A 144,179-nucleotide genomic window follows, 5' to 3' on the forward strand; every position below is an offset into this window, starting at 1 on the left:
TTCTGTTCAACTGGTCCTTATCTCCCCTGCTACCTGTCCACTTTGAGCTCAGCAAATCTTGTCTAAATACATTCATCATGTGTATTCTTCCTTGAATCTTGGTGTGCTTTGTGTATTTCTTCCAGATCTGTGCAGTAATTCAGAGTGAAACTTTTCCTCTGTGCAGGAGCTTCCTGCTGCTCTCTCTCCTTGTGCAGGGCGACTGGTCTTGTCTCCGCCCCCTCCTGTAGGTTTCTGCAGGCAGCCTGTAGTGGGTGGAGCCTGCTGGGTCCCTCCCTGCTATATCTTTCCTTCATCCTCAATACATGTGTCTGCGGATATCTGTCATGCATCCTGCAGTAGGTGTTTCCTAGGATACTTCTCCTGCATTCTGCTTTGAGTGTGCCCGGGATTTTTCTCCTGCATTGTGCAGTGGTTGTGTCCAGAACACCTCTACTGTACCATGTAGTGGGTGTGTCTGAGGATACTTCTCCTGCATTCTCCAGTGGGTGTGTCTGGGATACCTCCCCTGCATCCTGCAGTGGGTGTGTCTGGGGATACCTCTCTTGCATCTTGCAGTGGGTGTGTCTGTGGATACCTCTCCTGCATCCTGCAGTGGGTGTGTCTGGGGATTCCTCTCCTTCATCCTGCAGTGGGTGTGTCTGGGGATTCCTCTCCTTCATCCTGCAGTGGGTGTGTCTGGGGATTCCTCTCCTTCATCCTGCAGTGGGTGTGTCTGTGGATACCTCTCCTGCATCCTGCAGTGGGTGTGTCTGGGGATTCCTCTCCTTCATCCTGCAGTGGGTGTGTCTGGGGATTCCTCTCCTTCATCCTGCAGTGGGTGTGTCTGTGGATACCTCTCCTGCATCCTGCAGTGGGTGTGTCTGAGGATACCTCTCCTGCATCCTGCAGTGGGTGTGTCTGTGGATACCTCTCCTGCATCCTACAGTGGGTGTGTCTGTGGATACCTCTCCTGCATCCTACAGTGGGTGTGTCTGTGGATACATATCCTGCATCCTACAGTGGGCGTGTCCGGGATACCTCTCCTGTATCCTACAGTGGGTGTGTCTGTGGATACCTCTCCTGCATCCTACAGTGGGTGTGTCCGGGGATACCTCTCCTGCATCCTGCAGTGGGTGTGTCCGTGGATACCTCTCCTGCATCCTACAGTGTGTGTGTCTGGGATACCTCTCCTGCATCCTGCAGTGGGTGTGTCTGGGATACCTCTCCTGCATCCTGCAGTGGGTGTGTCCGGGATACCTCTCCTGCATCCTACAGTGGGTGTGTCTGTGGATACCTCTCCTGCATCCTGCAGTGGATGTGTCTGTGGATACATTTCCTGCATCCTGCAGTGGGTGTGTCTGGGATACCTCTCCTGCATCCTGCAGTGGATGTGTCCGTGGATACCTCTCCTGCATCCTACAGTGGGTGTGTCTGGGATACCTCTCCTGCATCCTGCAGTGGGTGTGTCTGGGATACCTCTCCTGCATCCTGCAGTGGGTGTGTCTGGGGATACCTCTCCTGCATCCTGCAGTGGGTGTGTCCGGGATACCTCTCCTGCATCCTGCAGTGGGTGTGTCTGTGGATACATTTCCTGCATCCTGCAGTGGGTGTGTCTGGGGATACATTTCCTGCATCCTGCAGTGGGTGTGTCTGGGGATACCTCTCCTGCATCCTGAAGTGATTGTGTCTGGTAGACATCCCCTGTATCCTGCAGTAGGTGCGTCCAGGGATACTGTATCTCTCCTGCATCCTGCAGTAAGTGTCTGGGGATATCAAAAGAAAAGTCCTAGTTCTGAAGTACCTCAAAAACAGGGTGACTTTGTAGGTACTTAATAACAATTTGTGCCAACGTCCCCAACATTGTGATTGTAAACGTATAAAAGCTAAGAAATGGGACTTTAAGGGCCCAACGGTATTAAACTACGAAAAAGTAGGTATCGTTTTGGAAATTTTATTATTAAAGTACAAAAAGACAAAAAACAAACATTGAAGTTTAAAAACAGATCTGACTAGACATGGAACCTAGTTATATACACCATATGGATCCTATCCTGCAAGCTAATGAAGCTATAAGTAAACAATCCAAGCACTTATTCCAAATGAAGAAGAATAAACTTCCCCAAACATAGAGCGGTGGAAGAATATAGAGCTATGATTGAAAGGATACTGCAGGTCTGGTGATCCAAGGTGAGATGCTCTCTAATTGCTCAACATGTTTCACGTTGACAAAGAACGCTTCTTCAGGAGCTAGAGATTCAATTCGGTATGGTGAATGTGGATGCTACCAATAAAAAAGAGTAAACAATAGATCGCAAGACGATCGGAGGTAATAATGTCTGAGTTGAATCAGAAAAGCAGCGGTCGGAGCCAGAAACCTCCCAGGTGCATATAACATTGGATATTCATGGGTAGAAGGAATAGCTTTTGTGAGCTGTAATTCCAGAGACAAATGAATGGGGGTTCGAGGGTACACCTCTCAGCTTGACCAGTGCCTTATCCATGATCCTTTTGCGATATATTGTCTATCCTTTTGCGATCTATTGATCCTTAGGCGATCTATTGTTTACTCTTTTTTTATTGGTAGCATCCACATTCACCATACCGAATTGAATCTCTAGCTCCTGAAGAAGCGTTCTTTGTCAACGTGAAACATGTTGAGCAATTAGAGAGCATCTCACCTTGGATCACCAGACCTGCAGCATCCTTTCAATCATAGCTCTATATTCTTCCACCGCTCTATGTTTGGGGAAGTTTATTCTTCTTCATTTGGAATAAGTGCTTGGATTGTTTACTTATAGCTTCATTAGCTTGCAGGATAGGATCCATATGGTGTATATAACTAGGTTCCATGTCTAGTCAGATCTGTTTTTAAACTTCAATGTTTGTTTTTTGTCTTTTTGTACTTTAATAATAAAATTTCCAAAACGATACCTACTTTTTCGTTGTTTAATACCGTTGTGCCCTTAAAGTCCCATTTATTAGCTTTTATACGTTTACAATCAAGTGTCTGGGGATACCTCTCCTTCCAGATTACCAACAAATGGGAGTGGGATGCGGAGGTTACTATAGCGATGTTTGGATTTAAAAATAAATTCTCGAGCAGGTGGGCCCTCTCTCCTCTATGCATGTTTCATTTTGACTCTGTGATTACGCTACATTCGGCATCCTAGAAAAAGTATATGGCTTTAAAAAGAAAAGAGGAGAAAAGAAGAATCACCATCCTGTCTGCATTCTGAACATGACCTTACACTGTCACATTGCTTTCTCTGAAATAAGCGCTCTTCCTGTGCTTTCTTAAATCCCTTGACATATTTTAAAATGGTAAAATGTCTTAGAATTGGACTTTCTTTGACAGCTCTGAATTTGTACTTTGATGAATCGTGAAGGATTTTTGAGTCTGGCTTGACAGTGAAGGTTAATAGAGAGGTCCGCTGCTCGTCTGCGCAATAAACCACACTGACACTCGGCCGTCGCCGTGATCAGACAGCTTCAATCACTATGATGCACGGCGCTTTGTATGAAGATAGTGCGGGTGGTTTTGCATCTCCCTAATGCTATAATCCGTGAGGGAGCATACAAAAATCTGGGGGTACGTTGGACTCCATGTTTTTTTTTTTTTTCTGCAGTGAGAGTTGACAGTCTGGGCCTGACCAAATCTACGCCAAGAGTATGAATTTCCCCCGCTTAACTGCTGTCGTGTAGCAATATTTAGGAAGGATTTATAATTTGCTGTCTAATGAAAGAGTACATTATTCACAGCCCAGTACCCAACACTCTTATACTACATCATGATGACAAATCAGCTTACATAGAACAAAGCATGTTTTACAATTTAGTTTTGGATAGAGTGGAAATGTTACAATTTCTGTGCAGACTCACGGGTTCAAGCTGAAATCTCTGCTGCAGAGAAAGCTGCTGGGACAGAGCAACCTGTTCCAGGAAGGGCAGGGAGGACCTCATGGTGCTATTGCAGGATGCTGGCTTGAGAGGGGGGGGGGGGGGCGTCCCGGGTATGGGGTGGAACCCTTCGATTGGCCCATGAGGGACTGAGCAGAACTGACTTTTTTGATGAGCAGCCCCGTACCCATTCGAGTGTTAAAATTTTATCAAATTGAGAGCTTCCCTGAAAGGCCCCAACGCTGGCAGGACTGCATTACCACTACATAGTCCTACTGTAGTAGTGGTAGTTCACCTGGATTAGGAGGGACTGAGCAGAACAGACTTTTATAATGAGAGACCTCTTGACCGTTTAAGTCTTGTTATAATTTAAATTAAATGAGATCCTCACTGAAAGACCCTAATGCCGGCACTAGGCAATTACCACTACCTAGTCCTACTGCAGAAATGGTAGTTAGGGCCTTTGCATTTGAGGTAGACCTCACAGATGCATTTAGTGTCTGTTTTCAGCTGGTACATAGCATCATAGATGCTTTTAGTGTCTGTCTTTAATTGGTACATAGTGGAATTTTTATTTCTGTATTTTGTATTTTTTCTCTGCCTTACCAATTTCCTTTTTCAGGGCTTTTGCTGTTATTAAAGCCTATCTAAACTGTTTTGAGGTGTGTCAGTGTCACTCAGGCCCAGGTACAGGATGGGTCATTACTGAAGCAGGGCAGGAGGACCCAAAGAATATAGCAGGGCTTCCTGGGTAGCGCTTTAGCTGTTTCCTGGGAAGAGAGGAGCTTTGAGCTACAGTCAGCTGTCATAACAAAACCTTTGCACACCTGGTCAATCAGTTGGTGCTGGTTACCACCAAAATGTGGACCTAAGGGTGGAGGTTTCATCCAGCCCAAAACTCTACAAAGCCTCCACGTTCCAGATCCCAGACAAGGACTTGCCAGGGCCCTGAGAAGACTACCAATCCTGTTTTCTACCTACCAGACATACATCCCAGTGTCTGTATGTGCATGACACCCATACCTTTGCTAAATCTGCAGTTCCTCACCTGCAATGTCATGACATGCCACTGGCCCGTCACTATATTACTGGTCTGTCTTGAAAAAAAATAGGACTTCTTGCCAGAGTTATTGTTAATAAATGGATTATAAACATGGTATTTTTCCACCAAAAAGGTAGCAATCTTCAATAGGCCTGTAGTGCAAGTGCCCACCATTGCAGTATTACCTCTTTCAGTAGGCCACAGTTCCTCCATTTTGTTGACCTCTCAAAGTCTACCTCTTTATTTCATAACCTCTGTAATTTTTTTACCTTGTAAATTCTCACGGGCCTCAATCTTATTTAACTCATATTAGTTGTTCCTCATTTTTTTTACCTCACAAAACTCTCCTAGGCCTCAATGATATCTGAGTGAAATTACTCTGTCGCCTGTCTCATTTTGAGCTTGCAAAGCTCTTGCTGGCCTCAATCATGTCTTGCTCCAGTGAACCAATGCTTTTCCATTAACATATAATTTCTTTTTTAGCTTCACAACCCTACTATCTGACTTAATTGTGTCCCCCTCTCAGCCGGCTATGAATAAAGAACGCGCTTCGGGACCAGTTTAAGAAAGACAGAGGTGGCCTCGCAGTCTACGGCTCTACGTTTTTTTTGTGTTCCTACGAGCCAGCCTTGCAGATGGAAGCGGAGGATTTGAGTGCAGACTTAGCCTCTTGCTCATGCAGATCTATACATAGATCTCCAATGCACGCTGTGCTGCGAGAACGTTATCTGAATAGCGCTCTGCTGTGGTGTCAAGGCTAATCCTACCTCTCCCGCTCAGAGAGGATTGAGGTAAGGGACACGGTGGCTTATTCGAATGGTAATATCTTCTATTGATCTTGCCATATGACATGTAGAAAAGAAAAAAAAAAAAAAGCCATGGTTCTGTCACCGGGGGATAACAGATTTGCATCTGAAAATGCCGGAGTTTTGGCTTTACAGACGGTGGGAAAAAATTGGCCATGTATTTTTATAAAAGGAAAAAGAAGATGAAAAGCTGAACTCGATTTTGGCTTTCATATAAATATGACTTGTTTATCCCCTGCTAGGCCTCAGACCTGTACAGCGGTCATATATTATGAAGCCAATTTCTGGGCTTCAAGAACATAAACTATGCTCAGGTTGCATAAAACATGGGGAATTAGGTAAATCAAAAACTTTGCTAATAGCCTGACAATATAGTAAAGATACATTTAAAGAAATGCTATATGCTGTATATATACAGTGGGGACGGAAAGTATTCAGACCCCCTTACATTTTTCACTCTTTGTTATATTGCAGCCATTTGCTAAAATCATTTAAGTTCATTTTGTTCCTCATTAATGTACACACAGCACCCCATATTGACAGAAAAACTCAGAATTGTTGACATTTTTGCAGATTTATTAAAAAAGAAAAACTGAAGCCACTCCTTCGTTATTTTAGCTTTGTGCTTAGGGTCATTGTCTTGTTGGAAGGTAAACCTTCAGCTCAGTCTGAGGTCCTGAGCACTCTGGAGAAGGTTTTCGTCCAGGATATCCCCTCGATTGCAACCAGTCGTCCTATCCCTGCAGCTGAAAAACACCCCCACAGCATGATGCTGCCACCACCATGCTTCACTGTATTGGACAGGTGATGAGCAGTGCCTGGTTTTCTCCAAACATACCACTTAGAATTAAGGTGAAAAAGTTCTATCTTGGTCTCATCAGACCAGAGAATCTTATTTCTCACCATCTTGGAGTCCTTCAGGTGTTTTTTAGCAAACTCCATTTGGGCTTTCATGTGTCTTGCACTGAGGAGAGGCTTCCGTCGGGTCACTCTGCCATAAAGCCCTGACTGGTGGAGGGCTGCAGTGATGGTTGACTTTCTACAACTTTCTCCCATCTCCCAACTGCATTTCTGGAGCTCAGCCACAGTGATCTTTGGGTTCTTCTTGACCTCTCTCACCAAGGCTCTTCTCCCCCGATAGCTCAGTTTGGCCGGACAGCCAGCTCTAGGAAGGGTTCTGGTCGTCCCAAACGTCTTCCATTTAAGGATTATGGAGGCCACTGTGCTCTTAGGAACCTTAAGTGCAGCAGAAATTTTTTTGGAACCTTGGCCAGATCTGTGCCTTGCCACAATTCTGCCTCTGAGCTCTTCAGGCAGTTCCTTTGACCTCATGATTCTCATTTGCTCTGACATGCGCTGTGAGCTGTAAGGTCCTAAATAGACAGGTGCGTGGCTTTCCTAATCAAGTCCAATCAGTATAATCAAACACAGCTGGACTCAAATGAAGGTGCAGAACCATCTTAAGGATGATCAGAAGAAATGGACAGCACCTGAGTTAAATATATTAATGTCACAGCAAAGGGTGTGAATACTTAGGACCATGTGATATTCCAGTTTTTCTTTTTTTAATAAATATGCAAAAATGTCAACAATTCTGTGTTTTTCTGTCAATATGGGGTGCTGTGTGTACATTAATGAGGAAAAAATTAACTTCAATGATTTTAGCAAATGGCTGTAATATAACAAAGAGTGAAAAATTTAAGAGGGTCTGAATACTTTCCGTCCCCACTGTGTGTATATATATATATATATATATATATACACACACACACACACACACACACACACACGAGGGGCACCTCAAAAGTTAAAAGTTCACGGCCCAACATGGAAGGAGTTACCACACAGACATAAAACTTTATCACTACGCCAAGCCACTCTTCTAGATGTTTGCTGCTGAAAATTGTGCATGTGCGCTATATGGTTTTCATGCTCTCCTTACAAACAATCTTCACCCCTGTAGTCAAGTTGAAAAAGAAGGCTCGGAGTGTTCCCTCAGCGGGCAAAGTGATGGCGATTGTCTTCTGGGATTCCGAGGGTGGGACACATCATAATCCCAAGAGACTGCTGCCACCACTTTGCCTGCTGATGGAACACTTTGAACCTTCTTTTCCTGATGACATGAATGTGGCTTTCATGATAGGCTATAGGAGTATGGCAATATAGTTGGAATCTTTCGGAATGAGTCCTGTTGGTAGCCCCGTAGAGTTGATGACCACTGCTAGTTAATATATGTCAATAGGAGAACATTCATGTTTATATATGATGTTGAAATGAGATCAACAATTGGTGCTTGAAGAATGTACAATTCAAGATATAGAATATACAATTGAAGGTGTGGATCCTGAAAAAGTGAACTCTCCACGAAACACTTTGACCCTGTCCCTGTACACTTTAATACTGCAAGACAAACTGTAAATGTAAATGTATTGCTTTTAATGGTGTTTTGTACTTTACTGCTTTTATCTTTATGAAATGAACATTGATTTTTTTTTAATGATTTCTTGGTGGCACACACAAAGTCCCATCCATGGTCTCCCTACCTCAGAAATTGGTAGCAACCAACCAGACTACTTGTCACTTTTCTAATGCGTGCTAAAAAAGGCATCTTATTGGCTGCCTATGGGCAGTGCAGGCTCTTATACCTCTTCCTTTTTCATAGAATAAACCTAAAAGCCTCATGTTAACTAGCAGACTGGGGCATTAAGAAATGCTTGAATTATATAGCAAATGCTCATTTGCAAAAGTCATTATCTAAACCTATGCATTCAAGAAGTAATGAGATTTCTCTTCCTTGATTATTCTTGTGAAGTCTGCGCCATAATTATGCAAGGAAGATCTTCATCGCTTTTATTTTTTTCCTCAAGGAGGCTAATGGTATAGTATGCAGAAATGTTGCATTAAAGGGAACGTATGCTTTGAGAGATGCCAAGGCTGTTGTTGCTGATTTCCTTCCAGAAACCTCAGCTGCTTGGCCATTTTTGGCTTTGGTACGTTATGAAGAACTGACCTGGAAACAAGTACACGGCTGGTCTGACCTTACTTACTACATGCTTGGTCTGAGACTCAAAGTACTGAAGTCATAGGATAGCCATGACAGCCAAGCAACTAGTGTATTACAGAAGAAGTTCAGCAATGGCAGCTGAACTGTTGATGTATGCATATCTTTGGCAGCTAATGCAAACCATTACACTTCACTTAAAATGAAACTTTAAGTTCTTGGCAGAGTAAAAGCAGAACTCCAGCCAAATGTATCAATATAAAAATGAACCGCTCAATAAAGGATAACATTTAAAAAAAACAGCTTTTGCTGCAATATTCACCTTCAATCCAAAGATTTCGCCTGCAGCACTTTTTTTCTGGAACTAGATGTCCTTAGTCTGGTGGCCAGCATCATTAAATGTACTTTCTCTGACCCAGGTCATCCTGGGCCAACCCCCAGCCTGTTATTGTACTGTCAAAGAGGAAGCAGCATAATGATGAGCTCATCTCTATGCTGTTTCACCTTTCACTGTCCAGTCATAGTAACTGGATTCGTGGGCATCTGGAGTCACTAGTTGACACATAGACAGGGACTACATTTGCAATTGGTTGCGCTGGAGTCCATAGATGACATGTGAACTGGCAGTGCACTTGGAGTCACTGGGTACACTGAGTGTACAGTAGCCACTAGATGACATGTGGCTTGGGAGCAAACTTGGAGACACTGGGGTGCACTGGAGTCATGTCAGGGCTGGGCCCAGCCCTTCCTTCTCTGAACTGGCCGCTCAGCTGTCGGCTAATTGCCAGCTCCTATCTCTCATATATTTTACACACTTACATAGTAGGTGAGGTTGAAAAAAGACACAAGTCCATCAAGTCCAACCTATGTGTGATTATGTGTCAGTATTACATTGTATATCCCTGTATGTTGCGGTCATTCAGGTGCTTATCTAATAGTTTCCCTCCACAGTGACTCGCCTGTTGATGATCCTGCTCGTCGGTCCTGCCTACTTAAGCCGGCCAGTCCAGATGATCTCTGCCTTCGCCTTGGTCACATCTCTAGAGACGCTCTCCTCTGTTCCTGTTAAAGACTTGCTTGGCTGACATTCCTTCTGGCTCCCTGACGTTTTGGCTTGTCTGACTATCCGTTCTGGTTCCTGAACTCTGGCTATGTTTTGACTACGTTTACGCTGTTTACCTTTTTTTTATTATTATTATTATTATTAATAAACAATTGTGTATTAACTGTACTTCTGTCTCAGTCTGATTCATGGCTTCTGACAAGTAATTGGGTGCACCAGAGTCACTAGATGACACAAGAACTGTAAGCTTATATGGAGCCACTGGGTGCATTGGAATCACTAAATGACATGCGGACTGGGAGTACACTTGGAGCCATTCGGCGCACTGGAATCACTAGGTGATACTTGGATTGCGAGCACACTTATGCAGCATACACACGATCGGAACTTTCAACCGGACTTGTCCGACAGATGCCGACGGACAATCCGATCGTGTTTAGGCTTCACCGGACCATCAGCGGACTTTTCCAGTTGCAAATCTGACGGACTTTAGATTTGGAACATGCTTCAAATCTTTACGTCGTAACTCCGCCAGACCCAGAAATCCGCTCGTCTGTATGCTAGTCTGACTGACAAAAACTGACGCTAGGGCAGCTATTGGCTACCGGCTATCAACTTCCTTATTTTAGTCCGGTGTACGTCATCAAGTATGAATCCGTCGGACTTTGGTGTGATCGTGTGTAGGTAAGTCCGTTCGTTAAAAAGTCCGTCGGAAGTCCGTCAAAAGTCCGTCGAAAGTCCGCTGGAAAGTCATTCGGACAAGTCCGGTCCTTGTCCTTAGGACAAGTCCTAAGAATCACTGGACATACTGGGTGTACTGGGGTCACTAGATGCCACATGTACCAGAAGCACACTTGGGAGACAGTAGGTGCACTGAAGTCACTAGATGACACGTTGAAAAGGAGCGCACTTGGAGTTACCGGGTACACTTGGTGCACTGAAGTCACTAGATAACATGTTAAAAAAGAGCACACTTGGAGTTACAGAATGCACTTGTTGCACTGGAGTCACTAGATGACACGTGGACTGGGAGCGCACCTAGAGTTACTGGGTGTTCTGAAGTCACTATAGTCACGTAGACTAGAAGTACACTCAGAGTCACTATTCATACTATATGCACTGGAGTCACTAAATGACACAGGGGCTGGGAGGACACTTGGAGTAACTGGGTGTACTGGAGTCACTAAATCAGGGGTCTCAAACTGGTGGCCCTCCAGCTGTTGTGAAACTACAAGTCCCATCATGCCTCTGTCTGTGGGGAGTCATACTTGTAACTGTCAGCCTTCCAATGCGTCATGGGACTTGTAGTTCTGCAACAGCTGGAGGGCCGCACAGTTTGGGACCCCTGCACTAGATGATACATAGACTGGGATCACACTTGGATACTAAGTGCACTGGAGTTACTAGATGACATGTGGACTGGGAGCACACTTGGAGTCACTGAAAAACTGGAGGCACTAGATGTTACATGGCCTAGTATGCCTGGAGTCACTGGACATACTGAGTGTATTGAAGTCACTAGTTGACATGTGGACTGGGAGTGCACTTTGAGTTACCGGATGCACTGGGCACAATGGAGTCACTAGATGACACATGGCCTGGGAACACACTTGGAGACATTGGGCGCACTGGAGTAACTAGATGGCACATGGATTGGAGCGCATTAAGGGTAATGGAGTACTAGATGACTTGTGGACTGGGAGCACACTTGGAGTCATTAGGTGTACTGGAGTCACTAGATTACATAAGGACTAGCACGTCTGCATTCACTGGGCATACTGAGTTTACTGGAGTTACTAGATGACATGTGTGCTAAGAGCACGCTTGGAGCCATTGGGTGCACTGGAGTCACTAGATGGCACGTGGACTGCAGCACACTTATGCCCCGTACACACGATAGGATTTTCCAACGGAAAATGTTCGATGGAAGCTTGTTATTGGAAATTCCGACCATGTGTAGGCTCCATCGGACATTTTCCATTGGAAATTTCCGACACACAAAATTTGAGATTTGGATCTCAAATTTTCCGACAACAAAATCCATTCTCGTAAATTCCGATTGTGTGTACACAATTCCGACGCACAAAGTTCCACGCATGCTCGGAATCCAGCAGAAGAGCCGCACTGGCTATTGAACTTCATTTTTCTCAGCTCGTTGTACGTGTTGTACGTCACCGCATTCTTGACGTTCGTAATTTCCGACAAGATTTGTGTGACAAGTTTGAGCCAACATCCGTCGGAAAAAAAACATGGATTTTGTTGTTGAAAAATCCTATCGTGTGTGCAGGGCATTAGAGTGGGTGCACTAGAGTAACTGGATGATATGTCAACTGGGAGCACACTTGGAGTCACTGGGTGTACTGGAGTCACTAGATGACATGTGGCCTGGGAGCACACTTGGAGTCCCTGCGCAAACTGGAGTCACTGGGCATACTGAGTGCATTAAAGTTACTAGATGACATGAGGACTGGAAACACACTTGAAGACACTGGGCGCACTGGAGTAACTAGATGGCATGTGAACTGCAGCACACTTATGCCCCGTACACACGGTCGGATTTTCCGACGGAAAATGTGTGATATGACCTTGTTGTCGGAAATTCGACCGTGTGTGGGCTCCATCACACATTTTCCTTTGGATTTTCCGACACACAAAGTTTGAGAGCAGGATATAAAATTTTCCGACAACAAAATCCGTTGTCGGAAATTCCGATCGTGTGTACACAAATCCGACGGACAATGTGCCACGCATGCGCAGAATAAATAAAGAGATGAAAGCTATTGGCCACTGCCCCGTTTATAGTCCCGACGTATGTGTTTTACAGAACGATCGGATTTTCCGACAACTTTGTGTGACCGTGTGTATGCAAGACAAGTTTGAGCCAACATCCGTCGTAAAAAATTCTAGGATTTTGTTGTCAGAATGTCCAAACAAAGTCCGACCGTGTGTACGGGGCATTAGAGTAACTGGGTGTACTGGAGTAAGTGGATGACATGTGGACTCGGAGCACACTTGGAGTCACTGGCTGTATTGGAATAACCAAATGACATGTGGACTATCACACTTGGAGTCACTGGGCACACCAAGTGCGCTGAAGTCACTAGATGACATGGAATAGAAGCACACTTGGAGCCACGGGGTGTACTGGAGTCACTAAATGACACGTGAACTAGCACACCTGGAATCACTGGGCATACTGGGTGTATTGGAGTCACTAGATGACATGTGGACTAGCACACCTGAAATCACTGGGCATACTGGGTGTACTGGAGTCACTAGATGAACGTGGACTAGCACACTTGGAATCACTGGGTGTACTGGAGTTACTAGATAACACATGGACTAGGAACACACCTGGATCACTAAAAATCCAGAGGCTGGAAGCAGGCAAGAAGGACATGGGAGGTATGGGGATATACATGACTTGAAAAAGTATTCATACCCCTTGAAATTTTCCTCGTTACAAACAAAAACGTAAATGTATTTTATGTGATAGACAAACACAAAGTGGCACATAATTGTGAAGTTGATGGAAAATGATAAATGATTTTCAAAATTTTTTACAAATAAATATGTGAAAAGTGTGACGTGCATTTGTATTCAGCCCCCTTTACTCTGATACCCCTAACTAAATTCCAGTGGAACCAATTGCATTCAGAAGTCACCTGCTTAGTAAATAGAGTCCACCTGTGTATAATTTAATCTCTATATAAATACAGCTGTTCTGTGAAGCCCTCAGAGGCTTGTTAGACAACCTTAGGGAACAAACAGCACCATGAAGGTCAAGGAAGGTCAGGGATAAAGTTGTGGAGAAGTTTAAAGCAGGGTTAGGTTCTAAAAAAAATATCCCAAGCTTTGAACATCTCACGGAGCACTGTTCAATGCATCATCCAAAAATGGAAAGAATATGCCACAACTGCAAACCTACCAAGACATGGCCATCCACCTAGACTGACAGGCCGGGCAAGAAGAGCATTAATCAGAGAAACAGCCAAGAGGCCCATGGTAAATATGGAGGAGCTGCAGAGATCCACAGCTCAGGTGGGAGAATCTGTCCACAGGACAACTATTAGTCATGCACTCCACAAATCTGGTCTTTATGGAAGAGTGACAAGAAGAAAGACATAAGAAGTCCCGTTTGCAGTTTACAAGAAACCATGTGGGGGGGACACCAAACATGTGGAAGAAGGTGCTCTGGTCAGATGAGACCAAATTTAACTTTTTGGCCTAAAAGCAAAACGCTATGTGTGGGGGAAAACCGACACTGCACATCATACTGAACACTGAATCCCCATCATGAAACATGGTGGTGGCAGCATCATGTTGTGGGGATGTTTTTCTTCAGCAGGGACAGGGAAGCTGGTCAGAGTTGATGGGCAGATGGATGGAGCCAAATACAGGACAATTTTAGAAGAAAACCTGTTACGCCGTGTACACATGAACGTTTTTTCAGTCGGAATGAACTCTGAAGGTTCAGACGGAGTTCCGCTGAAACTGTCTTGCATACACACGATCACACCAAAAGTCCGACCGTCTAGAACGCGGTGATATACAACACGTACGACGGGACTAGAAAAAGGAAGTTCAATAGCCAGTAGCCAATAGTTGCCGTCTCGTACTTGCTTCAGAACATGCGTCGTTTTTGGTCTGCTGGAACAGCATACAGACGAGCGGTTTTCCCTATAGGAATTGATTCCGTCGGAAAGATTTGAAACATGTTCTATTTCTACGTCCGTCAGAATTTTAGAAAGAGAAAGTCCGATAAGGCCCACACGCGATCGGAATGTCCACTGAAAAGATTCCGTCAGACTTTTCCTGCCGGAAAGTCTGACCGTGTGTACGCGGCATAAGAGTCTGCAAAAGACTTGAGTCTGGGGCGGAGGTTCACTTTCCAGCAGGACAACGACCCTAAACATACAGCCAGAGCTACAATAAAATGGTTTAGATCAAAGCAGATTCATGTGTTAGAATGGTCCAGTCAAAGTCCAGACCTAAATCCAATTGAGAATCTGTGGCAAGACTTGAAAATTGCTTTTAACAGACACTCTCCATCCAATCTGACAGAGCTTGAGATATTTTGCAAAGAAGAATGGGCAAAAATGTCCCTCTCTAGATGTGCAAAGCTGGTAGAGACATCTCCAAAAAGACTTGCAGCTGTAATTCCAGCGAAAGGAGGTTCTACAAAGTATTGACTCAGGGAGGCTGAATACAGATTCACGCCACACTTTTCACATATTTATTGGAAAAAAAAATTTTAAACCATTTATCATTTTCCTTCTACTTCACAATTATGTGGCACTTTGTGTTGGTCTGTCACAAAAAAATCCCAATAAAATACATTTACATTTTTGGATGTAACACGACAAAATGTGGAAATGTTTGAAGGGGTGTGAATACTTTTTCAAGGCACTGTAGGTAAGTACTGCAGCAGGGGAGCACGGCTGAAGCATAGCGACCTATTGCTTGAATGCCAAGTCATCTGTTGCTTTAAAATTTTAGATGGCGCTAATCAAGAGCTTTCTCCTAACTGGCCCTGCTCCCCGGAGAGAAGTCCCAGTGCTGAATCCCAGGAGAAGAAAGCCTACAATCATTACATTTCACTGCATTTAGGGAAACAATAAAACAAATGCATTATGTGTGTTTTCATACATAATGCAGTTTTTATAATAAAACTTAATTTTTGATGACATTTTTTTCATGTGCAGTTGTACACAGGAATTTCTGTGCTTTTTCGGTTTATTTTGCTGTGATACATGTTAGATGTGTCTGACCCTTTTCTGTGTGCTCAGCATATATGTCTGCATTTAATACAATTCAGTGGAAACATGCATTCTAAACACAAGCGTGACACGTCAGTGTGACTGTGATGCGTTTGACATCTGCATTAGCGTCAATTCAGAAGGCCACATGAGTCATTTTACATGCGTTTGTTATTTTATCTTTTATCAACCCATACACAAAAATAAATATCACTCTCGTGAGAAATCGTTCTTTTTCTGCATGAGATCAGATACCGAACACCTCGATTACTCCAGTATTTTAGCTCACAAGTCAGTATTTTATCTCCACCTGGAACAGCTCATTTTTCTGCTCTCTTCAATACTTAACCTCATAGAAGGTGATTCATTGTTAACACTAGACAAAAAGACAACAATGTTAAAAAAAAATACAAAAAGCGATATCATATGAGTGCGGAAAATTCAGTAGATCTGTGCCGTTTAAGTGGTTGTAAACCCTGTTACACCGCTTTTACCTACAGGTAAGCCAATAGGCGTGCGCACAGGGTGTGCCGGGTGTGCCCAGGCACACCCTAATCACCCCATGCGCATTAGTGCTATCGCTCTGTGTAGCAGCAGGAACATGGTAAAGATCTCCCTCTTACCTGCTCTGCCATAAGAAAAGTGTTTATGCTCTTCTCTTTCACTGTGTCGGCAGGGGGATCAATGTCCCGGGTTCCTATATATGTAGACATATAGAGCTTAAGGGTGCACACCCTAATGCAATAGGCTGCGCACACCTATGGGTAAGCCTATAATAAGGCTTACCTGTAGGTACCTTCAATATCTCCTAAACTTGCACGGTTTAGGAGATATTCACTGTATCCGCATGTGCCAACGTCATCGGCACATATAATTGAAAGCATTTTGTTATATATAAATCTTTGGTAAGTGCCTGTTGATCCTGACAGAAATTTTGTGAGCTGAGCTGATAACTTCTTGTGTTCTCTGCCTCAAGTTTAGGAGCTGCTAGTTTACATGAAGCCTAAGTGCACTGTCCCGAGCCGCACAGGGGATCAGTCCATAACCCAGCATCTGGATCGCTGAGAGTGTGGCGGCTCTTCCTAGGGGCTGAGCCGCTGCCTGATGTCCCAGTGCCAAGAAAGGTCCACCACACCGATGACACCACCAGAGGATCCAGGTCACAACAGGGCGCGTTTCAAGGAAATCTTTTGGGCGTTTCAAGGAACTCTTCCTCTTCTTCAGCTCATATATACAGTACAGTGAGTGCTGTCACCTTAGGACAGGAAGTTTGTTACAGATGAAAATAAAGGAAAACAACCTAACAAAAAAAAATGCAGCTACGGCATTTAAAGCGGAGCTCCACCCAAAAGGGGAAGCCCCGCTTGTCTGCCTACTCCCCCCCCCAAAAGGTGCCAAATGTGGCAGTGGAAGGGGGGGGAGCGGGTGCCTGGTTTTGAGCCAGAAGTTCACCCCCCTCTTTCCCCTGCAGCCTTCTGGGACACTTCACAGATCCCAGAAGACTGCAGCCCCTTTACAAAGCACAGAGCTTCACGCATGTGCAATAGGAAACCGCAATGCTTCACTGCCGGTTTCCCTTAGTCAAGATGGCGCCGCCAGCACCCAATAGCCGATTGAAGAATCGGCTCGGATGAGGACACCGCTGGATGCTCGGACAGGTAAGTGCTCTAATATTAAAAGTCAGCAGCTACAGTATTTGTAGCTTCTGACTTAAATTTTTTTTTGTTGGGGGGGAGCACCTACTTAAAGCGGTTGTATACCCACAGAAAAAATAAAAAATAAATAAATGAAAATAAAAAACCTGTAAGGGAAAGGCATAATGAGCTAGTAGGCACTGCCTACTAGCTCATTATGAAATACTTACCTTCGATCGAGGCATTGGCATCGGATCCCGGTCACCGCCGAGGGAGCTGACATTTTCCCCTAGAGGTGTCTTCCGAGTTCGCGGCTTCCTTGCTGTGAGTGGCCGGAACCGCGATGACGTCACTCCCATGCATGCGCGCGGGAGTCTTCAGCATCCAACAGCATCCGCTGGACCTTCAGCTGGCCCTTCAGAACGCATGCGCCGCTGATGTCAGCGGCTGCATGCAAGGTGAATATCTCCTAAACCGTAGAGGTTTAGGAGATATTCACTTTACCTACAGGTAAGCCTTATTATAGGCTTACCTGTAGGTAAAAATAGGGTATACAACCACTTTAAGGGATGGAAGCTGCAATATATTACATTCACACTAATGCTTCTGTTACATTGGCTTCATATGGTGCCAGTTATTCTGTATGGTACCCTAACCTAACCTAACATGCCAACAGAAGCGTGTGTTATACTCCTGGGAGAGAGGGGCTTACTCTTCCAGGGCCAGGAGGATGGAAATTGTCCACTATCTGTGCAAAGGACAGTATGGGGTGGGCTGTACAGCTGGTACAGCCCGGTATCCTGCATGTCTTTGGGCCGGAATCCAGCTGCATGTGACGGCCAGATGTGCGAGCGAGCCGCCCCCCGCCTACATGTGGGAAGTGATGTCACCAGCTCCACCTCATCCAATTAAAGGAACACCTTGCATTCATTGAGAACAATACAAATCGTTCTGTGAATGGTGCCTGTTTGGCCGCCTGTGCTACTGTAGCTATGCAGACAGGCATGGGACCTGGAAGCTAACGGTGATCATTGAATTATAATGACAAAAAATTATTATCATGGTGACCCCAATCTGTTAAGAGACAATCGTATGCCTGGAAATACAACATTTGGCGCCATATGTCTGGAATCACAGAACGCAGTTTGGCATTTAGCATGCAATTTAATTTCTCATAATGCTTTTGTCAAATGCATCCCATTAACGTGCATTGTGGGTGCATTTGCCGCGTGTTTCCATAGAGCTCAATTACACTTAGGCAGGGTCTGGAATAGTGTGAATGGGACCCTAAGGCCAATGGGCCCCAGCTGAAGGCCTGATGTAGAAGACAGAGCTCACTCTGCAACAGGTAGCTTCTCCCATGTCAGAAGCATATGGCAGCCACACTGCCTCTGTCTATGTTTGCTTAGCAAACAAGTATGATTTACTGCATGTGTGTCACAGCATCTGCGACGGGATGAGGGGGGGGGGGACGCCATTGCCATAATGGCAGAATAATGATCGACTAATGAAGTTCTTATCGAATTCAAATGTCCCATCCTTATGAAAACCAAACAAATTCATCATGATTAATACTGCTGGTCCTGGCACTGCCTAATTAATTGATAATGAGGACGTAGTTATTTATAGGGGGGAACAAGTCCTTATGGGGATTAACCCTCTCCATACTGCCAGCTGGGAATGTGGCAATATGTTACTGGGATGAGAATCTAGTAATGTGCATTTGTGAATGATCATTTCAGAAGGTTAGATAAGAACAGAAGATGTTTAAAATGAAGATGTCACAGTGTGGTGATGGCCTAATGAAACGCACAGCTGACTTCAATTGCAATCCTAAGAAAAAAAAAAAAAAACCCTGTTATTTTGATCTTCTTGATTAAGCCAGAGATGCTTTTGTGTTTTTTGTACACGTTTTAAAGAAAAAAAATGAAGGCTTGAAGATTACTTAAAACCCCCAAATAAATCACCATTTTACTTCCCTTTACCATGTGATCTGTGATGTCGCTTGCAAGACCCAGTAATTTCATCTACTGCACCAGCAGTTTCTTGATATAAAAGTCTTCTTGTGAGAGTAAACTCCCATGGTTGACATTTACGTAAGCCTATAATAAGGCTTACTTATAGGTACAGTAAATATCTCCTAAACGTGCGCCTTTTGAAGATATTTACTTGTGAATGGGCCAGTGACGTCACCCACGCATGCCTTCTAAAGGAACAGCCACTCGTTGTGGATGGGCCCCTGGGAGTGACAGCATTGTGGCGCGGCCAATCAGGCGGCCAGAGGACACGAACCCAGAAGGAAGAAAGGATGAAGATGGAAGCACTGCCAACGGTGACAGTGCATCGCTGGAGGACTTTGTTTTAGGGTTAGCTTCACATAATGTGCTAGTATGCGATTCGTGAAACGCGTTAATCTTGCCATGCCTGCATAGAGGTCTCATGATGTCTTATGATGTATCTTGATGGATTTTTATCTTCAATAAAGTAATCATCACTGCTTCATACCTGGGAGTGCGGTCAACCATTGGCTCTTATTCAGGCTGCGGACTGGACCTGCACCACAAGGTTAGACATCATGAGACCTCTATGCAGCCATGGCAAGATTAACGCGTTTCACGGATCAAGGTTAAGATTATGACTAAGCGAACCTTGGTTCGTGAAGGCTTATAAATCCTCATTTACCCACAGCATCCCTGGTATACAGACAACGGCCATTCTTACTGAGGGCATCTGAAGCCCGCTCGTACTTGCTTCAGGGATTTGGTGCAGCTGGCTACCCAGCATGCACCTCCCGATCTCGGGTCTGAACAGCCCAGACACAGCACGGCGCAATGTGTCGAATGCAAGTTGCCATATCAATTGCATGTCATCGTAAGTTCCTGCCACTTTGTTTTGTGGCAAACTGTCAAAACACAACCTGGAAGGAAGGTAACTGCGGTCGGTGAAAGCAGCAAGCCCCGCAGCAATATAAAAAATTAAATACTAATCGGTAAATGTTTTGGAGACTTAGATGGGCAATGTGAAAGATTACATTTTTTAGATTACTCTTTTTAGGGATACCTTCTCCGCCACCGCTCGGTACCCGGTATAATGACAAAAGAGAGTCCACAGTTCAAAAATGGTGCCTAACTCCACCTGGCATTGCATCATTTTTCCAGTTTTGAAATAACGCAATGCCAGAAGCGGAGAATGCCCGTTGACTCCTGGGGTGGAAATGACATTGGCCTGAAGTGGCGGGATATTTGAACGAAAGACATTTTTAAACAAAACCAATAAAAAAAAATTATTCAAAAATTAATGGCACAGGGATCAGCTGCCAGTGGGGCCATGGTTGCTAAAAAGGGTGGAACTCCGCTTTAATATAAATTTGGAAATTCTATTTTTCTATCTTGTTTTCTATTTTTAAAGTAAAAGGGACCAGGTGCGCTTCTCAATTAGTAACCAATATTCACATTTAAAGAGGAAATAAACCCTGCAAAGGTAAAGCATAATGGGCTACTTGTAGACTGAGAGGGTAGCAGGTAGGATCACACCCCCTCTCCACATACCCCCCCACCCTCCTCTTCTTTCTGTCCCCCCCCCCCTCTTTTTTCCCCCTTCCTACCCTGTGTTCTTTTTCTTCTCTTGATACAATCTGAGCCCTGTAACTGGATGGACATGGTGCTTGGTTCGGATAGTAATGTTCCGATACTGAGCTTTGTCCCTAGCCACAGTTGAGAACAAGTGGGTAAAGATGAACTAATATATCTATGCTCTGGCAGGTGGTTTTGGAAAAATTCTGAAATAGTAATAATCTATCCGGAGAGGAGTCATATTGAAATGAGGAGCACATAAACCCTAGAGCAGGGGCCAAGTTCTTTCTTTATTACGTAAATAAGATACATATGGAACTTGAGTATATGCTGGATAATTACTATACTCCGAACATGCAAATTATTGCATGAAAAACTTCTAATGGAACCTGTTACTCATGTTGTTACATTGTTGTATTGTTACACTGTGTTGTATACTTCTTGAAATACATAATAAAATCTTTATGAAGAAGAAAGCATAATGGGCTACTATGCATCGCATAGTAGCCGATTATGTGTCACTTACCTGAAACCGAAGCCTGTGATGTCCCTGATGTCCCCGCTGGCTGGAAGCGTCCATCTTCAGCCCTCTTCCCTCCAGGGCTGCGAACTCCAGCTCTGTGACTGGCCGGAGTCGCGTGACGTCACTCCCGCGCACGCGCAGAAGAACTCATCGTACGGGGAATTGTAAATATCTCCTAAACTGTGTAGGTTTAGGAGATATTTCCAGCATCTACAGGTAAGCCTTAATCTAAGCTTACCTGTAGGTGAAAGTGGTTGTATAGTGTGCACAACCACTTTAAGTGTCTGAAATCTTGAAAACTCATAAAAATTTGAACTTAAGTCCATCAAAATGAAACATAAACTCTAAAAAGTAAAAGTAAATAAATGTCCATATAAACAATACATTTCCCGGAGACTGAGTGTGCAGAGACGACAAAACATACAGTGGCAAGGCGCTCTCATAAATCCTTTCCCACTGTAAATCACACCTCTTACCAGAAGCTGTGGATCTCAAATAATAGAGATCAAAATCATTTTGTTCTCCACATACTTCTGTGTTATTCAGAGAGGATAGACTGTCATCCCTAGGGAGGGTTCAGCGTTGTTAAACGAACGCCTTTTCCACTGGTAGTCTCAGCATGTATGGAACAACGATCCTCACGTTTATCATGTGAAGGAAGAGGTAGGCAATTCATAGTGTAGCATATAAAACAATCCAATTCATTAAAAGATAGTTGGACTTACAATCAGGATGATAAAAACCAGCGTTTTTATCAGCGGACCTCACAAGCCAGCTCGTGTGCACAAACGTCTCAGATGTGGCTCCACCCAACGCATTTCCCCATAATAGTTGTCAACTTGGAAAGGAGGCTCATCTGGGACGTCTCTACCTTTGTCTTTTTGTTAGGCAGGAGTGGCACTGGAAGTCCCTTACAGGTATATATCCTATATTGTGTCACCGATGAGACTATAATCCAAGTGCTTTTTTAAAAAGAAACATTTCACTGTAGGTAAAGTATATTAGAAAGAGTCCTCTCCTCCCTCCAAGATTACTTATACCTCTTAAAAATAATAATAATTTGAGGTATTTAAAAAAAAATTTAAAATTATACCAAAAAAATTTAAAAAATGGTTTACTTCATATTCAAACGTTTACCTATAATGGCTATATGAGTGAAGATATAGTAGATTTGTTATATTCCCAGGTATATGACTGCACCGAAACTTCCGCGCCAACAAAATAAATTATTAACCCCAAGTTTATCATAAAGGTCTTCATATACATAATCAGATTACTTGATGGGTTCCTGATGATTTCTATTTGACCTCTTTTGTCACTATATGATAAATAATTTTTAATCCATACAAGCAATCATATTTGTGATTAGTTAGGTGCCTTTGTTCTATCAAGAACATATGAACATAATACTGATCATAGGATATGAAAAGGAAAATTCTGCATGATGGCAACATAGCACTCCTTCTGTCAACAAAGTGCTTCCATTGATAATATAGCAGTTTTTCCAATGTCTGTCCGTCCATTCTTTTCTTTGATAATATAGCAGTCTCTCCAATGTCTGTTCTTTGATAACTTAGTCTCTCCAATGCCTGTCCTTTCTTTGACAACATAGTAGCCTTGCCATTGTTCAGACATCCATCCTTTTTTTGATCATACAGTCTCTCCAATATCCATCTTTCCTTTTTTTTGATAATAACAAATACATTTGCAGCGCTAATAAGAATGGTCGCTAGATGATGAGACCGTATAAAGTGATGTGAAAAATTGAAAAGATGTAAATTATTTACATACACATATAATAAACCATGTGTAAAAACATATATAAATTATGGTGATAAACTTAATAAAGTCCACAACGTGATGAATGTAAAAAAGTATAAAAACACAAAGTCCACAGATGAAGACTAGGGTATTTGTGTTAATCCAGGTGAACGGATGACCTCCTTATGACATCAATGGGAGGACAAGTGAGAATAGTAGATATGGGAGATAGCCACCACCAACATTGAGAAGGCTTACCGGAACTATCAGATTTAAAAGGACATACGCCTGATGAGTTGTCAAGGCTTGTGGTGAAAACACACCAGTAGATAGGAACATCCACGTCTGCAGCCACTGGCACGAGTGAATGGTGGTCACACTGTCCTTCAAATGGTTCCCAGTAGATAAATGATCTCAGCAGGAGGTTAACCGAATCTTTCCCATAAGCTCACAAGATGCAACCAAAAACAAAACAAAGTTCCACATAGTGTAACAAAGAGTATTTATAAAAAATTGGGAATACTCACATTTGAGAAGATCTAAAAGCGCTTGTAAAAATGACTGAAGAGTAACGCAATGGCATCAGCAAGGCTCGTTCTGATGCGTTTTGTCTAAAGAGCAGTCTCTCCAAAATTCATCTTTCCTTTCTTTGATAACACAGCAGTCTCCAACTTCTGTCTTTTGTTTTTTTATAACATAGCAGTCTCTCCAATATTCATCTTTCCTTTCTTTGATAACATAGCAATCTCTTCATTGTCCATCCATCCTTTCTTTGATAACATAGTGTAGCAGTCCCTCCAGTGGCTATCCTTCATTTGATAACATAGCAGTCTGTCTGATGTCCAACCTTTGTTTAATAACATAGCAGTCTTTCCATTGTCCACCCGCCCATTCTTTCATAACATAGCAATCTCTGCAATGTCCATTCTTTCTTTGATAACATAGCAGTTTCTCCAATGTCTATTCTTTCTTTGATAACAAATCAATCTCTATAATATCCGTCTTTCCTTTCTTTGATAAAAATAGCATTCTCTCCAATACCTAACCTTAATTTCTTTGATAACATAGCAGTCTCTCCAATGTCTGTCCGTTAATTATTTTGATAACATAGCAGTCTCTCCAATATCCATCTTTCCTTTTTTTTTAAAACACAGCAGTCTCTCCAAAGTCCATCTTTCTTTTCTTTGGTCACATAGTGGTCTGTTCAATGTCCACCTATCCTTTCTTTGATAACATACCAGTCTTTCTAATGTCTATCTGTTTAGCTATCTGTCCATCCATCTATAAGTCCATCCATCGTGTCTCAGTTCTGAAATACTGGAACACTAAACAATATGTATTCTGTACATGTGAAAACAGTTAGCCTTTTGTCCTCCCTATTTCTTCCATTCCTGACTTTATTTTCAGATTCTAATTTTGGAAAATAAAATTATTGAAACAAAAAAAAAGCAATTCTGCTGACAAGTGCAGAAATTTCCTGAAATAGCCTGCAGAAATTCCCCTCTCCTGACTGCAATAAATATAAATGTAATAGTTTTTTATTTTGTGCGCCTGTTGCAAGTGCTGTTCTGCTGCGCTCTGGCGAATGGTACAAACACATAATATTTTACTGGCCTCGGATTAGACGAAAATGTGGCAACATATGGGTACGCTAATTCTAAAGAATCAAAAACCTTTTTAACAGCTTCAGCTGGGAGGAAAGTAATAGGAAATCTATGTAGCAAAGGCTGGAAAATACAGCAGAGGAACACAGGAATTGATCTCGCTCTTTCCACATAAAAAATCCTTCGTTTTGCGAAACGCTACTTCAGCGACTCGAACAGAATGAGGACAAGACTGACACAATGCATGGCGTCTCAGGAAAGGAACCAGCTCAATACACTTTGAAAAGCAGCAATGTTTTTTTTTTCTTCATTTTCCGTTCTCGTTATTTTCTTTTGTCTGCTGTCTCTTTTCTCTCTTTTTAACAGCTCTGATCCAGCTTTAGAAAGCCTGGTAGAGCAAAGTTGATACCTTTTGGTATAAAATAGGTGAAGTTTATGGTGCAGGAGTTTTTTAAAAATTGGCATTTTTTTTCTCCAAAGTCAGTCGCATGTATATTTCATTAGTACGTATCTAATCGTCAACGCTGCATAATAATGTTTAGTATGGTAATTTTTACCCCCCAGAATCACAACACTTATGCCGTGTACACACGAGCGGACTTTTCGATTGGACTGGTCCGACGGTCTATCCAACGGACTTTCGGCGGACTTCCGACGGACTTTCCTAATGAACGAACTTGCCTACACACGATCACACCAAAGTCCTACGGATTTGTACGTGATGACATACGAGCAGACTAAAATAAGGAAGTTGATAGCCAGTAGCCAATAGCTGCTCTAGCATCGGTTTTAGACCGTCGGACTAGCATACAGACGAGCGGATTTTTTGACCGGACTCGAGTTCGTCGGAAAGATTTGAAACATGTTTTATTTCTAGGTCCGTCTGACTTTTGGGGAAAAAAAAGTCCGCTGGAGCCCACACACGATCGAATTATCCGACGGAGTCCGGTCCGCCGGACCAAGTCTGCCGGAAAGTCCGCTCGTGTGTACACAGCATTAGCCTACCCTAATCCTAAGCATTACTATTATGCCCTGTACACACGGCCGAACATTGATCAGACATTCCGACAACAAAATCCATGGATTTTTTTCCGTCGGATGTTGGCTCAAACTTGTCTTACATACACACAGTCACACAAAGTTGACAGAAAATTCGATCATTCTGAACGCGGTGACGTAAAACACGTAGGTCGGAGCTATAAACAGGGCAGTAGCCAATAGCTTTCGTTTCTCAATTTATTCTGAGCATGCGTGTCACTTTGTGCATCGGATTTGTGTACACACGATCGGATTTTCCGACAACGGATTCTGTTGTCGGAAAATTTTATAGCAAGCTCTCAAACTTTGTGTGTCGGAAATTCCTATGGAAAATGTGTGATGGAGCCTACACACGGTCGGAATTTCCGACAACAAGGACCTATCACACATTTTCCATCGGAAAATCCTATCGTGTGTACAGGGCATTCCACTAAAACACAAGCCAGTCCTTAAGGTGACGCTCTTGCCTCCACAAAAAAAAAATATCAAAAACATGGTTACAGTACGGCTGCTTTCACACTGGGGCGGTAGGGGGCCTATTTTTAGCGCTGCTTTACCGCTGGTGGCCGAAAAAGGGTTAAAACCGCTCGTATAGCGGTATTGCCGCTGTATAGCCGCTGTATAGCCGCGCTGTCCCATTGATTTCAATGGGCAGGAGCGGTTTAGGAGCAGTGAATACAACGCTCCTTCACCGCTCCAAAGATGCGGCTGGCAGGAGTTTTTTTCTTCTCCTGTCAGCGCACCGCTTCAGTGTGAAAGCCCTCGGGCTTTTACACTGAACAAACAGCAGTGGCTGTTTTGGGTGGGTTTGCAGGCACTATTTTTAGCGCAATAACGCCTGCAAACCGCCCCAGTGTGAAAGGGGTCTAATAGAAGATTCTGAATACTTACCTTTCTGGTGGGAGGCAAATCTGAATTCGGCTGTCTACAAATTTTAGTAGAATCTTTGGCAGTTATCACTTTTAGGGATCTTCAATGCCTTTGTGCTATGCCACACACTGGTTCTCTCTGCTGAGCCTAGGTCATTACAGGACACAGGAGTGATGTAGGGACCAGAGAAACTACTGAGTGCAGTAGGGACCAGGCATCCAACACACCAGAAAGTGTGTTGGATTTGAAGGTCCCGACAGAGGCTTCAGAGATAAGTGGCATGAAAACCATTTGAGTATCCTAAAATATCAACACATCTAATAACAGATGAGCATTTGAGTTTAATCCCCTAGTGAAGATTGAGGATTTCACATTTGTATTGACAGTCCCATTTTATAGGTGGACAGGCCATGTAGATCTTTGCTTTAAGCCAGGTTAATGCATTCATGAACCAGCTTGAGGATCTTACTTGTAGGTGACTTTCCTGCCTTTTTAAAGCAGTAGTAAAGTTCTCAAAAAAAAAAAAAGTCATCATGTGCTAGTATACACCGCAAATTTCTTTCCTGCAACCCCCGGGGAATTAGCAATTGTCTTCTCCTTGCAAGGGAAGCTGCCCCCAAGCAGCCACTAGCGGTAATCACAAGAGAATCCGTCAGGCTGGTTGTACCCAAGTTGATCGATCAATCATTTTGGTATATTCAGCCAGCCCATTAACAGTTCGAATTTGGAACCAAGTATGGCTGGCCTAAGAGGACTTGAGTACTTTTCAAGACCAGTTTAATCAGAAGGGCAAATGGGAAGACGATATGAAAATTCAACTCTATTTTTACATTAAAAAAATTTTTTTGAACACTATATTTAAAGTGGTTGTACACCCTGTACAATCACTTTTACCTACAGGTAAGCCTATATTAAGGCTTACCTGTAGGTGCTTGAAATATCTCCTAAACCTGCACGGTTTAGGAGATATTTATAAAAAAGTTGCGAGCCGATGACTACGAGCGACCAGTCACAGAGCCGGAGTTTACGGCCCCGGAAGGAAGAGGGGTGAAGATGGACGCTCGCTGCTAGTGGGGACAGCAGTGACATCGCAGGCTTCGGTTTCAGGTAAGTGACACATAATGGGGAGATGCAGAGTAGCTCATTATGCTTTACCTTTGCAGGGAAATAAAGAGGAAGTAAAACCCACCAGGGTTTACTTCCTTTTTAAGAAAGAATCAAGCCTATGGGGTTGAGAATTCAGATCTTTCCTAATTTACTTACAGTGTCTGAAGATTTGAAAAAGAGATGGGAGAAGGCCCTCACCGATTTTTCTAAGGAGATGATAGGTTTATTGTCGGGTAAATACCAGAAACAACTTGAAATTATTGATGCAGAGATTCAAAATCTTCCTGTTTAGGTATCTCTATTCAAATCTCTACCTAGTTTTTCTGAACAGGAAAAAAAAAAACTTAGGGAAGGGTTGGATCTATACAATAAACAAATCTTAGGAAAATAAATATATGAAGGATAAGAAGGCTTTTCCTGAAGGCATAATGAATAAATTAATGGTGCGCTTATTCTCCAACCTGTGTGAATCGATCAAACTATTGTAATAAACCAAAAACAAATTATTAAATTCTAAAATCCTAAACATCCATATATTAGTGCTTGAATTCAGTGTAGCACACAGCAAATTCATATATAGATCAAATATCAAAAAATATGTAGATAATATATTACATCAAAAAAGTAAAATATGCAAAAGTCCTAAAATTAGAGTAGGTCATCCGATAGCACAAAAAAAGTCTCTGCTCCAGTGCGTGCTCACAATGTGCTAATTTCTGTGAAAAGCAGAAACCTCCATCAGCCACCTTGTGTGAATTGGCCGCTGACCTTCAGGGTATGACCAATATACAGTGTCTTGCAAAAGTATTCACCCCCCTTGGCTTTTTACCTGTTTTGTTACATTACAGCCTTTAGTTCAATATTTAAAATCTGAATCATATGTAATGGATCAGAACACAATAGTCTAAGTTGGTGAAGTAAAATTAGAAAAATATATACATAAAACTATTTTTCAGAAATAAAAAACTGATAATTGGCATGTGCGTATGTATTCACCCCATTTGTTAAGAAGCCCATAAAAAGCTCTGGTGAAACCAAATACCTTCAGAAGTCACATAATTAGTGAAATTATGTCCACCTGTGTGCAATCTAAGTGTCACATAATCTGTCATTACATATACACACCTTTTTGAAATGCCCCAGAGGCTGCAAAACTTAAGCAAGAGGCACCACTAACCAAACACTGCCATGAAGACCAAGGAGCTCTCCAAACAAGTAAGGGACAATGTTGTTGAGAAGTACAAGTCAGGGTTAGGTTATAAAAAAATATCCAAATCTTTGATGATCCCTAGGAGCTCCATCAAATCTATCATAACCAAATGGAAAGAACATGGCAAAACAGCAAACCTGCCAAGAGACGGCCGCACACCAAAACTCACGGACCGGGCAAGGAGGACATTAATCAGAGAGGCAGCACAGAGACCTCAGGTAACCCTGGAGGAGCTGCAGAGTTCCACAGCAGAGACTGGAGTATCTGTACATATGATGACAATAAGCTGTACGCTCCATAGAGTTGGGCTTTATGGCAGAGTGGCCAGAAGAAAGCCATTACTTTCAGCAAAAAACAAAATGGCACATTTTGAGTTTGCGAAAAGGCATGTGGGAGACTCCCAAAATGTATGGAGGAAGGTGCTCTGTTCTGATGAGACTAAAATTTAACTTTTTGGCCATCAAAAAAAAAAGGCTATGTCTGGCGCAAACCCAACACATCACATCGCCCAAAGAACACCATCCCCACAGTGAAACATGGTGGTGGCAGCATCATTCTGTGGGTATGTTTTTCAGCAGTCGAGACTGGGAAACCGGTCAGGGTTGAGGGAAAGATGGATGGCACTAAATACAGGGATATTCTTGAGCAAAACCTGTACCACCCTGTGTGTGATTTGAGGCTAGAACAGAGGGTCACCTTCCAGCAGGACAATGACCCCAAACACACTGCTAAAGTAACACTTGAGTGGTTTAAGGGGAAACATGTAAATGTGTTGGAATGGCCTAGTCAAAGCCCAGACCTCAATCCAATAGAAAATCTGTGGTCAGACTTAAAGATTGCTGTTCACAAGTGCAAACCATCCAACTTGAGGAACTGGAGCAGTTTTGCAAGGAGGAATGGGCAAAAATCCCAGTGGCAAGATGTGGCAAGCTCATAGAGACTTATCCAAAGTGACTTGGAGCTGTGATAGCCGCAAAAGGTGGCTCTACAAAGTATTGACTTTAATAGTTATGCACATTGACTTTTTCTGTTATTTTGTCCTATTTGTTGTTTGATTCACAATAAAAAAAAAAAAAAAAATCTTCAAAGTTGTGAGCATGTTCTGTAAATGAAACGATGCAAATCCTCAAACAATCCATATTAATTCCGGGTTGTGAGGCAACAAAACATGAAAAATGCCAAGGGGGTGAATACTTTTGCAAGGCACTGTAGGTCAAACAGAGTCTTTTTTTGATGAAATGATCTTCAGATTCTATAGGTGTTGACCTGATGTGATCCAGAGAACATCCGTGGTCCCCGTTAAGGGTTAGCAGAACCCACTTCTTATCATCTCCTGTTAAATCGGGGTATAAAAGAACATTTCATTGCGCAGTATTGCTTGAAATACTTCCGTTTTTTTGTTTAGATACAAAAACAAATTTATGTGACAGCTCCTTTGCCTTCTCACCGTTAATCCTGGTCTACAAGACCCTAGAAATTACATCACTAGCTCCACCGGATGTGTTGCATCACTTGTCATGTGACTTCTTCAAGGGATGACTGAATTTCGGGCCCTGAGAGACTTGTTGGAGGAGGGAGGGTGACACCACTGGTATGATTGATCAAATCAATTTGGGGGAATAGCTGGAGATGAATAAGGGAGAGACATCTTTATCCCATACATTACGCAATACATCACATAAATTCCTCTCTTATTACCAATCAGAGTGTTTCCACATTTCTTTGAGTGGTAATGAAGGAAATTGAATCCATCAGAATTTCCAAAAATACACCCAGCAACCTTACTGGGCCTCAATTGGCAGCATTGGAGAAGTCGATGAACAACTTAAATATCACAGTGAAACCGCCCGATAAAGGGGAAAATACGGTTATTATGGATAATTCACAACATGAACGAATGTGTATGAGGATCTTGACCAATGCAAATTGGTATCATCCCATTTCTCCTCTGCTTATCAATGGATTTAATACCTACATTTAATACATATTTTTTAAGTTAATTGATCAGGCTTGTGAGCAGGGAACCATTTCCAAAACTATTTGGGAATTTCTGCGTACTGTACTAAATTTCCAAAAATTGGTGCTGTTAAAGTCCCCTTCTCTTGTTCTCTCTTTTACCTCTATCAATATTGGAATGTTGGCTAAGGGGAGAACCTCTGGGGGTCCTAGTAGATGATAGGCTCAGTAATGGCATGTAATGCCAGGCTGCTGCAAGCAAAGCAAACTGAATATTGGCATTAAAAAGGGGATTCACTCCAGAGATAAAACGATAATTCTCCCTCTCTACAAGACTCTGGTCCGGCCACATCTTGAATATGCCATCCGGTTCTGGGCACCAGTCCACAGGAAGGATGTGCTGGAACTGTAAAGAGTCCACAGAAGGGCAACAAAGCTAAGTAAGGGAATGGAGGACCTCAGCCATGGAGAAAGACTACAAGCGTTGAACTTATTCTCCCTGGAGAGGAGACGCTTGAGAGGGGATTTTATATCAATGTACAAATACCGTAACGTATCAAAGAAACTAGTGAAAGGGGATTTAATATGACATGCGGCCATTCACTACAGTTGGAAGAGAAGCGGTTTAACCTTAAACTGCGTAGAGGGTTCTTTACTGTCAGAGCGGTAAGGATGTGAAATTCTCTTCCACAAGCAGTGGTATCAGCAGGGAGCGTCAATAGTTTAGATGGGCACCTCAACGACCACAACATACAGGGGTATACGATGTACTATTGGCATTAACACATATTAGGCTGAACTCGATGGACTAGTGTCTTTTTTTCGACCTCACCAACTATGTAACTATGTATAGACTCAAGTCACACTGTTGAATTTGTACTTGCAATGTTGGATGTCTCAGTCTCCTTCTGCACAATGTGGTTCCATCCGTTGGCCACTTTGCCATACTTTGTTCTGTAGTGCTTAACAAAATTGATTTGGAATGGGACTTTTAAGGCACAGATATCAGTACACAGATTATAAAAATCATACAAATTTTATTCAACAAATCTCAATAAAATCACATAAAAACAAGAGAATGTGCATAATATCGTTCATGATGCTATTTGGGTACAAGTTTCTCATGTTCCAACGCATTTCTGAGAAAAATACATGCAAACCAAGTATATTGGTTTATTATTATGTAATTGTTGAGACATCACACTGGTGAAATGCACCTACATTGCCACACAATAGGACAGATCCATCTCAACCTGACAGAATCCACAAATGCACATCCTGAAGGAGCCAGATGTACAGTGCCTTGCAAAAGTATTCACCCCCCTTGGATTTTACCAATTTTGTTACATTACAGCCTTTAGTTCAATGTTTTTTTAATCTGAATTATATGTGATGGATCAGAACACAATAGTCTAAGTTGGTGAAGTAAAATTTGAAAAATATATACATAAAACCATTTTTCAGAAATAAAAAACGTATAATTGGCATGTGCGTATGTATTCACCCCCTTTGTGATGAAGCCCATAAAAAGCTCTGGTGTAACCAATTACCTTCAGAAGTCACATAATTAGTGAAATTATGTCCACCTGTGTGCAATCTAAGTGTCACATGATCTGTCATTACATATATACACCTTTTTGAAAGGTCCCAGAGGCTGCAACACCTAAGCAAGAGGCACCACTAACCAAACACTGCCATGAAGACCAAGGAACTCTCCAAACAAGTAAGGGACAATGTTGTTGAGAAATACAAGTCAGGGTTATGTTATAAAAAAATATCCAAATCTTTCATGATCCCTAGGAGCACCATCAAATCTATCATAACCAAATGGAAAGAACATGGCACAACAGCAAACCTGCCAAGAGACGGCCGCACACCAAAACTCATGGACTGGGCAAGGAGGGCATTAATCAGAGAGGCAGCACAGAGACCTAAGGTAACCCTGGAGGAGCTGCAGAGATTCACAGCAGAGACTGGAGTATCTGTACATAGGACAACAATAAGCCGTACACTCCATAGAGTTGGGCTTTATGGCAGAGTGGCCAGAAGAAAGCCATTACCTTCAGCAAAAAACAAAATGGCACGTTTTGAGTTTGCTAAAAGGCATGTGGGAGACTCCCAAAATGTATGGAGGAAGGTGCTCTGTTCTGATAAGACTAAGATTGAACTTTTTGGCCATCAAAGAAAACACTATGTCTGGCGCAAACCCAACACATCACATCACCCAAAGAACACCATCCCCACAGTGAAACATGGTGGTGGCAGCATCATGCTGTGGGGACGTTTTTCAGCAGTCGGACTGGGAAACTGGTCAGAGTTGTGGGAAAGATGGATGGCGCTAAATACAGGGATATTCTTGAGCAAAACCTGTACCACTCTGTGTGTGATTTGAGGCTAGGACGGAGGTTCACCTTCCAGAAGGAAAATGACCCCAAACACACTGCTAAAGCAACACTTGAGTGGTTTAAGGTGAAACATGTAAATGTGTTGGACTGGCCTAGTCAAAGCCCAGACCTCAATCCATTAGAAAATCTGTGGTCAGACTTAAATATTTCTGTTCACAAGCGCAAACCATCCAACTTGAAGGAGCTTGAGCAGTTTTGCAAGGAGGAATGGGCAAAAATCCCAGTGGTAAGATGTGGCAAGTTCATAAAGACTTATCCAAAGCGACTTGGAGATGTGATAGCCGCAAAAGGCGGCTCTACAAAGTATTGACTGTAGGGGGGTGAATAGTTATGCACATTGACTTTTTCTGTTATGTTGTCCTATTTGTTGTTTGCTTCACAATAAAAAAAAATAAAAATTTTCTAAGTTGTGGGCATATTCTGTGAATTAAATGATGCAAATCCTCAAATGATCCATGTTAATTCCAGGTTTTGAGGCAACAAAACAAGAAAAATGCCAAGGGGGGTGAATACTTTTGCAAGGCACTGTATGAATGTTCTTACTCTGGGGGATGATTGTCTGCTCATTCATACATCTGGCTGCATGGTCCTACCTCATCTGCTAACCTGTTTTCCTGGTAGCATGTAATTGACTTACAATTTTTTTTTTTTTTTTTGGGACAACACAAGATTGCTTTGCTGTCTGAACATATCCCTCTTGGGAGTCTGTGACATTCCACTTTGTGGATTAAAACTGAGCCCTACATTATTGTTTGAGGACATGATGTCTCCATTCCCCTGAAACCACTCCTTTAAGAAGTGCGTTTGCGGATTCTGTCAGGTTGAGATGGATCTGCCCTATTGTGTAGCAGGGTAGGTGCATTCCCCTCAGGGGTGGAACATAATACCTCAAAACCCATTGGAACATGGGAAACTTGCACCCAAACTGCGTCATGATCAGTGCTGTATCCTGGCCTAGGCCAACAAGGCCCAGGCCTAGGGCAGCACTTTGCAGGGGGGCAGCACAGAAAGAGATCCCACTGGCTTGCGCTACACTGTTAGCGTAGCACCAGTCTTATGGGGCGGACTGGGATGAGAGGCAAATTAGTCTAGTGCCCCCATAAAGCAGCCGCACTGCTTCTAGTATGCAGGCGGCCGGCATTCCGCAACTGTTGGGGGGGGGCCACTTCTAATTTTGACTGTCTAATCATCCTGGACCACAAACCTTCCTCACTGTGCTATGTTTTCTGCTGCCCCATTGGCATGGGTTTATCTTCTTAGTCCTCTCCATAAAATTATCAGAAATTTTTGTAGAACTATAGGCAACACTTTTTTTGGGGAGGGTTATAACCTCTGTCAGTTTATTTTTTACCATCCCTGTCCCATTGCAGAGATTTCCCTTCACTTCCTGCCCCATAGCCACACAGGAAGTAAGAGGAAATCTATGCAAATTAAGGGAATCCATTCCCCCCAGGCCCTCAGAACTAGTGTCCCCAATTGAAAATTTCAGGGCAGCTCTTAAACAGCAAGGGGTGTGGCCTTGACAGGAAGGGGTGGATCATATTTAATTTAGGGGGTACACGAGTCAGGCCTAGGGCAGCACAAAACCTAAATACACTACTGGTCATGATCACTATTATAACTGTTCTCTTGATTTATATGTGATTTTAATGAGGTTTGTTGAACAAAATTTGTATGATTTTTATAATCTGTGTACTGATATCTATCCCACTCTAAATCAATTTTGTTAAATGCTTCCAATTGGGGACATGGCATGGTTTATCTTGGGGGGGTCAAAATACTCAATGCTATTGTATTTTGTTCTATAGTGACGCATGGAATCACGGAATGCCGCAAAGGCACCCAACACTCCTGGAAATGTGTTTAATGTGAATATTTTACTGGCAGCTTTGCTATGACGAACGGTGGTGGGTCAGAATTTTTGCAGGGACTTGATTTTTTATTTTTCAAACCAGATTTATTTTCATGCAGATTAACTTTTTTTCCCCCTCTTTTTATTTACGACACATTAAGTAATACTACAGAGGCAATTCCACAGCACCCACTCATGTGCACCCCAGCCATTTAAATGCAGGGCCCTGGCCAAGTCTAAATTTCCGTTGGCACGAAAAGACTTAGCATCCACGTACCTAGTGTTTTGTTTCGTCAATCCCTTCCTTGGCAGAACGGTTTGGTGGGGTGATAACAGCACAAAAGAAGCACGGGGAAGAAAGGGCAAGGGGAAAGCTTCATTTACTTGTTCTTTTGTCTGACGCTCGTTACAATTCCGTGTTTTTGTTTTCTGCCATACAAGTGCGAGTCGGATAAAGAGCAGAATTATAGCGGATTAAACCTGCCTATTATTTTTCTCTACACCGCTCGCGAAAATCTTGTTTAGGTTTTATAAGGTTTGTTAGCTATTGTGGCATTAACCCACCTAAAACCACAGGTTGGAAAAGATAAAGGCACACAAAAAAAAAAATTGCACATTTGATGGAGAACTTTTGGAAAAAAAAGGATGTGGAACTCCCTTCCACAATCGGTGCTGTCAGCAGGAAGTGACAATAATTTAAAAAAGAAACTCTTATGCCCTGTACACACGGTCGGACTTTGTTCGAACATTCCGACAACGAAATCCTAGGATTTTTTCCGACGGATGTTGGCTCAAACTTGTCTTGCATACACACGGTCACACAAAGTTGTCGGAAAATCCGATCATTCTGAACGCGGTGACGTAAACACGTACGCCGGGACTATAAATGGGGCAGTGGCCAATAGCTTTCATCTCTTTATTTATTCTGAGCATGCGTGGCACTTTGTCCATCGGATTTGTGTACACACGATCGGAATTTCCGACAACGGATTTTGTTGTCGGAAAATTTTATATCCTGCTCTCAAACTTTGTGTGTCGGAAAATCTGATGGAAAATGTCCGATGGAGCCCACACACGATCGGAATTTCCGACAACACGCTCCGATCGGTCATTTTCCATTGGAAAATCCATCTGTGTGTACGGGGCATTAGATGGGCATCTTAACAAACGCAATATACAGGGATATGGGATATGGTTTTGACATAAAAACACCCACACTGGTTGAACTGGATGGACTGGTGTCTTTATTCAACCCTACAAAATATGAAACTACCGTATATACTCGAGTATAAGTCAAATTTTTCAGCACATTTTTTTGTGCTGAAAGTGCCCCCCTCGACTTATACTCGAGTCAAGCACTTTTCTGCAGCAAAAAAATTCATTTTCCGAACCGACTTTGGGGCCCCGTATCTCAGGGCCACTTGGTGCTAAGAACCCCAAATTTGGTGTGCAAACCCAGTGGAACTGGTACCATAACATATCCAAAGCTAGGGTTCCTAGCACTAAGTGGCCCTGAGATACAGGGCCCCAAACCCGGTTCGGAAAATGTCATTCTCTGCTGCAGAAAAGTGCTTGACATTTTCTGAACTGATTTTTGGGGCCACTTGGTGCTAGAAACCCCAGCTTTGGACATATTATGGTACCAGTTCCACTGGGTTTGCACACCAAATTTGGGGTTCTTAGCACTAAGTGGCCCCGAGATATGGGGCCCCAAATTTGGTCAACTGTGTCCATCTGCAGCAATGTCATTTCGGGACCCTTTGGGTTCAGAGACCCCAAATTTTGGCTGCAGCTAGGGAGCATTTAGGAACCCTTAACTACTGAGTTTGAAGTTCAGGGGACCTATGGCTGCAAATGGGCACAGTGATGCTGCAAATGGGCATTGTTGACCCTCCTTTCCACTTACAGTAGCTGTGCATTTCTCTCCCTCGTCTTATACTCGGGTCAATAAGTTTTTCCCATTTTTTTTGTGGTAAATTAGGGCCTCGACTTATACTCGGAACGACATATACTCGAGTATATACGGTAAGTACAGTAAAAACTTGGATTGCGAGCATAATTCGTTCCAGAAACATGCTTGCAATCCAAAGCACTTGTATATCAAAGCGAACTTCCCCATAGGAAATAATAGAAATTCAAATGATTCGTTCCACAACCATTTATTCATAGGTCCTTCAGTTTATAGTCCATATAAAAAGATTATAGCAATGTGATTGGTTGTGTAACCATAAAATGTCCATCCACAAATGGAAGCCTCCACAAGGGGATTAGAAGCAAAATCCAGCAGGAGCTCCAGAGTATAAAAGAGAAAAGAGGCGCCTCTAAGTGTAGCAATATGGTTACATTTAATGAAGGTACAACATTTAGCAACTCACATGGTTGATGATTAAAAGGGGCACATCTAAGTATGCAGGCATGGGGGGTAAAGCTGTCCACATAGACCGTCCTCTGTACCGCCGGCTCTCAACGCTGTCAGTTTGCAATCGTGCCTGCGAAGACTACCCTGCAGTAGAGCGATCTGAAAGCGAGGCTTGAACTGCTCATGGAGCACAGCTTGGAAGGGTCAACATTGATGGCAGTGCGGGGGATGGTCTATGTGGACAGCTTTATCCCGGATGCCTGCATACTTAGATGTGCCTGTTGTATTCATCAACCATGTGAGTTGCTAAATGTTGTACCTTCATTAAATGTAACCATATTGCTCCACTTAGAGGCGCCTCTCTTCTCTTTTACACATAGTTGTGACATGATGCTACTTGTGTATCAAGACATCGCTTGTATATCAAGTCAAAATGTTGCTTGTCTTGCAAAACGCTCTCAAACTAAGTTACTCTCAAACCAAGGTTTTACTGTAATGAGTAATTACTAAGTCATAAAACTAGCTAGATACCAGCTTTTATGATTTGTTCTTTGGATGGCATTGCTCGGCAGAGAAGCTAGCAATCTACATCAGCACATTAGAATTTGGCTTAACATAACTTAAAGCTGAAGTTTATTCCGGTTATATTTTGCCTTCCTTGGTTCTTTCTTTTCCCTCTCATCAGCATGCTAATTAATTATTTCCCATCTTTGTATTATACTTGTATACCTTTATTTAAACCTAGTGATGTAATGACTGTCTCTCTGTACTTCTCTATGCAGAGCAAGCAAAACATTGCTGGTGGGAGAGGCTGGCAGGGTACACATAGCTTCCATAAAACATCACAGCACCCTTCCCCAATACTCCTCTCAAGAGTCTTCAGTCTTGATGCAAGAAGAGGACTGGGCTGGCTCTTTATAGGAGTTATGCAAATATCAAACTGCCTTCATGGGTGGATGCGTGAGCGTTCCTAAGCAGGCTGTATTTGCATGCAGACCACCCCAGGTAACGCCAACATGTGATGCTGAGCCTCCATAATCGAAAGTACTGAAATCCAATAAAAGAAAAAGCCAGGCCAGGTACAATTAGGCTGGGGAGGAAAAAGCTAGATAGTGTTGAACATCCTCAAGCCAGGAAATGAGACAGACTTTAACTGACTTCCTGCAGCTTCTAATGCACATTGTGAGAAGCTCACAGTGTGCACTGAAATCAGAGAAAGTCATTTCAGTACAAGAGAGGAGCCTGTACAACTGTGCAAGACTGAAGGGAAGATGGGGGTTCAGCTTTAAAAAGATTTAATTTTACGAATTAGCTGTTTACGCTCCATCCAAGGTTAGAGCTGCACGAATATTCGTTAAAAAATCACGATCTCGATTCAAACCCCCCCTCACGATCTTAATCCAGCATTTCCACGATTCATACAGCGCAGAGCCGTTCTCTGCTCACTCACAGCTGTCGAAAAAAAAAAATAAAGCCATCAAATGTTTATCAATATTGGTCAGTGCTGGGAGATAACTATAAACAAAGTATCATTTGGTTCTTTTAGATCAAAGGGATGAACGTTGGTCTGTAAATGAGGTCAGTTTAACCTCTTACAGACTAAACCTTTTTCTGAGACTTGTTGCTTACATGTTAAAAGCAGCATTTTTTGCTAGAAAATCACTTAGAACAGTGATGGCGAACCTTGGCACTCCAGGTGTTTTTGAACTACATTTCCCATTATGCTCTTGCACTCTGCAGTGTAGTTGAGCATTATGGGAAATGTAGTTCCAAAACATCTGGAGTGCCAAGGTTCGCCATCACTGACTTAGAACCTCCAAACAATATATGACCCTAGAGAATAAAATGGCGGTTGTTGCAATATTTTAGGTCACACTGTATGTGCGCAGCAGTCTTTCAAATGCAATTTTTTGGGAAAAAATACACTTCAATTAAATAAAAAGAAAATAAACAGTAAAGTTAGCCCAATCTTTTTGTATAATGTGAAAGATGATGTTACGCCGTGAGGATCGTGAGAGAATCTTGATCTTTATTCTAAGCAAAAAAAAAAAAAAAATTGTGATTCTCATTTTAGACAGAATCTTGCAGCTCTATCCAAGGTTGGCCATAGTATTGTCATTTGTCATCCGATGCTTGAATGGCAAAGCCATAAATGCAATAGCTGTGAATAGGGGGTGGAAGGGGGGGGGGGTATTTAGCTCTGTGCAATCTCCAACCCAGTATACAGTCAGAATTTTGGCATAGTTCTAGCAGATGATCCAGATGGCAAGGAGTATGACATGACCATGGGGTCAATTCACAAAGCTTTACCGCATGCGATAAGGGTATCGTATTACTCATTTGCATACATTATCCCATGCAGTAAAGTAAGTCCAATTAAAAAAAGGCAAAAAGCAAAAAAAAAAATAGCGTTTATGTGGTATTTACTGAAAAAAAAAATATGTGTCAGTAAATACAGCATAAAAAGCTCCAATTCGAAAACGGACCAGAGCGTTAAAAAGGATGTGATAATTACAACCAGGGTTTAGCTGGCGGTATCACATGCGGTAATCCACATGTGATACTTCGGGGGGACCCCGAGGCTGTTTCTTGACAAATAGCTGATTGCTAAGGATTCTGCTATGGATTTCAAGGGGAACCCATGCCAATTTTTTTTTTTTTAAATGGCGTGGGGCCCCCCACAAACTCCATACCAGACCCTTATCCGAGCATGCAGCCCAGCAGGTCAGGAAAGGGGGGGGGACAATCGAGCAGGCTGGGAAGCTGGCCGCTGCGTCCTTGACTTGATGACTTATCAGCTGTCAGCGGGCTTCCCTGCTCACAGCTGATTGTAAAAAAGAAAAAGCAGACAATTAACAATTTAAAAAAAAACTGCGTGGGGTCCCCCCCAAAATCCATACCAGACCCTTATCCAAGCATGTAGCCTGGCAGGTCAGGAAAAGGGGGGGATGAGCGAGCGCCCCCCCCCCCCTCCTGAACCATACAAGGCCACATGCCCACAAAATTGGGGGGGTGGGTGCTTTGGGTCAGGGCGGCTCTGCCCCCCCCCCCACTCCAAAGCACCTCTTCCTGACATCCCTGGGCTGTGGTTGTCAGGGTCTGTGATACAAAACACAAGAGACAGTTTTTGACAAGTCCTTTATTAAAAATGGTACCTTCTTCGTCCTGTGTGTATTCTCCATTCGGTGGTTTCTTCTCCCTCCGCTGTCTTCTCCCTCTAGTGTTACTTCTCCTTCTTCTCCCTCCAGTGAGGTCTTCTTCATCTGCCCCACCGCTGCCCTCTAACCAGTCTTCTTCTGACACTGGCCGCCTCTGTTGTGTCGGCTCCCGCTGTCTGCCGTTTCTTAAATAGCCATGGGGCGTGGCCATCCGGTGACGTCACCTGGAGATCCCGTCCCACATCCCAGAGTAGACATCACCGGAGAGAGAAGAGGGAGAAGACACATCGGAGGGAGAAGAGAGCAGAGGAAGAAGAAACCTCTGGAGAGAGAGGAAACACTAGAGGGAGAAGAAACTCCAGAGGAAGACGACACAATTTTTAATAAAGGAATGGTCAAAAACTGTCTCTTGTGTTTTGTAACACTACATTTCTTTTTTTTTTTGGTGAATGGGTAGGGTTACAATGTATGAGGGGGGCCCGGGGTCTGGGGGTCCCCTTGTTCAAGGGGGCTTCCAGATTCCAATAAGCCCCCCCACCCACAGACCCCTACAACTACAGCCCAGGGTTGTCTGGAGGAGGCCCCATCCCAAAGCACCGGCCCCCCCATGTTGAGAACATGTGACCTGGTATGGTTTGGGGGGGCTTGCTCGCCCCCCCCCCACTTTCCTGACCTACTAGGCTGCATGCTCATATAGGGTCTGGTATGGATTTTGAGGGGGAGCCCACGCCGTTTCTTTTGAAAAAAATTAATTGCTGGCTTTTTTTTTTACGACCGCCTGTCAGCGGGGAGGCCTGATGACAGCTGATAAGTCATCAGTTGTTAAGGATGCGGCGGACAAGTTCCCGGCCTGCTGCTTAGCAACCAGCTCAGTGCAGTAAATTACTTCATTGACTACTATGGTAACAGTTAAATCGAACAAATACCGCATGCGGAATTTAACTACAAATTCTTGATGAATTGTACACTTGCACAATTGTTACCGCATGTAGTATTTTACCACATAGGATTAGCCGTCATTAAACTATTAGTGAATCGACCCCCATGTCTGCTATCTTGGTATGGGCAAAGCATGACCAAATCTTTTAGTGTGAGATCTGTTCTAAAACAAGATAGAGCTCAAATGTACGCTTAGAAAAAAATTGCAAAAAAAAATTGTCTTTTTTTTTTGAAGATTTTTCTCATTCTTCCATTACGTAGGTACTTTAAGCCAGGAGATGGGGAACTCAACAGAAGTAGGAATGGGCAAAAAACACATATTAAAATAGAAGTGCACTCTCTTAATCAACATTGACTAGTTTTAATCCTCATGTTGCTAGCATTAGTAAATAGATAAGAAAGTATATTATATTTAGCGGTTTAAAACTTTTTTTTTTACATTTCTTCAGTCCCTTCCTGGTTTCTAGACCTAGGCACATAATGCCATACATTCCAGGAGTCTTCAGAAGGGAAGGAGGGGTTTTCACAGTTAAACACACCCTCCTGTCTGCATGCCAGATGGATTTCAGGAAGTAAATGCTACATGAATCATCTGCCCTTACTCAAGATGGTAGGTTTGCCACCTGTCCGGGATTCACCCGGACCGTTCGGGTTTGGAATCCGGGTTTCAGACTGCTTGAAACCCGGACACATTATTCAGTCTGGACTATGGCCTCCCAGCAGGGTTGCTGGTTGCAGTTTTCTAAGCTGAGAGTGTCTGTTACACTCTCTTCACACTGCCCAAAGCCAGCAACAACCTAACAATCCCCCAAACACACACACGCAGACAGGAGAGGAGAGAGGGCTTGATCTGCACCTTTCTCTCCCGCCCCTACCTCTCTGGGTCTGCCCACACTACAATCCCCGGGGCTGTGCCTCAGAAAAGGATAGTGGGGGCTGGAAATTGGAAGTCTAGCAACCTCAGATACAGCTGGATGAGAAGTGCTGACTGCCAAGGGGTGAGTGAGCTCACCATCCATTCCTGCCTGTGACTGAAGTCTCCCCCCTTCTATCTCCTGCCTCTGAGTGAGTACACTAAGGTAAATCAGTGCACCCCTTACATCAGAGTTCTCCTTCACACCAGAGGCCACAGCATTCCCCCTTAGAGCAAAGTCCTCTCCGTACATCAGAGTGCTCAGTGTTCCCCCCTTAAATCAGGGTTCCCAGAGCATCCCTTAGAGTCCCCAGAATTCGCCCTTACATCAAAGTCTGCAGAGCCCCCCTTACAGTGAAAGGGAACTCTGCAAGTTCAGATGTAAAATGGGAACTCTGTGGACTCTGATGTAAAGGGGGACTCTTGTTATTAATGTCATATGATTAGAAATGTTATTTAATCGCAAAATATATGTATAGTTTATACTATAAAAAAAAAATAGCTGTGCACTGCTAAAGTGTTCGGGTTTGATTTGAAGAAAAGGTGGCAACCCTACAAGATGCATAGTCCCTCCTTGCATCAGGTGTCCCAGCAGAGTCCGTCCTTGCATCAGGTGCCCCCAGCGGAGCCCCCCTTACATCAGATGTCCCCAGCGGAGCCCCCCCCTCACACCAGGAGTCCCCGGCAGAGCCCCCCCTCGCACCAGGAGTCCCCAGCATGCCCCCCCTCACACCAGGAGTCCCCGGCGGAGCCCCCCCTCACATCAGGTGTCCCCAACGGAGCTCCCCCTCACATCAGGAGTCCCCGGCAGAGCCCCCCCTCACATCAGGTGTCCCCAGCGGAGCTCCCCCTCACATCAGGTGTCCCCGGCAGAGCCCCCCTCACATCAGGAGTCCCCGGCGGAGCCCCCCCTCACATCAGGTGTCCCCGGTGGAGCCCCCCTCACATCAGGTGTCCCCAGTGGAGCCCCCCTCACATCAGGAGTCCCCAGCGGAGCTCCCCCTCACATCAGGAGTCCCCAGCGGAGCTCCCCTCACATCAGGAGTCCCCAGCGGAGCTCCCCCTCACATCAGGAGTCCCCAGCGGAGCTCCCCTCACATCAGGAGGCCCCAGCGGAGCCCCCCTCACATCAGGTGTCCCCAGCGGAGCTCCCCCTCACATCAGGTGTCCCCGGTGGAGCCCCCCTCACATCAGGTGTCCCCGGCAGAGCCCCCCCTCACATCAGGTGTCCCCGGCAGAGCCCCCCTCACATCAGGAGTCCCCGGCGGAGCCCCCCCTCACATCAGGTGTCCCCGGTGGAGCCCCCCTCACATCAGGTGTCCCCAGTGGAGCCCCCCTCACATCAGGAGTCCCCAGCGGAGCTCCCCCTCACATCAGGAGTCCCCAGCGGAGCTCCCCCTCACATCAGGAGGCCCCAGCGGAGCCCCCCTCACATCAGGTGTCCCCAGCGGAGCTCCCCCTCACATCAGGTGTCCCCGGTGGAGCCCCCCTCACATCAGGTGTCCCCGGCAGAGCCCCCCCTCACATCAGGTGTCCCCAGTGGAGCCCCCCCTCACATTAGGTGTCCCCAGTGGAGCGCCCCCTCACATTAGGTGTCCCCAGTGGTGCCCCCCTCACATTAGGTGTCCCCAGTGGAGACCCCTCACATCAGGTGTACCCAGTGGAGCCCCCCTTACATCAGATTCCCACAGCGGTGCGCCCCCCCCACCTCAGAGGTGTCCTAGTGTGTCCGCTGGCCGCATGGCTAGAACCCCCGCCCCTTTCCATAACAGACTGGCAGCGGGGCGGGGGGTAGGTGGGGCAACGCAGGAGCTCCATCTAGCCCCCCAGCCGTCTTCCTGAACTTCTTTAAGATGGTGGCCGGCGGAGACAATCTCTCCGCCGGCCGCGGACCTCTAGCGGTGGCGGCGAAAATCGTGAAGAACCGTATTTCTCAGGACATTTCCCGGGACACCACAAATTCGGGAATGGAGTCTATGTCCCGGGAATGTCCCAGGAAATCCGGGACAGTTGGCAACTATGCAAGATGGCCATGGTCAGAAATTCTAGAGAGTGTTTTTCAAAGTGATTTCTCAGCAAAACAAATCGTGGAGACATGAATGGATGAAGGAGTTTGCTTTAAATATTAAAAATGAATCAAATAGCATTTTTGGTTTGTGGTGCTCAGATGCAATGTAGTTCCACTTTAAACAGTACTTTTCATGTACAGTTATAATAAAATATATATAAAAGACTTTAGGGATTAGTTCAGTAACATACATCCAGTAAAGTAGAACTTGTCACAAAATGCAATTGTTCATAACGATGTACTAAATACCGACATTTAATGAGCCATTTATCCTGAAACTTGAGCTGAGCTCTTTCTTATGCTATACATTTTTCAAGTTATACTCCATATCTTCTGTAGGTATTTATGAAACCCAGGAGAACTAAAAAAGCAAAAACCAGAGGGAATGAAGGAAATTAAATTATAAATTAGAAATTCGGTAAGCAGGAAGAAGACAGAAGTGTAAAGAGATACAGAGAGAAGCAAGGAATATATGTCCCGACATGTCTACTCTCTCTAGGCATGATATGATAATCATTCCAAGGCTCACAGATTTCTTTACATGTATCAAGACAGTTCTCGGTGTCAGTGACGATGTGCTCTATATGGCAAAACCTGTGACCCCCTCTCCAAATGATTGAGTTCAAGTGTTTCCAGTGAACATTTTTTAGACATTTTAGACCAGCCTTTCTCAACCAGGGTTCCATGGAGCTCTAGGGTTCCTCCAGAGGTTGCTAGGGTTTTCTTTGACCAAGGAGCCATTTCTGCCTCTCAGGTAAGTTCCTACTGGCCCCAATGAACATTTTAGCTATCTCTAAGAAGGGAACTGCCAGAGTCACAAAGGTTGCATTTGCGACCGGGCCCTGGTGTACCGCCACCACGTTTGGGGGGGGGGGGGGCCTAAGAACAGACGTAGATGGAGAACATGGCCACAAGGTGGAATGGCAGTGGGTTACACTTCTTGAAGCAAACACTGTTTGCTACACTGAGTTGGTCCCCGTATAGTAAGCATCGGGATCACCAGTTGTTTCTGCTTCATACAGCCCTACCTGCCTGTGTTCACATCTCAGTCCCTTCCATCCATGCTGATATAGACCTGCTTAAATGTAAGTGTGCCATATTTTTTGTACTAATAAATACTATTCCTTTTAAATTCGTTTTTAATCTGCTCTCCTTTTTGTTTTTAATAAAGGGCCTCGCGGTGGGAGTAAAGGGCCTTAGGATCAGTGAGAAGGGCCCCGGGTCCGAATACAAGGGGTCGGGGGGGTTGGGGATCAGGGGGCTCTTCATGGTTTCTTGCACTGGTGCCCTAAAGGTTCTAGTTAAGAATTTGGGGGATTCTTCCAAAACGTACCTCAAACCTCAAATGTAAGGAACATTCTTCCCATTGACCATCCCTCCAATTTACAGTGAGCTGTAAATAGTCACTATTGACAGGGGCTCCCTGAGACTGGAAAGTTATTTCAAGGCTTCCTCTGTATCAAAAGGTTGAGAAAGACTGTTTTTGACAATTGTGATCCTCCAACCTTGTGGTGACAGTTTACTGAAGAGCCTTTTCTGTTCCAGCGTGACTGTCTGCCCATTTACAAAGCCATCTCTATAAAGACATGGGGGTTTATTTAATAAAGGCAAATCCACTTTGCACTACAAGTGCTGCAAGTGCACTTGGAAGTGCAGTCGCTGTAGATCTGAGGGGGACATGCAAGGAAAATAAAAAACAGCATTTTTGCTTGTATATGATTGGATGATAAAATCAGCAGAGCTTCCCCTCATTTCAGATCTTCCCCTCAGATCTAAAGCGACTGCACTTCCAAGTGCCTTTCCAAGTGTACTTGCAGTGCTGGATTTGCCTTTAGTAAACCAACCCCAAGGTTTCACTAGCTTGGTGTGGAGGAACCTAAGTCAACTCTACTGAACACATTTGAGATGAATTGGAATGACAATTGTAAGCCAGGTCTTCTCATTCAACATCAGTACTTGACGTTACAAATGCTTTTGGGGCTCAAAGGGCATCCGTTCTCACAGACACCCTGCAAAATCTCTTCTCAAAAGAGTGAAGGTTGTTATAAGCGCAACTCTGTATGAATGGCCGTGGCTTTGGAATGGGAAGCCCAATAAGCTCATATAGAGGTGATGGTCAGATGGCCAAATAGGGGTTAATTTGCTAAAACCGGAGAGTGCCAAATATGGTGCAACCGTGTATGGTAGCCAATCAGTTTCTAACTTCAGCTTGTCCAATTAAGCTTTGACAAAAAAAAATGGATTTTGCCCTCTCCAGTTTTAGTAAATCAGCCCCATAGTGTATATTTGGGGGTCATTAGTGATTAATAACCTCATCCAAACTGCACTATAGCCAAAAGACGGCTACAGCGTGGTCATCCAGCTCTAGGAGGTCTTCAATAATTGTCCTCCCTGAACCACACCTCCTGGGGCGCACACCCACCGCGTTCTGTGATTGCTGTGTCGTAAAGGGCCAGTCACAGCGGACCTTTACCATGTGGTCAGATGTGTCCAATCACAGCTGATTATTTGTAAACAAGCTTGCTAGTGTTCAGCATACCTCTCCCTGTGTGCTGTCACAAGGCTGGTAACCGCAATTCTGATAGGGGACATTCACACTGATATCCAGGCACTGATCATCAGTGGCCTGATGATCAGTGCTGCCCATCAGTGCTGCCTATCAGTGCTACCTCATCAGTGCCCACCAGTGCAGCCTATTAGTGACCATCAGTGCAGCCTAATTAGCACATGTCAGTAAATTACTTATTTGCAAAAAATTTTAACTTTTTTTTCAAATTTTTTGTTTGTTTAGCAAAAAATAAAAAACCCAGTGATAATTAAATACCACTAAAAGAAAGTGCTATCTGAATAAAAAAAACGATAAAGATGTCATTAGGGTACAGTGTTGCATGACTGCACAATTGTCATTCAAAGTGCGACAGTGCTGAAAGCTGAAAATTGGCCTGGGCAGGAAGGGGGTAAAAGTGCAATGTATTGAAGTGGTTAAAGTCCATAATGTGTACTTCATCATGTCTGTGAAAATTTGGACCAGCACCTAATGGGTTAAAACAACATTTTCTGCACTGCATAAAAAAGTTATATTTTCCCTTGATTTTTTTTTTTTTTAAATGCATTTTAAACTCATTTGTCCATCACAGTGGTGTATTTTTTTTCCTTCTACGCGTTTTATAGAAGATAAACACCACTTACACATATTTTCAGAATCAATAAAAGTGTTTTAAATGACCGTTCCAACTTGTAAGAAGACTTATTATCTGCTCGGTTCGCCAGTAACCACAATCCAGGTCAAACACCCTTAGCATCCGTGAAGCGATTTCCGCTTTCTTCGAATGATGCCGTTGATATTATGATTCTCAGGATGATTTGTTTGTGCGCATTAGTGGCTCCCCCGAAACGCTTGCATTATAATAAGATGGCACGCAGTTTGTGAATGGCATGGAAGAAATTACCCCAACTAATTCACAAAGAATAAAAAGAAAAAAAAAAACTGATAAGAAAAAAAAAAAAACTATTTCCCTCTCGGGCTTTAATGTGTACTTGACCTCCTCTGCAAAGTGGCGGAATATAGGCATTAGTAATGACGGGATTTAGAATGACCAGCTAATGACTGCTTCGCAATGGTCCTCCCGGCGGCATCGACAGCAAATTCTTGCTCCTCGCTGAATTGTATCTACATGTACTTAATGCTTTGTTCAGCCATTCGCTCCCGATATTTTCACCATTACTATTATTTCGCCCTAATTGACGTGGCGTGGTCTCAGAAATTGCGGATGCAAATTATCTTCTCGAAAATGTGTTTTTAAAAATCATTTTTATTTTTTTCCCGGAGTCATTAAGTGAAGTGGATGAGAGGCTTCGTGTGACTGGAGTGTGTCGATTTTTTTTTTTTCTTTTTTTTTTCTTTTTTCTCTCCCCTCTCCTAGATAGTTATCTATGGCTATCCACTTATACATGCTGTGTTGCTGTTATCCTACGGATGCTAATTGTCCAGAGAGTGGGCGTTTGGAATCTAGGGAGGGAAAAAAGAAACAAAAAAAAAAAAAACAGTAAAACGGGCAAAACAGATAAGACAATTTTGCCAAAGCAAGATGCTTATTTAGGCCAAAGTGATCTTTTTTTCCAGAGGTCAGGCACTTTGCTAAAATAATTTGTCACCTCTCCGACTGTCATTTGCAGCAAGGTTGATTTGCATAAAAACCATGGAAAAAAAAAAATTGCTGTAAATGACTTCGGTTCGCACAAAAGATGTCAGTTCCCCAGTTCCATTCTCCCTGCCCGTGGCCCTTGTGCGACTGTCACTCAACAAAAGAGCAGCTAAAGAGGAGGAGAGCTGGAGTTGTAAAGGGGGCGACAAACTACCCCCAGGGCACTGATTAATTTTGTGTTCGTCGCACTATACAACGTCTTGCTCATCACTTATTTGCATGTAACTTGAATGAGGAGACAATGGCCTACCTTGCCTATCTGACAGTCTATAGGGATGGTGACAAGTGTTATGAGACAACGCAATATTTGCCCTCATTGTAAATGTGTCAATTAACATCTTAACATCTCCACTATCAAGACATCTGACTTCTTCTGTGTCAGCAACTCAATTAAAGGGGATATATATAGAATGGATGAATAGCAGCTGTGACGTTAAATATTTGTAGAATTGGAGGTATTTTTATGGATTTTAGAACCACAGATCTGGAGAGCTCCCAAAGCTGCTTCAGAGAAAGATCCATTCTGTCTGTGGGGAAGCAGTGGTCTTTCTGCAGAGGTCAAAAAAAGCCCCCTGCTAAGCCAGAGTTCTCCAATCATCAGTAAGCTTGAGATTTGATGATAGCAGAGCTATTGGTCTTAATCCACTGCTTCCACAAAGGTCCTTCTTCATGCTGGTAGGGCACAGGCTTTTCTACTCTAAATATTACTTCAAAAGGAGTCGCGCTTATGTAATGATGACAAGTAATATGAAACATATGTAGACCAAACAGAAAAAAAATGGTTTCCTGTGAAAAAATAGAAAAGAAAAAAGTCCAATGTGCAAAAGAAAATTCCTCCTTTTATTTGTTCAAATGTTCTTAAATATGTGATGAGCCTCCATCGCCAATAAGAAGAACATTCAATTGTGAAGCCACCACCTTTATGGGGAGAGTGCATGCTTACCGGCTAGAGTCTGACCCCCTAGTTAAAGAGAAGTCAACTGAACTTTCAATCGGGGCACCCAGCCGCGGATCATTATAAGGCAACTTCTCCGCCCCCCCCCGGCAGATGATAGTGACTGGTTTTCATTTGGGCATCGCCCCATAAACATATCTCGTGAGAAAATTTTAAAAAAGAGATGCTTCAACAGTGTAAAACCTTATGGGCACGTTTATTAATTAAGTACCACTAGTGCCCCGGACGACGGCACGTGTGATGAAACGCGTAGGACTGAGCTACGTGCTGATGTCATTGCAAGTTCCCGGCAGTGCGGATGCTGTTCATTTGGCTAGCGAGGATTTGTTTTAAAGCGCTTTGGATTTACTCAAATGTAAGTGTAATTTTAATCAATTAACCACTTCAGCCCCGGAAGGATTTACCCCCTTCCTGACCAGAGCACTTTTTACAATTTGGCACTGCGTTGCTTTAACTGCTAATTGCACAGTCATGCAATGCTGTACCCAAACAAAATTTGCGTCCTTTTCTTCCCACAAATAGAGCTTTCTTTTGATGGTATTTGATCACCTCTGCGGTTTTTATTTTTTGCGCTATAAACGGAAAAAGACCGAAAATTTTGAAAAAAAATGATATTTTCTACTTTTTGTTATAAAAAAAATCCAATAAACTCAATTTTAGTCATACATTTAGGCCAAAATGTATTCGGCCACATGTCTTTGGTAAAAAAAATGTCAATAAGTGTATATTTATTGGTTTGCGCAAAAGTTATAGCGCCTACAAACTAGGGTACATTTTCTGGAATTTACACAGCTTTTAGTTTATGACTGCCTATGTCATTTCTTGAGGTGCTAAAATGGCAGGGCGGTACAAAACCCCCCCAAATGACCCCATTTTGGAAAGTAGACACCCCAAGGAAATTGCTGAGAGGCATGTTGAGCCCATTGAATATTAATTTTTTTTGTCCCAAGTGATTGAATAATGACAAAAAAAAAAAAAATTACAAAAAGTTGTCACTAAATGATATATTGCTCACACAGGCCATGGGCATATGTGGAATTACACCCCAAAATATATTCAGCTGCTTCTCCTGAGTACGGGGATAACACATGTGTGGGACTTTTTGGGAGCCTAATGACCCTAATGACCCCCCCTCAAATGACCCCATTTTGGAAAGTAGACACCCCAAGCTATTTGCTAAGAGGCATGGAGAGTATTTTGCAGCTCTCATTTGTTTTTGAAAATGAAGAAAGACAAGAAAAAAAAATTTTTTTTTTCTTTTTTTAATTTTCAAAACCTTGTGACAAAAAGTGAGGTCTGCAAAATACTCACTATACCTCTCAGCAAATATCTTGGGGTGTCTACTTTCCAAAATGGGGTCATTTGGGGGGGTTTGTGCCACCTGGGCATTCCATGGCCTCCGAAACTGTGATAGGCAGTGAAGAGTGAAATCAAAAATTTACGCCCTTAGAAAGCCTGAAGGCAGTGCTTGGTTTTCGGGGTCCTGTACGTGGCTAGGCTCCCAAAAACTCCCACACATGTGGTATCCCCGTACTCAGGAGAAGCAACAGAATGTATTTTGGGGTGTAATTTCACATATTCCCGTGGCATGTTTGAGCAATATATCATTTAGTGACAACTTTGTGCAAAAAAAAAATTTGTCTCTTTCCCGCAACTTGTGTCACAATATAAAATATTCTGTGGACTCGACATGCCTCTCAGCAAATAGCTTAGGGTGTCTACTTTCCAAAATAGGGTCATTTGGGGGGGTTTTGAACTGTCCTGGCATTTTATGCACAACATTTAGAAGCTTATGTCACACATCACCCAGTCTTCTAACCACTTGAAGACAAAGCCCTTTCTGACACTTTTTGTTTACATGAAAAAATTTTTTTTTTTGCAAGAAAATTACTTTGAACATCCAAACATTATATATTTTTTTAAAGCAAATGCCCTACAGATTAAAATGGTGGGTGTTTAATTTTTTTTTCACACAGTATTTGCGCAGCGATTTTTCAAACGCATTTTTTGGGGAAAAAACACACTTTTTAAAATTTTAATGCACTAAAACACACTATATTGCCCAAATGTTTGATGTAATAAAAAAGATGATCTTAGGCCGAGTACATGGATATCAAACATGACATGCTTTAAAATTGCGCACAAATGTGCAGTGGCAACAAAATAAATACATTTTTAAAAGCCTTTAAAAGCCTTTACAGGTTACCACTTTAGATTTACAGAGGAGGTCTACTGCTAAAATTACTGCCCTCGATCTGACCTTCGCGGTGATACCTCACATGCATGGTGCAATTGCTGTTTACATTTGACGCCAGACCGACGCTTGCATTCGCCTTAGCGCGAGAGCAGGGGGGGACAGAGGTGCTTTTTTTTTTTTTTTTCTTTATTAGTTTTTTGCTTTTTTATCTTATTTTTAAACTGTCCTTTCATTTTTTTTAAAATCATTTTTATTGTTATCTCAGGGAATGTAAATATCCCCTATGATAGCAATAGGTAGTGCCAGGTACTCTTTTTTGAAAAAATTGGGGTCTATTAGACCCTAGATCTCTCCTCTGCCCTCAAAGCATCTGACCACACCTAGATCGGTGTGATAAAATGCTTTCCCAATTTCCCAATGGCGCTGTTTACATCCGGCGAAATCTAAGTAATGAAATGCTCGTAGCTTCCGGTTTCTTAGGCCATAGAGATGTTTGGAGCCACTCTGGTCTCTGATCAGCTCTATGTTCAGCTGGCTGAATCACCGGCTGCATTCTCAGGTTCCCTGTTGAGACAGGAGAGCCAGAGAAAAACACGGAAGACGGTGGGGGGGGGCATTCCCTCCCACTGCTTGTAAAAGCAGTCTAGAGGCTAATTAGCTGCTAGGATTGCTTTTACATGAAAGCCGACCGCTGGCTGAAAAGAATGATACCAAGATTATACCTAAACCTGCAGGCATCATTCTGGTATAACCACTCAAAGTCCTGAATGGCGTACCTGAAGACAAAAAAATGGTTAACAATAAAACACAGTAAACGGTAAAGTATAAAAAATTGCTTAACTGAAAAGCAAACATGATAAAACATAATAACAATAAAACATTGCAGAATAGAATACAGTAAAAAAGAGCAGAACAATAGAGAGAATAGAGAGAGAGAGAACAATAAAATTACAACTATTTTTTTTATTTTATATTTTTTTTCTTGTGTTTTTTTTTTATTTTTTTTTTACACTTTTTTTTGTAACTGTAACTTTTATAACTGTAACCGGTTCCAGGTTTTGGTCTCTCAAAATGCGATGGCATCTTGGGAGACCCTGTGAAAGTTTTCCTAGTCTGTGCAATGCTGTACCCTACGCTAATACGCAACTAGTGAATGGTAGCGTTCAAAACGTTCACCAATGCAAAGACCAGGATTGTCAGGACACGGGTGTCACGTCTATATCCGCGCTTGCTGCAGACACGACATCTTTTTTGGGGGTTCGTTGGGTAGGGGTACTCGGGAGGACATAAAGAAAATGCCTCTCATGCAGCCGACTGCATTTGGTTGGGGATGTGAATGGGGGAAGTACGGGTGCTGCAGAAGCGGTGGGTTCCCAATTAGGATTAGCAGGAAGGGCACTATGGGCACTATGGGCCTGTGTTTGTCTTCTTCTTGGTGGCAGCGGGACACTACTCGTTCTTGCCACCTCACCAGCTTGAACTGCACTTATGGGACTTGCCACGTCACCAAGTGTTACTGCAGTGCTGGTTTGACTACGACCGGGGTGTACTAGGCCGCTGGTGCTTGCCAGTTCACCAAATCGCTACCAAAAAAACTGTTAGCGATCGCAGGGATCAGGCCTGACTCTGCGAACGCTGCAGTTATGCATTTAGTGTTTTGTAAGTGACAGTGATCGATCGATACTGCACTTGGGTGGGCTGGGCTGGGCCGGGCGGAGGGGCAAAACGCAGGTGCTAGCAGGTATCTGGGCTGATCCCGCTAACACTGCGTTTTTGGGAACCCTAAACTGCTGGGGACGCTAGTATAGATCTGATCGGATCAGATATTGATGCGTTCAGATACTATACCACTAAGGGAGGCGTATGCTGCGTGCGTGGGTGTTAACGGTACTGACGCTAATCTGACGCTGCCTGGGGCGACGCATATCACCGCCGGGCGATCAGGGGGCTAAACATTTATTCGGTAATAAACGGCGGGTGCCCTGACACTATAAAAAATAAGCTAACTAACCAGCGTCACCCGTAACGGTCATACGGTGATCACTGGTGAAAGGGTTAACTAGGGGGCAATCAAGGGGTTAAAACATTTATTAGATAGTATATGGGGGTCCCTGACGCTATAAAACGCTGACGGCGAACCTAAATATTTAGCTCCCTAACTAGCGTCACCAGTGACACTAAAACAGCGATCAGAAAAATGATCGCTTAGTGACACTGGCGACGGGGGGTGATCAAGGGGTTAAAACTTTATTGGGGGGGTTAGGGGGGTAACCTAGACCTAAAGGGGGGTAATACTAACTGCCCTACCACACTAACTGTCACAAACTGACACCATGCAGTAATCAGAAAAAAAAACAAAACTGCTTGATGTCAGTGTGACGGGGGGGGGGTGATTAGGGGGTGATCGGGGGGGATCGGGGGTGTATTGTGTGCCTGGCATGTTCTACTGTATGTGTGTGTGTTTTACACTCACATTGCAGTCTTCTCTCCTTGGCGCCGGAACGGAAAATGCAGAGCCGAGGAGAGATGACATAATTTCCTCTGCCTCTGTGTACTGTACAGAGGCAGGGGAATGATCTCATTGGGTGGGAGCGATCGCGAGGGGGGGGGCCACGAATGGATGGCCTCCCCCTCATTTCTGAACGCTCCCAGACTAAAGCTGACTGCCTCGGGCACTGTGGGGGGTCCGATCGGACCCCCCCCGCCCGCGGGAAGGCAATCACGTACCAGGTACGTGATTTTGCCTACCCGTGCCATTCTGCCGCAGCATATATGCGTGAGGCAGTCGGCAACTGGTTAATAAATGTGCCAATAAGATGGAGTTGCTCAATTTGATTATTGTACAAATTTGGTTCATAGCGCAGTTTCTTCTTCCTTTGTTGATTTTCTACTCTAAAGCAGCCCATAGTGATTTGATTCTCCCATCAACACAGTCCATGTTACATAGGCGAGGTTGAAAAAAGACACAAGTCCATCAAGTCCAACCTATGTGTGTGATTTTATGTCATTATTACATTGTATATCCCTGTATGTTGTGGTCGTTTAGGTGCTTATCTAATAGTTTTTTTTAATTATCTATGCTCCCCACTGAAACCACTGCCTGTGGAAGAGAACTCCACATCATTACGGCTCTTACAGAACCCTCTACGCAGTTTAAGGATAAACTGCTTTTCTTCTAATTTTAGTGAATGGCTGCGTGTCTTTTTAAATTCCCTTTTACTAAAAAGTTTTATCCCTATTGTGGGGTCCCCAGTAAGGTGTGTGTACATTGAAATCATATCCCTTCTCAAGCATCTCTTCTCCAGAGAGAATAAGTGCTCGTAACCTTTCCTCATAACTAAAGTCCCCAAGTCCCTTTATTCGTTTTGTTGCCCTTCTCTGGACTCTCTCCATTTCCAGTACATCCTTCCAGAGGACTGGGGCCCAGAACTAGATTGCATACTCAAGGTGAGGCCAGACCAGAGTCTTGTAGAGTGGGAGAATTATCGTTTTATCTCTGGGGTTGATCCCCTTTTTAATGCATGCCAATATTCTGTTTGCTTTGCTTGCAGCAGTTTGGCATTGCATGCCATTGCTGAGCCTATCATCTACTAGGACCCCCAGGTCCTTTTCCATCCTAGATTCCCCCAGAGGTTCTCCCCCCAGTGAGTAGATTGCATTCATATTTTTGCCACCCAAATGCATTATTTTAAACCTCATTTGCCATGTAGTTGCCCACCCCATTAATTTGTTCAGATCTTCTTGCAAGGTTTCAACATCCTGCAAAGAGGTTATTGCCCTGCTTTGCTTAGTATCATCCGCAAATACTGAGATTGAGCTGTTTATCCTATCCTCCAGATCGTTTATGAATAAATGAAATAGGATTGGTCCCAGGACAGAACCCTGGGGGGACCCCACTACCCACCCCTGACCATTCCAAGTACTCCCCATTTATCACTACCCATTGAACTCGCCCCCTGTAGCCAGTTTTCAATCCATGTACTCACCCTATGGTCCAAGCCAACAGACCAGACCTGGGATTTTTTTTTACTCTCCTCCGCTATGTGCCTTTCATGTTCTATCTTAGCAGCTGTGATTGCACCCTTACTTTATTTGCTGCATTCTTTGTAAAGTTGGAATGCTGATGATGATCCCTCAGCCTTGTATTTTTGAAGGCCTTCTCCTTTGCACCCAGGACTTTTATTAGCTCTTTTAACCACTTCCCACCCGGCCTATAACAGAATGACGGCCAGGAAGTGGTTCTGTTATCCTGACTGGACGTCATATGATGTCCAGCAAGATAACATGCCGGCACGCACCTGCTGGGGTGCGCAGTGCGGCGACCGCTAGTGCAGCGTGTCAGTCTGACACGTCGCATTTCCGATCGTGATAAGAAGCCTCTGACAGAGGCTTCTTACCACGTGATCAGCTGTGACCACAGCTGATCATCGCGAGGACCAGGAAGTGCCGGTAAATGGCATTCCTCAGTTCGTGCTGACAGGGACAGACGATCGGCAGCTCTCCCTGTCAGAGGGGGGGGGTTCTGTGCTGATAATCAGCACATTGATTATCAGCACAGCCCCATCAGATGTGCCAATCAGCTGCCAATCAGTGCTCCAAAAATAAAGTCTGCCAGTGCCCACCACAGTGCCAATCAGTGCCCATCACAGTGCCAATCAGAGCCAACCACAGTGCCAATCAGTATCCATCCCAGTGCCAATCAGTGCCCAGCATCAATACCTGTCAGTACCTGCCCAATCAGTGCTGCCCATCAGTGCCATCTATAAGTGTCTATCAATGCCACCTGTCAGTGCCAATCAGTGCCGCTGGTCAGTGCAGATCAATGCTGCCTAACATTGCCCATCAGTGCCGCCTGTCAATGCCCATCAGTGCCGCCTGTCAGTGCCCATCAGTGCCACCTGTCAGTGCCAGTCAGTGCCGCCTGTCAGTGCCACCTATCAGTGCCCATCAGTGCTGCAAATCAGTGCCGCCTATCAGTGCCCATCAATTCTACATATCAGTGCCCATCAGTGCCACCTTATCAGTGCCAACTCATCAGTGGCCATCGGTGCCGCCTCATCAGTGCCCATCAGTGCCGACTCATCAGTGCCCATCAGTGAAGGAGAAAACAAAATTTTATAACAGAAACGAAGAAATACTTTTTTTTTTTTCAAAAATGTTAGTTTGTTTAGCAAAAAATAAAAACCGCAGAGGTGATCAAATACCACCAAAAGAAAGCTCTATTTGTGGGAAGAAAATGATAAAAATTTAGTTTGGGTACAGCGTTGTATGACCGCGCAATTGTCATTCAAAGTGCGACATCGCTGACAGCTCAAAATTGTCCTGGGCAGGAAGGAGCAAAAGTGCCTGGTATTGAAGTGGTTAAATTTATTTCCTACTGGGATGCACTGGCTAATACACTTATTTAATATGGTCTTAAAGCATACCCATTTTTCCTTCGTGTTCTTTGTTCCTAAGATTTTATCCCATAGTATCTTCTAGCAAGGATCATAGTTTAGGGAAGTTGGCTAATTTGAAATTCAATGTCTTTGAATTCAGCTTATGTTTCCTATTTGTGTGATTTATACTGAAACTAATTGACCTGTGATCGCTGTTTCCTAAATTGCCCCGTATTTCCTCATCCGTGATCAGGTCTGTATTGTTGGTAATCAGTAGGTCTAGTAACGCTTTGTTTCTAGTTGGTGCATTTACCATCTGACCCATGAAATTGTCCTGCAAGACATTTAGTAACTGGCGAGCCTTAGATGAATACGCGGTTCCTTCCACCCAGTCTATGTCTGGATAATTAAAATCCCCCAATTATAATGACACATTCCATCCTTGCCGCTAATCCAAATTGTGATAGGAGGTCCGCCTCCTCCCTCTGGTTAGGGGGCCTATAGCATACTCCCAGTATTACTTACCGCTTAGTTTCCTCCCTTTGTAGCTCCACCCATAAGGATTCCACCTCCTCCCTTGCTCCCTTAGTGATGTCATCTCTCACATTCACTTGTACATTATTTTTGATATACAGGCATACCCCTCCCCCTTTTTTACCCTCTCTTTCCCTGCGATATAGGGAATACCCTTGAATGGTTGCCAGCCAATCATGAGAGCTGTTGAACCAAGTCTCTGAAATTCCTTCAAAATCTAAATACTCCTCATACAACAGTAGCTCTAGTTCTCCCATCTTGTCCGCCAGACTCCTGGCATTGGTGAACATGCCACGTAGTTTAGACATACTATCTCCTTTTTGGGTGTTCTGAGGTTGCAAATAGGACTTACCTCGGGTTGAGGTGCTTTAGTCAACCTACCACTAATGCCTCCAATACTACCTTCTGGAATTTGTTCCACGCTGACTATCTTTACCTTTGGACCCTCCCCCTGTCGTCTAGTTTAAAAGCCCTTCTAACTTTTCGGCCATCTTCTCTCCTAGCAGATCTGCACCCTCCTCCTTTAGGTGCAGTCTGTCCCTTCTATAGAGCTAGTAACCAAGAAGTCGGCCCAGTTCTCCAAGAACCCAAACCCCTGTGTTGATGGGTGAATGCCTCCCATAGTGCTATTGTGTTCTGTCTGGCAGAATACAAGGAATACTGCAGTAATTGCATGTAAAAAATGTAACAGGCTGGTTGTACCCAATTCGATAGATGAATTGACTTGGGTACAATCAGCCTGCCCATAGAAAATTAACTGGAAGGCTTTTCACACCATTTTTTAATGCACCTGGAATGTATTTAAGGGATTTTACCTGAAATATCAGTTTGGCTTTACCCCTGTATAAGCTCCAACACATTCCATCATGGAGCTTACACAGGGATTAGGCTCAACCTCCAGTCGGTGCCCAAAGCTGTGGGAAGCAGAAGAAAAATAAGTATCAGTAGCTAAGTCGCTTGGCCCTGAATATAATGCTTTCCAGTATAATCAAGCACACCCCTTTTGTTTTGGTCATGAAGGTGTCTTATTATTGCATCAGCACCAAGCAACTGTTAAAGTTTCTTGGTTTTGTGAGTAGTTTTGGGTAGTTCCCCAGTCAAGTTTTTATTGCTGTCTGCGACATTAACGGTCATCAAGTCAATAACAGGGAACCTGACCTTCCAGGCCCACCGCAGCTTCACCTACACCTATTTTATCAGACAAGGCCACCCATGCACATGCAAAGAACAGAAGTAGCAGTCTGCTACAAAAAGACAATGATGACCCTTTAAAGATTCACCATCGCCAGTCCTCCCATGGACACCACACCCCGTTTTGGCATTCTGAGATGTTTCAATATTTATTTATTTCAAATCATTGACGAAAAAGACTGGGACAAAGATAAAAACATTTACAAAGGTGAATGTGATTTAAAATGGGGGGGGGGGTAGATTGTGGCACCATTCAGGCAGGATCTGGCTACTCCCTGGGACCCGGTTGTCTAGGACATGTGTCATGGGTTATATGTACTAGTAAGTGGGTTCTTTCTTGGGGAACATATTTACTTGTTGCCTATAAGCCTTGCATTGAATGGTGCTCTCTATTTATTTATAATATCCACAGAGCCTTGAATGTTGCTGATCTAGTATTCAGCTTCCATAGGTGTGCGCAGCCTATTGCATTAGGGTGTGCACCCCAAAACTCAAACACACATGCGCGTGCGTGTATGTATGTATGTATGTGTATATGTATATTACATACAAACACACTCTTATGGCAGAGCCAATGCAGTGAAAGAGAGGTATGGTAGCACTTTATTAATGGCAGAACTGGTCAGAGGGAGATATTTCCCATCTCCCCGCCGCAACACAGAGTAATAATGCTAATGCGCTTGGGGTGATTAGGGTGTGCCCAGGCACCCCTGGCACACCCCCTGCGCACGCCTATGTCAGCTTCCTTGACGCTAACAAATGTTCCTATGTCTACACCCACCAAAATATCTCCTGGTTTTGCAGATTCCAAGTGCCCATTGATTCCTAGGTGAGTTCCATTCCAGGACCTAAACTTTTCATATTGTGTAGAGTATACCTCTGTTTCAGCACAGACTAAATAACTACATAGCTACCTTGAATATAAAAAACATCAATTTCTTTTGTTGAAGCATTTACATATATGCATACGTCTAGTGAGATATCTCCTATAGAAAAAACGAAAAAACTACTGAAAGCGTCTACCACCTCAACTACAGTCTGAAAAGGGATCATTATATTATATTACATTATATGCCTAATATAAATATATATATATATATATATATATATATATATATATATATATATATATATATATATATATATATATATATATATATATATATTTATATATTTATTTTATTTTTTTAAATTTTTTTTTTAGGTGGGTACTTTCATGGTTAAATAAATGATTTTTGTTTGCTTATAAATTGGAGTGCATATTACCTAGTTTCATTCTCTATTACCCACTAGAGCTTGATGAGTTTTCCCATGTACCACATCCTCATAGTTGCCTCATATGATCTGGCACCCCCTGTTCTGATTTACCTGTCTGCCTTATCTCAGTGACAAACTGTACCCTATACTTTGTGCTTTTTTCATATATGTAAGTAGACAAATCACTGTATGAATATGGGTTTGATGTCATCATATGTCCTATGTCTCTATGTTCATGCCTCTGTCTCTGGTTATATATAAAAAATGATCAATGTTTACTTAAAGCACATACTTATTTTACCTTTTCTGTACTTTATTAAATACATGTTGGTCAGTGGTCACTGAGACATGTTTTAAATCACATTCACCTTTGTAAATGTTTTTATCTTTGTCCTAGTCTTTTTATCAATGATTTGTAATAAATAAATATTGATTTATATTTTTATAAAACAAAAAAATATGCCTTAAAAGTCCACTTTTTTCCATTCCTTATATTTACATAACCATTCTAGGACGTGCCATAGTGTTCTATTAATTGTGCTGTCCACAGCGCCACTCTGTGGTGACAACACCAACATACATATATGATTCTGAGATGTTTATTGGCCAACAATGAAGAACAATTACACAAGCCATGACTGGTTACTTCCATTATGCTAAGCCAGGGTTCTCCAGTCAGCAGCAAGTCTGAGTTTTGCTGATGGCAGAGCTACAGTATTGGTCGAAGTCTACAGGGGGTGTATTGGAACACCGCAGATAGACCACTGCTTCCACATAGAGAACAAGGGCTCTTCTTCATGCTGGCAAAAAGTCAATGATGCCCCTTTAAAGATTCAGTGCCATTCCTCCCATGGCCACCACACTCCGTTCTTGCATTCTGGGAAGTTTCTTGGCCAACAATGAACTTGACCATCTCTGGGGTTACTTCCCTTGTGCTGTGCTGGGTTCCTGGCAGGGCACATATCTATCACAGTTCTATAAAGAATAATTTAAAGAACAACAAAATGATTGTAGACGATACCAGAAGGTCATCTCCTATTGTGACTGTCCCAGACTGGTACGCAAAAATAAAACAAACAGTGAATTTGTCACGGTTGATGGCCGGCCTTCAACGTGGTAATCCTCTGTTTGGAGAGAAGGCCTCGGCTCTCCCTGAGGGGGGCCCAAGTATGTTTATGGTCTGTGTGAGAGTTTTTATGTTTCAGAACAAGATAGGAACAGCAGCCTGACCCCCCACATACTTCACATGAGCAGAATATTATTATCTGTGTTCTGCGATGAAGCATCTGTCTGTGGCTTTTCCTGTCTCCCATGGTCCTTAGAAAAATATGACATCTTTGTTTTTTTGTGTTTTTCTTCATGACTGTTTATAATCGCTACTACTTAAGCTGTTACTGTCAGGAAATCAGTCCACTACTTGGAGTGGAACTGTCATTATAGGGCATGTCAGCCTGACCAAATAACATATTTTTTTAAAGAAAAAAAGCACCCTTTCTTGATCTAAATCCTGGGCTCTTACTGTGAAAAAGCCTTTCCGTATATGGAGATTAAATCTCTTTTCCTCCAGACGTAAGGAGTGCCCCCTTGTCCTCTGTGATGACCTTAAGGTGAATAACTCAACATTGACTTCACTATATGGACGACTTATGTATTTATACAATATATATAATACTTTTTGTAGTCAATTAGTGCATTTTCATAGACATCTATATATCAAACCAAAAGAGGGACAACTAAGGAAGAAAGAGGGACCAGGAGTTTTGGTTCCAAAAGAGAGACAGTCCCACCAAATAAAGGACATTTGGGAACTACTGTATGAGGCTCTTATCCTACATTCTTTTTCACAGAATAAACCTGAATGGTCCCTCTATGGAGGCAGACATTGTTGTCCACCAGGCTGGAGTTCAACAGGTCTTCTATGTCCATTACATGTCAGGTGGGGGATTAGTAGTATACAGAAGGAAGATGTTACGGTACTCCTAGAATGCATGCCAGGATGTCCAAAACTACTCTCAGAAAACCTGCCAGGACTTCAAATGGTACTTGCAGAATCCCTACCAGGACTTCCAATGGTAGGTAATGAGTTACCAGAAACAACGCTGGGCATGTCTTCTGACCAGAAAGTTACATAAGCGCTGGTGCTGTATCTTATTGCCATATATCTAAAAGCTAAAAAGATACAGTACCTGCTTGTTGCCGACCCTGACTGACCTGACTTCTCTCTTGCCTGCTGCCTGTCTAGACATTTGTTTGGACTACATTCTTGCTTGCTTCCTGCCTTGGCCCCTGCCTGGATCTGACTACTCTCTCATCTGCAGCCCTGTGAAAAGTACCATAGCCCTATGAATAGCACCATAACCTCTCCTTTCCAGTCATCCCCTTGGTGGGGCTTAGTGTCAGTTTTCAGCAAAGTAAACTGGGACCATTACGGTCTCCGGGTCATCTCCACCATAAGAAGCTCTGGTGAAGACCAGCTGCCATTTACGCACCTCAGGTGAGCCAGCATCACTTGTCAAATGGCTCCGGTTGATAACTTTGATAGTGCTTTCAGTTCAGCTCACAGGTAGTGACAACAACACTTAATGTCAGGCAAGATTAACAGGTATTTTCTGCACTTGCTGATAATGTTCTTAGCCTAAAAAATAAAACTAATGAAACCACCACATCTAATTACTGGTGACCTGCAAAATGTCACAATTTTGTTCTTGGATTTAGATATTCGTTCAGCTTCCTATGCGCATGAGCTCTCTTTGAAGGCAAACTGAATAAACTTTTGACTTTAGCCTAGTTGCTCGTTTACCAAGATAGCATTAGTAATTCACCAAATCGATTTTACTCGCGGCTCTTTAATTTTATGCGCCGAACAGTTGTGACCTGATGATAGGTAGGCTTTAACATTCACCATAAATATTTTGTGCTTTAATCAAAGATTCAGTAATTAACGCCACATTTCTCCCTCCAGATTCTCTACGGCAGTATCTCTTCTTTCTACTCCTTGTGTCCGTTCGGTCTTCTCTCTAGAAAGATGCGTCCTCCCCAATGCGTCTGGGAGGCGAGCACTGAACGATGCTGTCTTTCTGAACCTTATATCATCCCGTTACCCTGCTGCGTAGGAAATACTGGAGTTTTTTCTTTAATAATTTTGGGCATTTACAACCCATCATAAGTAATTCAAAGGAAAATTACCTTGTGCAGTAAATGTCAGAATGGCAGCCAAGAGCTGTAAAACTAGTTAAATGCAACGGAAATTGAGATAGGACCGCAGTCTAACAGCCTGGCCTAGACACCGCGCCACAGATACTCCGCTATGTCGCAACGCATACAGAGGAGTGACATCACAGCACACAGAAAAAGTGGTTTGCAAAGCTACAGTTGTCATTTTAAAGTGGACCTGTACTGAAATGTGAACTTAAAGCAGATGCAAACCCTAACAGAAAGGCATTTAGTTTGCTAAAGCACTATGTATCACAAACAATTGCCATTTTTTTTAATGAAATACTTGTTTTTACCTTTTTTTTTAATTCGTCATTACATTTCAGTGCTGCTGATTGCATGCAGTCCTTTCCTGTCACCACGCAATCCAGTGATGGCTGCATGGAATCTCTCAGAGTGGGTTTCCTGGTGGTGAGAACCAGGGCTGGATTAACGTAGGGGCTATTGGAGCTGCGGCTCCAGGCTCCTACATTAATATAGGCCCAGCCTTCCAAATCAAATGCCAGACTTCCCTAGAGTTACACTTGAGCGGCTGCACCCAGCACAGGCTCTTGGAAATGCGGAAGGGTGTCCAGTAAAAGGCCCATCAAAATCCTCACCACCAAGTGCATGATGCTCTTAATCTGGCCCTGGTGAGAACGGTGGACCATGCCTGCAAAATGAGTTACTGAAACAGCTGCTTGTAGTCTCCATGGGAAAATCATGTGACAGGGTGACAACACGGGAGCACAATTGGGATACAGTATTGTCACCCTATATCAGGAAGTGCCTAAACAATAACCATCATGGCAGGATCACCAGGGATCATTTTAATAAAAGCAGTGGATTTAAATGTATTAAAGATTATTTTTGAAATTTGAATTGACATGCAAAAGCCTAGATTTTAGTGAATGGGTATACATCTACTTTAGACCCCTTTCACACTGGGGCCGTGCCGCATTAGCGCTAAAGTGCCGCACATTTTAGAGCTGTTTAAGTTGTGCTTTTTGGCCACTAGCAGGGTGCTCTTAACCCACGCTAGTTGCCGAAGAAAAAGGTTAAAACTGCCCGCGTTGCAGCGCTTAGGAAGCGCTGCCCAATTATTTCAATGGGCAGGGGCAGTTTAGGAGTGCTGTATACAGCGCTCCCAAACCGCCCCAAAGATGCTGCTTGCAGGACTTTTTCTAACGTCCTGCAAGCACACCGCCTCAGTGTGAAAGCACTGGGGCTTTAACACTGGGGTGGCATGGGTGGCAGTTTTCAGGCGCTTTATATGCACTATTTTTAGCACTAAAATGCCTCAAAAACGCCTTCAGTGTGAAAGGGGTCTTCAAGATTAACTGCACTAATTTTCTAAATAGAGTAGGGAAGGATTTGATGGATGATTGATGTGCTATGTTGGGTAATAATTGCCATCTGTGATCCCCGTAGTGGATGTGGCCTCTCATTTTCTGTCTCAGCAACACACAGGGTATTGTGAATGCAATGAATTGTGAATTGCACCCCCCCCCCTTTTATTCTAATAGAGAATCAATTGGTTGCTGGTGACAGTGTGAAAGGTTTTCTAGTGGATCCTCCACAATAGGACAGAGAAACCGGATGTATAAAGCTGAACTCCATCACTTCAGTCCTGCACATTTGTAAAGACTTCTGTCCTGGCCAGAATTTGCTTATTCTCATTTCACTGCACTCTGTAAGCTTCTGACAGTGTTCATTGAAATGTTAAGAGGTGCAGTGTAGTGCGGCAGCAGAAAACACTCAGAGTCCAGTTGCAGGAACAGAATTTGTATTAAAGTTTGGTAATTCCCAATAAGCCTGGCTGGAAGGCACCCAACTGGAAACACTCACAGAATGCAGAGCGATGTGTGGAAAAACAGGTTCTGGTGTGCCAACAATGTCTGTCTTGAGGGGCGGAATACAGCCTGGCTGGTCTGTGCCCAAATAGGGAGGCCTCCAGGAAGGATTTTGTCTCCCTATCCTTTCCTTCCTCATCTGGAACCTCTCCCTGCTGCTAATCCCTGTCCCTGTCAGATGGGTAAACTGTCCCTACACTACCCGCACACAAAAATGCACACCAAGCCTATTAGCCGGGGCCTTAAAAAGGCACTGCCTGACCCATCATGGCTGCCAGAGGCACATGGGGTTACAGCATCCAATCAGCTAGCTTCCCCAGTGAACCAGGAAACCACAGAGGAACCATGTTCCTCTTGACCTCCTCTCCAACTGCAATGCCGCTGTGGTTGAGCGCCACCTACAGTGCAGAAAGTAGACTGCACCTGCCTACAATGAGCTACCCCTTTACTTCTCAGTCAGGCTGTCCCTGGCCAACAGCTTTCATTCATTGGATTTCAGCATCACATGTGGAACTCTAAGGTTCCTCAAGAGGTTGTTAGGGTTTCTTCGAGCTGTGACCGAATGACCTTCTGTCCGATGGTACCTGCATAGTTCCAAGGCCAACACGAATGGTGCCAGCGGCATGACACCAATCATTTTTTTAGCTGTCTGTAAGGCTGTCCACTATAAGGGTTGAATTCTTCCCACTGACCTCCAAAGTAAGAGGCATTGTTAGCATTGAGCCCAGATGGATTGGTTTTAGTAAGGCTTCTTCGAGATCTTAAATGTTTTGGGATTTCTCTGGGGTAAGGGTTGAAAAAGACTGTCTTAGACAGATACTTGGATAAAGACTAAGGGCTGTCCATTGATATCAGGCACTAATGAACTGTATTATCTGAATGTGTAAGCCACACGGCCATCAGCACAGCAGCCAGAGTGCAGAGAGATGATTTATCAGAGTGACGTCACCTGGAATACTACACATATGGCTTGGGAAAGGTGACACGGCCTAGGTGAGGGTCATTGTGTGGGCAATTACAGTATCGTGACTCCAGACTGTGCCACATAATAGACTTTATTTGGAATTAGTTTGGCTCATCTCTAATTTATCACCAAAGTCACTCCTGTCCAGAGCAGTTAGCGCATCTTTTGCAAAGCCTATTATAGGTTTGATTAAACCCCTCTCCACCCTTTCAATGCATCATTACGTCTAAACCCGCTCACAGGCGACATTCTTAATGGCAGGTGACAGCAAAGGCAGCAGATGAGTCACACCGCCCTGTTATAGAAGTGTTCTAATATAGCTTCACATGGCATCCATACGATGTTGTAATATATATTATGCACATACATAGAAACACTCAGTGGCCAGTTTATTAAATACACCTGCTGGTTATGGCATACAGCCAGATGATGAATTGTGATAATGAAGTGCAGTACATAAAGCATGCAGACCTATTTTACCACCTGGACCACGTGTGATATCTTGAATATGAGAGCAGGCCCAGGTGGAGTGAAATCACACACGTGCTGCAGAATTCATATTCCCAGTGTGCCAGAGAGTGCCCTGGGGCTTTTACAATCCCGGTAATGGCTCTTTGCATTTCCTGCTATCCTTTCTGCTACACTAAATGTTTTTTGGACACCGGACCATTACACCCAAATGAGCCTGGACATCAACTTCAAAACCATTAGCGATAATATGGAGTTCCTCTTCTCCACCTTTTGCCGTTATAATGACCTCCACACCTCTGAAAAGACTTTCCACAAGATTTAGGAGAGATTGCTCATTCATCCAAAAGAACATTTAGGGAGTCGGGTACTGATGTTGGATGGGGTGGATATTCTAATTCAATCTAAACGTGTTCAGTAGGGTTGAGGTTGTTGCTCTATGGAGGACACTCCAGCGTAACCTGGTCAAACCATACCATTATGGAGCCGGCTTTATGCACAGGGGTATAGTCATGTTGGAACGGAAATGGACCTTCCCCAAACAGTTGTCAGAAGGCTAGAAGTGTAAATTGTCTAAGATGTCTTTGTATTAACCATAGTGTACCACTCTCCCCCAAAGGGGCTGTTGTGAATCGACCCAGGTCTCCTGTGCTGGAGTACAGAGGCTGCTAGTACCAGACACAGCTCTAAGCAGGCCAACAAATATAGGCTCAGTCTAGGGGATGTCTTTTTTTATGGATTTATTTAATAAAACTTGAACAGGAAAGGGGTGCAGATGCAGGATACTGTAAAACGTCAGGAGAAATTAGCAGGAGGATGAACTTTGGCCAAAATCCTCTTGTCATAACCTTTGCTGTGGGTACAAGGGAATGACCAGCTAATCTGGAGCTCTATATGAGCAGTCCAAGTCCTTACAGAAACCTCTGGCACTTACATACCTAAGCACATGCAAGATGGAATCCATAATCAAAGTCTTACTCACAAGGTCCAAGGACAGCTGCCTGCCCCCAAACTCCATGTGACCTCATCCAGTGAGGAAGAAAAAGGGTCCTTCTCCAGACCAGTATCCACAATTGATACCCTCAAGCAAATATCTCTCAATCAGATCTCCTTCAGGCCCTCAGACAAACACATGCTAAGACCCAAACAGCAGCTCCAGTACAAAGGCTGCATCTCAGGGGCACAGTCCTGGGGCAAGAACACTCTAAGCAAGCCTCCCAAACATTTATCTTCTCCTTCAGCCACCTTCTGGGACTGATTGGGAGCAGATAAATATTCATAACTTCAGTGACTGACCCTCCTACGCTATTCTCTAGACCAGGGGTGTCAAACTCAATTTCATTGCAGGCCATGTCAGCATTATGATTGCCCTCAAAGGGTCAGTTGTCTCTGCAAGACTAGATGTTCAGAGCACCTCACCCCATACATCAGAAATCAAGCCCTGCCCCCCCCCCCATCCTCCCACCTTTTGTGTATTTAAAATTAATTTGAAGCATAGACATGGACAGGCATTCACAGGACTTCTTTACTTAATCACACACAGGAATACAGTCCATAGATGCTAAAGAAATACATAGCTCTACACGAAATATACACAAGTGAACATATTTACAATGCTTCCCCCTACTGGATGGAGAGCAGTATAACACACTAATACATAACACACCATAAGTCAAGTGACCTCCCCTTCCATTACATCACAGTGCACCCCTTACCTTGTGCTGCTGCTGGGAAGAAGCTGGGGGCAGAGCTGGGAAGCAAAATGTACAGGGCCTGGAGGAGGCCCAGAGGAGGGTGGGATTAAGCTGCTGGATTCTGCTGAATGCTGAGACCAGGGGAGGCGGAGACAAGGGGGTGCTGCAGTTGCACAGAGAAGAGCAGGATCTGTAGCAGGAGTTCTGTCCTCCTCTCTGTTGCTGACTGCTAAGATGGGGGTGCAGAGACAAGCCTCTCCGTGGCTGCACAGAGAAGCGCAGGATCTGGCAGAAGAGTTCTGTCCTCCTCTCACAAGATCTGGCAGAAGAGTTCTGTCCTCCCCTCTGCTGAGGCAAGGTGCTGGGCCAGGTTTGGCCCATGGCCCTTCCAAAGACAGACAGGAGTAATCAACTACTAAGATTAGGTAAACCTGACCAGACCAAAAAAACAGATCACCATTCCACTGAGTACAGCAGAGCCAAAAACTTAATTTAGCCTAACTATGGCAGGGCGCTACAGGAGTGTACATTGCAAACACCTGAACTAAATTCGGAGGGGGTGTCCACATAGATTTGACCATCGCATATTTGAAGTGCTGATGTTTACCCAACAAGAATGAGATAAGCTAGGCAGCAACTTGGATTAAGTCTTACAAATACTTTTCTCCTTTTAGCAGTATGTCTCTGTTCCTACTTAGTATAGAAGTTTTATCTTCACAAAGTGTCAGGTCCTGCTAAATCAGACCTGCTCAATATGGAAAGGACGGCATGTTTCTACACAGCATGTGCTCGTACATTTTTCTTCATAAAAAATTTAGCACTTTTCCTTTAAATAGCTTCCAGCCAGGCTGCTGGAGATGCATAGTGCAATACACGTCCTCCACACCTCTCCCCCCTCCCGTCCCTGTCCGTATGAATATGCATCATGCAGAAAAAGCATGTCGGTGATTGTTGCAGGGCTGATATGTGTCACTTCTCCAGCTCTGAAGTGCTCAGATCAAGCGACTGACGCTTGTGAATTTAGGCTGTCACCCAGACATCACCAGTTTTAGGAGAGGACGAGGGTGTCATTTCACATTATTCTTTCTTTTAAGGGATAATTTACTGAGCCTAAAGTTAGTAGTTACCAAAGTGTTCTCGATGTCTGGGAGAAATCTCAGATGTCTGGGAGAAGTCTCAGGTTTATGTACACGATAGACTGAATTCCAATCATCTATTAACCACTTCAGCTACGGAAGATTTACCCTCCTTCATGACCAGGCCATTTTTTGCAATACGGCACTGCGTTACTTTAACTGACAATTGCGTGGTCTTGTTACGCTGTACCCAAATATAATTTATGTCCTTTTTTTCCACAAATAGAGCTTTCTTTTGGTGGTATTTGATCACCTCTGCAGTTTTAATTTTTTGCGCTATAAACAAAAAAAGAGCGACAATTTTGAAAAAAATATATACCGTATTTTTCTGCATATAACACGCACCCCAATTTAAGAGGGAAGTTTTTTTTTTAAATAACCACTTTGAAGCAAAATAATGGTCAGCGAGCATCAATGCAGCCTGATTAGTGCCCATCTGCAGCCTGATCTGTGCCCATCTGCAGCCTGATCTGTGCCCATCCGCAGGCTGATCTGTGCCCATCTGCAGCCTGATCTGCACCCATCTGCAGTCTGATCTGTGCCCATCTGCAGTCTGATCTGTGCCCATCCGCAGGCTGATCTGTGCCCATCCGCAGCCTGATCTGCGCCCATCTGCAGCCTGATCTGTGCCCATCTGCAGCCTGATCTGCACCCATCTGCAGTCTGATCTGTGCCCATCTGCAGTCTGATCTGTGCCCATCCGCAGCCTGATCTGCGCCCATCTGCAGCCTGATCTGTGCCCATCTGCAGCCTGATCTGTGCCCATCTGCAGCATGATCTGTGCCTATCTGCAGCCTGATCTGCGCCCATCTGCAGCCTAATCTGTGCCAATCTGCAGCCTGATCTGTGCCCATCTGCAGCCTGATCTGTGCCCATCTGCAGCCTGATCTGCGCCCATCTGCAGCCTGATCTGTGCCCATCTGCAGCCTGATCTTTGTCCATCTGCAGCCTGATCTGCGCCCGTTTGCAGCCTGATCTGCGCCCATCTGCAGCCTGATCTGCGCCCATCTGCAGCCTGATCTGTGCCCATCTGCAGCCTGATCTGTGCCCATCTGCAGCCTGATCTGCGCCCATCTGCAGCCTGATCTGCGCCCATCTGCAGCCTGATCTGCGCCCATCTGCAGCCTGATCTGTGCCCATCTGCAGCCTGATCTGTGCCCATCTGCAGCCTGATCTGTGCCCATCTGCAGCCTGATCTGTGCCCATCTGCAGCCTGATCTGCGCCCATTTTTCCCATCAATTCAGCTCACCTTCTCATCTCCCACAGGAAATCACTGAGCCGTCACCTCCTGTTTACTCGGCTCTTAGCCGGCAGTCACATACACAGTCTTGCCTCAGCCACCGCCATTGGACCAGCTCCTGTGATAGACAGAACGCTGGTCCAATGCCGGTGGTGGAGGCGGGACTGTGTGTGTGACGTGAGAGCCGAGTGGAGAGGAGATGACGGCTCGGTGGATTCCAGCGGCACTCGTCCCCCTCCGAGGTACGCTGTCGGCGTATAACACGCACCCGCGACTTTCACCCTATTTTCAGGGGAAAAAAGTACGTGTTATACGCAGATAAATATGGTATTTCTTACTTTCTGCTATAAAACAAATCCCAATAAAAAAAATGTAAAAAAATCGAATTTCTTCATCAATTTAGGCCAATATGTATTCTGCTACATATTTTTGGTAAGAAAAAATCCCAATAAGCGTTGATATTGATTGGTTTGCGCAAACGTTATAGCGTCTACAAACTATGGGATAGATTTATGGAATTTTTATTTATTTTTTCATTTATTTCAGTTATTGGGGTGATTAGCGACTTACAGTGGGACTGCGACAAATCGGACACTAAGGGGTTTATTTACTAAAGCTACAGAGTGTAATATTTGTCACATTTCTGCATAGAAACCAGTCAGTCTCTAACCTCAGCCATGTTCAATTAAGAAAGGAAGGGTGACCCCGTGGAAGTCACACATCTATGGTGTCCTGCTACAATAAATGGAGTGGCAACCTCAGCCTGACCTGGCCATGCCCCAACATGTTTCACTCTGCCCTCTGGAGCTTAGTCATGAGGATGTTCAATTAAGAATTGGCAATAAAACCTGGAAGCTTGGTTTTTAATGCAAAAATGTGACCAATTTTGCACTCTCTAGCTTTAGTAAATAAACCCCTAACTGACACTTTTTACACTTTTTTGGGAACCAGTGACACTAATACCATACCTCCCAACATTTGGATGGAAATGAGGGACACCTATCAGCAAAAGTATGCAGACATAGGACACACACCCTGTCACGCCCCCTTAAAGGAGAATCGTCCAAAAAAAACCAAGACTGCTTAAACCCACAAGTGCTTTTTAACCACTGCTATTCCTTTATATTGTCTTTTGTAATTTACAAATGCAGCAATTTAGAAATCAGATGAAAGGTTTAGTGCTGGAAAACACTTTTTGATAGATAAAAAGTGCATTTTATATACATCTATATAGATCAGACCAAAATGAGGGACAAATTAGGAGGAATGAGGGACCGATGGACATTGCTCCTAATCAGGGACAGTCCCTCCAAATCAGGGACATTTGGGAGCTATGCACTAATACAGTGATCAGGGCTGTGCTGGACTTTATTCTCTGTTTTACAGGGAAACAAAATTCAGCACATCCCCGCAGACAGGACGGAGCTCTGCATTGTTTACATATGAAGAGCTCCGTGCAGTGAAGTCTCTTCGCTGATCAGTGGGGGTCAGCGGCTGGCACCCACTGATCGGCTTCTGCTGTGACTAATTACGACAGAAGAATCGTGTGCGCCTCCTACCCAGAACAACAGGATCACGCTTCCCTGTAGCAGTAAAGCTACAATAGGGAGGTCAATAACTTGCTAAAGTAAAACTATTGTATAGGCAAAACTGGATAGAGTTAGGGAGGATTACAGTTTTTTTTTTTTTTTTGCCATCTGTGTCCCATTGTGGACAATTTTGCTTCACCTCCTGTCCCATAGCCAAACAGGAAGTGAGAGGAAATCCCTGCAAATTAAGGGAATTCCTTGGGGACCACCCGTGGAAGAATTCCCCTCTATTACTTTTCTGGGGACAACCCAAAATTAAGTGACTTTCTTTCATTTTCATTTATAATGGTAAACAGGACAAATAGAGAGGGCGAATCTCCCTAACGGAGAGTCAGTTGTCTCCATCACAGGGTCCACAACATGTACTACCCCTTCCAGAGATACTCGACCATCCTACTTATATAAACTGGATGGACATCCTTTTCTATGGCCATTTTTACTTTTTTAAATGTATTGCAGGTATTTATTAGACATGTGCACTGCCAAAAAATTTGTTCGTTTTCATTTTCATTTTATTCTGAGTTTTTTTTTTTCGTTTTTCGGGTCATTCGTTGTGATCGCAATTTGTAAATTCGTACAGTCGTACATTCATAAATTAGAAAATTCAGAGATTTGAAAATTTGAAATTCGAAAATCCGAAAATTTCATCTGAAATAGTAACTAACTATTAAATTAGGTATAGGTATTGTAATTTCCTTTCAAATTTGGATGTTAGTGAACGTAACGAATACAAATTTATCTGAAGTTACGAATTATCCGAAATAACAAATGCCGCATCTAAACAAATGGAACAGAACAAATTCATAATAAATAACAATAGTAAAAAAGTTTTTATTAGTATTATTATTATTATTGTTATTTATTATTATTAATTCATTACGTTCCATTCGTTTAGATACGGTATTCATTATTTCGAATAATTCGTAGCTTCGGATAAATTTGTATTTGTTATGTTCACTAACAGCCAAATTTGAAAGGAAATTACAATACCTATAATTTAATAGTTAGTAATAGTTAAGTTATTATTAGGTAATTATTATTTCAGATTTCCAAATTTGAAAATGTACAAATTTACGAATTTCCGAATGTGCGAATGTACGAATTTGCGAATGCACGAATTTAAGAATTTACAAATGTACGAATGTACTAATTTCCGAATGTACGAACTTACGAATGTGCGAATGTACGAATGTACGAATTTACGAATTTAGGAATATTCGAATTTAAGAATATTCGGAAAAATTCGTTAAACAGGTTTTCGTTAATTCGGATATTTCCGAAATAACGAATTTGTCGAAATTCGTTAAAAAGCAAATTCGGAACAAAACGAATTGCACATGTTTTGTATTTATATAGCGCTGACAATTTAAACAGCGCTTTCCATATATATTGTACATTTACATCAGTCCCTGCCCTCAAGGAGCTTACAATCTAAGGTCCCTAACTCACATTCATACATACACATACAAGGGCCAATTTTAGCCACATACATGTGACTGAGGCCTTTTCTGTCTCTCTCCACTTCCACCTTCAGGGTCCCACAGCCCAGACAGCAAGGACAGGAAATGATGTACATAATTATACATAAAATTGTGATATTAGCAGCTAACCGTAGAGGGCAGTACCTCCCTACATGCATATATGCAAGTGGCCCCTGGGTGGAAGGAGAGGGGAAGAGTAGAGGAGAACAGTTGTTCAGACACAAAAAACACACAAAGATGATTATTTATGCATTTACAGATGCTTCCATTGAAGTCTACGGGACCAAAAATGCACCACACAGCTCCAAAAAAGGCTCATGAATCTTTTCCAGTGGATACGTTTGGAGACGTGATCAGCCTGCATTGAAATTAATTGGATTTCTATTGCTGAGTGTTGATGCTCAAGGTGTGTAGGCCATTAGCCACTTTGCCATCAGGTGGCTCTATACCAGAATAGTGTCTGGAACAACAGGTAGTAACACCAGGTGTCAGAACCCTTTTAGGTAGCGCTCTCCCTCAAGTGATTTCAGGGGTGAGTCAGCACCCACATATAAGCTCCACACTCCACCTCTGTGAGAATGTGACCAACACACGTGGTCCCTGGAAAGGGCTGGAGGCCAGTAGACCTGTATGTGGGAGATGCCAGCTGTAGGCATCCTGTCCCTTAAGGAGGTGGGGGCTAGGTAAGGTTGCTACCTCATCCCTTTAAAACTGAACACATATTAATTACACAGGTTCTGTGGCTGATTTAATTAAACTCACTTGGTGCCTTATTGGCGCCAAATTTGCCTTAGAACCTGTGTAATTCATATGTGTTTGGGTTTAAAGGGATGAGGTGGCAACCCTAGGGCTAGGGCGGATTGCAGAAGGCCTTTCAGGCAAGGATGGAGATCCCTGTATGAGGCTGCTTCCCTGGAGGGTTCCCTCAAGAGGTGTACCCAGCTAGATGGGTGTCTACAGAGAACACAGTCCTGTGAGTACGTAAGACCCTGGGTAGAGGAGAGACTGTAGGGGGATGGCTGTGAGGTGCCCTCTTTAGTGATTAACTGCATGTAAAGTGAGTCTGGAATGTATGTAATGTATAAGTGATGTGACTGTCTTGACATACCCCGACCAACATCAATAAAGAACAGTGAAGCTAACTACCATGTGGACATTCCTTCTTTGGGATATAAAGGTCTATGACCAGGAATGTGATGAGGAGGCCTATGGCAAGGAGTAGGGCACAAGATGGCATAGGGGTTAGCCTCAGCAGGTGGGATTGTGCAGGACCGCAACAGGGGTAGGGCTATGGTTGCCACCTCATCCCTTTAAACCCAAACACATATTAGTTACACAGGTTCTGTGGCTGAAACGCACTTGGTGCCTTATCTGCATTTAACCTGTGTAATTCAAAGGTGTTCGGGTTTAAAGGGATGAGGTGGCAACTCTAGGTAGGGCCTTGTGCTTGGGCCAAAACTAGCCAACCACAAAGACCCTTTTACAAGAGCATTGTGTGCTGGCACATCTGCTTATAGTTTCTATCAGTAGTGCATGTGACAGGGTGACAATGCAGCAGAGCAACTGCATGAAAGGGGACATGGCGTTCTCACTCCATAAAAGAAAGGGCTTCAACAGGGACCTCCAAAAGCAGGATCACCAGATATACAAATATTGACAACTACTTTTGAAATGACATTAACATGCTGAAGATCATATTGATTTTTATTGACTGGGCTTTAATGATGGGACAACTGTGGATGAAAGTGAGATGGAAGGATTTAGAAGGATTGGGGTTCAAAGACGGGAGAGTCAGCTATAATGGAGCCTTGTATCTTAAAGTCATCGATGACACTTTGTCAAATGTTTTGTGTTTGCATTGAAAGAAAGGAAGATGCAATACATAATTTCCTTCAAAAAGCCCCATGACAGTCAGACATGTGAGGTATATTTATGCTGGTTTACTGATCACAACAATGTGACGGATGATTTAATAATAATTGAATTATGTTCACTAGACAAGACAATCCACGATGAGGTTCTTTACAGAGAGATCTATGCAGTTAATTGCTTCCAGAGCGAGCTCACACTCTATTTGTTTGTTGCACAAATCCTTGGAGAGAAGAGTTTAGAAGACCTTGCTATCTATGTATGCTTCACTGCTTTTTTATGTATGAGCCAGTTGAGCGGCCTTCACTGCCTCGGTTACACAAACAGGTTTATTCAATATGGGCGACGTTCAAAGGGCATTAGCCCCTGGGAACCAATTGGAAGTCATGGTCTTTCATGGTCTGACTTAAGTCAAGTCCTGGATGGTATAGGTGGCTATAGACTGGCCAGTCTTACGTTAATGGAAAATGAAAACTGATTTTTATCTTTAATATTTGTCTTTGCAGCCATATTTGGCAAGAGATGTTATTAACACCGATCACACATACTCTAATGCTGGGCACTGAAACTGCTGGACATTTGGGTAAAATTGATTGCAGTACATGCTGTTGTAATGACAGACTGCATTGTTCTGTATTAAAACAGTGGTCGTTTGGATTTTTGAGGACCATTAGGCTGTCTACCAATCTTTTGCTTAGTTCAAACTTCTTCAGATTGGATGAGAAATAGTACAGTCAATGGACAGTAAATGGATACTGGACTTTGAACTTTACCAGTACACTCAAGTCAAATGCCATTGTGTTTTGGTGCCCTCAGGCTCATTGAGAGTCTAATTGGTAGTTGGTCTTCACCAGAGCTCTAGATTTTGGGGGTGGGCTGGGAACCTTAGTGGTCCTGGTTTTCTTTGCTGCAAACAGGTACCAGGTTGCATCCCCCAATTCATCCCACCAGCGTGTAGGCAGGTGCAGTCTATTTTCTCCACTGCAGGTGGCGCTCAGTCGCAGTGACAGTGCAGAAGGAGAGGAAGTCAGGAGGGATATGGTTCCTCTATGGTTTCCTGGGTCACTGCGGAAGCAATCTGGTTGGATGCAGACAGCCCATGCGACTCTGGTGGCCATCTTGGTTCAGACAGAGTCTATTTAAGACCCTGGCTCCTGGGTTTGGCATGCATTTAGTGTGTGGGTAGTGTAGGGACAGGTCACCTGTTTGTCAGGGACAGTACTATCCATAGAGAGAAGGTTCCAGATGAGTAGGGAAAGCATAGAGACCCAACATTCTTTCTGGAACCATATCCACTTGGGCTCAGCCAGGTCGCATTCTGCACACTGTCAGCTCGGCTGAGACCTGCTCTGATACACGCTGCTCTTATGTGCGGGTGTTCCTGGTTAGGCTTCCTTCTGCCAGGCTTGTCGTGAACCGTTTTCCTTTGTCTTCAATTCAAGTTCTTTTAAATTTATCCGGTCTGAGTGTGTGTTATTGCTGCCACACCACCCACAAAAGGGGGTGACTGGAACTTTCTGTTCTAGGCTATGCTGCTGAGACAGATTTGCAGACAGGAGAGTGGTCAGGTCAGGCACCAGTTTCACCAGTACACTCAAGTCAGGTCAGGCAGAAATCTGGGCACTGCAGGCAGCAAGGCGGGGTTCAAGGCAGATGAGAGGGTAGTCCAGTCCAGGCAGGTGGATGGTGGTTTGGTGGGGGGCAAACAAAAGAGTAGTCAGGTAAATCTGGATTGGCAACAAACAGGCAATGTATTATAATGATAGCTGGCAAATGGACCCAGGACAACGCTCTGGTATGAACTGCGTTCATAGGAAACCATTATTTTTTGGTTGCCATGCATTGGAAATGCATTCACAAACACACCCCAGTGCATCTGGTGTGAATGAACCCTACAGAATGAAGCCTGATGCAGCCAAAAGTGCAATATACAGTACTGTACATATGCATGGCTTTTGTAACTATCCACCAATTAATTATATCTGATTTTACCTGCTCAAGGCCTGAATATGCAAATATTATAATTAGCTGTCATTCCTCTGGGGAGAACCAGTAAGACAGGGTTTCTCAACCAGGGTTCCTCCAGAGGTTGCTAGGGATTCCTTGAGCAATGAGCAAGTTCTGCCTCTCAGATAAGTTCCCACTGACACCATTGATCCTTTTAGCTATCTATAAGGGATAATTCTTCCCAATGAGCACAAGTGTAATGCCCCGTGCACACGATCAGAAATTCCGCCAGCAACAGTCCGATGTGAGCTTTTGGTCAGAAATTCCGACCGTGTGTATGCTGCATCAGACTTTTGCTGGCAGAATTCCAGCCAGCAAAAGATTGAAAGCAGGTTCTCTATTTTTCGGTCTGAAAAAGTTCCTATCCGAAAATGCGTTCGCCTGTATGCAATTTGGACCCGCAAAAAATTACGCTTGCTTGGAAACAATTCAACGCATGCTTGGAAGCATTGAACTTAATTTTCTCGGCTCCTCGTAATGTTGTACGTCACTGCGTTCTTGACGATCGAAGGTTCAGAGAACTTTTGTGTGACCGTGTGTATGCAAGGCAAGCTTGAGCGGAATTCCATCGTAAAAACCACCCATGTTTTTTCGGACGGAAATTCCGATCGTGTGTACGGGGCATAAGGAGTATTCTTCCCACTGGCCATTACACTAATGTATGATGCATTGTAGATATAGTCATTTTTAGCAGGGGTTCCCTGAGACCAGAAAGTTAATTCAAGGGTTCCTCTGTGTTGAAAAAGGTTGAGAAAGGCTGCAGTGAGGATAATGTAAATTCATCAGCAGCGTCAGGACTTCTTCTATGGGTGCATTCTATATTCATACCACCACCTAATGGCGGAAGAGGGAAACAACAGCTCACTGACTTTGGAAGGTTGTTAAGGGATGCCGGTTTTTCTCTCTTTTTGTATGACCTATACATCAGACAAAAACACATTTATAGTAAATTGAAAAAGGGTTCATATCTTTAGAAAAACAAAGATTTTCATGAGCACACCCTGGTATGGTGAATATCTTGTCCTTTATTCACATAAAACAACAGGCATCACAAGTTGACATTTCAGGGTCACACAGGATCCTTTTCTCAAATCAAGGTGATGTTAGGGTTAGTATTGGTGACATTGCTGTTATTGCTGTCCATGCCGTCCTGCAGCCTTTTTTGTCCTGTTACAAGTGTCACTGAGACAGTAATGAAGGAAAATCTCAACAATGAGGTCACAGTAAAAAAAAAAAAAAAAAAAAAAAAAGGAACAGGTAACAAAGTTTTGAAGTGGGGTGAAGTTAGACTTTTAAAGCAGAACTTCAGTACAAAAAAATTGTCCAGATAAAGTAAACATTAAAAAAAAATCAGTTTTTGCTGCTATACTCACCTTTAAATTTGAAGTTTAATCTGCTTATATTTTGCTTTCCTTGGTTTCTCTTATCAGCTTGCTAATGACATTTTTACATTTTAATTTTATAAAACCTGTTTTCATTGACTATCTTATTTTAGACCCAGTGTTGTCATCACTAAGTCTCTGTGCTTCTCTATGCAATGCAGGCAGGTGACTGGTGGGAGGAGCTGGCAGGGTGCTGTACATAGCTTCCAAGAAACATCATAACACCCGCCCTCAGTACTCCACTCAAGAGCCCTCAGTCCTGATGCAAGCAGTGGGCTGGATCTTGGGAGGAGTTATGCAAATAGCCAAAATGTCTTGATGGCTGGGTGTCAGTCTGGAGGGGTGGGTTTTCCTAGGCAGGCTGCATTTGCATTCAGACCACTCTAGGTAAAGCCAACGTGTGATGCTGAGCCTCCATGATTGAAAGAGCTGAAATCCAATGAATAAAAGGGACAAGTCAGGGGCAGTCAGGTTGGGGAGGAAAGTGATAGATGATGCTGGATGTCCTCCAGCCAGAAAATGAGAGGGGCTCTATCTGACTTGCTGCAGCTTGCACATTGTGAGAAGCTCAAAGTGTGCAGTGAAAACAGATTTAAATTTCAGTACGGAAGAGGAGCCTGTACAACCAGTGGCAGCCCGCACGGGCGCCGCCCCCTATATCCATGCGTCCGGCCCCCTAATGCACATGTGGGGCGCTGGACGCATGGTTTTCAATGTTTTTCTTATTTCCTTTTTTTAAAGCACATGATTAGCACTGCACCCCGAGCCCACTACTTGTGTGCAAATCGCGAATTGTCTTCCTGATTCTCCTACCAGCCAATCAGGAAGCAGTTCTTGAGAACAGATTGGACTCCCGGCCAATCAGGTCTCAGTCAGCACCCACTTCCTGTTCGGCATGGAGGAGAAGCAATGGCCCCAGAGCGAGGAGCTGCAGCCTGGATCCATGTCTGCCTGATCTGCCTCCTTCCTAAGGTAAGGAGGCCTCTGATTACCTCCGCATTCCCGTCCGTCTCCCGCGGGGGGATCGCCGCATTCCCATCTGTCTCCCGGACAGCATTGGTTTGCCTCCTCCCCCCCTAAATATTGAGAACATTTTTCGTTTTTTAAAGCGCATGATTAGAGCCTAAAGCTCTGAAAAGCACTGCACCCTGAGCCCACTACTTGTGTGACAATAGCGAATTAATATTCGCGATTGTCTTCCTGATTCTCCTCCCGGCCAATCAGGAAGCAGTTCTTGAGACCGATTGCCGCATCACTGTCCGCCTCCCGGGGCGGGGGGGGTTAATCGGTACATTCCTGTTCGTCTCCCGCGCAGGTGGGGGGGATTGGCATTGGTTTGCCCCCTGCCCCCCCAAAATATTGAGCACCAGCTGCCACTGTGTACAACTGAACTGGAGCTGTCTGCCGTAGTACCTATTCTCTGCCACTAAATCCCTCTAGGGTTGAGTGATGGTTGCACATCCTCTGAGTCCAGGCTGTCATAGACACACCCCCTAATCAGAGTATAACCACACTGAATGCACCTGGAATAGAGGAAGAAGGGCCCATCGTGAGATTGAGTTTTTCATATCAAACACAGATTATATCATAAGCGTGCGCACAGGGTGCGCCGGATGTGCATGGGCACGCCCTAATCACCCTGTGAGGCACAGACTGCCCTTTCAGCCCATCCCCCCCTGCAGCGCTGCTGGCTTCCCTCCTCTCCTCTCCCGCAGAATGCTGCATCAGATTGTTTCAGAATGGAGAGCGGGGAAGGGGCCAGTAAATGTGTCATTTACCAGCTCCTTCCTTTTCTAAATAAACACAAGGAGTGATTGGTACCGATCACTCACTGGGTTCATTCATAACTGAAGCATAGTAACCTGTGAATGAATGAAACCGCTCAAGACAGAGCACTTCCCATTCATTCACTGTCCGGTGCAGCTGGGGCTGCAGAGAACGGCACTGGGGGGATCTCACTCCCTTACTTTGTCTCAAAAGTGAGAGGGTTTGAGCTTTGAGGTGCAAACCCCGAATGCAATAGGCTGCTGCGCACACCTATGGATTATATTAAGACTGCTATGGCATGCCCCATATCGATGGCGATAATATCCTCTTATGTGTTCACATTGTCCCACCTTTGTTCAGGCTCCCCCCCCCACGTTTCTCCTTTCACAGCAAGCCTGTTTACAGACAACACCTGAGTTGCGATTCCCCCCGCTGTCATCCACGACTATAACGTGGTTATGCTACATGATTTAACCCTTGCCGCCAACCAGACAGGGGAAATGCGTTTCCATGGGCCCATCTGCTCCTGTGAAATAAAGTGTCTTTTGTAATAAACTGCAACATTTATCAAATTAACTCCCATGATCACATTTAGATCTTAATGATTTTTTTGTAAATAAGATGAATTTTCGCCTGTCACTGGAAAGATTGTTTTATTAAGTCGGGCAGCTCGGAGAGGTGTACGAAATTCCAGCCAAAAAAAAAAAATCGTATTTTGAAATTGTATGTGACGGGTAAATAAACTCAGGCCTTGTGCAGAAATGTGTTTTATAGATCAACGGATTAGGAGTCGGAGAGGAGCCCGGGGAGAAAATGTCACTAGACGGGCAGCAGACGGATGGGGACCTCCTGAAACTTCCTATGAATGTTGTTTTGAATGTTCCAAAAAATATTATAGTATTAAAAGTATTAATTGTTTTTATGTAAGTATCAATTATTATTACCATGCCAACTATTATTAATATTACCAAAATATCAATAATTATTATCAAAGTATCAATTATTATCATCGTATCAATTATTATTAATATTACCAAAATATCAATAATTATCAAAGTATTAATTATGACGTTCAAAGTATCTATGATTATTATCAATTATTATTAATATCATCAAAGTAAATTATCATATTTAAAGTATAAATTACTATCATCATATTAATTATTATTATTACCAAAATAGCTATTTTAAATATTATTATCAAAGTATAAATTATGACAATCAAAGTATCTATGAATATTATCAATTATTATTAATATTATCATCATCAAAGTAAATTATTATAATGAAAGTATCAATTGTTATCATTATCGTAGTATCAATTATTATTATTACCCAAAAGTCAAAAATTATTATTATTAAAGTACCAAATATGACAATCAAAGTATCTATGAATATTATCAATTATTATTATATTAACATCAAAGTAAATGATTATAGTCAAAGTATCAATTATTATCATTACCATCATATTAAAATGGTTGTTAAGTCACTCTAACCTGTATACACCATCAGCACTGCCTCCTATTGTAGTATCCCCCTCTGTGTAAGATTTATAAAAAATAAATGCTGCAAATACCTCATTTCACTGCCGAGATTGCGATCACATGACTGGCCAGCTTTCTCCTTTCCTTATCTGAGAGATGCAGAGGGCGGGGCTGAGATTCCTCTGCTGATTTCAGTCTGGAGGGGAGGAGGAGAAACCTGGCTGGTCATGTGATCGCAATCTTGGCTCTTAAATGAAGTATTTACAGTATTTATATTTATAAATCATTCACAGAGGGGGACACTGCTTAGTGTTATGAGAGGTTAGTGTTATGAGAGTAGCAGGAGAGGGGAGGGGGGGCTCACACACAGACAGAGAGGGGAGGGGGGAGGAGGACACAGGAGCAGAGAGGAGAGCAGATAGCAGGCTGCTGATGACAGAGGCACGTAAACTGACCACGGTGTCTGGTCTCAGCAGCCATGATACACCGTGGTCAGTTTACAGAGGGGTGGGGAGAAACTGGCAGGATTTTTAGGTGTTACAGGGGGCCAAATGACATGGAACAAGCACTGTGTCATATAACATGCTTTAAAGGAGAAGGATCCATTTTTCTTTTTTTGCGGGAGGGGGGGGGTTAACAAATGCTATAATTATTATTAATATCATCATCAAATTATACATTATTATGATGATCAAAGTATCAATTATTATTAAATATCAATCATTATTCTCAATATAGCGGTTATTTTCTATCACTGTATCAATTATTAATATTATCAATGTATTTTTCAAAGTATAACTAAAAGCCAAAATCTTATTTGGGATAATAGCATAGGAATGGTTAATTTTTTATTTTATTTTTTGTAATTTTTTTTTGCCATTTGTGTCTTTCCTTTATGTCCTGTCCTTTCTGATGCAGCAAGATGTTAGAGGAAATCTGCAGAGGGACATGTTTACTTAGCTGGCCATACATTATCCAATTTTCTTGTTCAATTTCCTCTAGATTTTCCCTCAACTATGTAGTGTAAGGGCCTGTCTGATTGCCTACAAATGGAAAGTGTTTAGGTATGACCTCATATTAGAGCTCTTTTTCAGCAGGAACGTGGGGGGACGCAGTTCCGGAACCTCCAGAACTGATTGGCAAGGGGTGCTGGGGTGTGCTGGAGGGTCTATTTATGCTGGGATCAATTTTTGCGGAGGAAGGGGGTCTATTATTGCTGGGCAGATCTTTTGTTGCTCATGGGGAATCTATGGTTGCTGGGGGTTGGTCTTATGTTGCTGGTGGGTCCATCATTGCTGGGAGGGAGGGGTCTTTGTTGCTGGAGGGTCTATTTATGCTGGCTTCTGGGGAATCTATTGTTGCTGGAGGGGATCTATTTTTGTAGGAGGGTCTATTGTTGCTGGGGAGGCCTATTGTTGCTGGTGGGGGATCTATTTTTCTGGGGGTGGGTCTCATGTTGTAGGGAGTCAATTGTTGGCCTACATATGCTGGCTGTTGGGGGTCCATTGCTGCTGGGGTGTATCTATTGTTGCTAGATCTATTTTACTGCCTTTCTTGTTATCATTAAAAATTCCATACAAACTACTTAGCACCACAAAATGATACTTGGTTCTTTATTCTCTAAAAGGGGTGGTAGTAAGAGATGGGTAGGGGGTGGAACCAAGGAATGGTGCTCAGAGGTGGGTAGGGGGTGGAGTCAAGGGGTAACTCAGAAGGGAGGAGTTCCTGCACCTATTCTCTGAGAAAAAAAAGCCCTGCCTCGTATTTTATGGTTTTGGAAAGGAAAAAAAAAAGAAAATTGTATAATGTATGGCCATCCCTAAGACAGTTGTCACCGAAACAGATTTTCACTTTATTTGTGTTCTGGTGACAAATAACATTTTTGCATTTCTCATCACTTTTAAGCCCAGCAGTAAAGGTCAACAGAAGAAAGAGAGAATGAATCTCCCCATTTGGCTCACAGAAAGGTTTAGGCTTTAGATAACATTTTTAATAATCCCTGGTGATCCTATCATTAAGGTCATTTCCTGGTATAGAGTGACAACTGTCTATCCCTGTTTGCCAATTGTTCTCCTGTGTTGTCACCCTGTCACACAGGCTTCCGATGAAGACTATAAGTGGCTGTATCCACACACACTATGCAGGCATGGACTAATGTTCTCACCATCAGGAAACTGGGCTATAAGTACAATGGATCCTGCATATCTCATGTGTGTAAAAACAGTTATTGCAAGCCTGTGTTACAAAATACAATATGTTACTCCTCATACTCTAAAGAGATGGCGGAAGATTCCGCATGTCTTCAGAACATAACAGGATAAGGTACCAATAACAACAGGGCTGGTGACAGGTGTGGCAACAAGATTCCAGGTTATAGTATAAAGATATACCCTAAAAATGAATACTCTGGGCAACATTCTTTTTATAACCTGTGTGCAAATATCACATACAGTACTATTCATTTTTCTTAACCACTTGCTTACTGGGCACTTATACCCCCCTTCCTGCCCAGGCCAATTTTCAGCTTTCAGCACTGCCACATTTTGAAAGACAATTGCGCGGTCATGCTACGCAGTACCCACATTAAATTTTGTCATTTTTTTCACACAAATAGAGCTTTCTTTTGGTGGTATTTAATCACCACTGGGTTTTTTTATTTTTTTGCTAAACAAACGAAAAAAGACCAAAAATTTAGCAAAAAAAAACATTTTTCATAGTTTGTTAAAACATTTTTGCAAACAGGAAATTTTCCTCTTTCACTGATGTGCGCTGATTATGCTGCACTGATGGGCACTGGTGAGGTGGCACTGGTGGGCACTGATGAGGAGGCACTGATGGGTACTGATAGGCATAGGCGTGCGCAAGGGGTGTGCCAGGTGTGCCTGGGCACACCCTAATCCTGGAGTTGGCACCCCGTCAATCGTGGGCAGGTGACAGGTAAGCCGCGATCCTTACTTGCCGACCCCCAGAACCTGGACAGGATAGGCGGCGGTGGTGGAAATTAGTGGAACCGATCTGTATTTTCTTCTGCAGCAGCTGAAAGTAGGCTTCTCCTCCTCTTCCTCTCGCCGGCATTCAACTGCCACAGGAGGAAAATACAGGGGATTGGTACCAATGTATTCCACCCGTCTTGTCCCAGTTCCTCTTCTTTCTGCTGCCCAGGTCCCCCTGGTCCCCACCCCCCATTGTTTTAAGGATGACAAGCGGGGAAGGGCTGGTTAATATGTCACAAACGCATATGTGTTGGAACTTTGAGGTGCACACCCTAATGCAATAGGCTGCGCACACCTATGCTGATAGGCGGCACTGATGGGTGTCACTGATAGGCACTAATAGGCTGCACTGATAGGTGACACTGATGAGGAGGCACTGATGGGCACTGATTGGCAGCACTGATGGGCACTGATAGGTGGCACTGATGAGCACTGATTGGCAGCACTGGTGGCCACTAATTGGCAGCACTGGTGGGCACTGTTGGGACTGCACTGATAATTAGTGCCCTGATTATCAGTGACGATGTCCCTTTAACACAAGCCGTTTATTGGCTCTCTTCTTCTCTCCTCACGCTGTCAGTGTGAGGAAAGAAAAGCCGATAACCGGCTTGTGTTTACATCCATGATCAGGGGGTGCACGGGCAGCGCGATCACAGGAGGATGTCCATGTATGCCCTCCCAACACAGTAAGCCCACGCTATAGCCATCTTTCGGTTATAGCGTGGGCAGGAAGTGGTTAAAGAATTCCAGGTATGGATATTTTTACATAGTTACATTGTTCCAGCTTATACCATACCTGTGGGATCCCTCTAGAACAGCCTTTCCTAACCTTTTTAATCCTGGGGAACCCTGTGAATAATTTTCAGGTCTTGGGGAACCACCTGCTAATGCATGAATCTATCCATTAACCATATAGGGGGCATGCGCCCGTGTGCCCTTAATGGACAGGCCGCCCCTGCCCAGCAGCCAACCTCCAGTGTTCACAATGCAGCACGGCAGCTGCTCAGCACTGGACTCAAAAGCTAGTGGGGATCTCTGTAGTAACGGTGTCCATTACAGTGATTCCAGCATCTAGAGCAGCCTTTCTCAACCTTTTCAACACAGAGGAACCCTTGAAATAACTTTCCAGACTCAGGGAACCCATGCTAAAAATTACTATATCTATAACTCATGATACATTAGTGCGATGGTCAGTGGGAAGAATGCTCCTTACACTTGTGGTCATTAGGAAGAATTACCCCTCAACGGACAGCTAAAAAGGTCAATGGTGTCAGTGGGAACTTATCTGAGAGGCAAAAATTGCTCATTGCTCAAGGAACCCCTAGCAACTTCTGGAGGAACCCTTGGGTTTCATGGAACCCTGATTGAGAAACCCTGATCTAGAGGGATCCAACAGGTATGGTATATACATAATTACATCGGTCCAAGCTCTAACAATGTAGCTATGCAATAATATCCATACCTGGAAGTCTTCACGCTCATGCCGGCAGACATTTTTTTACAGTTTGTTACTTTTGGTACAAAACACTCCCCATTAAAGTGAGTAGAATCGTGCTACAACCGCAATGCAACCATGTCTAACGCCCATTGTTGTGGTGTGGCAGTATTTTCCCCTCCCTATTGGTCTATTTTAGAGGTCTGTTTATTGCAGTCAATGTAATAAGTTGCCCCACACCAGCAAAAATAGATTAAATTAGGCTTGTGGTTAAAGTATCTGCCAAGAGGATGGGCAAGTAGGAGATGCCTTTTTAGGTGGCCCTTTAGGATGGCCATCACAGGAGTCTGCAGAAACAATACAGCAGGGAGTGAGGAATCTCAAGAGTACAATGAATTATATTATAAATCTCTGGCCAGGTAAAACAATTCCTTTAAATGCGCTTCAGCGGTGTATTTAGCTGTCGGCTGGAGTTGTCCTTTACCGAGCCTCGCAAAGTAAACAGAATGAATAAGGCCCCAGCTCCGCGAGGCGGAAAAACACAAGTTTATCATAAATAAACCCAGCCGCTGTTTACTGTCTGCAGGCGACAGGACAGACACATTCTCCTCTCTGTCAGTCATTGTAAAACGTGGCCCAGAAAAGGTTTCATTCTCCGCAATCAATAATGGCAGACTTTCCCGAGGATGATTACTGGGGATTAATGGACAGCGGAGGTGAGATTAAGCCGACATCTGCATGATACTCTCGTCCTGTGGCTCTGCCGCTATCGAGCCGACTTCCCAGAATACCTTTCACTGCTTAGAGAGCAAAACCTACCCCATCTTACCATTCAGTTCACACCTCATTACATCCAACGTTAACTTTCATTCGGAATTCTGTAGCAGCGGACAAATAAGTACAAACATTGCGGGTGTTTGTAACCAGAATATAATTGGCGTATAAAGGGACACTTCAGTCAAACATGAACATTTCGTGTTTAAAAGGAGTTGGAGACGTGGTCTATCTGCTATGCATATGTATTTTCTGAACGACCCTAAAGTTGTACCTTATACGTGGCAATTTTTAGCCAATATATTTTGAAATCAAAAACATAATCACAATTAACCATCAGAAACAAGGTAATCTACCATCACTTAGTGACCACCGGTAACAGTGACGGGTCCTTTTTGTGGTACCTGTAGTTCTCTACCATGTGGTAGATCAACCCCATCAGGGTCCAGGGTGCAACTAAAACCTTAAAAAATAAGACCTGTCCTCTGGGGTTCTAAAGATCCTTTCCTAACATAAAAATCAAAAATATGCGTTGTATATCGCTAGAGCATAAAAGGTTTGTTTCATAGGCGTGCGCACAGGGTGTATAGGTGTGCCTGGGCACACCCTAATCACCTGTGTGGTGCAGATTCCCCCTGTTTAGACTCCTGATATTTCACCAAAGCCCCCTACCGGGGCTCCTAAACAAATTGTAAAAGTATAAAAATAGTAAAAAATAATAAAAAGTAAAAAACTACCGACACCGTCCACTGCCCTACTGGCACTGCCCATTTCTCCACTGACACTGTCAGTATATATACACATGCACACACACCAATGGCGTCGCTAGGGGGTGGTTTTTGGGGCTATAGCCCCGAATCTGGGGCCCATAGCCCCAAGTCCCTGCAGGGGTCCCCAAGGGGAGGGGAGGCTCTCTGGGGACCCTGATTTAAGTGGGGGGCTCTCTGGGGACCCTGATTTAAGTGGGGGGCTCTCTGGGGACTCTGATGTGAGGAAGAGGCTCTCTGGGGACCCTGATGTAAGGGGGGGCTCTCTGGGGATCATAGGCGTGCGCACAGGGTGTGCCGGGTGTGCCCAGGCACACTCTAATCACCCTGTGCACATTAGTGTTATCGATCTGTATAGCAGCAGAAACAGGGGAAAGATCTCCCTCTTACCGGCTCTGCCATAAGAGAAGTGTTTATGCTCTTCTCTTTCACTGTGCTGGCAGGGAGATCAATGTGCCGGGGTCATATATATGTAGACACCCGCACATGCATGTGTGCTTGACCTTAAGGGTGCACACCCTAATGCAATAGGCTGCGCACACCTATGCTGTTGATATACACACACGTATATTTCTGTATATACATATGTATGCCTGCCCAAGCGTATGACTTTCTTTACTACGCTGCTATGGGCTCTAGCCCCAGATCTTTTGTAGACCTAGCAACACCCCTGACACACACACATGTGTGTTTGAGCTTTGGGGTGCACACCTAGGGCTTGTTTATTTAACTAAAATTAAAATCACATACCATGGTACATGAAAACATTCTGGGCCTGGTTCACAGCACAATTTCTGCATTCCGGATGCGTTTTTGCCGGTGCTTTTTTTTGTGTTCTGGGGTGTTTTTGATGCATTTTTTTATGTGTTCCAGTATGTTTTTCCCCCCTTTTTTTTCCTTTATCTCAAATGAGGACATGTACATTCTGGGGCATTTTGCGGTGTTCCATACAAAGAAATTCAACATGTTCTACTTTAGTTGACTGCTATGGAACGCACTACACTAGTGTGAACTAGGGCCATCCAAATCTATGTTAAACACTTGGGTTTTTGTTACAGAATAAAAACTGGACTGCATCTGGTGTGATCCAGTCCTCTGGGTGGATAAAGGTTTACGACATCCCTCATGTATACTTACATTGGCTTAATAGAGCAACCTGCTGAAAGAGCCCATATCTTCAATCTACATAAAATATGGACCTAAACCAATATTATGAGCCATAAATGGGTGGCTATGTAGAGAGGTGCACTTAGAACTTAAACCTTTGCATTGTACTCCCAGCACCTATCCCTCTTACATTTACAGGGACATACTCATGCTGCCCGTGTGCATTTCTTTGTGCTTTTTATAAAACCTTTGTCGATGGGTATGTGATGAAAAGATAGCCCACTGACGCGCCCCCACAAAATAGTGAGAAATAGATCTTCTAAAAAATTGGACTTCTTACCCCGTTGTGCTTTACAGACCCTGGTTTATTTAGATATGCCAGAACCAACATGTACCCCAGACCATGCTCAGAATGGTTAATGTACTTTACTGAAGAAGTGCATCATAACAGTTCAATATGAACAACATCTTTCCCTTAACTCTAACTGTAGTAGTGTGGCTGCCCAGGCATACCTCTGTGAGGTGAGATTCTATTATGGCATTGTAAATAACTTGGCTGTTTTCACAAGTCCCAGTGTCTTCAGCAGCAGCTCTGATTCCTTGAACAGAACTGACCAGTACAGGAAGAAGAACCAAACCCCCAAGAGCCCTGGACCTCAGCCTTCCCCTTTTCTTATAGCACAGGTGGGCTGGCTAGGACCAAAAAGCACACGATCTAAGCTCGCAACAATTAACCCTTACTCTGGCCTGGGCCAGCCGCTATCACACTAGTAGCAAAACATTTCATCCTGCCTACAAACCCACTTTAATTAAACAAAGCTAAATTTCACCAAATACAGTAGCCCACACAGGGGATTTTTACCAAAAACAGGTAACGAAAAATACTGAGCCACCTGACTCTTCAGCAGTGCCGCTGATTAGGCCATAACCTTGGCTTTTGGCTGGTTGCTCTGAGCGGCTCACACAGTACCTCTGTGTTAAATTCATCTTTCTTAGCTATCCTGGCTCATTCAGCCCTTTTCGGTTGCAGCACTATGCTGCATGGGCCCACTCCCTGGCCTCTCCATGGAGGTTCTCCTGACACCCTGGGCTCTCTCAGTCCTCCGAGACCTTTAGATTTCCTTAGTCCCCCGGACTCGCCTAGTCGTCTCAGCTCTCTTAGTCTCCCAGACTCGCTTAATTGCCTCGACCCTCTCAGCTCAATGGATATGGAATCTCTCCTCCAGCATGGAGTGCTGTCTCTTCAGTGGAGAACACCTGTCTCCTAACAGGATCCCCAAGCTATGCCCAAGCCTGTCATTTTAAGGCTGTGTGCTCCTGGACACACATCATCCTGCTGGTCTTTGGCAAGACTTGGACACTGGGTTGGATATTTCTTCCCTCAAAGCACTTGGACTGAGAATACCAAAATCCTGTGAAAATGGTTTTCTCTGCTCAAAACTGATACTTTGGTATCCTACACTTGCATTAGCCTGTGTCCTTTCTACAACCATTTTCACAGCAGCAGGGCCTCACACAGTCACACTTTATATATTTTTTGGTTGTTATATAGGATAAAGGAATTGGGTCTATAGACAGGTCTGTTTATGGCCTTTTTGTGGTGGACAGCACCGGAAGGCCCAATTACATTCCTGTGCTAAATTAACACCAGGATATTTTGCATGTTAATGTACATTGTGTTAAGGCAGCCAATTGAAAATAATGGGCTGCTAATTCACCAAAACATCCTAAAAATCAAATGTGACACAAAATTTGTAATGAGACATACTATGGTGCATTTCGGTATACTGCAATGCAAAATAAAAGTCACTGCAATGCATGTAACATGTTACCACAATGCAATAGGCCCTGGAGTTGAATATTGCAGTGAAATCTTTTATTTTTATTTTAATAGATGCAGAGCAATTTGTTCTTAATTTGTGTTTAAGGGCCCATTTATCTATGCTTTGCATATATGATTTTACATTTTGACCACAGACACTTTAAAATAATATCCCATTTTTTTTACCTAAAAAAAAATTTTTTTTTTTTCTAACTGTTATCATGTCCTGACCATAATAAATAATGGATATGTTCCCAATCACTACAACTTCCCTTTAATGAAGCAGGGAGCAATGTGGAATGTGATGGCCCATAGCATGAAAAGGGACTCAAAGAGGATGTGAGATGAATATAGTAATAGCTCTACTCCATGCACAGGGCACACTAGAACAGCTCTGCCTTCATAGATAGATATAGAGAGAAACATATCTGACTGATGACATAATTTCATAGCCATAACGCCCAGAAGGAAGAAAGATGCGTAACACAAAAGAAGCAGAACCACCCATGAGTTGATGAGCCAACATTATCTAGAGGTGGAAGGCCCTTAAAGGCACACCATTATTTTAGTAAATAATTTATATCAAATGTAATACAAACATAATAGTAAAATATTCACTTATTTTCCATATCAGTCTGTCCTTACTTGCAGATTCAAAGATAGGGCACAAGGCTTCTTAGCCACCATTTTTAATACCACTGACCTGTTCATTTGGGCACAGTCTCAGTTTGGTGCTGTGATAAAGAACAAGGATGCCCTAAAGCAGGACTCCATATAAAAAATATTCCAAGGTTTCCATTTTTTACCCTTCATAGACATTTAACCCCACATTTACAGCTGCAAACATCCTCCATATACATAGTTCAATACCACTACCATTACCTTCTCCAAAAGTAGACATTTTGGTAAAAAAAATGTAAGAATGTTCATTCAATTTTTTAATCGTTAGTGGGTTTAAATTGATGTTCATTTTGACCATAGTGATGAGAACATTTGAAGGAGCAGGATGGAAAATACTTCTCAAATGAACTAATTTCTAACAGTGAATGTGGTTTACGTTTAGGAAAGTCCATTCACTCCAGAATGCTAAAAGCAAGCATTTTTTAAAAGTACTTTCAAATAAAATTAATCACTTCTTCAAATGTTCTGTTGAGAATATTAGTACGAACACTCATTCGAAAATCTGCTAGTGTATGGTCAGATTTAGTAATGGTAATTAACCTATTTAGAGGATGACACTAGGAAAGGGATGCTAAAGATCTACTACCTTGGCCACCTTCTCCCCTCAAGCTTGTTTATTGGACAAGAAAACAGCGGCAATACATTTCTTTTTTTAAATTCGTGGTGGTGCGCAAAAAAAAAAACACCTAAGTGTACAAAAAAAACCCCCACACACATATAAAGGTGCACCTAAGAATGTGTCGCTAGTGCACTTCCAGAAAGAAGTAGGACTCTACCCTAACCCCTCCCCGGGGTGCAAGGCTCAAAATTTGGCCACCCTGGCTAAAAGGCCTGGTGGACCCCTGTCCTCATGGTCAGCCAAAGCCATACTAGGTGGGGGGCTCCCCAAAAAGAGAGACCCCTGAGGAACCAACCCAATGGCCACAGATCCTCACCCTAGACAGGGTGAAGGAAGTCCTAGGGTGAAGTCTTTCTTCCAAGTGAAAGCAACAATATATTGATAAGATTATCTGTAATATAAAGGATTATTACAGCTAAATTACATATAGTTGTTTAAAGGGTCAGCCAACCCCAAAACTGGGATTTTCAGCTTTTAGTGATTCCTTGCACTCAGTCTTGGAAGTCCTGTTCTTCATGTCCCAAAGGAGAAGATATTTTCTCTAGCTTCCTACAGAGATCAAGTAGCGACAGTGGCTGCCACTGAGACCATTGTAAAGTGTAATAGACAATCACTTATACACTATATGAGTTTGGGGACCATCACACCTACAGTATATGAGTTTGTTGGGAACATGACACCTATATGAGCTTGTTGGGGACCATAACACCTACTGTATATGAGCTGATTGGGCATCCCATTACTAAACCATGGTCATTAATGTGGAATTGAGACCCCTTTGTGGCTAGAAAAGCCTCCATTCTTCTAGGAAGACTTTCCACAAGATTTTGGAGTGCATTTTATGGGAACTTGTGCCCTACAGCCTAAGGGCATTTGTGAGGCCAGGTACTAATGGTGAATGAGAATACCTGGCTTGCAGCTGACATTCCAAATCATCTCCAAGGTGTACAGTAGCAGGTCAGAGCTTTGTGCAGACCACTCCAGCTCCTTCACCCCAAACTAATTAAGCCATTGTCTTTATGGAGCTGGCTTTGTACACTGGGGCACAGTCATACTTGGACTGAAAAGGGTCTTCCCAAACTTTTCCCCACAGGGCTGGAAAAGCAAAATTAGGTAAAATGTCTTTTTATGCTGTAGTATTCACAATACCCTCCACTGGAAAAATATGAGCTGAATAATTTTGAGGTGTGCCCTACACATGTCGATCATAGGTAGGTGTGATGGTCAGATGCCACAACCTTTTCGCCATATAGCATACCTCTAAACTGGAGTAAGTGGACATAATTCTAAATATGCAAAAATAATGCTAAAATGGTAGAATGCATCTTGATATTAACAGTACAGTCACTAAAAAGAAAAACAAAGCTTACAAGAAAAACACGTTTTTGTCCTTAAAATCCCACGATCCTCTGCTATAAATTGGCCAACATTGAATCATGGGAGTTTTTTGATCAGGCACAGATGGAGGGCTACGAGTTGTGTTTGGCTTTGTGTCTTTTCAAATTTGTTCAATAATCCCCACCCACTTACATGGCATCATCTTGTTGGGAAAACTTCCCAGGGAAATGTGGAGAGCAGCTAGAAAAATACAATTGCTTAAGATGTGAGCACCATCAAACAACGTATGTTTTATTTTCGGTTGTTTCAAGTGCAGTTGCTACATGACATTTTGAAAGTGGAAGGCTGCAAGAGACATCGAAGGTCATTTGCATCGGAAGGCAGGGGGATGTCACAAAAGTGGACCATTTGTTGTCCATGGAAGGTTCGTTTTAATCAACCTTCCTCCCAACCCCAAACTCTTGGGGGTTTACCAGGACCAATAGAGATGATGAATCTCCCCAGTGGGGACAAAGACCACCATAAAAACGTGACAGAACATAAACGTAATTCCATGCTACATCCAAAAGTAAAAAAAAAAAAAAAAAATGGCTTTAGATACACTTTTGACATTTTCCTGAACTCAGCGGCTTGCACAAAAACAAATATAGAGGCTCACTCGCCTTGGAAAGCATCAAAAAGTTACGACCTCCTCCCTCCTCCAAGTAAAAGTGCCTTGAGTTGACTTTGAAAATTCCTTTCATTACAGCGTGGGTTTATATTATAAAACAACATGAGTTCAGCAGCCCTGGAATAGTCTTAATATGAACCTTTTTTAGTTCCATAACTGAATCTTCTCCAGCCAACTTTATTGCTAAAACAGAATCGGAGAGCAATTCCGTACAGAGGACATTAAATAATATCTCAGTCTTTTATTACATTCCAAAAAAAAACACACCTTTTATAAAGAAACAAAAACTTTTAATAAGCTTGAGAGGTGTTTATAACTTGCAGCTACATTAACCCCATGAACATTTTCGAAGAAAGCAAAAAGCCTTTGAGCAGGCTTTAGGGCCAAACAAGGTGCGTTAAAAGGTGCCCAGCCAAATGATGATGCTATATCCATAATCAGTTAAAAAAAAGTGTAGCTATTAATATACCCATTCATCCCTAGAAAAAAAGTTCTGGTTCTCAGCCACTGGGCTCCCTCCTCTTGGGCCTCCAACCAGCTGCAGATTCCCTAAGCTACTACAGTGCTTCCAAGCTCCCATAATCCCTCCAAATTTCCACAGGCCTCCTGAGAGTTCCTAGCACCCACAGCACTGCTGCTACATTAACCCTGCGAACTTCCAGAGAAGGCAAAAAGCCTTTGAGCAGACATTAGGGCCAAGCAGGTGATTGGTGGAGAGTTTAAGGCACAATGAAAGGGGTGTAGCAAGATGAGGATATAACCGAAATCAGTCAGTAAAAGTGTAGCAATTAACATCTCCATTCTTTACTACAAGAAAAGGTTCTAAAGAAAATGCCCCGAATCAGTTGTCCTCAAACACTGTGCTGTGGCTCACTACCAGGCCATGGCCTCCCTCCTCTTAGGCCTACTGCTAACCACAGATGCCCTAATCTACCACAATGCTTCCCGGTCCCAATAATGCCCCCAACCTTCCACAGTTCCCATGGGCCTCCCAAGAGTCCTCATTTTCCACACCACAGTGCTACCCTCTGTTGCAGAGCTTCCAGCCCCTCATAATGCCCTCAACCTCTAACAGTGCCTCCTAGCCCCCCAAAAATCCATAAATGCCCTCCGGTCTCCCACAGTGCCCCTGCAAAGCCCTCAGCCTTCTGGACAGACTCAAACCCTCTCCAAAAACCTCATCCCTTATAGGGCCACCAAGGCAGTTGCAAAGTCCCCTCCCCTAACCATCAAAACAGAGACCCAGCTTCGTCCAGAGCTTTCCAGCCATTTCAATACATATTTTCAGTTCCCATACTGTTATAATAGTAGTAGAATATTCTTTTTTTTTTTTACTATAGGGGAACAATATGTTTTTTTTAAGAATTTACTGGGCCCTGGTCTCAACATGATTGAGAACCACTGCCTTAGATTGTGCACAGTTCTAGGTATTTTGCAGATCAATTGCCAATGACTAAAAAAAAAAAAATTGATGAGCAATCACAAGATAAGCCAGCTGATGCAGTTGGATTAGTTTAGCAAACGATCACATGAGCCACACCAAATTACATTTTCTTTTTCAGGCTTAGAGTTTTAACTTCCCCAGCTGCATGCTTGTTGTAGGGCAATGGCTCTCGCATTAAGAAGGCAACAATGTTCGCTCCAGCTGCTTGTACAAGTCAGTAATTCAGTCCCCCAGCCAGTCAGGACTCTTTTGGAGGTGGTGAAATTGGGAGTTTTCGCTACAAAATTTCAATGAAGCCATGCTGTTTGCATGGTCTCATCAACCAAGGCATGTGAGTAACATGCCAGTGCAGATAATCAGCACCCACATGGTGATCACATGGTTCTATTTATCAAGAAGGCCATTACAACAGTGACAGGGACTCAAGCTAGTGAGGGGGACCTTTTTAAAGCTAAATTTCACCTTGCAGCTCCACTTGGAATTAGAGAGGCTATTTTTCGAAGAAGCGTCAGCAAAGACAAAACCACTGTTTTTCACTTTGATTTCAAGCTGGGTGAAATGAACTACTCGTTCCTTGAGGTTCTCTTTACAACAATTGCAATTTAAGGATATTAGCGGAAACCATGCCTGCAAAATTCTCACCTTTCTTTCGGCCTACAATGCTGAATTCAGCATAGAATTTTTTCTCTAAAATTTGCATTGCACCTTACACTTCCGGGAGTATTAATCTTCTGGGTCCCCCACTTGATTTTTGGCTCTTCCTGCTGACTCTCACCCAATACAGGATACATTAGTGACATGGAGGTCAGAGGGAGGAATCAACGAGAGCTGCAGAGGACCCCGGAGATCATTACCACAAACAGTGCTGGGTTCAATGCAGACTTTGGAGGAAGAGTTCTCAGCAACAGAATGGAGGTGTGGGCACCAGGAGTGGTGAGTATTTACTGACATATTTTATAGGTATGGCTTATGCTGGCCATACACTAGTAGATTATCCATTAAACATTCCAACAGAAATTCATACAAACGTTTGTAAAAAAATGATCAGCACATTTAACGACTTGACAAAAGTAGTTTAGAAATTACTGAAAAATAGTTTTTAGCTTTTAACATTTGATTTTGGAATAAAAGTAATTTCCTAAATGATAACCAGAAATTTGTTCTTTCAAGGAATATATTTCGCTCCTTCAAATTTTCTCGCCACTATGGTCGAAAGCGAACCTCTATTTGACCCCATTAACGATTAGAAAATTGAAAGAACCCTCTTAAAATGAAAATTTTCAAACAAAATTCTATTAGCGTGATTCCAGTTTCAGATTAAAATGACTATATTGACTACAAATTGCTAAAAATGTACTAGAGCAACAGGGTCCCTTTAACGAATAGGTGCATTTTCAGCACTGTTGTTCACGTGACTGTCCCCTCCAACAAGCCCTTAAAAATAGTGTATGGTTTGACCATGTATAAGTATGGGCTTGCGATTGGCCAGATGTTGGTGCCAAAAGCACAGATTTCTGCCCCACTTCTCTTCTTGCTAGAACAGTGACCATCCTGCTGAGGCTGTACCCTCTGCTATATTGTGCCCCACACCATACCTGAGGCCTCCATACGACATTCCCATCTGTTGACCTTTATATCCCCATGGAAGGAATGTCCACACATAAATAGGGTTGCTGCACTTTACTGGTGGTACTTGTAAAATGGCAACAGTTTCATCACATTGACATACTATCCAAGGTCGCTTGACAGTACATTGTCAATAACATTTAGTGGACAGTCTGCAGTAGTCACCTGGGAAAGCATTATGTAGCATTTTAACTAAGCCAGCTTCCCTCTGCCAGTCTCTCCCTCCATCCAGGGTCATTAGCATTCACTGGAATGGGATATCTGCAGTCACCTCCTCCACAGGTAAACCTCTCCCAGGACACTCCAAGGGTGTAGCCTCATGCAGGGAACTCTTGGCCAGGCCTGAAAGGCCTTTTGCCCCCTGTACCAGCCCCCACCTCCATAAGGGTCAGAAAGTCCACAGCCAGCTCTCCTGGGTGCAGGTCTACCTCTCCCTGGCCTCCAGCCCTGTCCAGGGCCTCCACTTGCTGGCTACATCTGCATCGGTCCAGGGTGTTTGGCCCACGTGCCCCAACTGCACAAGGGCTCCTCCCAACCTGGGTTATAACTGGGCACTGACTCCACCATGACATCACTGCAGGAGAGCTCTAACTAAAAGGGGCCTAGCACCTGATGACACTACCTTCTGTAACCAGACATTATGCAGGAACAGAGCCACCTAGTGGCAGACTAGCTAGCTGAACCTGCCTACATATGCAGAGCAAAGCAACATGTTCACATTAATTCAAGCTCAGCCAGCAGCATTGTCCTTTCTCTTCCTGACTCCAGGACTAAATGGGGGGGAGGTTACCAAAATATTGAGTTGTGACCAGAACAAAAATAGAGGGAAACTAATTGTTCTAGTGACAATGGTAAAAAGAAAGTATTTTCTTTGCTTAAAGAAATTTGCGTAATTTCTCTCACTTTGTCTACAGAACAGAAAGTGAAGGGAAACTTCCGAAATAGGCCCAGATGGCAAAAAATAGAACAGTTTAGGCTTCCGATATATATTAAAATGCACATGCACCCACTCTGGGAACTAAAGTATGGGTGAGCAGTAAAAGAGCTTTAAAACAAGCCATCCCTGACCTCTGTAACCACTAGCACTGTGAAGTAATTCATTCTCTAAGATCGTTAAGTAGTACTATGACCTTCCATAAAAAAAAAAAAAAGCTCTGCAGCACTTAATAAGGGCATCTGCTTTTACAATTTTTTCAATTTCATACACACGGTCGGATTTTCCGACAGAAAATGTTCGATATGAGCTTTTTGTCAGAAATTCCAACCGTGTGTAGGCTCCATCGGACATTTTCCATCGGAATTTCCGTCACACAAAATTTGAGATCTGGATCTCAAATTTTCCGACAACAAAATCCGTTGTCGGAAATTCTGAGCGTGTGTACACAATTCTGACGCACGAAGTTCCACGTATGCTCGGAATCAAGCAGAAGAGCCGCACTGGCTATTGAACTTAATTTTTCTCGGCTCGTCGTACGTGTTTTACGTCACCGCGTTCTTCACGTTCGCAGTTTCCGACCAACTTTGTGTGACCGTGTGTATGCAAGACAAGTTTGAGCCAACATCTGTCAGAAAAAAATTAATGGATTTTGATGTCGGAATGTCCAATCAATGTCCGATCTTGTGTACGGGGCATTAGTGTTCCCTTTCAAAGTTTCATAAACACCTGCTGATCCTGCCAGTGAAGTTCACCAAATGTAGCTTTCTGTGATGCTGTGGTGACAATGCTGCACTGCTCCTGAATTCAGAGCAGAGTTTTCACTCTCATGTAGGCCGTGCTTGTACTACATTAGGATGAGAAGATGTTGCAGGGGGATGTAGTTATCAGCATTCTCACTGCTGATTCACAAGACTGTATCTTGTCAATCAGCACCTGACCACACCTAGTCCCACCCACTGTTTTCTGGATTGGCAGCACTGCCCTCCCACTGTGAGCTGCAGTGTCTGGGAGGGGGAGAACGTTGGACATAAATGAAGGAAAATTGGGCTCAGTCTTGGGAGGTAAAGGAAGTTTTGTGTGTAATTTATGAGGCGTGTCCTTTAAGAAGTGGTCATACAGGAGCCTTTAGTTGTACTGTAACAATTACAACAGCTATAAAAAAAAATGCTTTCAATGGGTTTCTAACAGTTTAGAAACACATGCTTCTTATGTACATTAGAGGGCCGGTAGGCTGCAAACATTTTGGTGCAATAAAAAGTCATTAAAACGTAAAAAAAAATAAAAATAAGATTTTTATAGACTCTGTTGTGAACTTGTGAAGATTAATTTTTCCATAATGCTCATAGCTAGCAAGAATGAAGGCGTTTACTGCTTGTTTAAAATATGTATATACTTTACTGTGCATAGTCTGGGCACAGGTTCATAATTACAAAAGGGTCACTCTCTTACAGCTGGACTCTACAGTTAAACTCCAATTTGATGTTGGAGGAAATAACCCCATTGTGGAACCGTGACACCACCATTTGGCTTTGTGGCCGCAGCAGTTGGATGGAGGTGGGAGTTTTGGGAACCCACCAACATCGAACTGAGCGCAGAGAATCCATTTTAGTAGAATGGTCCTTTTAAATGTTGGCAACTCTGCAAATGTCCCCTGAAAACTAAGAACGTATAATGCTGCGGTTTCATAGTTAACCTTCCCTTTCAAGGTTGATGTACTCCTTTCTACCGCTGATAAGCAATTCTCTTTTTCGCAGAGCCGCGCAGAGTTAATCTCGCAGACTAATCAAGGCCATTTTGGGCTTAGAGCTTTTTTTTTTTTTTTTATGCAAACTTGAGAAAGTAACATGATCTCGGAAATTGAAGGGAGACCAATCTTATCTTTGTCCCCGAAATGAAACTATTTCAGGTATTTGGTTTGTCTGCGGCAAAGGAATGTCAGCAAAGGGATTGTGTGTACAGGGTGTGCTGTGTGTCGTCTGAACGTTGGCAGGAAGCCATGCCTAATCAAGACCTCGTCTTATTCAGTGATGGATTTGCTAATACAAAGAGCAGGGGCGCCAAAATCTTGTTTTATAGGAAGCAGCTACAGGCAATAGTCACTGATCTGTTTGAAGAGGGGTTTAGGCACCTGTCGGAAATGAAGATGCGGAGGATAAGCTCTGAGAAGTAGGCCTCCGCATGCTTCTGTTTCTGTTTTGTTTCAGGAAGACCTCTCGGCAAAATCAAAATCTGGAAGTGGAACTCCAGCCAAAAACAAAAAACCCTAGTTTTGGTTTTGTATAGAGCAGGTTCAGATTTTATCCCTGCCTGTGGTCTGTTGGAGAAGTCCTACTCACATCCTGTGGAGTTACTAGAGCATATAGGGAGGGGAAACATCCCCACTGGGGACACAGGCTGCAACACACACCTCCCAAAGTTACAAATCCTATCCACTCCATCTAGTTTGGTTAACGTTGCACTTTTGGCTTGCTTACACTTGCAGTGGTCCATCTGGTTAGGCCGCGGCTATCTGGCATTTAGGAGACGACATTGCTGTATCCTGAATACTTTTTTTTTTTGGTCAAACTGGAATTTTGAATGGTGTAGCACCCTCATAGATATGCTGATAGATAGGATAGGTTAATTTAGTTTTTCTTTTCGCTCCTCTGTAATCAGCAGAGCAGTTTGTGATTGCTTTGGGCTGTTCTAGGCTTCAGTGGATGTGGGCTTGACTTCTTCCCCCTGCCTTCTGGAGGATTCTAGAATCTAGTGGGCTGGAAGAGGCAGACCCACAGCTTAAATATTTATGTTGTCCTGGGCAATCCCTGGGGGGGGGGGGGGGGTGCCCAGTAGGTGGATGAGGGGGCCTGAGGCAGTCTTGTTCTTGTTCAGGAGGAGAAGTTCCAAGACTCAATGCCCTTCTTGGCAGCCCATCTGAAATTCTACATGTGCTCATTGAGTTCCCAGCTGGGGGAGTGGCTATTTGCTAAAAGTCTCTGGGACAAATCAAGGAAAATTCACTGAGGATCTGGTCTGGAGAGTTAATTGGAAGGAGGCATCCAAGTATCCAGGGATATTGTGAGTACAGACCTGAGTGTAGGATCCTGGTGACTGCTGCTGCTATCCCTTGTGCATCAGTACTAGTGCTTGCCTGGCCTGGGATATTTCTGATGGTGCCTCGGTGTTGTCTATTTCTCAGGGACATTGCTAGAGGAACTGTCCTAAGAAGTAGTGACAAAGTGTAGAGTGTCCTCTGATTACTGTTCAGCTTTCATTGAGTATCCCACAGCTTCCTATGCCCTATTCAAGTTACTCAACAATACATTTCAGTCAAAAGGCAACCCTTAGACTGTTCATTGAGCCAGAAGAATGACCATTGCTGTGTGCCTGGCTGTTGATGCACTAACCTGGGAAAAGAACCTGTGGCAAACCAGGGACCTTTTACAGGATTGAGCGCTGCAATGGCACAAACCACACCACAAGCAATTGGCTTGCAGTTGTGGCCCAACACTATTCACTTGACTGTTTCCAGTGAAGATTATTGTTAATACTACAGAATACAAAGACAAAGACAATTTACACAATTGTGCTGTCCCAACCTTGTGGTAAGAGTGTTAGTGAAGGCTCTTTTCCGTTTCAGCATGTCTGTACCCTTGTGTACAAAGCCAACTCCATAAAGGCATGGCTTGAAGAGTTTGGTGTGGCAGAACTTGAGACTTGAACAGAGCCCCGACCTCAACCCAACTGAACACTTTGGAATTAGGTATAATGCTGACTGTGAGCCAAATCTTCCCTTCCAACCTTAGTACCTGACCTCACAAATGCTTTTTTGGCTACATGAGCACAAAGTCCCACAGATACACTTCAAAATCTTGTGCAAAGCCTTCCCAAAGAGTGGAGGCTGTTATAGCCACAAAGATGGGTTAACTCTATATTAAAAGCCGTGATTTTGGGATGGGATGTCCAACAAGCTCATTAATGGTAGGGTCTTCACAATCCTGTGGATATATAGCATACACTACATTCAAAGTTGAAAATGAAGCCTGCATACAAACCACACAATCTACCTGTTCAGGGTTTCAACTTTTTCATTTAGGCATCACTATCACACACACCAATCCATCCTATTCCTCTTTTATGGCAACCTGGCAATCTGGGAACTCCTGCTTGTAATGCAGGAGAGAACTTCCCAAATTACCCACCCTCAGTGTGCTTCTTCTCCAACATCCAATCAGTAGGCTGAAGATAGGCCATGGACCACACTGCCTTGGTTAACTGCAGTATAAAATAGTCTCAGACCTGTCTGTGCTGTCTGCCAGGGTTGACTGTATCATAAAACAAGCTGAACAGAAATAAATATCCTTTGGCAGCTTAAACGGCTCACTGGTATGTTTTCAGCTTTGTATTTAGCCTTTGCCTGGAATTCAGCATTGAGCTATTTTAACTGAGATGTAAATGTTTTGAGCTAGTTGTGAATGTGCGAAAATGCAACATAATTACAGGGTTGAATTCTGGCTATAATTTTTTTTTATGCATTACACATGTTGGAAAAAGAGCTTGGCACCTCTAGCCACAAGGTGACCTCTGGCAGCTTGCTCTGCCCAAAATGAAGCTTTTAGAGAGAGGCGTCCACTCCTTTCCTCCCATGTGCATATAATCCGTTTCACTATGACGGGGACGGGGAATAAAAAAGCAGAGCTTTGTGTATCATCAGTAAGTGACAGCGCACAGACCCCCCGCCATTCCCTCGCATTATATGTGCCAGGGAGTTATCGCTGGAGCAAAGTGGCACAAATAACTTGTTTTGCCGACTAAACTGAGCAAACACGACACATGGAAGTCACAAATGCTGAATCCAAAATGTCTGCGGATCTGTAGAGCCAGATGCACAATTTTTTTAGCGTCTCTTTCGGCAGGCAGGCAGAGGGAGATAATGTATCCCGGTTAGGTCTCTAGAAACTGGATATGCTGTTTTACTGGTGGCAGACAGGTGAATGTTCTCTTAGCCCTGCTTTATCTTGCCTACTGTAAAATATGGCTTTTCTTTTACCAGAGATTAAAAAAAAGTGAAATATGACTAAGAATTTGTAAACTGCAGGATTGAGGGGTTTAAGTGGGACTGTGAGAGTTGTGGGTGGTCAGCATGGAGACTAGTGCAGAGAAATGTTATAGGCATTGTGATCAAGGGCAATAATGTACGTGTATACAGTGTATATACACAGAGTTCAGTTCAATTAAATATACATACACACACACATACATATATACACACACACACACACACACACACACACACACACACACACACACACACACACACACACACACACACACACACACACACACACACACACACACACACACTGTCAAAAGTATTGGGACACCTGCCTTTACACACACATGAACTTTAATGGCATCCCAGTCTTAGTCTGTAGGGTTCAATATTGAGTTGGCTCCGCCCTTTGCAGCTATAACAGCTTCAACTCTTCTGGGAAGGCTGTCCACAAGGTTTAGGAGTGTGTCTATGGGAATGTTTGACCATTCTTCCATAAGTGCATTTGTGAGGCCAAGCACTGATGTTGGACAAGAAGGTCTGGCTCGCAGTCTCCTCTCTAATTCATCCCAAAGGTGTTCTGTCGGGTTGAGGTCAGGACTCTGTGCAGACCAGTCAAGTTCCTCCACCCAAAACTCGCTCATTCATGTCTTTATGGACCTTGCTTTGTGCACTGGTGTGCAGTCATGTTGGAACAGGAAAGGGCCATCTCCAAACTGTTCCCACAAAGTTGGGAGCATGAAATTGTCCAAAATGTCTTGGTATGCTGACACCTTAAGAGTTCCCTTCACTGGAACTGGATTTTAGGTCAAAAATCCGACGGACTTTAGATTTAAAACATGTTTCAAATTTTCCCGCCAGAACTCCGCCAGACCCAGTTCCTATCGGGAAGCCCGTTCGTCTGCATGCTGGAACAATGGACCAAATACAACGCAAGGGCAGCTACAGCACCTGCTAGCGAGAATGTTTCCAGCCCGATCCTATCTCGCTGGTTCTTGGCGACAGGGTACTATACATCGCACGCTCGCTGCAATAGGAAAAACACATTTTCCTATTGCAGTGAGCATGAGAAGGAGGTGTCCCTTAGGTCTCGTATGGATTTTAAGGGGAACCCCCAGAATCCATACCCGATAGCGGAGGAGCCCGGCAGAAGAACCGGAGAGCGGGAGAAGAACCGGAGAACAGAGAAGAGGCCGGGGAGCGGGAGAAGAACCGGACACCTGGAGAAGAGGCGAGAGGAGAGAGCGGAGAAGTCGGAAGAGACCCCCGAAGTCAGATGAAGCCCACACACGGTCGGATTGTCCGACGGATTCGGTCCGCCGGACCAGTCCAGTCAAGAAGTCCGCTCGTGTGTACAGGGCATTATAGATCCTCTGTTCATACTCTGTATGAACAGAGGATCTGTTAGTTCTCCCCTCAGAGAACCGGAAACTGTGTGTTTACACGCACAGTTCCGGGTTTTCTGTTTGCCCCGAGCAATCGCGGGAGCCTGGCGGTGATCAAGACCGCCGGGCACTGGCATCGGCTCGGGGGGCGAGCGGGGGGCGTGCACGCGTCCCCTAGTGGCTGTCAATAGTACCGACATACCATGACGGCGATTCGTGCAGCCGAGCCATGTTGCCACAGTATAACTGTGGCGGCTGGTCGGCATGTGGTTAATGAAGGTACAACATTTAGCAACTCACATGGATGATGATTAAAACTGGCACATGTACCCTGTTTCCCCCAAAATAAGACCTAGCGTGATTGTCGGTGATGGCTGCAATATAAGCCCTACCCCCCAAATAAGCCCTAGTTAAAGTCCTTGTAGGTTTTATTTTCAGGGTAGGGCTTATTTTCGGGGAAACAGGGTAGGGCTTATTTGGGGGGTAGGGTTTATATTGCAGCCATCACCAACAATCACGCTAGGTCTTATTTTCGGGGAAACAGGGTAAGTATTCAGACATCCGGGGTAAAGCTGTCCACATAGACCCTCCTCCGCACTGTCGGCTCTCATGGCTGTCAGTCTGCAATCGTGACCGGGAAGACTACCCTGCAGTAGAGCGATCTGAAAGTGAGGCTTGAAGCTCTCGTGGAGCGCAGCATGGAAGTGATGACGTCGATGGTGGTGTGGGGGATGGTTTATGTGGACAGCTTTACCCCAGATGCCTGCATACTTAGATGTTACTGTTTTAATCATCAACCATGTGAGTTGCTAAATGTTGTACCATTATTAAATGTAAACATATTGCTACACTTAGAGGCGCCTCTCTTCTTTTTTATACTCAATTGTGACATGACGTTACTTGTATATCAAGACATCGCTTGTATAGCAAGTCAAAATGTATTTAAAAATTTTGCTTGTCTTGCAAAACGCTCTCAAACCAAGTTACTCTCAAACTGAGGTTTTACTGTATATGCATTATGTACAAAAATAAGGAAACATGGATAAACATGGAAAACTGGAGATGCAGGGAACAGATGGGACGGGGAATAAGGACTGGCATCAGATACAAGGGGAGCAGAAAAGAGGCAACAGGGTTCAAGATGCAGGCAGGAGAAAGATTAGGATCAAGATCTAGGATATCAGACCTAGGGGAAGGGCTAGCAGTAAAGCAAAACACTGAAGCGAAGTATATTAGTAGAGGATGAACTAAATACTTTGCCAGCAGCCAGCATCAGGTGGAAACAGATTACTGGAATCCGCTGTCTGCTTGGGAACACCCGCTGATGGACACTGGAACAACATCCTCCTACTCTGGGAAGCACAGTACCACCAGCAGGTGATCCAGGTCCTGACAATGGCCTTGTTTATAAATCAAGCTATGTCACACTTCCCTGGGGAAGAGGGGAGTTGGCCACTGTTAGGAGCATTGTGTGCTACTAATGTTCAAGAAAATATATATATTTTTTAGCAAATTTTACCCTGCAGCGCTGCATAGCAAACGTAAAATTAGCAATTTTGCTACGCTCTATTTTAAGGCTTCATATTCTGTATCCATTGCAGGCCTCAAATTAGCAGGTCAAGTCCCAAAGGAGGAGAAAAGGACCACCAAAACAAAGGAAAGGTGAAAGTTTATTAACTGTAACTTCTACTGACCTTTATTTCTCTGCAGAGGAAAACAGAGGAGTCAAAATATTAATGTCCTCCCGTCTGTTTGGAAATCGGATATATACGGCACCCCGGGGACAGGGCCGAGACCTCTGCTTCTCCAGTTACTGCTTTAGGCTTCCCTCACAAATCGTGTCAAAGGAAGTGAATGGTCATAAAACAATTTTAAATAACCTGAGGACAGAGAATGACGATCTGCAAATTCCTGGGTGACTGGAGAACTCATAAAAAAGAAAGTTACACACATTTCTAGAATTACATTGTGAAATCTGTCCAACGGTTTGGTATTTAGGCGTGATTTATGGCAGGACCTTCTGCGGTTAACCATTCTAAGACAGCCGTTCAGGTACAGTAGCGGTAGCTGATAATGATTTTAGTCTGCTTCTGTGCGGTTCCTTAATGGGGAAACCCTCTATTAAAGTGGACCATTCAGTAATTTACAAGTCTGCATGAATAAATTCCTTACGTGTCATAATATACAGCAACGGTATTAACATTAAACAGCTGTCCTTGGTCACCAGTCGGTGACTGTGCCTAGGCCAAGATGATGTCATCTGTCTCCCTGAAACACATGATCGGATTTTCCGCAGACAAAACCTCTGACTTTTGTTCGAAGGCGAGTGCCTGGATTATTTCTTGCATACAAACGGTACACAATTGTCGGCCAACAAACACGAACGCAGTGACGTACTAGACGTACTACGAGCCGAAAAAGAGGAAGTTCAATTGTCAGGCGCCACCCTTTGTGCTCTGCTAATTTCGTGTTAGTAGAAGTTTGGTGAGTGTTGATTCGCACTTTTCATTTCGCACGTTTCAGTTCGCACGTTTCAGTTCGTCCGGAAGTGGAAAATAAATGTTTGCCTTTGGATTTAATACCGCTTTAATGATAACATTGATGCACAGCAGAAAAAAATACAACACATTTCGAAGCCAAAACACACTCCTCCTTAAAGTGGAGTGCCACCAAAAAATGGAACTTCCGCTTTAAGTGTTGGTGACCCCCTGAAATGCCAATTTGGGGGGGATACCCTCTTTTTAGAGGCATGGGAGCCCACAGTAAGAATGCCGGCGCCGTGGAGAGGAACAAGGCTTCGTACGCCTGCATCGCTGGACCGTGGGATAGGTGAGTGTCTGATTATTATAGCTGCTGACTTTTAATTTTTTTTTTTTTTTTTTTGGTGGAACTCCGCTTTAATCAGGGCTAAAAAAATACAAATAGAAAGCTCACAAGTATAAAAGTAAAATGTCATTAATATAAAAATTAATATACAAATAAAAAATAATGAATATAAAAGTCAAAGAGTATATATATTTTTTTCACTTATATTAATTTTTTGTATATATTTTTTTATATTCATGAGCTTTTACTTTTATACATGACCTTTGTATTTGTAGATGTTTTGTAGCCCCGATGAAAGGGAAGTGTGTTTGGCCCCCAAAATGCATTGGCTTTATTCTGCTATAAATTAACTTTATCATTAAAAACATTGGCTCTTGGATGTTCAGTGATCTCTAGACATGTACAATTCATTTCGTTCTGAATTTGTTTTTTCGTCAAAGTTTGACAAATTCGTAAATTTGGAAATATTTGCGTTAACGAAAACCCGTTTAACGAATTTTTCCAAAAATTCAAAACAACGAAAATCCGAAATTCGAAAATTCAAAAGAACGAAAATCCAAAGGTGTGAAAGAACAAAAATCTAAAAATTCGAAAGAATGAAAATCTGAAAATAAGAACGAAAATCTGAAAATTCAATACAATGAAAATTTGAAAGTAAGAACGAAAATCCGAAAATTCGCAATAATTACTAACTAACTAATTAATAATAACTATTACTAACTATTAAATTATAGGTACTGAAATGTTGAACTTTTAAAACTTTTTATTAATATTTATTATTATTAATTCGTTACGTTCCATTCGTTTAGATACGGCCTTCGTTATTTCAGATAATTTGTAACTTTGGATAAATTCATATTCGTTACGTTCACTAACAGCCAAATTTGAAAAGGAAATTCCAATACCTATAACTTAATAGTTCGTTTTTATTACTCAGTTAGTTATTATTTTTTCAGATTTTCGAATTTTTGGAATTTTGTTTTTATTTTCAGATTTTTGTTTTTTCAAATTTTTGCTCCTATTTTCGGATTTTAGAATTTTGGATTTTCAAGAATTTTCGAAATAACGAATACTGCATCTAAACGAGGTAACAAATTTATTTGAAATAACTAATTTCGATAATAAGGAATGAAACTAAAATAAACACACTTTTCAGCAGTGATCTTATTGGATTGTATGTGTGTGGATTCCCAACTGTGGCGCCTTTCCCTGTTCCCCAGTTTTGTGGAGTGCTGCTGAACCAGAACCAGTGTGCCTAGTAACAGTTTAAGTGGCCTTTAGAAAATCGGAATCCAGCACCCCATCTGTTATTGTGTTTGCAGGACAGAAGTGACAGTTCAGTAGCTTTATCCTCCAGCAGGAAGGTAAGGTGACTGGTTCCTGGACCAAAAAAGTCAAATTTGTGAAATGGCTCTTCTACGGGACCAGCAAGATATGATGTACCGATGTTCTGTACCCTGACCATACACAGCACCAAAAGTGATTTTACCCCTGTTTAGTTGGCATAACGGAAGTGCCCGTGGGTATTTTCTCCCTTTGCTTTCTTTGTCAGCTCTGAGCTGTAATACATCTACCTGATGATTTATCTCATAGGCAAAGTTCACACAGGTGGTTAAAAACAGGTTTTTGACTTTTTTACTGCCCATCTACAATGTGACATGATGGCCACTTGGGTAGGCAGGTGTAGGTTGGCCTCTATGCATAGGTGGCGTTGTCCGGCAACCACTGTGCAGAGAGTAGTGAAGGGTGAGGGGATCCTGTGTTCCTCTGAGGCCTCTGTAGGTGTCACCAGGGGGGCAGCTGTCTGATTGGACTCTGCCACCCTGGTTGACCTCTGTGACCATCTTAGGGTGGGCAGTGCTAATAAATAGTACTGTTCTCCTTCAGTTGGCGCACACTTTGTGAAGTGGCTAGGTCAGGGACAATAACCCGCCGGCTAGGGACAGTGTGTCTAGTGCAGCGAGAGGTTGCGGCGGAGGAGGGATAGTGTAGGGTCCACTCTCCTGTGGCATCAGCTAGCAGCTGCTCTTCAGATGCCTTGATGCCATACTGCCTTCCAGCCATCTCCTCTGTTGGCATTGTTAGTGTTACAGGAATCCTCTGCAACTCCTTGTAAGTGCTGCAGTGCCAGGCTGGCCGTGATACAATGACTCTGTTACCACCTTGTCGGAACTTTTCTGTTAAATATATGTAGCACCCTGGTGTTTAGGCAGGGTTGCTCCTAAATTTACCTGCCAGGTATAGCTACCTTGGCTAATTCTTGAGGATCAATTGATTTCACTCTTATGCCGCTTACATACGATCGCACATTTCGACCACAAAATCCATGTTTTTTTTCCGACGGATGTTGGTTCAAGCTTGTCTTGCATACACACGGTCGCACAAATCTTGTCAGAAATTCCGATCGTCAAGAACGCGGTGACGTACAACACGTACAATGAGCCGAGAAAAATTAAGTTCAATAGCCAGTGCGGCTCTTTTGCTTGATTCCGAGCATGCATGGAATTTTGTGCGTCCGAATTGTGTACACACAATCGGAATTTCCGATAACAGATTTTGTTGTCGGAAAATTTGAGATCCAGATCTCAAATTTTGTTTGTCGGAAACTCCGACGAAAAATGTCCGATGGAGCCTACACACGGTCGGAATTTCCGACAACAAGCTCCCATTGAACATTTCCCACCGGAAAATCCAACCGGTGTGCGCGGCATAAGCCTGTAATTGCTGCACTTCTCTGTTTTGCCGCTAGGTGGCCGGGTACCTGGTGGCATTAGATACGGGAAGGGCAATGCAAGGTCAGATTATGGTTATATGGGGTAACTCAGCCAATGGGCAGGGTTTTTCTCAAATTCCTTGGCCTGCTGGGAGAACCTATATATTTGGGTGGAGTCAGGTGATCAGTGTTCTGTGCCACCCAGACGGTCGTCTGGGTGGACGTGTGTTGTATCGCTCGGGCTGCTAGGCCGGAGTTTGGGCCTATCCGGGGCACATCCGGCTGCTAGGCTGTCTGAGGGCCTATCCAGAAGCAAGAGAGCAGCGCAGGGTTGGGACTGCGACTTGCAGTCCAACCAAAAGTGACGGTTCTGCCGGCCGGAGAACCTGTCGTAGTCGGAGGTAGAAGGGAAGCTGTCACCACTAAGGGACCATCCACCTTATTACCAGGGACCACAGTAAGTAGCTGAAGCAAGTACCGGAGTAGAATTCTGACCAACCGGGTACACTGAAGAATCAGGAAACTTCAGTGGGTATCAAGCCAGGGACCCAGGCAGCGGAGGTGACGCTTGCAGAGCAGCCTTGTGTGTCAAGACAGGGACCGAGCAGGCCAGTGAGGTGAAGCTTGAGAGGAATCTTGAGTCCCAAGCTAGGGACCCAGCAGAGAGGCGGGGGTGACGCTTGAGGAAGATACTACAGTGAAGATTAGAGGAGCTCAAGGGATTCAGTGGCAGTGAATCATCTACTCTAGTGAGAGAGAGACTGGGAGCTCAGTGGGCTGAAGAACTACAAGAAGTGCTTTTAGTCGAAGTGAGGGAACTGTTACACCTTGTGTTAGGAACTGTTAAAGACTGTTGCCATAGGAGACAGCATTCCTGCACATGCAGATGTGGCATCTTGCTGAATGCCTTTCCTTGCATGGCTGTCCTCCTATTGAAGTCTTGGAGTCTGCCAATTAATCTTGCAACTACCTAATGGTGCCTTGTCCCTAACCCTTTCTCCCAAAGTTCTATTAAGAGAGATAAAAATCTCTTTAGCATTCAAGAAGTGTCTGGCGCCCAATGACTTTACCTACTTTGCACCCACTATGCCTCACAACCCCCTATATACAGAAGGATGTCAGCTATCTCTTGCCATGGAGATTCTCATTAGACCGAAGCAGGCCTGGGACCTTGCTACATATATGTTACTGCAACCCCTGGAATCTGTGTGCCTTTACTCCTCTCTGGGCACCCCACTCCAGGCCCCGCTCACATCTACACATCCCCGCAGCGGCGATGCTTCGCTTTGAAGCATGGCAATTTGAACTTGACTTGTCGAGTTTGGCAAGTGCTGCCTGCCAAACCCGCCCATTGGAGTCAATAGGACCACACATCAACTGTGTGCCAAATGCTTGGCATGCGGTTGAGGCATGGTATTTCAATGTAAAATCCCCCTAGGGTTCAAAAAAATTAAAAAAAAGCACTCAGGCATTCAGAGGTGGCATTATTGTCTCCTGAATGCTTGAAAACTACCTTCAAAAGGTGATCTAGTGCAGAGCGCTTTTCAGTGAAGCAGTAGACCCTACTGCCAGGGTGTACAAGGCCTTAAAAAAAAAAAAATAAAAAAAAAAAATAAAGGAAATCCTCCTTAGGTTATTATATGCAGTACATTGTAAGTATTTTAAAGTCTTTCAGGTACTCTTCTAAGTCAGAAAAAAAGGCAAATACAAAGAACACTAAATAAATGAACTAAATTATTCTAAACTACCCTTTAAAAAAAAAAAAAAAAAAAAAAGTGGAAGTTCAGCAAAAAATGTGTTCATGCCCATAAGCCAATTACAGGTATAGGGTAATGAAGCTTTCCTGTCTCCATATAGAATACTGTTACCATGGTTGCAAGGAAGAGAAATTTAATTATTTTTTGGCAATTACAGAGAATCAGTTGGCTGCAGATTGAAATTTAATGGTAAATTTTCATAACTCTTAATTATAAAACAACACATGTAGCAATTATACATATACCAATTTTTTTTTTTCACAAAAAAAATGAATTTGATTTTAAAGTATAACCAAACTTTTTTTTAGTTTTGTAGAGCGGAGAGGAATTGCAATCCCTATCAGGATTTTATTGTCGCCTGTGTCCCCGTTGTTAAAGCGGTTGTATAGCTATTTTTTAAACTTTTACCTACAGGTAAGCCTATAATAAGGAATACCTGTAGGTAAAAAAAATATCTCCTAAACCTATATGGTTTAGGAGATATTCCCCTCGTAATAAGCCGCTGACTGCAGCGGCGCATGCGCACAAGGGATTCTCAGCTGAAAGCTCGGCAGCCGGCGGACTTTGCCAGAAAAAAAGATTCCCGCGCGCATGCGTGGGAGTGAGGACATCGCTGCTCCGGCCACTCACAGCCGCGATACCCGGAAGGCACGCCGAGGGGAAATGTCAGCTCCCTCGGCGCGGACCGGGTGAGATGCCGGCGCCTCGTTCTAAGGTAAGTATCTCATAATGAGCTAGTATGCGGTGCATACTAGCTCATTATGCCTTTTCCCTTACAGGTGTAGGGAAAAAAAAAAGTCAGCGGGTTTACTACCGCTTTAAGCCAACTTTGGCGTTGTCAATATAGCAGGAATAGAGAGGAAATCTTCCAATGGGGACACTATTCTGGTAACAACAATCAGGAATTCCCTCAATTTGAAGAAATGTCCTTGTTCTGTGCCACTTTCATGTAAATTTTTTATGTCTTGTATTGAACTGCATGAGGTTATGTTTTTTTCTGTAGCATATTATACTGACATCTAGTGGTGATTTCTGGCCACTACAATTTGTTTACTAATATGTTTTTGGTTTCTTCCTCTGTTGTCCCCTCCGGTTTAGTGCTAATTAGTTCAATCTTAGATAGACCCTCTCCATTTCTTCCATGTTCCATGAGTCAGTAAAAAGCCATTGTCTTCTTAGACTTCTAAAGACTGTAAAACCATCCTTTGCACTACAATTAGCTGAAGTTAAAGTGGCTGTAAACCCATTACAACCACTTTAACCTACAGGTAAGCCTAGATTAAGGCTTACCTGTAGGTGCAAGAAATATCTCCCAAACCTAAAAGGTTTAGGAGATATTTGCAGAAATAGCGACACCAATGTCCACGGCGCATGCGCCGTAGACATCGGGCGCAGGCGCACTGAGCGTGCTGCTTCTAATGGCGATCATGCCGTTAGTGGCGGCACCAGCGCGCATGCGCGGGAGTGACGTCATCGCGACTCCAGCCAGTCACAGCGCCGGAGCTGCGATACCCGGAAGTCACTCTGGGATAGATGGCGGCGTCGAGAGAAGGCGAACGAGTGCCGATGCGTGGGCTTCGATCTCAGGTAAGTAATTCATAATGAGCTAGTATGCTATGCATACTAGCTCATTATGCCTTTGTCTTGCAGGGTATATTTTTTTTTCAGAGGCTTTACTTTTTCTTTAAAATGTGCTGGATTACATTTCTGTGTCTTATTGCAGAGTTAAGATGGCTGTGGAGAGTGCCAAGTAAGCAAGTGACCATACAGTCCAGACAAATGGAGTCTTAGTGGGTATATCAATGCATAAAGTGGCATTTAAAACAGAACATTACTCTTACGTTTCTGCTTTTTGTTGACCATTCCAGAGCCAGCTAAACTTTTTATTTTTGTCCATTAGTCTTTTGGAGAAACTGGTGAGCAGATTTTTTAGATGAATGTATAATGCTGGTCCAACAACAGCACAAAGTTGTAAATAAAAAAAAAACATTCAAACGTGATGTAGGAGTGCTGACCATTTTGTAGATGCATTATAACTTGATGGGTGGTCCTTATCAGCACCTGCTTGACCCCTGGAGGAGTTTACTAAAGCTTTGAAAGGATGGGAGCGTCACACCAGCCTGCATATTTCTTTGAAACATTCTATTCAGCAACAGCCAACGCGTTTCGGGGGCTCAGCACTCCCCCTTCATCAGGGCTAAAAACTAGATAATAGAGAAAAATACAAAAATTCCTTAGCACACAAACAATTCTAATTTCTCGTGTCTTAATTGAACGCACCCATTAAACATTCACAATGCTGGAGTAAAAAGTAAGTGTACCCATAGACTAATTACTTCAACAAAAGCTAATTGGAGTCAGTAGTTTGCACACCTGATGTCCAATTAATGAAATTAGTTTGGAGCTACTTTGATTGATAAAAGTCACTCAGGGTCGGTTCACACCACACACAGTCCCGTGCATTTTTTTTTTCTGCATCAAAAACGCATGGAAAGTAGGTTATATGGTTTCCAATGGCATAGTTCATACCAGTGCAGTCAGTTCCAGGGCTTTCCAGTTCCAAAAAAAAAAAAAAAAGTAGAACATGCTGCATTTTTCCTGCACTGAACTGTACTGGAACGCAGTAAAACACATCAAAAAAGCACTGACCCCAGTACAGTGGAAGCAAAACAGGTGAGAAGAATGAAAAAGGTATCCGTAACGGACCAGGAGTGCATTTTTGTGGTGTGAAGCAAGTCCTCAAACATTTTAGGATTGCTGTTCATAAGAAGCATCAGCTAATGTGAACCATGCCTTGCAAAATGGAGCTCACTGAAGACAGATGATCAGGAGTAGTTGATCTGTAAAGGGATACAACACAATCTCAAAGTGTTTAGGCATTCATCAGACAGTTAGAAAAAAAATGTGTGTAAATGGAGACAGTTTAGTCATTTATTTATTTCAGGTACTGTATATAACGGCGTCAGTTTATGCAGCGCTTTTACATATACATTGTACATTTACATCAGTCCCTGCCCTCAAGGAGCTTACAATCTAAGGTCCCTAACTCACATCCATTCATACATCACATCCACATACTAGGGCCAATTTAGACAGGAACCAATTAACCTACCAGCATATCTTTGGAGTGTGGGAGAAAACCGGAGTACCCAATAGAACATGCAAACTCAATGTGGCTACTCTTCCAAGCAAAAGGCGCCCGGCCAAGAGGCCGCCCAAGGCACAATGCAGAATCCTTAATGAGGTGAAGAAGAACACAGGAGTAAGGCTTAAAGACATCACTTTTCATGAGTCTACCATATGTAAGTCTTTAAACAGGCAGGAAGTCCATTGCAGAAAACCATGGAGGAAGCCGCTGCTCTCCAAAAAAAAAATTGCTGCACGCCTGAAGTTTGCCAAAGAGCACCTTGGCAAACCGTAATGCTACTGGGAAAATATTTTGTGGCTGATGAAACAAAAAGTTGAATTGGTTGGGAAGAATACTCAGCACTATGTAAGGCAAAAAGAGCACAGCTCTCGAATATTAAAACATCATCTCAACGGTGAAGTTTGGTGGAGGGAACATCTTGATTTGGACATGCTTCACTGCCTCCGGACCTGGACCACTTGCCTTGCCATTATCAAGGGAAAAATTAATTCCCAGGTTTACCAAAATATCTTACAGGATAATGTCAGGGTGGCTGTCCACCAGCTGAAGCTTAGTAGACATTGGGGGATGCAGCAGGACAATGACCCTAAGCATCAAAAGTAAATCCACCACAGACTGGCTTCAGAGAAAGAAAATATGCCTTTTCGAGTGGCCCAGTCAGAGCCCAGACCTGAACCCCATAGAGATGCTGTAGAATGACCCCAAGAGAGCCGTTTACACAAGACATCCTACAAATGTGTCTGAGCTGAACAGTTTTGTAAAAGAAATGGTCTTGAACATTGTGCAGATCTGATCCAGAGCTTCCAAAAGCGCTTGCATGAAGTAATTGCTGCCAAAGATGGTTCAACCAGCTATTAGCGCTAAGGGTTGACTTATTTTTTCCTCCATCACTGTGAATGTTTAATGGGTGTGTTCAGTAAAGACACAAGAAATTAGCATTGTGTGTTATCAGCTTAAGCACATTGTGTTTGTCTATTGTTGTGACTTAGAAGAGGATCAGATCACATTTTTTGGCAAATTAGTGCAGAAAACCAGTTAATTCCAAGGGGTTGCCATGCTTTTTGTTGCCACTGTATTAAGATATTTACAGTGACTTGCATAAGTATTCACCCCCTTGGCTTTTTACCCATTTTGTTACATTACAGCCTTTAGTTCAATGTTTATTTAATCTGAATTATATGTGATATATCAGAACACATTAGTGTAAGTTGGTGAAGTAAAGTTAGAAAAATATATACATAAAACTATTTTTCAGAAATAAAAAAAAATGATAATTGACATGTGTGTATGTATTCACCCCCTTTGTTATGAAGCCCATAAAAAGCTCTGGTGCAACCAATTACCTTCAGAAGTCACATAATTAGTGAAATTATGTCCACCTGTGTGCAATCTAAGTGTCATGATCTGTCATTACATATACACACCTTTTTGAAAGGCCCCAGAGGCTGCAACACCTAAGCAAGCGGCACCACTAACCAAACACTGCCATGAAGACCAAGGAATTCTCCAAACAAGTAAGGGACAATGTTGTTGAGAAGTACAAGTCAGGGTTAGGTTTTAAAATAAAATCCAAATCTTTGACGATCCCTAGGAGCACCATCAAATCTATCATAACCAAAGGGAAAGAACATGGCACAACAGCAAACCTGCCAAGAGACGGCGCACACCAAAACTCACGGACCGGGCAAGGAGGGCATTAATCAGAGAGGCAGCACAGAGACCTAAGGGAGCCCTGGAGGAGCTGCAGAGTTCCACAGCAGAGACTGGAGTATCTGTTCATAGGACGACAATAAGCCGTACGCTCCATAGAGTTGGGCTTTATGGCAGAGTGGCCAGAAGAAAGCCATTACTTTCAGCAAAAAACAAAATGGCACGTTTTGAGTTTGCGAAAAGGCATGTGGGAGACTCCCAAAATGTATGGAGGAAGGTGCTCTGATCTGATGAGACTAAAATTGAACTTTTTGGCCATCAAAGAAAATGCTATGTCTGGCGCAAACCCAACACATCACATCACCCAAAGAACACCATCCCTACAGTGATACATGGTGGTGGCAGCATCATGCTGTGGGGATGTTTTTCAGCAGTCGGGACTGGGAAACTGGTCAGAGTTGAGGGAAAGATGGATGGTGCTAAATACAGGGATATTCTTGAGCAAAACCTGTAGCACTCTGTGTGTGATTTGAGGCTAGGACGGAGGTTCACCTTCCAGAAGGACAATGACCCCAAACACACTGCTAAAGCAACACCTGAGTGGTTTAAGGGGAAACATGTAAATGTGTTGGAATGGCATAGTCAAAGCCCAGACCTCAATCCAATAGAAAATCTGTGGTCAGTCTTAAATATTGCTGTTCACAAGCGCAAACCATCCAACTTGAAGGAGATGGAGCAGTTTTGCAAGGAGGAATGGGCAAAAATCCCAGTGGTAAGATGTGACAAGCTCATAGAGACTTATCCAAAGCGACTTGGAGCTGTGATAGCAGCAAAAGGTGGCTCTACAAAGTATTGACTTTAGGGGGGTGAATAGTTATGCACATTGACTTTTTCTGTTATTTTGTCCTATTTCTTGTTTGCTTCACAATAAAAAAAAACCTCTTCAAAGTTATGGGCATGTGCTGTAAATTAAATTATGCAAATCCCCAAACAATCCATGTTAATTCCAGGTTGTGAGGCAACAAAACACGAAAAATGCCAAGGGGGTGAATACTTTTGCAAGGCACTGTAGGTATTTATATGTATAAATACATTGATGCATCATTAGAGCCAAAGAAAAGATCAATTTAGAAAAAATAAATAAAATGTGTTCTTATTGAGGCAAAGGCAACAAAACAACACACAAAAATAAAAAATAAAAATACAAAAAAAAATGTTTGTGCCTTTGCCTCAATAAGAACACATTTATTTTTTTGTGTTGTTTTTTTTGTCTTAATAGAAACACATTTAGTTTTTTTGTGTTCTTTTTTTACATTTCAATCTTTTTATTCAAAGAACGACAAAAAGCTCCCAGCGGGAGTAAGCTTACAAAATATCAGGTACTCTCAATATCAGATCAACTCCAAATTTTTTCTTCGAATAAAATAAGTAGTCAAACAAGCTCCATATTCCAAGGATGTTCCAAGGATCTGTTTGCATACCCTGGCAGGAATGCCAGTCACATTAAAAGCAAAATTGACACAAGACTTTGTAGTAACAAACTAAAATAAGCCACTATTCAAAATATATTCAACTTGGCCCAAATTGTCCTTGCACATACAGTGAAACCTCGGCTTGCGAGTAACGCGGTTTACGAGCGTTTCGCAATACAAGCTATTTTTAAAAAAAATCCTGACTCGATTTGCGAGCGTCGTCTCGCAAGACAAGCAGGATTCAAGCCGCTGGGGTGTGCAGTGCCGCATTTGGCCAGAGGTACGGGGGCGCCGGTGATGCTCGGAGACACTTGGTTACTGAGTGTCTCCGAGTGTCTGCGGCACCGCCGCACCACTGGCCACATACAGTACTGCATACACCAGCAGTCACTGTGGAACAAATTATCTGAGGTTTCCATTGATTCCTATTGGGAAACTCGCTTTGATATACGAGTGCTTTGGATTACAAGCATGCTTTTGGAATGGATTATGCTCGTAATCCAAGGTACTACTGTATTAGAAAGAAAATCAGAATGGGAAAAAAAGAGAAAGGAAGAACATAGTTACATAGTTAGGTTGAAAAAAGACCATCTACTTCAACAAACAAAAAAAACAACCATACAATCCCATATATACAAACCTATATCCACAGTTGATCTAGAGGAAGGCAAAAAAAACCCAGCAAAGCATGATCCAATTTGCTACAGCAGGGGAAAAAAATTGTCTTTCTGACCCCCCAAGAGGCAATCGGATATTCCCTGGATCAACTTTAGCTATAAATGTTAGTACCCAGTTATATTATGTACATTTAGGAAATAACCCAAGCCTTTTTTTAAAGCAATCTACTGAGCTGGCCAGAACCACCTCTGAAGAAAGTCTATTCCACATTTTCACAGCTCTTACTGTGAAGAAATCTTTCCATATTTGGAGATGAAATCTCTTTTCCTCTAGATGTAAAGAATGCCCCCTTTTCATCTGTGATGACCTTAAAGCGGAGTTCCACACAAAAATGGAACTTCCGCTTTTCGGAACCCTCCCCCCCTCCGGTGTCACATTTGGCACCTTTCAGGGGGGAGGGGGGTGCAGATACCTGTCTAAGACAGGTATTTGCATCCACTTCCGGCATAGACTCCCACGGGAGTCTATGCCTCTTCCTGTCCCTCCGCACTGTCTCCTGGGAAACCCACAGGTCCCAGGAGATAGCGGGGACCAGTTACGATGCGCAGCGCGACTCGCGCATGCGCAGTAGGGAACCGGGAAGTGAAGCCGCAACGCTTCACTTCCTGATTCCCACAGCTAGGATGGTGGCGGCAGCTGCCGAGAATCGAGCGGGTTCTCGGCGTCCCCTGCCGACATCGCTGGACCCTGGGACAGGTAAGTAGCCATGTATTAAAAGTCAGCAGCTGCAGTATTTGTAGCTGCTGGCTTTTAATATTTTTTTTTTTAGGTTGATGTAGGTGGACCCCAGCTTTAAAGTGAATAACTCAACACCAAGTTCACTATATGGACCCCTTATATATTTATACATGGTGATCATAACCCCCCTTAATCTCCTCCTCTCATTAATTCAGTTCCTCTAATCTTTCCTCATAGCTGAGCTCCTCCATGCCTCTTATCAGTTTGGTTGCCCTTCTCTGCGCTTTCTCCAGTTCCCTGATATCCTTTTTGAGAACTGGTGCCCAAAACTGAACTGAATTTTCCAGATAAGGTCTTACTAATAATTCGTACAGGGGCAACAAAAAAAGGGAAAGAGAAAAAGAAGGAAAAAAAAGGGGGGGTAACCAGTCAGTAGTAAGGAAGGTGCTCTTGAAGTCTTGCTCATCTTCTAAGTAGTACATTCAAGGGTCCCACATTTTTGTTAAAGTGATTGTAAAGTCTCGTTTAAAAACAAATAAATAAATAACAAACATGTTATACTTACCTCCTCTGTGCAGTTGGTTTTGCACAAAGCTGCCCCGATCCTCCTCTTTTTGGGTCCCTCTTTGCTGCTCCTGACCCCTCCCTCCTTTGGAGTGCCCCCACAGCCCACTGCTTTCTATGGAGGCACCGAGGCTGAGTCAGAGCTCCGTGTATTCATTCAGACACGGTGCCCTGACCCAGCCCCGCCCCCTCTTTCCCCTGATTGGCTGGCTGACTTTGATTGACAGGAGCCAATGGCGCTGCTGCTGCGTCCCAGCCAATCAGAAGGAGGCTCCCGAATGGCTTAGACATTCGTGGACATCGCTGGAGAGAGAAGGGGCTCAGGTAAGTAATAAGGGGGGTGCTGGGGAGGCTTCTACACACAGAAGGCTTTTTATCTTAATGCATAGAATGCATTAAGATAAAAAAAACGTTCCAATTCCTTTAAACCTGATTTGAGTATTTTTCGGTTTGTCCTTGTAACTGGTGCGTAGGGACAAACAGACTAAAAATACTTTTACAATCTTTATTCACATAACATTCATAGATAAAACATGTATACACTACTGTCAAGATGAACAAAAAAAATCCTTGCTCAATATGGCAGACTCCCTGGTACATGAGCTGTAGTCCCAAAATATTTATAGGGGTCCTAATCCGCCTTGTTGCTTCTACGCATTTCGCGGAGTAGGCTCGCTTCTTCAGGAGTCTAGCTATAGCTCATTTACAGGGGAGTCCACAATATGGAATAAGGATTTTTATTGTTTATTTTATTGTTTTATTGTTCATTTTAACAGTAGTTATTCTTATTTTAAAAAAGATTGTAAAGGTATTTTTTTAGTCTGCACCAGTTAAAGTCCACAAGTATCCTTCTACAGGGTTTTTTTTATGTATATTTAGCTTTCAACACATGTTAAACAATTTTTTTATTTTCTCTAGTTTTTAGCCCTGATGAAGGGCGCAGGTTGAGTCTCCGAAATGCATTGGCTGTTGCTAAATAAAATCTTTCAAATAGACCATGCAAGTTGGTGTGGCGCTCCCATCCTTTCAAGACTTTAGTAAGAACCAAAATCAGTAGTCGCAGGATGAGTATTCCCATTAGGCTTTCAGTGGAACCTTGGATTACAAGCATAATCCGTTCCAGGAGAATGCTTGTAATCCAAAGCACTTGCATATCAAAGCAAGTTTCCCCATAGAAGTCAATGGAAACGAAGATAATTCGTTACGCATTGACTTCTATTGCATGCAATACCGCATGTGGCCAGAGGTGGGGGGGCGCCGGAGAGACTCGGAAATACTCGGAGATCGCTCGGCTGAACTCGGAAATCCTCTGGGAAGGCTCGGAAACTGAGTATTTCTGAGTGTTTCAGAGTATTTCCAAGTATTTACAAATGGCTCAGTACCGTTCCGAGTGTCACCAGCGTCCCCACACCTCTGGCCAAATGCAGTACTCCACACCGCAGAGGCTTAAATTCTGCTCGTTTTGTGAGACAACACTTTCAAACCGAGTCAGGATTAAAAAAAAAAAAAATTGCTCGTATTGCGAAACGCTCGTTAACCGCGTTACTCGCAATCTGAGGTTCCACCGTACTTTGGTTCAGATATCCGGGAAGACGATTGCCTATTGGCCTGTTCCTCTCAAAACAATCAAAAACAGAACGCAAGGAAAGGTAATAAAGCGAAGAAAACAATAATTATGAAAATACAAATAAACAGATTCAGAGCCCATATAGGGAAATCAGTTGAAGGAAAAGATAAAATATAGATAAGATGCAGTTGATGAAACAAAGGTCTAATTGTCTCGTTTTTCATGCTGTTGTTCTGGAATGCTCGTTTTTAACTGGAGCGGATAATGTCTCTTCTCGGTCTCATCAGCGGAGATCGGATTCCTATGTGGAACCGAGCCGACTTCTACAAAAGTATCATTTTAAACGAGATGTATGACCTTCTGTAGCTATTCATTATTTCCAGTCAATTTTATGCATGTTTGTTTTTATGCCTTTCCATGCAGCTCTAATCTAGTACGGTAGCGGATCTGCTGTCTGTACTTAAGCCGAACGTACCCTAAAAATTGTGCTTGTGAAGAATTGGAAATGAATACTGAAAACTGAATAACCAGAGATTACAGCTGGTACCTACCTACCTACCTAGAGGTGCCATAAACTATGTGCCAATACCCACCAGTTAGCCAAAAAAATAAAGCTGCTGTCAAAAAAACATACAGAGGAACCTTGGATTATGAGCATAATCCGCTCCAAGAGAACGCTTGTAATCCAAAGTACTCGCGTATCAAAGCGAGTTTCGTTCAAGATAATTTGTTCCGCATTGACTTCTGTTGCATGCAATACCGCATGTGGCCAGAGTTGGGGAGGGGCGCCAGAGAGCCACGGAAATACTCGGGGACAGCTCGGCTGAACTCGGAAACCCTCGGAAAAGCTCAGAAACACTCGGGAGACTGACAATGCTGCTGTCTGCTGTGCCCCCTGTGCTCATTCCTCCAGAGTGGAGGCACGCTGGAGGTGTGTTACTGGCCCAACGAAAAAGGATAACAAAATAGAGAGTAATGCAGCCACCACATCTAATGATTGGTAAGCTGCAAAATATTACATTGATATATTTAGTTTTGGGTTTAATTCCACTTTAAATGCATCTTCATGCTAAAAAAGAAAAAAAAAAAGAAAAAGTTTCTGGCAGTGAAAGGGTCAAAGTATACAAGACAGCGGTTCAGCATGGCACCCAGGCGACTGGCATTTTCGGCAGAAGGTCAACACAAGTTTCTTTCAATGGAACTCTCTGCTTCTTACTAGCACAGCACAGCTCACATATCAGATCAATACTTGGATCAATAATCAACACTTGATTACAGACACATTAAGCCGTAACTCATTATAACTCAATAAACAAATAAAAATCAGGATTGTTATCTAAAGATATGAAATAAGCTTACTGCAAATATTAAACTGGCTGTTATTAAAAAGAAGTCCCAAAATGAGAAGTCCTTCCAGTAACAAAATAAATTAGACAAAAAAGATGATTTATAACATTGTATAAGCAGATCATAAACCGGTTCTAGAATCGGGTTCAGGGCTGATCCACGTTTTCTATTACATTGTAACACTATCTCTAATGAACTGATGGAAAGACATTGTTAACCTTTACATTGATTTTTATACTTCACCCGTGTTTTGCTGGTGTGATGAAGATTGTGTGTTTATTTTGTATGTTTTTACTGCTGGAGACGCTGGCAAATCGCCTTCAGGGCTCTTTCACATTGGCTGCCCTCTGACAAGTGATCTGCGTAGGATCGCTTTTCAAAGGGCAGTATACCAGAGGCTGGAGGCAATCCTGCTACCCTTTGTATGTTCTCTTTTTTTTTTGTTATCCCAAGGGGGGGTTTTGTATTAAAATACCATACCGTGACCACGAGCCAGGCGTTTGTTGGCTTGCGGTTGTGGCACACTCTCTTTGACTTTAATGGGCATGTCTGACAGGCCGTGTTACTTGTCAAACTCTGCTAGCTGAGTCAGAATTGCTGCAAAGCATTGTAGCCATGGCATGTACAGCCGTGGCCAAAAGTTTTGAGAAGGACTCAAATATACATTTTCAAAAAGTCTGCTGCTTTAGTGTTATTTTTAGTTCTTTTTTGTCAGATGTTACTATGGTATACTGAAGTATAATTACAAGCATTTCATAAGTATCAAAGGCATATATTGACAGTTACATTACGTTTATGCAAAGAGTCAATATTTCTTTTTCAAGACCTCTACAATTCTCCCTGGCATGCTGTCAATCAACCTCTGGGCCACATCCTGACTAATGGCAGCCCATTCTTGCATAATTAAAGCTTGGAGTTTGTCAGAATTTGTGAGGTTTTTTTTGTTCACTTGCCTCTTGAAGATTGACCACAAATTCTCAATGGGATTAAGGTCTAGGGAGTTTCCTGGTCAAGGATCCAACATTTCGAAGTTTTGTTCCCCAAGCCACTTAGTTATCACTTTTGCCTTATGGCTAAGTGCTCCATCATGCTGGAAAAGGCATTGTTCCTCACCAAACTGTTCTTGGATGGTTGGAAGAAGTTGCTCTCGGAGGATGTTCTTGTACCATTCTTTATTCATGGATGTGTTCTTAGGCAAAATTGTGAGTGAGGCCTCTCCCTTGGCTGAGAACCAACCCCACACATGTCTCAGGAGGCTTTACTGTTGGCATGCCACAGGACTCATGGTAGCGCTCACCTTTTCTTCTCCGGACAAAGTTTTTTTCCAAATGCCCCAAACAATCGTAAAGGGGATTCATCGGAGAAAAGGACTTTACCCCAGTCCTCAGCAGTCCAATCCCTGTACCTTTTGCAGAATATCAGTCTGTCCCTGATGTTTTTCCTGGAGATAAGTGGCTTCTTTGCTGCCCTTCTTGATACCAGGCCATCCTCCAAAAGTCTTCTCCTCACTGTGCATACAGATGTACTCACACCTGCCTGCTGCCATTCCTGAGCAAGCTCCGCATTGGTGGTGCCTCAATCCCGCAGCTAAATCAACTGTAGACGGTCCTGACGCTTGCTGGACTTTCTTGGGTGCCCTGAAACCTTCTTCACATATGCAGTGGAAATGTTTTTTATGGGAATAAATTCATTTTCATGGCAAAGAGGGACTTTGCATTTAATTGCATCACTCTTCATAACATTCTGGAGTATATGCAAATTGCCATCATAAAAACTGAGGCAGCAGACTTTCTGGAAATTAATATTTGTGTCATTCTCAAAAATTTTGGTGACGGCTGTATACTGGCTGTAATGGTAGAATTTGTTAGCCCATGTCAAGCAGCCCTTAGCGTGGAACCACTCATCTGTTTTCACCCACCTATCTATATTGCTAGGTGCGCTATTATATTAACAACAAATTATGTTGCGCTGTGCCTCTAAATCATAATCTACTATAAAATTGAGCAAAAAACGCAAGTCATGCAAAAATTAAAAAAACCTGTAAATAAAGTCCACCACTAATGCTCATGAACTTTGTCAGCACTAGCTCCATCCTGACGCGTTTCATCATAGGAGACTTTTTTTAAGAGGATCAAGACAATTTTATGGATTTTATGGTAGATTATGATTTAGGGGCACAGCACAACATAGTTTGTTATTAGATATTTTTTTATATCACATTTGTATTTGAATGTGTTTTTAAGTGTCATTTTTAATTTCTTTTATTTGTGTAATATTTCCATCCTGATAGGAAAAATCATTCTATAGTTGACAACCCAAATAAATAAAGATGCCACACACAGGGAAGTAGCTTTTGATCAAAAGTTGTGTAAAACTATCTCCCACAGTAGATTGGTTTCTGTTCTTCTGCCTCGACTCTGAGAACAACCTCAGCCCCACCAACACACCAGGTTAAGCCAATGGATCCTGCACTGCTACTGGGAGCACAAATATAGTGTTACGATCAGAGGTCAGGCGCATAGACCAGTAGCTATAGCAGTAGAGAGACTCCCACTGAGCAGCAGAATAGACATACAAGCAGGTCACCCTAGTGGATGATGTGGGTTCACCCAAAGTACAGGGTCTAAGCACTAATCAGTATTCACCAGAGCTCCTGATGGTGGATATGGGTTTTTCTGCAAGATCGTGGTCCTCAGCATCGCCATACTAAGAGGTGAGCAAACCAGAGTCCAGTAGCAGGTACAACAGTTAGGAAACAAGCAGAAGTGTAGTTGAGGAACAAGCCACAGGTCAGTAACAAGTGGCTACAGGTTTGGATCAAGCGGAACCATAGTTGAGGTACATGCCAAAGGTCAGTAATGAGTGGTAGTGAAGATACGGACAGCAGCAGGAGTGACAAGATCGAGATATTGGCTGAAGAGAGAGGGTGCAATTATCTGACAAACAGGAAGTGCAAAGGCTTGGGAATAGGAAGTTCATGGAAGGAGCAAAGGGTGCAAGGTTCAGAAAAAAGAAGGCACAAGGCAAAGAATTAGGCAGGGGGCAACTCAGGTGGCTCAGCAAGAAGAGCTACTGCCAGACACAGCAGAGGTTGCAGGTTCAGATCCAGATCCTGACATATAGTTAGGACTAGAATAGGATAGGATACTGACATAAGTTTAGGATTACATTAATGACAGTTCACTAGACAATATGATCACTAGGCTATAGCAGCATAGAATGGTGTTCTATGCAACTAAATTAGAGTAAACCTGGTAAATCACAAAATCTGAACTAGGTAATGGCATTAGAAAACAGTAACAGCATTGATAATCAATACTGCGATTACGCAGCTGTAAACAGTAGACTATATCCACTTTAGAGTGCACTCTATATTAACAGCAGCATTGAAATGTAAGAGTCCCCAAAGCAGTACCTCTTATTATGGACAATAGACAAAGTTCTTTTAAAGGGACTATCTGAGTAAGCAGTTTCTAGTTCTTCAGCCACCTGGTGTTGGGGCCCAGTCTTTATGGTGGTGCACGAGTACAGTCCCAGTAAAGTCTGCATGCAACAAATAATGCTACTAGTTAGATGGCCAGTCTTTACGTGCTCAGTCTCTGCTAGCAGCAACAGGTTAAAGGATAAGTTCACCTTTATAAAAAAATTATAAATGCACATATTTGCAGGTAAAAAAAATGTGCATTTATTTTTTTGGTGCCTGTAAAGCATTGCACTCATGATCAGATCACTGGTGCAATCTCAGGCTCCTGGATAAATTAGTTCAATTCTAGTGGGGTATAGGAGGCATTTCCCACATTCTTAATATAAGACACAAAAAACAACAGAAGACCCCCTGGCTGGACTTTAAAGGGCAATGACTCCAGAAAAAATGTATGCAAAATAGATAGATAAAAAATTAAAAATTTAATAATGCAAAATCTAAAAGTAGACACAACTTTTGCTGGGGGGAGAAAGAAAAACAAGAATATATGGCTGTGCTAACCTCACAGCGCCCAAGGAGGATGAAGACGGGCACGGCCAACCCAGCGACGGCCAAAAGGGGGGGCAGAGGAGGGGAGACCAAAGACCAGGCAGTCTGCACCAGAATGAAGACGACGTAAATCTAACAATAAGTATACAGGTAAATTATAGGATGGTAATATATGCTCATATAAATGACATGCATATACAAAATGTGTACAAAGCCCCAAAGCCACTCAAAGAGAAAGAAAAGGGGAAGGAAAGGGAGAGAAGGAAAGGGGGGAGAAAAAGGGGGAAAAGAGAATAGGAAGGGAGGGAGAGAAGGGGGGGGAAGAAAAAGGAGGGGAAACTACAGGCTCCTGCAGACTGTATAGATGTCTGTCTGAACCTCTTCTGGGCAAGCGGTTACTGAATGACAGGAAGAATCAAAGAACTACTAGAGTGTTCACCTGTGCCCTGGTAGTTCAACTACTAGCGGTCAGCCGCACAGGCTGTTGGTACTTGTAGTTCATTCATTCACAGAACTCTGTGAATGAATGATGCGGCCATGTGGGAGGAGCCCTGCATGGCAGCATTCTTTTCAAGTTGCTGTCACAATTAGAAGGGGATCAGGGAGAGGCTGCAGGAGTGGGAACCTATTGCACCCTAAAAACGGATGGAACATGTAACATGTTCCCAAAGGTGGTCTTATCCTTTAATGGCAGCAGTGTCCTCCCACCAGTCCCAGCGATACAGCGGTCTGTTCAGATGTCAACTCACTTCTGGATCTGCTTGGAGCAACTAAGGTCCTCAGCAAATGGCAGGTATATGTGCACACCTCGGTCTCCTCACTGCAAAGAGGAAATCCCTTGGTATTCAGCCTGTAAAAATGCAGCTTGCTCTCTCTTTATCCGGATCACATTGGGAATTGTAGTCCAATATTGCCATTACCTGCCATAGTAAAGGTGTAGCGTCACATATGGCGACCCATCACGTTTGGCTATGAAAGTGACGTTCCACTGAGAAATTTCGCACTGCACATGCGTAACTTGCCAATATGCGCTCCAAAAGCTCATGGAAGTGACGTTACAGACAAGCTCTTCTTCTGTATAATTACTGATTGTAAGACACCACTTTGCAACAGGGCCCCTCGCAGGCTCGCTTCGCTCGCCGCGCTTCGGGCACGGCCTCGCTTCACTCGGCATAATTATAATCTAACTCTATGTCCACTTGGATGGTGGGGTTGGAACCTGGACTTAGGGGTGGAGCCACATAACTGTCATAAAAGTGTTGAAACGCATATGGCGGCGGCGCACATGCGCACTCCAGCGGGTAGCCAAATGTGATGGGTCGCCATATGTGACGCTACAAAAGTTTCTTTCCCGAACGTCATCTCCCAAAATTCAATGCTACCATCCATCAAGTCTCTTGAGCTCCTTCTGCTGCTTAGCTCCCCCTGGTGGACAGAGGTGAGGTGGTGTTAACCCATTCAGCCCGAAGTCTATTGGGAGCACAGAGAGCACTGCACCACAGTGTCCTAAATCGCTCTCTAGCCAATCGCCTGGCTATATTTGGAAGTTACGATCATAAGTTATTAATATATATATATATATATATATATATATATATATATATATATATATATATAGCGCCAACAGTTTACGCATCGCTTTACAATATAAAGGGAGACAGTACAACTACAAAACAGTTCAATATAGAAGGAATAGAATTATGGGGCTTACAATCTAAAGTTATCGATCATATCTCTGTTTTCACCATGCAATCTCAAAACCTGATCGATCAGAATATGATTGCATCCATGATTGAAACATCTCTGTTCTGTGGATTGATGAAAAACGACTGATAATCTTCCGCCCTGGTCGATCGGTCGACTCAGTCTGATCGAATCCAATCTAAATCGATTGGAAATGGATATTTAATTACTTGCCAGTTCAGTCATTTCAAGCTGCACATCAATTGGATAATAAAACCAAAGTGGGAATGATCACCAAGAGTGATGTGTTAATCAGTTCATGAAGCATGTAAGTAGCTATGTCAGCTGTACTAAAATCTGGCCGCTAGTGCTTACTAACATGGCAAACTTCCCAGAAATCCAGGTAGAGGCACAGCAGTATTAATTACCAACCCCACTAATTATGTCACCTGTGATTCTGTGAAAGTGGATCTTTGGGGCCTCCTTAATAAAGCTCCGTTCACACCTTGGTGTTCCAGATCACGGGCGGAATCGCCGCGATTCCCAAATCATCGCAAAACGCGATCCCGTTACTTTCAATGGCACCCCAAATGCAGCATGATTTTGCCGCAATTGTTGCCCAACAAATCAGGGCAAAATCGCGCAAACAAAATTGTGGGACACCTGTCGCCCAAAAGAAGTTCCAGAACACCAAGGTGCGAATAGAGCCTAAAAGTACTCCCCCCGCTGTTAGGCCCCTTTCACATGTGCGGATCCGTTTTCAGACATCCACCTGCTCAGCAGGGATCGATCCGTTGATCCCCGCTGAGCCAGCGGATGACAGGTTTGTCTCTGCATACTGTGCAGAAACGGAACTGTCAGATCTGGATTTAGTGGAGCGGAGTCGAGCAGATCGGATCAGGGTCACACTGATTAATATGGTTCTATTGCACAGAACGGGGTCCAACTGGGTTCCGACTTCTGATGCAAAAAGTGCTCCAAAGTCAGAGCGATTGTCGCATCAGTGTGAGCCGGGCCTTACTGCCTTTCAACTGCTAACTCCTTAAGCTGCAGAAACATATACCGTGACCGCGGTAGGAATTAAATCCCCCTTCTCTTTCGTCAGGCATGAATCTGCATCTGCCTGAATAAATTCCTGACATGCCACAATGTACATTATATATATATATATCTATATACAGTATCTAACAAAAGTAAGTACACCCCTCACACTTTTGTAAATATTTTAGTCACCTTTTCATGTGACAACACTGAAGAAATGACACTTTGCTACAATGTAAAGTAGTGAGTGTACAGCTTGTATAACAGTGTAAATTTGCTGTCCCCTCAAAATAACTCAACACACAGCCATTAATGTCTAAACCGCTGGCAACAAAAGTGAGTACACCCCTAAGTGAAAATGTCCAAATTGGGCCCAAAGTGTCAATATTTTGTGTGGCCACCATTATTTTCCAGCACTGCCTTAACCCTCTTGGGCATGGAGTTCACCAGAGCTTCACAGGTTGCCACTGGAGTCCTCATCCACTCCTTCATGATGACATCACAGAGCTGGTGGATGTTAGAGACCTTGTGCTCCTCCACCTTCCATTTGAGGATGCCCCACAGATGATCAATAGGGTTTAGGTCTGGAGACATGCTTGGCCAGTCCATCACCTTTACCCTCAGCTTCTTTAGCAAGGCAGTGGTCGTCTTGGAGGTGTGTTTGGGGTCGTTATCATGTTGGAATACTGCCCTGTGGCCCAGTCCCTGAAGGGAGGGGATCATGCTCTGCTTCAGTATGTCACAGTACATGTTGACATTCCTGGTTCCCTCAATGAACTGTAGCCCCCCAGTGCCAGCAGCACTCATGCAGCCCCAGACCATGACACTCCCACCACCATGCTTGACTGTAGGAAAGACACACTTGTCTTTGTACTCCTCACCTGGTTGCCTCCACACACGCCTGACACCATCTGAACCAAATAGGTTTATCTTGGTCTCATCAGACCACGGGACATGGTTCCAGTAATCCATGTCCTTAGTCTGCTTGTCTTCAGCAAACTGTTTGCGGGCTTTTTTGTGCATCATCTTTAGAAGAAGCTTCCTTCTGGGATGACAGCCATGCAGACCAATTTGATGCAGTGTGCGGCGTATGGTCTGAGCACTGACAGGCTGACCCCCCACCCCTTCAACCTCTGCAGCAATGCTGGCAGCACTCATATGTCTATTTTCCAAAGACAACCTCTGGATATGACGCTGAGCACATGCACTCAACTTCTTTGGTCGACCATGGCGAGGCCTGTTCTGAGTGGAACCTCTCCTGTTAAACCGCTGTATGGTCTTGGTCACCGTGCTGTAGCTCAGTTTCAGGGTCTCGGGCAATCTTCTTATAGCCTAGGCCATCTTTATGTAGAGCAACAATTCTTTTTTTCAGATCCTCGGAGAGTTCTTTGCCATGAGGTGCCATGTTGAACTTCCAGTGACCAGTATGAGAGAGTGAGAGCGATAACACCAAATTTAACACACCTGCTCCCCATTCACACCTGAGATCTTGTAACACTAACGAGTCACATGACACCAGGGAGGAAAAATGGCTAATCGGGCCCAATATGGACATTTTCACTTAGGGGTGTACTCACTTTTGTTGCCAGCGGTTTAGACATTAATGGCTGTGTGTTGAGTTATTTTGAGGGGACAGAAAATTTACACTGTTATACAAGCTGTACACTCACTACTTTACATTGTAGCAAAGTGTAATTTCTTCAGTGTTGTCACATGAAAAGATATAATAATATATTTACAAAAATGTGAGGGGTGTACTCACTTTTGTGAGATGTATATATATTTATTTATCTGTTTTCTTTTTTTTTTCTTTTTTAAGTGCCATCTTCTAATATTAAGCTCCAGTCCTATGACTTAGGCCGGGATGATGTCTGCAGTCTGCAGCAGGCAGGAGGAAGCATTTCCTCAGTCTCCTCTCCTCCAGTGATCAGACTGCAAAATTGTAACTTTGTAGCAAGTGAAAGGCTGCAGCAGGAGGCTGATCTGTGTCAGACATTTGTCAACACAGCCCAGAACTGAAGAGACACCAGGATTTACATGATTGTGTCATCACTCCATACAGGAAGTAGATGGTGACACTGGATGTTCTTCCAAGATGATGCCGGCCTTATGGAGAGAAAGGCAGATGAAGGCATTGTCAAGGGGAACACTGTAATTTTTGTGGAAGGTAACTAATTCCTGGAAGTGTTACACTGACACTTTAATTAGCATACATGAACTTAAAACATATAAAAATATTTTGTAAAAATCCAGTGCTTGGTCCACTTTAAGTCCTGGGCGTTCCCATGAATCAGCCGTCTCTGAGGATCACTTTTGGAAAATAGCTCAGCAGGGAAAAGGTATATTTCTAATAGCAGATCTTGTTTACTTGCAATAAATACAGGTGCTAGAAATTGATTTTTAAATGTCAGTACAGACACTTCCAGAGCGCATTAAAAAAAAACACAAGCAGGCTTATTTAATAAAAGCACCCAGATGCAGGAGATGATGAAATCAGCAGGATCGAGCGACGATCCTCATCTCTCTACTGATGCCAACAGGAGCACTGCAGTGGGGGGGAGGGTCAGCGACTGGCCCGTAGCGGGATCAAACCCTAAAAGAGAACCTGTATGGAGGAATAAAGGACTTGCGGAAGCCTGATACTGCTTTGGGTTCCCAGAAATGGGCCGGGTGTGTTTTTAGCAGTGCTGGGTTGGTTTGGTGGCCCATTCAAAAATAACAGACCACCTTAACTCAATCCAATTTAATGTGTGATGTGATATGTGTATGTTGATGCACCAGACAAGTGTGGTCCAGGCCTTAAACCTGAGGAAGCCCTCTACCCTTGCAATGGGTCCCCCTCTCCCCTGCAAGGGTTAACTGATCATTTTGCCTAGGGGATGATGAATAGGTTGATATACTTACCTTATTACTTGCTCTTGCAGGCTTCCTTCTGTTCATCCCCCAAAGCCTCTTCCCATGGCTGCCTGAGAGCCAGCGGTACTGCATTGTACAGGAGGACATTAGGGTTGGACCTCATTCCAGAGGGTAGAACAGTAGAGGAGAGCGCCCTAACACCATATTCATCACTCTCTAGGCAAAACAAGTAGTCAACCCTTGCGGTGGGGCCATCATCCCACTGCAAGGGTCCCATTTACACTAACCTGTCATGGTAAAGCATGTGTTATCGCAAACATTACTGCACTGAACGGTAATGCACATAACCTGTGTTACCACCACCCTCCAGTACCATTCATTCTGAATGCCACTCAAGTGCAATAAGGCAAGGTACTTGCGTTGCAGCTTACTGCAAATAATGGCGGAACTCTCTGGTGATAGGGAGACTCTGATGTGAAGTAAGGGCTTTGATGTGATAGGGGGACCTCTGATGTGATTGAGGGACCTCTGATATGATGTGAGGGCTCTGATGTGATGGGTGAACCTCTGATGTTATGGTGGGGACCTTTGGTTTGATGGGAGAACCTCTGATGTGATGGGAGGACTCTGATGTGAAGGGTGGGCTCTAATGTGATGACTCTGATGTGATGGGGAACCTCTGATGTTATGGGGGGACCTTTGGTGTGATAGGAGAACCTCTAAAGTGATGGTGAGACCTCTGAAGTGATGGTGGGACCTCTGATGTGATGGGGGGACCTCTGATGTGATGGAGGGACCTCTGATGTGATGGGAGGACCTCTGATGTGATGGGAGGACCTCTGATGTAATGAGGGACCTCTGAAGTGATGGGGGACCTCTGATGTGATTGAAGGACCTCTGATGTGATGGGAGGACCTCTGATGTGATGGGAGGTCCTCTGATGTGATGGGGTAACCTCTGATTTGATGGGAGGACTCTGATGTGATGGGAGGACCTCTGATGTGAAAGAGGGTCTCTGATATGAAGTGGGGACCTCTGAAGTAAAAGGGGGTCTCTGATATGAAGTGGGGACCTCTGATGTTATGAGGGGATCTCTGATGTGATGGGGGGACCTCTTATGTGATGGGAGGACCTCTGATGTGATGGGAGGACTCTCATGTGAAGGGTGGGGGGCTCTAATGTGATGACTCTGATGTGATGGGGAACCTCTGATGTTATGGGGGGACCTTTGGTGTGATAGGAGAACCTCTAAAGTGATGGTGAGACCTCTGAAGTGATGGTGGGACCTCTGATGTGATGGGGGGACCTCTGATGTGATGGGGGGACCTCTGATGTGATGGGAGGACCTCTGATGTGATGGGAGGACCTCTGATGTAATGAGGGACCTCTGAAGTGATGGGGGACCTCTGATGTGATTGAAGGACCTCTGATGTGATGGGAGGACCTCTGATGTGATGGGAGGTCCTCTGATGTGATGGGGGAACCTCTGATTTGATGGGAGGACTCTGATGTGATGGGAGGACCTCTGATGTGAAAGAGGGTCTCTGATATGAAGTGGGGACCTCTGAAGTAAAAGGGGGTCTCTGATATGAAGTGGGGACCTCTGATGTTATGAGGGGATCTCTGATGTGATGGGGGGACCTTTTATGTGATGGGAGGACCTCTGATGTGATGGGAGGACCCCTGATGTGATGGGGGAAGCTCTGATGTGATGTGAGGACCTCTGATGTGAAAGGGGGTTTCTGATATGAAGTGGGGACATCTGATGTGAAGAGGGGTCTCTGATGTGATAGAAGGACCTCTGGTGTGAAGGGCAGTCTCTGATGTGATGGCAGGACCTCTGATGTGAAAGGGGGATCTCTGATGTGATGGGGGGACTTCTGTAGTCATGTGGGGTCTCTGATGCGATGAGAGGACTATGATGTGAAGGGAGGACCTTTGATGTGAGGAGGAGATGCTGATGGGATGGGAGGACCTCTGATGTAATGGGACTACCTCTGATGTGAGGAGGGGACTTCTGATGTGATTGAAGAACCTCTGATGTGATAGGCGGACCTCTGATGTGATTGAAGAACCTCTAATGTGATGGGGGGACCTCTGATGTGATGGGGGGACAGGAAGCTTCTGAATTGAAGTTCATTTCATGGTTTTTCAAGGTGGTTGTGTGCATTGTCCCAGGCTCAGGTTGATATTTATTTGATATTTATGTTTTATAAAATTACAGCAAATAATTTTTTTGTTTTTTTTGCAATAAAAGTTTTACATAAAAAAGCTGATCATTGTAAGCGCCCAAATCAGTAGTAAATGGTTTCTCTCAACCCTTTAACTGCTGCATCTGCAGCTTGTTCTTTTGAAAAAACAGCAGACTTACTGGCAGGATCACCAGGTGAAAATTAAAGGAAAAAAGCCAAAAACAAGAAAACAAATGCAGCCATCACATCTAGGAATTGGTAAGCTACAATATAATAAATGTTTACTTTTGAGTTTAATACGGCTTCAACCCCTGCAGTGCAAAGGGGACTTCACTGCAAGGGTAGATTTTGTTTAATTCCCGGAATGTAAGGCAGCCAATTGAAATAAATGTACTGCCAATGCGCACCAACATGCTGAAAATTGGATGTGACTTAAAGGCGAAGAGATGTGCACAGTACAGCAACCTGTAACAGATAATCCTACTTCGTTCTGAACTCACCTGTCTACAGCAAAATGAGATTTGGGTGGTTGTTGAACTTTGCACATCATCATTATTATTTGCTCCGCTTTAAGCAGGCTGCAAGTGTGCAGTTCCCAATATTACATAACAATAAGTCGTTTGGAGTTCTACTTTAATTAGAAGCCAACACAAACCTCAATCAATTAACACTTTTTTTTTTTTTTTTTTTTTTTATTGAGAGTATTGCAACAGCTCCGAAGTGTCACCCCCCCCCCCATCATTACAAGCCCATGCCATTTATTAGCTCAGAAATTCAGCACACTAAGCAGTTCCCGGCACAACTGCTTGAGACACTTAACGTTATGTGGTGCACATTAAATTGTGCCCGGGGCTCGCAGCAGCCAAACATATCAGCAATCCAATTCCATGTCTGATAATCATTACAGAGTATAGAGGGGACGTCAGTCTCCGCTCTGTCAGATCATGTGACCTTTTCAAAGGTGACAAGACCTGCACTGATTCTGCCGCCGGCACTGTGAGCCAATAGGCACTAAATTAGGAAACGGCCACCAGCCTCATTTCCTTCCACTCAATACCCCCTTCTCCAAAAAAAGCAATTAAAACGTAGTTTCTGCCTGACGCCGAAAAAATTGTTATTGTCACCATTTTAAACACAAGTGACAGAATTCCTTCAAAGAGGAAAAGAAGAATGGATGGAAGCAGGCAGGTCGTTCATTATAAGCTACAGAACCAATTTGTGCATGCACGGTGCCAGCTGGCCTGGATCGCAGCAAAAAAGTTAAATTCTTGCCGGGGTCCCAGCCTTTCAAACAGGACAATCACCAGTTGGGGGCTTCTTACGTAAAACTTCTTCCATTAAAGAATAATAGCCCCTTTAAGACACCTTAGCTCCTATTATGGATCTGGGCAAATCAACCAAGTTTGAAAATAATTGAATAATTTTTCCTTGCTCTTGATGTCCCCTGAGCGTTGTACTGAGATACTTAAAGGGAATCTGTCATTTTTCCCAAGCGGGACAAAGTGATAGGTTGCCTTTAAAGTGGTTGTAAACCCATTTATAAAAAACCCAGAAAACTGCAAGACAAAGGCATAATGAGCTAGTATGCATTTCATTATGAAATACTTACCTTAGATCGAAGCTTTTGCAGCAGTCCCCGTACACCGCTGTGACCGGCGACATGTCTCCCGGAGTTATTTACGGGTTTCGCGGGCTCCAATGCTGTGCCGCGATGATGTCACTCCCGCACACGTGCGCAGGAGCCGCCGACCACGGCTCAGGCCCTTTAGAAACGGCACGATCGAGCCCTTTCTTCAGTGTGCATGCGCCAATGACGTTGGTGCAAGCGTATATGGTAATTATCTCCTAAACCATTCAAGTTTAGGAGATATTTACAGTACCTACAGGTAAGCCATATTATAGGCTTACCTGAAGGTACAAGTGGTGTAACAGGGTTTACAACCACTTTAAAGCCCTCCCTGCCCACTAAAGCCCCATACACACGATCGGACTTTCCGATGGGAAATGTTGGATAATAGGCTGTTGGTGGAAAATCCGACCGTGTGTATGCTCAATCGGACAGTTGTTGTCGGACTTTCCGCCAACAAATGTTGGCTAGCATGTCTTCAAATTTTCCGCCAACAAATGCCTGTTGTCAGATTTTCCGAGTGGGTGTACACAAATCCGTCGGACAAAAGTCCAAAGTACAAACACGCATGCTCAGAAGCAAGGAGGAGCCAGAAGCGGTCGGTCTTGTAAACTAGCGTTCGTAATGGAGAATAAACATTCGTGACGTGGCAAATTCTGAAATCTCCAAGTGCAGTGCACAATTCTATCGTTATCTCCTCCGATTCCGCAACATGTCTGGTTGACAAACGGCCATTCAGAAACGAACTGAAAAGCACGAAATGAAAAACACGAAAAAGAAAAGCGCAAATCAACACTCACCAAACTTCTACTAACACGAAATTAGCAGGAGCCCAAAGGGTGGCGCAAAAGAGCTGAAAAACCAAGTAGTACCTCACTACGTCCGTAATTGTTGGCCAACATTTGTGTGACTGTGTGTATACAAGACAAGTTTGAGCCAACACCCTTTGCACAAAATTCCACCGTTATAATGGCGGAAAGTCTGATCGTGTGTACGACGCATTAGACTTATCTAACCTGCACTTCAGTACCAATCAGCCCCCCCCCTATGTCTAATCCCTATGCAAGTTCTGTGTCAAGCAAGATCACCGCATATGAGGTTAATGACTTTATGCAGACCTGGCATTCCTGAGGACAGTAACCAGAGAGGAAGGGGGAGAGAAAAAGGTCACATACTCCCCCATTTCTGAGTAGCGATGAGCCTAGGTTCACTCCAAACTGGGTGGGGGATTAGATCAATAATGTTGTGAGCATACACTTCCCTTTCTATACATGCAGATGTGTGTAAGAGATACTCGTGACTTCATTAAACTAATATTATGTTATAATATAAACATAATATTGCAGGGCAGAGATACTTGTGACATTGTTGACCTAATATGGTCAATGATGTCACAACATTGACCTGATATTGCCAATGATGTCACAACACTAACCTAATATGGCCATGTGCCCATATTGGGTCGATTATGTCATGGGCATCCTCTTCCTTTTCTACACAAGCAGATGCAAGGCAGGAGATGCTCATGACCTCATTGACATGATATAGTCAATGATATCACAACATTGACCTGATATAGGCCATGTGCCCATATTAGGTCAAATGTCATGAGCATCCCCTCCCCTTGGTATACGTCAGCTTTGGGACGGGGGAATTGCCCATCCACAACTCATTGGACCAGCAATGACAACTAAATTCCAGAATGGGACCACTTTGGGTTTGGAGCCAACCCAAGCCCCAAACTCGAGCTCATCACTGTTTTCAAGGGCTCCGATGGTTGGGGAGCATGACTAAGTTGGATATCACTGATCTAATATGGCCAATAATGTCACAACATTGACCTAATATGTCCGTGATGTCACGACATTGACCTAATATGGCCATGTGCCCATATTAGTTCAAATGCCTCCCCTCCCCTTGGTATACATCAGCTGTGGGACAGGGAATCTTCTATCCCAACAATGGGACCAGTTTGGGCTTTGGACCCAATCCAAGTCCCAAACTTAAGCTCATCACCTTTTCCAAGGCCTCTGATGGTTGGGGAGCATGGTACAGTTGGATATCATTGGGTGGGAGGTTAAAAACACCAGAATGGGCACACTGATAGATGTAGGCACAAATAGTTCTACAAATCAGAGTTTCTTATGCCTGGTAAAGCCATCTTCAAATGAGACATCCCCAGCATTCTTTTGGATGTGAATTCTCCAGACCGACATTGGCCTGGAAGTGTACACACCCGAACAGATGCCAAACGTGCCGAAAAACTTTCCAAGCTTTCTCTACAGCCTCTTACCTCCAAACACTTTTTCATGCTCCCAGACCTTTTTTTGATTGAAAAAGACCCGTGTCGTATCGAAATGACGATTGGCAGTCCGTAAGATGCTGGGCATAGTTTTCTAGTTGCAACATAACAATTACATTTTATGGTAAAGGTGCCTTTATACTTTCAGGAGAATGCATTTCAGGCCAAGAATCACCCGCAGTAATAATATCGGTTTATGTGCATTTGATATTTCTTTTTCAATATGAGTTTTTGTTTTCAAGGTTATTAAAAATTAGTCCCTAGCAGTAACGCCGGCCACGCGGCCAGGAAGGGTTTCAGATTTCTATCAATCAGGCAATATTTCCCAACACAACCTATTCAAATCCAATCCAGACACGCAGATGTAGTGTGACAGCTGCAGGGAAAACTTTATGGATTGAGTCTGAATTTATGGGGTGTATTTATTAAAAAAAAAAAGCATGGCAATTCACCCAATGAAAGTGCATGTGCATTCATTCTGTGCGGATCAGGGCAAACAAATAATGCTATTAGGATATTTCCTGTTCTGGTCAAATGTTTTTCATTGATATAAAACAAAAAATACCGTATTTAGCCTGTAGATGGTGCTAAGAATCATAGGAAATACATAACGCCATCTAGTGTCAGGATTGGTTTACTGAAATTCAAATTTAAAAGAGAAGGTAGGGGAACATAAGATAAGGTGTTCTCTGAAGTTTTCTTTGAAGTTCAGGGACACCTGTTAGCAAAAGTAAGTAGGCAGAGGACACACCCCCTGCCACACCCCCTTAAAGGAGAATTATACATAAAAAAGTTTAATTAAATCCACAAGGACTTTTTTTTTACCACTGCTATTCCTTTATATTGGCTTTTAAAATGTACAAATGCAGCCATTTAGAAATCAGAGCACTGGGAAACACTTTTTGAAAGATAAAAAGTGCATTTTGTATACAACTATATGGATCTGACCAAAATGAGGAGAAAAGAGGGGCAGAGGGACATTGCTCCAAATCAGGGACAGTCCCACCAAATCAGGGACAGTTGGGAGCTATGGGTTTAGCACTGGGACACACTTTTTGAAAGTTAAAAAGTGCATTTTCTATACAACTATATAGCTCAGACCAAAATAAGGGACAAACGAGGAGGAAAGAGGGACAGAGGGACTTTTTTTCTGAATCAGGGACCATCCTTTGAAATCAGGGACAGTTGGAAGCTATGTAAGTGACATGCTGTTATGAGGAGAGAGCAGAGTGACAGAGTGCTCATTAGTCTGCTGCTTCTCATTTCAGTGTCCAATCACAGACTAGGGAAGGGACAAGACCTCTAAGTTTTACTTAACTGCAGCAGAGGAAAATCAGGTCTTGTGGTCTGCTATGTGTAAATGTCCAGATTGGATGGACAGAAGTACAAGAAGAAGGTAAGGGAACAAGGGTAAAGGACAAGCTGATAGGAGGAGCAGGGGTGGATCCAGAGGGAGGACAATGGGGCAATTCTCCACCCCCTGAGAAAATAGTGAGCGGGCCGGCATGTGGACGGGCTGGCAGGTCGACAGGTGAGAGTGTGCGGACTGGCCAGCCGGCTGGCTGGCTGGCTGGCGTGGTAATGGGCGGGCAGGCAGGCCAGCGGGCCAGCGAGTGAGCTGGCAGGCAGGCCAGTAAGCGGGCCGGCAGGTGAGCGGGCAAGCAGAGAGAAGACATCATCTCTCACCGCCTGCCCTGCATCACCGCAGTTCCGCCCTCACTGTGCAGCCACGGGCAGCAGAGAGATTACATCATCTCTCACTGCCCACCCTCACTCTGGGACACCAAGGACACAGCCACTGACAGGTGACAATCCACATCTGGTGGCAGGTAATGTGGCAAGTGACAAGCTGCATCTGGTGGCAGGTGACGGTGGCAAGTGACACGCTCAGGGCTCCCACTGATTCTGCGATATGGTGAGTTAAACTATTTCATTTTATATTAAAATGTAATAATAGAAATAATGTTCTTCAATCATCCTGACACCATGTCAACCATGGTGCTGTGATGATTGAAGCGCCAACATCAACAATTGCCCAGACAAATTGCCATCGAAACCCCCTGCGGGCCTTGGCATCATTTTCTTCCACGCAGCCGTTCCCCGGTGCCAAAAAGGTTGGGGACCGCTACTGTAACACATCAGGAGACCCGCTGGGAGATCACAAAGATATCCTGTAAAAACGTTGATAAAGGTGTTAAGACTGCCACCACTGTCGTGGATGGCCTTAAAGTGATTGTAAAGGTAATTTTTCTTTTTCTTTTTAAATAACAAACATATCATACTTACCTCCACTGTGCAGCTCGTTTTACACAGAGTGGCCCCGAACCTCCTCATCTGGGGTCCCCCGGCGGCTCTCGCGGCTCCACCTCACATCTGATAACCCCCTTGGAGAAGTGCTTCCCCAAGGGGGTTACCCTGCGGGCGCGCTCCCGAGTCCAGCATTCGGCGCCCATAGAGGCTCCGCCCCCGGCGCTCGCGTCTTCGGATTTGATTGACAGCAGCGGGAGCCAATGGCTGCGCTGCTATCAATCTATCCAATCAAGAGCCGAGAACCCCCGGGCAGAGAGAGACAGCGCGTCCCCGTCGGGTCAAGTTTGAGGGTTCGGGTAAGTAAAACGGGGGGGCTGGGGGGCCGGTCACTGACAGGTGTTCTTTCACCTTAATGCATAGGGGGCATTAAGGTGAAAAAGCACGAAGGTTTACAACCCCTTTAACACTTTCATCACTTTATTTTCTGGCTGTGCCCCTCCCAAGACTAGTCTCTGGATCCGCCCCTGAGGAGCAGAGATTAGGGTGACAGAGTGGTCATCCGTCTGTTCCTTCTCCTTTCAATGTCCAATTACTGACTGGGGGAGGGACAAGACCTGAAAGTGTTACCTAACCGCAGCAGAGGAAAATCAGGTCTCCTGCCCAGCCAAACAGGGCTGTGCTGTGTGACAGAGCTGTGTAAATGTCAGTACTGAATGGACAGCAATACAAAAAGAAGGTAGAGGAATATTGGTAAAGAAGGATGTGAATTTGACAGCAGTGCCTATATGCTAACAAGGGGCACGCTGACAGGAGGGGAGAGCAGAAAGATGAGCTCATCAGTCCTCTGCTTCTCCTTTCATTGTCTATTTAGAGGCTGAAGGAGGGAAAATACCTATAAATGTTACTTAACTGCAGCAGAGAAAAGCCAGGTCTTCTGCCCTGCCAAACAGGGTTCTGCTGTGTGGTGAGGCTGTGTAAATGCCGAGACTGGATGGACAGAAATACCTTTCAAAAAGAAGGTAAGGGAACATAGGTAAAAAAGGATGTGGATTTGCCTGCAGCGCTTATATGCTGACAAGGGACATGCTGATAGAAGGAAAGAGCGGAGTGACAAGGAAGTGAGCCCATCATTATACTGCTTCTCTTTTCACTGTCCATTTATGGGTTGGAGAAGGGATAAGACCTGAAAGTTGTACTTAAATGCAGCAGAGAAAAGTCAGGTCTCCCGCCTGCCAGGCAGGGCTATGCTGTGTGGCGAGACTGGGTAATTCTCAGGACTGGATGGACAGAAATATAAATCCATGGCAGGTAAAGCCACTCCTATATGTGTATCTTCATCTGGCTGTTTGCCCGGAGTTGGGTGGCTGTGTTTCCTGGCTAGCATTAGCACTTCGCTAATTGGTCTGACGTCTCGAATTGCTTTTTTATCAGCGCGATCCTAAAAAAGGTAAGCAGCCAGAGGTGAGCAGACGATCGTTCGTCTGCATTCAGATCCGAGTATTAGGCATTGTTTGGAGTTCTCTTTTAAACCCCGCACTCCGTCACTTCTTCAAAAGCATGAAAGTAACAAATGAAATAAAGAGATTAGACCTGAATCCAGGCGATGAGAGCCATCAGGAAAGGGGAGAAAGAAAAAAATCCCGAGCTTACGGCAGAAATGCCACAGGAAGAAAAGGTGTCGAAAATTAATTCCAAATTTGATGTTTTAATTTTATTCAAAACAAATATCAAAGCAACGCGGGATAATGAGAACATTTCAAGGTTATGTTGGAAGCCATATATTTACTCGCTGCAATTAGCTGAATTTTAACTTGAAAACATTTGCCTCTGGCCCCATTTTGCTAAATAAACAGAAGCTGAATTACGGCTGACGGTGCAGATTTCCGACTATTACAGTAAGTATAGCCAATTAGATATCGTTAACCTTTTCAGTGCTGTTTAATCCTGGGATGGATGACGATTGTAAAACTGAAATGCCTTACAATAAATCAGAGCCAAAACCTCTTCGGAGAACTGTCTGCATTTCCTCGTATCCACCAATCAGATTTGAGCTGCATTCTGCAGCTGCAGATAATTAGGGGTACATTTTTATTAAAGAAAATTATATAGAAATGTATCCAGTGAAAGTACATGTACAATTGTTCTGTGCAAAAAGGGGCAAAAAACAAAAGTTTTTAGACCATTTACTATGTTGGTAGAATGTTTTTCACCGATTTACAACGGAAAATACCACATTTGGCCACTAGATGGTGCTAAGTATCATAGGATAATCCTATATTAAAGAGCACCATTTAGTGGCCAAATGTGGTATTTTCCGTGTTAGATTATTGCATGGAAAAAATCCCCCAATTGTGTAAGGAGGGGGAGGAGTCAGGAGAGAGGAAGTCATACTTATGGGTGAAAGTCCAGAAAGCAGAAATAATCAGCTTTTGAGCAGCACAAACCAAAAACACCATTTAATTCATTTTTAATATTCAAAGTAAACCCCCCCATCCCCCCCATGCCTCCATTCCTTTTCTTTTTTAATAAATAATTTTGAAATAATTTTGAAAACCACCCCCCTAGCATTTCTGGCAGTGGCCATCTTGAGTAAGGGCAGATGATTCATGAAGCATTTACTTCCTGGAATCCGTCTGCCTCAACCATGAAGGCAGGAGGTTGTGCTTAGCTGAAAAAAACCCTCCTCCTCTCCTAAAGACTCCTGGGGTGTATGACATAATTTGCCTAGGCAAGAAACCAGGAAGTCATTGAAGAAATGTAAAAAAAAATAGTTTAACGAACTTCAGCCCCGGGAGGATTTGCCCCCTTCCTGAGCCATAGTTCCCAACAGTTCCTGATTTCGAGGGACTGTCCCTGATT

The sequence above is a fragment of the Aquarana catesbeiana genome, linkage group LG07 (assembly GCF_042186555.1).
Source record: "Aquarana catesbeiana isolate 2022-GZ linkage group LG07, ASM4218655v1, whole genome shotgun sequence".
Lineage (NCBI taxonomy): Eukaryota > Metazoa > Chordata > Amphibia > Anura > Ranidae > Aquarana > Aquarana catesbeiana.